Source organism: Thunnus maccoyii, chromosome 20 (genome assembly GCF_910596095.1).
Source record: "Thunnus maccoyii chromosome 20, fThuMac1.1, whole genome shotgun sequence".
Classification (NCBI taxonomy): Eukaryota; Metazoa; Chordata; class Actinopteri; order Scombriformes; family Scombridae; genus Thunnus; species Thunnus maccoyii.
Window position 1 is genome coordinate 9670650 of NC_056552.1, and position 123191 is coordinate 9793840.

The 123191-nt window shown below is 39.4% G+C and overlaps 3 protein-coding genes and 1 long non-coding RNA gene across 8 annotated transcripts in view; 3 read left to right on the forward strand and 1 right to left on the reverse strand.

Annotated features, from left to right (window-relative positions):
- LOC121887285 overlaps positions 1-2150 on the reverse strand; it is a 10916-nt gene extending 8766 nt beyond the window's left edge. Inside the window, exon 1 of the long non-coding RNA XR_006092953.1 lies at positions 2045-2150. This is a non-coding gene — a long non-coding RNA (uncharacterized LOC121887285). The remainder of the gene's footprint in view (positions 1-2044) is intronic.
- A 41173-nt stretch (positions 2151-43323) lies between these two features.
- On the forward strand, positions 43324-84701 carry LOC121887396 (melanopsin-A-like). Of its 4 annotated transcripts, XM_042398135.1 has the most exons (12): positions 46299-46553; positions 58783-58919; positions 59099-59232; positions 66977-67180; positions 70025-70196; positions 71529-71690; positions 72957-73064; positions 76138-76309; positions 76472-76576; positions 76658-76663; positions 79622-79693; positions 82004-84701. In XM_042398135.1, exons 1-12 carry the CDS (start codon positions 46431-46433, stop codon positions 82202-82204), a joined length of 1596 nt encoding a protein of 531 aa, XP_042254069.1. In that variant the 5' UTR covers positions 46299-46430; the 3' UTR covers positions 82205-84701. The 4 variants fall into 4 exon arrangements, with proteins under 4 accessions (XP_042254067.1, XP_042254069.1, XP_042254065.1 ...); XM_042398133.1 differs by lacking the exon at positions 46299-46553 and adding an exon at positions 43324-43538 and having other exon boundaries at positions 76472-76663; XM_042398131.1 differs by having other exon boundaries at positions 76472-76663.
- Positions 84702-92331: 7630 nt separating this feature from the next.
- On the forward strand, positions 92332-106818 carry ldb3b (LIM domain binding 3b). 2 transcript variants are annotated; one of them, XM_042396309.1, is made up of 10 exons: positions 92332-92411; positions 92651-92990; positions 97558-97709; positions 97943-98018; positions 101134-101156; positions 103102-103299; positions 104332-104355; positions 105587-105756; positions 105916-105952; positions 106139-106818. In XM_042396309.1, exons 2-10 carry the CDS (start codon positions 92895-92897, stop codon positions 106233-106235), a joined length of 873 nt encoding a protein of 290 aa, XP_042252243.1. In that variant the 5' UTR covers positions 92332-92411; positions 92651-92894; the 3' UTR covers positions 106236-106818. The 2 variants fall into 2 exon arrangements, with proteins under 2 accessions (XP_042252243.1, XP_042252244.1); XM_042396310.1 differs by lacking the exon at positions 104332-104355.
- A 1959-nt stretch (positions 106819-108777) lies between these two features.
- Positions 108778-117260, forward strand: sncgb (synuclein, gamma b (breast cancer-specific protein 1)). Its single transcript, XM_042398091.1, has 4 exons — positions 108778-109713; positions 113892-113933; positions 114673-114800; positions 117108-117260. The coding sequence occupies exons 1-4, from the start codon at positions 109593-109595 to the stop codon at positions 117258-117260; spliced, it is 444 nt and encodes a 147-aa protein (XP_042254025.1). The 5' UTR covers positions 108778-109592.
- The last annotated feature ends 5931 nt before the right edge of the window (positions 117261-123191 follow it).

Below are 123191 nucleotides of genomic sequence, written 5' to 3' on the forward strand. Positions count from 1 at the left end.
TCTCTTCCTTTTATACACACAGAGATACACGCAGAGAAAGAATCCAACTTGCTGTTTGTCAGTTTTGACATGCCCTCATTCATCTCATCTGCCAGCTGTATAAAATCACCTCCCCCGCTCTGCCATTTTAATCTGTTGTATGCCATTTTAATTTAATCTGTTTGCCTTTCATGTGAGGAGTACACAGGGCAGCCAGATGCTTTTTTGTGGTAACTCCATCAAATGAAGACACACCAGCCATCACGTCGTGATGAAGTGATGTCCTCTGTTTCATTCATTACCATCCTCTAAGTCAGTACCTCTTACCACTTACTTTTTTTCTCCACAAAAGACACAAACACACCCCCCAATAATGCTGTGCAATCTTCTACTCGCCCACACATCCCTGTCAGTGTAGAAAATCACTTGATGAGCAGGTAATTATCTTCTGCATCAATACTGCAATTTTCTTACAGTCAGTAACATGCAAACTGTACACTCTTTAACAAATCCAAACCTTCCATTTCCTGTCTTACTGCAGATACTCTCTGCTCTACCCGTCCTGTCATGTTTATTAGGTTTATCCCCGGAGAGTTCAAAGTGTTGCATTCTTCTTGTTAGGCTCTGTTCTGGGATTACAACATTACACCACTCCCCTCGCATGTGAATTAATGTTTGCAGTGGAGCAAATCAATCATCCACCAAAGCATCAGCTCTAATTTGGTCTGCAGCAAATGTGCAAATGCAACTGTGCAAAGGTAGAGCCTTATTCTGTCTTAAGTGACATTTCTAAGATTTATTGAAGAATGTTCCTAACATCCTGCAGCAAAAGACAAAGCACATTTGAGTTCCACAGACCTCTGAACAGTCTGATCAATGTTTGAGGTTAAAAAGTGCCAATTTAACAAAGTGGATGTCACTGTTGTGCCCTTAAACAGGGAACATAATGAAGGGAAAGGGATGAAGAAACCAGCACACAGCTCTCCCCATCTACCATCTGTATTGAGTACTTATATACAATGCAACCAAATCACACATTTTCCATAATGAATACACTCTGTCTCAGGGCCACAGTTTCCTCAACTAAGTCATTCTATGTTTTTCTAAATAATGTAAATCATATTTTTAACCAGTGTACAACATGGACTGTAACCTACATGACATATATTTTACCCTTTTAACGCATCTATTTAAGCTGACACATGACAGCTGCCTTCTTACAGTGATAAAATAAACATTTTTGAACACCTAACAGAATGTCCCTTAGTGAGTAGTTTTAATGCAAACATTGGCAGAACAACAGTCGGGCGCTATAGTGAAACGATAGCAGTAGCTAGCTTACACAGTGACTGAAACTCTTTAAAGTTGCAATACATGACATTCAACAACTAGATGTTGCACTATGGCACAAACATCTCAGACCAAAACAAATGTGTGTCATTTACTCAATAAAGTTGGAAAAAACAAAGAAAGCCGACAACGAAACTCAGATCAAACTGTCAAACTCAGCAGAGATGATCAAATATGGATCAAGATTCTGTTACTGTGTTGCCTTTTTCTTGCCTCAAATGCTTTCAGAAACATATTTTAGTGAACTATTTAGCTGTAATTTGAGAAAGTTTGTGACACGGCCGCCATCTTGGAAATGGACGCGAAGGACACGGAGGGACTCACACTGCACTAACATGCACGCTCACAAGCACTGATGTACGCACAAGGTCGGCGCGGCTACCAAAACAAAGAACAGAGAAGCTCGGGTAACAACACACATAGAGGGAGTGTGACTTCATTCACTGTTAAGGACGCCATTACTCTGTGATATCTCTACATAGCAAATAGTTTTCTGACAACTAATATGGCTAAATATCGTTTATTGCAACTTGAATAACATAAAAATACAAAATACATCTTTTGCTCTCACAGTGAACAACCTGATGTTGAGACTCTTTACTTAAATGAAAAGTGTGAGACTGGAAACAGCACAAAAACAAATATATGTTATGTACATGTAAGCAAACAAACAACATACATATAGAAAAGATTTTAAAAAATCATAAAAACTTACAAGTAGTGCCTCTTAAGATCCATGGAGAGCAGCATGGCAAAGGATTGAACATCACCTTCCTTCAACACCTGGCATTGCAATATGGCTGCAACAGGAAGTTACATCAGTCTGTTGTCACTATACCAAATGGCCAGCAGGAGGTGCTAAATTAACAAAAAACTGCCAGGACCAAGACGAGACATAGGCAGCGGTCAAAAAGTACCTCCTATCGTCTTTTCCTAACCACTTTTCCATGACCTTGATGGAAAACATCACAAAGTCAACATGGTGAAAAATATTACTTCATTACAAAGGTCGGAATTGAGTTTAAAAAAGGAATGTAGGCTACCAGTCACAAAACTGAAACGAAATTGTCCATTGAGAATGCTTGCTCATGCTCACCTCCTGAATCCCAATTATTGAATGAAATTAAATGATAAATGTGTGCAAGATAGGCATAACATGTTAGGCCTACAAACCTACTACTGTACACATCATCATTCTTAAGTTTCAAACATGTTGAAATAGAAACATCATCTGACTAAAAACGTCTCATATCCCTTTTTCTTGAAAGACAGACTTCTGTGTTATGGTCAATATGCAGATTATGATCTGTTATTAGCCTGTGTATATAATAGCTTAAGAACCACCACACAACTTAGTAAACACCTTGAAATATGGTTGATAAAGGCTGTGGAAGCTTTAAATATTGCTGCTGCAACGAATTGTGGGCCAGAATTTCCTTTCATAAAGGATGGTTAAGTGTACCCTATGCTGAAGGAGATTAGAAAGGAAGCACTGAAGCACCTTTCTTTAGCATTTAGAGAATTCAACCAGTTCTTATCATGGCTGCCACTTAGATACTTCCAAGTCATTTCACTCAGTTAGGAACCTTCCTAAGCAAAAAAGACTATTCAACCGTAGCCATAATAACAATTATCAACAATATATGTCAAGTTTATAGTGTTTTGTGTATGGTAATTACCTTAAACAGTGGAAATAGTGAGAGGAGAGGGATGAAGAGACCAGCACACAGCTCTCCCCTTCACTCATCTGTATTGAGTGAGGGAGAGGAGCACAGTTCCCCCTACTGAAGCCCTGATTACCAATAGATCAACATACAGTACAAGTAAACCAAAAAGACAAGAACCTGCATTACCTATTTGTACTCTGGCTGCATATTCTTCACACTGATAACCTTAGCAACATAACAACGAAATTATGTATTATGAAAATGAAATACAAGGAATACAACTGCATAACTGTGAAAATGAAATGCTATTTTCTGAAAAGTTTAATTGTTTTAAATTCTTATCTGCCACATCACCACTACCACAGCATTCAACTGTTGTCAAATGAAAAATCTCTATCCTATTAACTGCTCAAGAACATTAAAAAAACACCCAAAATCCAATTTTCTCAGCCCCAAAAAAGAGTGTGTAATCATTCAATTTCTAATGTAGAAAAACATCAAAGTGTGAGACATGCTGGGTAGATGTGGAAATACTGTTGAATGCATCATTGTTTTGACAGTGTTTTTCCATTGTCCACACCAGGAAAAATTAGTGTTGGTCACTTGCTTAAACATTTAAAACAATGTATGTTTTTTTCCTGACAAGTGATGTTTTGCAGTTAACCATATCATAACTGTAAAATTGATTGTTTCTTGACATGAGCTACCTGTACATATTCAATAGCAAAGGTTGACGTAGCATCATGTTATTAATCTGTAAAACATGGTGAATTGGCATAAGTGTCCTGTTGCATCCCGTGTTGTCTTTCTTAATTATGGAGATTGTTTCCTCAAATTGACCAAATAGATTTATATTTAGTTATATTAACAGTGGATCATATGACTACTTGTATGTGAAAGTGGTTCCTCAAACCCACAGAGAATGATCACTGTACTCTGCAGCTCAGCTATACAAAGCATTATAGTGTCTTTCAGCTCATTGTTTTCTTTTTAAGGCCTGCAACTTTACTGTTTTGGTTTACTCTCACTGCTCTCATAGTGCTATTTATGGCTGTAGCAGGCAGCTGTTTACAGCAAAATAGCCCTAAAAACCCATTGTACACTACCTGCCTGCTACCAAATGCAAGACAGCCAAAGTTAATGACTAACTAGCGGAGCAATTAGCAGCTAAAGAGACAGATATTGCTCCCAGGAGCTGGTGGAAACAAAAAACAGAGCCAAAAGGGAGTGAATATTGGACTTATATTCATGAAGTGGCCAGAAACATGACTCTCTATATAAGCTATTGTTCACAGGTTATTTCTGCTGCGCTCAAGTGGCCAATAACATGTATTATTATATCTATCTACTAAAGGAAGGAATCTCTGTCTGTGTGTCTGTGTGGCTGTATGTCCGCGTGTATGTCCTTCATGTATCTCTCGAACCGTTCATCTGATCGACTCCACACTTGGCGGGTGCATTGCTGGTGTACAAAGGGAGTGCAGTGTCGGATTGGGTGCAATTTGTACGAGCAATGCATTTAATATTAATAAACCTTTAATAAACCTGCGATCAATGAGCCACTCAACTCTGTGCAGGGGCAGGGCGGAGGTTCAGGGCTCTGTCGAATGACTCCTGCATGTCAGGGAGAGACCAGAGATGAGGTGTGACACGAGTCAATGAAAAGTGCTCTAAGTGCTATTTTAATCAAGAATGGACACTCTTACCCTGAGTCTAGATAGAGAGCATAGTGTTAGCAGCACATTTAGCAGATCAGTTCAAAACCAGTTTGTTTCATATGCTCTGAGACTATGGTGATTGTGAAGTGCCACTACAGACAAAGCACGAATCTTTGGACCAAACATACCCTCTCAAGTTGAAGAGACTAGGGATGCACACAGAGCCCAGTATTTGTATTTGTATCTGTATTTGTTGAGGCAGATAAATTACTTGTATTTGTATTTGTATTTGAATAAAATGGAAATAGGCTGTTTTTGTTTTTATTACACTTATAATTTTAGGATATTAAAGTGTTGAAATAAGCATTCTTCAATAAACTATTTTGTCAAGGACAGTTCCCACACTAGGTCTCAAATCCTGGACTCTGGGACAACTGCACTGACCACTCAACCAAAGCTCAGCTCTATCGGACCCACATATGTGCAGCTATTTATACATCTTTGACACAGAGATGGAGACAGCAATGTAACTGAGTCCTGACCTGCGTACTGTTGACATGTCCATTTTTTTCTTCACGAAAACAAATAATTTTTAAAATATTTCTATGAAATAAATGTAAAAACCTGCTATTTGTACTTTTCCAAATACCGTATTTGGATTCGGTTCCACCTCTAGAAGAGACACTGTGCCATTGTCCAAAGAGCCGCTGTCTGGGATTACTCTGAGCAGCATGCATGGAAATAAATTACAATATAATAGATTTGTGTATATTTCTTGCTGTCCCCTGCTGCTGTTGCGCTGTGCTGCTCTGTCTTGTCTGTCTGTGCGCTTAGTGTCCTCTGCAACATTATCAGTTATGAATTTGTTTTTCACTGTGTGAGAAAATGGACGTGTTGTGAGAGTGTGTGAAAAGTGTCAATTGCATGAGTCTTACAATCACTGTGTGAGAGTTGGCAGCTCTGGCAACATTGTCATTCATTTCGAGTTGTCTTTCTGTCCAGCTGATTAATGTAAGTCCAATATTCACTCTCCTTTAGCTTGGAGGGAAATATCTGGCTTTTTAGCTGCTAAATATTTGTATGTTCACTAGCTAGTTGCAAACTGTGTCTGCTTTTGCAGGTACAGTGGGTTTTTAGAGCTTTTTCTCTGAATACGGCAACAAATCAGATAATGTCCATATGGGTTGACTTGGGGTGCACTGAAAAATTAATCCCTTTGTGGTTTAGGCATGAAAACATCTTGACAGTGCCTTTGGTATGGCAGATGGGGACGGTGCTCCCCATTTTCATAAAAGGGAACATAAGGGGTTGTTCCAACTCTGCGGAGCCTACCTTACACTTATACCAGGGAGGAAGGAGACTTAAGCCAATCGTTAGTGTCAGAACAGCTTTGTAGATTCTGTCCTGGTCATGGGACAGTGGAAATAGCTTTTATTTAGGCTTCTCACTGATGGATCAAGATAAAAAGGCAGCTTGCCTCAAGCTGAAGTGAAGTTTTTTCATGTGATGAGGTTTATGGCTTTTATTCACATGTGAGGGTAAGAGGGATTAAAGAGATAGTTTGGATTTTTTAAAGTGGGGTTGTATGAGGTAGTTATCCATAGTCAGCGTATTACCTGCAGTAGATTTGGGTCAGCACGCACCGTTTGGAGATGCAGACAGGCATATTGGCACGTAAGCTAAGCAATGTATTACTGTGGACAGGGCCAGCAGCAAAACGTATTTTAGCCACCTAAAAAAATTAATATCAATTTAAGTGTACACTATATTTACAATATTTTCACCGCTTTATCTTGCCATCAGACAGCCTTCCTTTCCTTTGACACTACATTTTCTCAATCATAGAACTTCCCTATTCCTACACATGCTGCACACTATTTTGACACTTACGCCGCAGCAGCACTTTCTGACACAAACAGCTGATCTACAGTGTAATACAGTATGTGGCAAGCATAGGAATACGGAAGTTCTGCGTTTGAGAAAATATAGTGCCAAAGGGCTGTCTGATGTCAAGGTATGATGGTGAAAATATCCTAAATATGATGTTCACTTAAAGTGATATCTTTGACTATGACTTTTTTAGGTGAATCTTTTATTTTAGGTGCTAAAATACATTTTGCTGGCCCCGTCTGCAGCAGTACATTGCTTAGCTTCCGTGCTGGTACTCCTGTCTGCTTCTCTAAACTGGGAGCGTGCCGACCCAAATCTATTGCAGGTAATACACTGACTATGGATAACTACTTCACACAACCCCACTTCAAAAATCCGAACTGTCCTTTTAATAAATGCAAGCACTGAATCAGACAACAGTGCTAAAGAGGCCCTTGAAAGAACAGGATAATTACTACCTTTACCTACCTTTTGTTTTCTCAATATAACAAGTTAAATAAATAATAAAATACCTGTTATCATGAGAAAACAACTTTGTAATGAAAACATATTGAGATAATTAACTTGTGACAACAAGATTAATGAGAAAAAAGTTTGTTTTTCCTTGTGTTCTTAGAGAGCTTGTTTCCAGGTCATTGGCCCTGTGAAACCCTTTAGGACATTTGTAGTACTATATTTGGGTTCCAGTAATAAACTTGACGTGACCTGTGGTCACAAGCTTTGGGTAGTGACCAGATGATGGAGAAGGATGGACTGATTATGATCTGACTGCGCACAAAGGGGACTTTCTTCTTTGTCTTTGTAGGTCTTTCCCCTACCTGCACACATGCTCTGTCTTGTGGGAATCATAAGTGTCTCTTCATAAGTGTTGCAGAAAACACTTACAGAACAGGTTGCTTAAAGGCGTTTTCAAACATATAGTTTGTTTGCTCTGGTTAAAATCAGTGGATGAATTAGTAAACTTGTTGCGTTTTCCCCTTGGTTCGGTTTCTTTTCACACAGAAAAAATTCAAGTGAAACAAAATGCATCACTAAAAGTTAGTTGTGTCCGGGGTGGAAACAAAAATATATGGAAAAGGTGTCCTGCAGAAGGTCCTCTGGCCAAATGCATTGTACTTAGTTGCACTAGTCTAGTTTGGATCTTGATTCACTCCCCGGCTAGCTGCTAGCAACTGTTGATTTTGCTCTTTAGCAAAGCGCAACTGGCCATGGGAGCCATTTAGCCCAAACTTGCAGAGTACGCCTAGTAGTTGAGTCCGATTGAGGTCGGATCACATTCCCACCGCAAACAAACTGCTCCAGAATTTGTTTGGGACTGGACCTAGACCACATCCTCAAAGGATCTCAGTGCGGTTATTTTGGCCCATGTCCGACTACGATTGCTGTGTTCAGATCTGCGCAAACGAATCGGACCAAGGAGGAAAACTAACCAGTGTTGGATTCAACTGGACTAAACAACACAGGTTTGAAAACACCCTAATATTGCATTTAGAACATTAGTAATTATGGTGATATATTGACCACAGATTATGCAGTAATATAGATGTATGCACACCATATTATGTTATGTAATGTAAGCGATATACAGTATGTCTTTTACCTTGCTTTACCTGTATTCGATGGCCAAAGTGTCCATTTTTTTGTCATATTTTAGAGTCACATGATGGCACAGTAACATTTCAAGCCTTATCTATACAGTTTTGCAGACTGGGTGCAGCAAAATCAAGCCATCATTAGCACTACTCCTAGAGGCAACTAGACTGTGAGTACATTGTTAACAATAACAGCAACAGCAAGATCAACAGCCCGGCTGTGAACATTGGAGCAAATGTTGTATTTTCACTCCCAACTTCCTCTCACTGGAAACATCAGCACCTTTTAAAATGTAACTATTTGCCTTTACCAGTCAATAATGTGATAAAAGGGGAACACTGGAACTTTTTTCTTGTTCATTTTGAGTACCGGGGTCAGTTGTGTGTAAGATGTGACATTTGATTTATCAGATGCTTTAGACTGAACACAGACGGAACAGATGTGAGATGTGTAGATACCATTATCATCTGTGTCCTCCTCTTTTTTCTTCTTTTTAACTTATCCTCCTCCCACCTCCTCTTTCTTTCCCTGATGTTCTTTTATGCATGTGAGAGTGTAAGAAACAGAGTAATGTTCAAGGACACATTTATAAGGTAAATTCAAAACATATATCATAGTGAGTGGTGCAGTATCAAACTGATGTCACTGTGTGTCATCTGACACTACATCATTGGTGTGTGTGTGTGTGTGTTCATATCGATGTCTATGTGAATACAGAGATGTAGAGGGTTTACTCCTGGATTAACGTTCACTCTGATAAAACAGAGAAATCCAATTTTGCCATTCTATTGGTAATCCCTGGTCTTCCTAATCCCCCCTGCTGGTCCTGCTGACAAGCTCAGGGGCCTCAGTAGGATTCAAGTACACATTCCCAACTCTTCATCACTCTTCATCTGGTGCTCTTCTCCACATTTCATCTGTCTCTGATCCTTCTGTCTTCTTCACTTCTTTCCCTTTACCCCTCTCCCTCCCTGTCTGTGATGTTTATAACCTGCTGTCTTTCCTCAGATAGACAGATGGTATTTATTGTCTTGTGTTGTTCTTTCATATTCATTAGATTATGTGATAATTCCTCTTAAAAGTACACTACCTTTGACTACAAAGTGCCCACCATTCAGAGTCGTTTGATCTTTTCAACTCGATCAGACCAAACTACAAAATGTACACTGAAAGTTTGAGTTAAACGTCTACCAGTTCACTTGGATTTTTCTCTACATGAAAAGAAACTGAACCTAGGGTAAAACGCACCAAGTTTACCAACTCTTCTGATTCAGCCAGAGGAAACAAACTATAGGTTTGAAAACGCCCAAAGGGTCTAGGTACAGTTGTTTTAGTCCACACCCAAGTATGATTGCTGTGTTCAGATCTGACCAAGCAAAATGCAGCAAAGGGGAAAACAAACTGGAGTCCAATTCAATTGGACTAAACAAGGTAGATTTGAAAATGTCTTCACACTGTCTTGGTGCAGTTTAGTCCACACCACTGTTAAACTGACAGCTTTCACACCAGCCTAAATGAACTAAACTAAACGGGAAAACGCATCACAGTTCATTTAAAATGGACAAAACAGTTTAGGTGTGAAAGCAGTCTAGCTGTAACATTAGGCTGATCTTATGCACTCGATGCTTGACCTTTGAATGCTGCTCTACACTCTGATTTGGGAGTGGAGGTCTGCATCTCCATTCCCAAATTCACATCAAGCCTCAGTAAGCTACTTGATGAACCACATGCAGAGCTTTTGTTGACAGATTTTGCTTTCTCTTCTTCACTTTTTCATATTCTAAAATGTATTTTGCCACACAGCTGCAATTTTAGCATGAAAAGTAATTTCATGCTACAGCTGAAAAGTTGATCCAGTGAAATTACTATAATATTAATACTGCAAGGTTCGTATTTAGCTAACGTTAGTGAGGATTGGACACAGCGAATTGACACACGCATGCAAATCCCAGTATTTTTCATGGAAAAAGGAAGTTGACTTTGGCGAGAATTCCAGGATTTCTCTTATTCAAGTATTCGACCTTGCTCATCACATTGGCCTCCACCAGCTCAACATGCACCCAGACTTTGCAGATTCACAAGATGCCTTTTGGTCTTCACCTGTGACCTGTTTGCCACAATTACCACTGTGAGTATACTGGCTTTAAAAAAATGCTCTCTGGGTTCCTGGGATGAAAAATCATTCAACAGTATAGAAACTGAGTGGTTGCTTAATTTTTATGCTGATGAGAGTCAGCAATCTGCCTCAAAAACAAATTTAGTCCAATCTGCAGAGCTTATCAGCATTTTCAATGTGTTTGATGTCTTTTTTTTTGGGTGGGGGGGGGGGGGGGGGGGGGGGTAATCATCTCATGGCTTTTGAAATGTTTTGATTATTGCCTGCATTGCACTTACTTATCAAAAAGCTGCCTTAAAATTTTATATAAGATACAGTGCTTAAGCTTCGCTAATTAATAATGATTATTATGAAGTTGTTTGTCAGAATAACAACACATCATTGTAATCTTTTGCTGACGGTTCCCAAAAATGTCTTGTTTCTGCTGTAAAAAAAGATCACATAGTGTCTGCAATGAGGATTCTGATGAAGAATCAAATAAAACCCAAATGTTTTGTCCAGGTAGCAGTGACTGTACATCATTACAAGTTTATCCCCTCTGTCTGTATAGAGTCATTTCATTGGATGCAATCACACTGTTGTCAGAAAAAAAATTCTGGGACTGCTGGTTACCACAGAGGGGATGGTGTGTGCAGTATGGCAGGCATTAAGTAATAGAAGGTCACTTGTATAACCCAGGCTCTCTGAGTAATGAGACTATTTCTCCAGCTCCCCATACATGGAGTTTGAAGGGTGAAGAGGTCTTGACACAATAGAGAGCAACTGATACTCAAGAGTAATACTGTACCATCCATCACTCCTGCTAATTTCTCCCTTAAGGTGCTCCACTGCAGTGATTTAATGGTGCATCCGCCTTTAGCTTTCACAGCACCTGGAGTTTCACACATAGATTAATTATCCCAGTTTTACCAATTACTAGTAATCACCAGTTAATTTTCATATTTATTCATAGTAGATCATATTTATTTTGTTGTCTGTGGTGCAACTCAGCATTAAAGGGAAACTTTTCTGATTCTCAACCAGCATTGTATCATTACAGTGTGGGTCGTATATGCAAATGAACAATGTTTAACTTCCCTCCGTGTTGCCTGCGCCCAGAGCTCCCTGCTCATTTGCTGGCAAAAGTCCAGACTTTGGAGATCTGCCTTAGACTACAAACTACGTTCCCTCATTGTCTGTAGTGGCGCATTCAAGGATGATCAAATGTGGATCTTCCCAAACACTCCTGTCTACTATGTTACGCTAGTGATAGGGAAAAGAAGACACTGAAATTTCATACTTTAAAATATTAATATATATATATGCTCTGCTGGCCCTGAACACACTGTTAGTCTGATTGTTAGTCTGATTTCTCTGCTCATAAGGCACCAATTTCAAAAAATAATTACACATTTCTACTACATAGGTGACCTAGTTTTAAGAAATCATCATGTTCACAGAGGTGATTTTTCCCTTTAAAGTACATCATAAAAACAGTACAATTAATAAAAATGTAGTTATATGATCTGCTTAACATTTTTATGAAAGCATGTACTGGTGTTTTGCTCATCCCTCAAACATCTTTACATAAAATAGTAGTAAACTGAAGCCAAAGTATTAAAGGTTCTTTATGTTTTTGGAGTGCCTCCTCTCACAGTTCACAAGCTGTTGTCACTTTAGCAGGGCAGTCATCACTTGTTTTACAAGGACATGACAATGTTTCACAGTCTCAGTTCTTTATGCCATAAAACAGAATGAATTGAATCAATTTGTAAATTGCTTAGAGCTTCAGAATTTTTAACTGTAACCCACAAGTAATTAACAGTAGTGCTAGCTTATTGTCATTTGCTATTAGTAGTAGCTTAACTATTATTTTTGTCAAAACAAATACAAATTTGCAGCACTGAAATACGTCCTACAAAACAGGGGATAGACATAAGGAGATTTTTTACAAACAGTCAAGAGTGAAATAGCAGCTTAAAATGAAAACATGTTTTTTGAGCTTTTGTTTCTTAACTTTAAATGATCATCAGTGCTGGCTACGCAAACCAGCTAACATTACCCCTGTGTTTAAAGCCTTTTCCCATTTTATCGTAAGTGCAATACAGTGTTAATAAGTGTCCTTAGCTGTAGAGAGTTACTGATAGGGGGTCGTTTGATCATAACATAGAAGCCAAAGCAGATAATTGCATTGTGAAACATACACAAACTGTGACTGATTATTAGTCACCTTACCTCCCCTCAAGTTCAATAATGTAATTATTTATCAACCACTGTGACTGCTCCTTTATTTATTTCACCCCCTCCCTTAACTATAATCTGTTCTGTGCAATATATCTTCAAGTGCAATAATCTGTTCTATGTAATATTTCACAAAACTGCTGCACTACTAGCTCCTCTTGCTCCCAGTACCGACATTTTACTTTTTAAAAAAATTCTGTGTATAAACAGTATTTCATTCATATTTTATATTTTTTGTATCTTATACTGTATAGTGTCTATATTTTTATAGTTATTTATTCTTAATCAGGCATCTATAGGCCTGCTCCGAATGACATTTCATTGTACTTGTATAGTGACAATTAAGTTATCTTAAACTGCAAAAAAAAGCATGATGCAGTATTGATGTGCAGTTTAATTTGTCCAGTTGTCCTCAAAAAAACAAACAGCTGTCTATTGCCCTCCCCATATACTTCATATACTTCCCATATACTGATTTCTGATAATCCTAATTACTGTAATTGTGTAACCACTTCCTCTGTGTATTTCCTGCATGATATGATGACATGTTGTACAGTCTCTGCTTCCTGACACTGCTCACAATGGCCTGTGGGATGTTTTTCTATAATGAAAAGTGTGCTGTTGAGAATACTTTGTCCAATTCTGCTCATTTATTGTGATTTGCTCTTCCCTGCCCATACTACTGTTGTATTTCACTGTCAGTATATCAACCTCAGGACGTCTGATTAAATTAATAATAATACCATCCACAATATTCAGTGATATTAATATGCCTCTGTCTTCTGAAATGATTGCTCGGATCTCAATTATGAGGCAGTAAGTCATAATTTTGAGATCTTTTCTCGTAATTATGAGAGCATTTCTCATAATTTGGAATAGTAAGTCATAATTATGAGAAAAGGCTCCAAGAGTAACCTATCAGTGCAATATTTTACAAACACTATTTCAATATTTTGTTAATATAGTCTGTGCAGATAGAGAAGCCTTCAACAACTGCAGATCGTTAGTGCTTGAATGACCTCCCTCTACGATGTATTTATAGTGTGTAATTAAATGATTTTCTTAATAGAGTGTAAAACATCCTGATGAAGGCCCTGTGCCAAAACATGTTGACTGAATACAGCTGAGTAAGTCAGTGAATGTTAAGTTCACATTACAGAGCTTGTTAACAGAAACTTTAAGTGTTTCTTTTTCATGTTCATCGTCTTCCTCTTGTTCCCAGCTGGTGCCAGAGGCTGTCTTGTATCCAGTCATTGCACAGCTTGTGGAAGGATTTGTATGATGTTTTTTCCGCCACAATGCTACTTTTTCTTGCGATTTCAGTAGCTCATCATTATCAGGCTCTGAGGTGGCTGGAGAGGGGGGGTAAAGAATGTTAAAGCAATACAAAACAAGAGCAAAACAGAACATACTTGCATGTACAGAAGGTAGTCAATTTATTCACCTTCGAATGAAAGATTGTAGACATTTCTCCAGAATGCCTGTTCCATGGAGGCCTCTTGTCTGCTCCACTCCCTCTCTAGCAGTCCTATCCATGTGTTCAGCAGGTCAGATCCTACATCATCTCCACATCTGACTTCCAGACCAAAGCTGGTCTTATACTGGTCATCTTCATGTCCGTGCTTCATTTGTTCTTCCTCTTCTTCTGAATCCTCAGACTTCTGCTGGTCTTCACACACTGGTCAGGTGTAATAATCAAGTTAAATTAAGGATTTAAGATACTACTGGAATATACTGTAATAGTATATGACTTTTTTTAATAACTCTATGAAATATAATTTGCATAGGCTGCATAGTTATTAGACTTGATGCACTAGAGGGCAATATCAGGTAAACCACTGAAGAAAACAGTCTACTTGAACTTGATGAATCATGAGAGTGAAAGTAACAGTGGATCATTCAAGATTAAACTACATTTTAACTTGACACATGTACAATACCTGAAGGCTCTGGCAACAGCACACCTAAATGTATACAGCTATGATTAATGATATTAGTTACAGTAACATTAGTTTGACAACTCAAAAGCTGTGTCCCAGTTCCTGATAAACATTATAGTATGTACTGTATTCTGTACTGACTGTCATTTGATACTTTTTGCATGTACTTTATGAGAAATTAATGTATTTGTACCATTTTGGTAAATGAAATGATGCAGTGCATGTGCCAACGGACCATTCAAACATAAACTTTCGAACACTACTGCCCATTAAACTTCACAAAGAGATACAAAATATGCTTTTCTAAAGATTTTAAACTTTTTTTAGATGGCCAAGATCTTCATGGAGCTCCTACCAACATCCAAAATTTATTTAAAGTTTTTGCAGCTGTGCGTATAGCCTCTATTTCCTTTCTGCATTGCATTGTAGTTGTCCAACAACAGCACATTTAAAAATCAAGAGGAGGAGGTACCTTACCATTCCAATTGGCCCACACTAGTTTCCGTTATTTAGGTGTCAACATCGCTCACTCCCTCCCCTCTCTCCATAAAAATAATTTTACAAAGCTGGTTATGGAATTTAAATCTGATCTGAAGTGCTGGGACTATCTCTCTCTCACTCTCTCTCTGATGGGCAAAATCAATTCTATTAAAATGAACATTCTGCCCAGACTCTTGTTTTGTTTCCAGCGTCTTCCAATATTCCCACCAAAATCATTTACACAAATGTTAGACAAAACAATTTCAAAGTTTATTTGGGCTGGCAAGAACCCAAGAGCACATAGAGTCGTACTGCAGAGAAGCAAATGGGACGGGGGCCTTGCATTGCCTAATCTTTTATTTTATTATTGGGCAGCCAATACTCAAAAATGCCTGGTGTAACTCTTCCAACCTTGACTGGTGTATAATGGAGGACAGTTCTTCCTGTCCATCATCTCTGGAGGCTCTTGTCTGTGCCCCTCTGACTTCTCATTCCAAATACATTAGAAGCCCAGTTATACTCTCTTCTTTGAAAATTTGGAGGTGATTCAAGTGACATTTCAAACTTTCTGCCCCCACCCCACACAGCCCCATTTGTAACATGCAGTTGTTTCTTCCCTCTAATTTAGATATAGCTTTCACTTTATGCAGAGTGAGAGGCTTGGCTCATTTCACAGATTTATATTTAGAGGGTTCATTTGCCACTTTTAATGATCTCTCTGTTGAGTATAATCTATCCCAATCTCATTTGTTCAGGTATTTTCAAGCTCGTAATTATGCTCGCGCATATTTTATATCCCTACCTCGGCTTCCAGCGGGTTCTCTTGTCATTAAGGTGCTTTCTCTCCCTAAGGCATGTGGTATGATCTCAATTTTATATGACCTTATATCATCCTTAGGTGTGGCCTCTCATGCAGGGGTTAGTGGTAATTGGGAAAAGGAGCTTTAGCTCAATGTGACAGACAAATGGTGGGCGGAAGCACTAGTCAGGGTCAACGCTACATCTTCATGTGCCTGTCTAAGTTTAATTCAGTTTAAGGTCCTGCATAGGGTTCATTTTACAAAAGCTAGACTTAGTAGGTTGTTTCCAGGTACAAGTGATGACTGTGATAGATGTGGCTCATCAATGGCCGATCATACTCTTATGTTTTCTTGTTGTCCAAAATTAGCTGAGTTGTGGTCTTATTTCTTAAATACATTAGGTGAAACCCTCAGTGTTACACTACAATAGCCATGTTTAGTGATGTTGTTGCTTTTGCTTCACTCATAGCCCGTAGACGTATTCTTTTACAGCGGAAAAGTCCAAATCCACCGTCTACTACATCCTGGCTAAACGATTTAATGTCTTTTCTGTTTAATGTCTGCTTATTTCATAACAGGAAGTATAGTCGGCTACCTGTTTTAATCTGGTGTCGGGTTTGACATTCCTGCACTGGCCGGATGAATACATACTTCATATGCTCTATGGGCAGAGCAAGTGCACCAGAGACTTCCAAGTGGCTAACTTCTGCTAACTTGAATGAGGATAAAATAATTTAATCGTGCAGATCTTCTAGACTTTCCAAATGTTACCAGATTGGATCAAATTCTGATAGTGAAACGTGTCATTGCACAGGGGTTATGTGACACTCCAGACAATTTATCCACTGTTTTACAGCTGCAACAGTAGCGATGGATGTCAACGGTATTTTTGTAATTACTCTGCCAGAAGGGGGAGACAAAAGTCCTGCACTCCAGCTTTAAGGATTTTTAACAATGTAACTGGAAACATGTCAGACACAATTTAATATTGTGAGCGGAGGTGTGATATTGATGATTTGAGATTCTTTATTGTTTTTACTGCACTGTTTGTTGTCTTTATTGGTGAGTTTATTGGTGAGTCATTTCTTGTCCTATTGGGACTATATAGATTGTTTTATTCTATTCAAAACAAATTATGATGTCTTAAAAATACATTTCTCTTAATGTCTCTGGATACTTAGAAGTTGGTTGTAATTCCATACTGTTGTTTCCTTTAAGAACATGGCGTATTTCCCAGTTCCTGCGGTCCCACTCAATAAGAAGCTGTTGGTTGTGTGCTCATCGCTGTTGTTTTCAGTTGGTTTGTCACTTCTGTCTTCTGGTTGTGCATCATCTGTTTCAGGGTTGGCACTGTGGTAAAAGTGCCGTTTCCTGCTATCATCTTATCCATCTTCTGTTACCTGACCACCAGCTGTGCTTGCATTGTTAAAGACATGATACCTGTTTCCACATTTCTCAATGAGCCAACGGAGAGTCTTTACTTCACTCTCAATGTGCTGCTCAATAGTTTTGTCTCCCAAAGTGTCCCCAAATGTAAACACCACAATAACATGTCTCCACACTTCTGCCCAAGTAGACTCAAGTTGCCCTCTGTGACTCTTCTCTGCTCCTTGGTGAAGGCTGCATCAATCGGCACTACCAGCAAAATGACATTTGGTGATGGAGAGCATAGAGACACCCTTTTTAAAATCTCGGACTTCACAGACGAAGGGGTAAATGTCACTGGGAAGTATTTCCACCATCCAGGAGTGTCCATGATGACGACCTGTCTTCCAGCCACCTCGCCACTTTGAATGAAAGCTTTCACTGTTCTGTCGCCAGGGTGAAACACCTCAGTGCTGAAAATACTGTTCCCAGTGGCGCTTTCTCCAGAAAACACCCATCCAAGCATGAAGATTCTCAGGTTGGGTGCAGCTTCTGTGTAATAAGCAAGGCAAATTTATTTGTATAGGACATTTCAACAACAATACAATTCAAAGTGCTTTACATAGAGCATGAAGGCATCAAGACACAATATAAATGCAACACAAGGCAATGTAAAAAGACATTTAAATACAATTTAAAAGTGTTGAATTTGGAAATAAAAAGAAGCTAAAATAGAATAAGAGATAAAACAGGAGAATAAAAGTTACAGTTTAAGATATTAACCCTCAAATTAGGTTTAATAAAAGGAAGTGGCAAACAGAAAAGACTTCAGCTGTGATTTAAAAGCCTTGTAGCAGACCTGCAGTTTTCTGGGAGATGGTTCCAGATATGTGGAGATTAAAAATTGAACGCTGCTTCTCCATGTTTAGTTTTTACTCTGGGAACAGAGAGCAGACCTGTCCCAGATGACCTGAGAGGTCTGGATGGTTCATAATGTGGTAGTGGATCAGAAATGTATTTTGGCCCTAAACCATTTAGTGCTTTATAAACCAACAGTAGTGTTTTAAAAACAATTCTTTGGCAGACAGGAAGTCAGTGTAAAGATCTGAGAACTGGAGTGATATGATCCACATTCTTGATCTTAGTGAGGACTCGAGCAGCTGCTGCTGTCTGATTGATTTTTTACGGGAGACCTGTGAAGACACCGTAGTCGAGTCTACTGAAGATAAATGCATGGACACGTTTTTCAAAATCCTGCTGAGACATAAGTCCTTTAATACTTGATATATTCTTCAGGTGATAGAAGGCTAACTTTGTAATTGTCTTAATGTGGCTTTTGAAATTCAGGTCTGAGTCCATGACTACACCAAGATTTCTGGCTTGGTTTGTGTTTTTAACATTATTGATTGAAACTGAGTGCTGACTTTTAATCGTTCCTCCTTGGCTCCAAAAACAATTACTTCAGTTTTATCTTTGTTTAATTGAAGAAAATTCTGGCACCTCCAATCGTTAATTTGTTCACCGCACTTACCTAATGCTTGTATTAGACCATAGTCCCCTGGTGACATAGTTATGTAAATTTGTGTGTCATCTGCATAACTGTGGTAACATATTTTGTTGTTTTCCATAATCTGAGCCAGTGGGAGCTTGTAGAAATTTGATAATTTTAAAAGAAAAAATCCAGTTTATTACAACGTAGATATTATTTTGTTGTTCTTACCATTATTTCAATTTGTAACCAAATAATCTAAAGTTAAACGTCTACGCTTTCATAGCTATTAACAACATATCGTGGTCTGCAGTAACAGTAGTAGTGGAGCTAGCTCCATTTGCTATTGAGGAGCGTTGAAGAACACCAGCAAGGACCTGGAGGCAGACATCAGCTGGTGGTGAAAACCAGACCAAAATAGGTTAAGGCATCAACTGTGAGCATCTGGTGTCAAAGAACATGCGAGACAATGATTATGATCTCCAAGCCATAAATGACCACCTGTTATCACATGATGACGCCTGAGCCAGTGCCATTTTCTGTGTGAAGAGTGTGGGATGAGGTCGAAAGCTTGTAAGTGCTCTTTTGCTCTTAGATTATTTTGTTACATATATGGCTCCAAAAGATCATCTCCATTCTCAAATCATTTCTGTTGGCTATGATGACAGTACTCACCAAAGCGAAAAAAAAAACTTCAACAAAATCAGACAGGGCAAGAAACACACATGGTCTGACGATCAGAGGTACTGTGAGCAAGCCAACAGCAGCCAGATTATCTAAACCATATTAATTGGTGGTAAAATTGAAGTAGTAATTGAAATAAATTGAATAAGCCTTGATTGCACAGGAAAACTGTGTGTGCGCCAAACTCAGTATACACAGTATAGGTCAAGTTTGAGCCTCGATGTGGACCATCTTGGAAGTAATTATACTGTTCACCTTTGTTTGGTTTTCCAAATAAAACTGGCCAACTTCCAAGTTTATTTTAAACCTGTCTGATCGTCTGACTGCTTGTATTTGTCGGCCCTTTGGACCTTATTTGCGATGTCTGTGAGTATCAGCACTTAACTTGGTGAATATAATGTGATTATCAATATGAATGATGGTCAAAGTTACAAAAATAAGAACTTTCCTTCAAAGAGAAATATATATAATTGAACAAATTCATCCAACCTGCCAGGAGATCTCTGAGCTTGCACCTTCTTACACACCTCCTCCACACTTTGCATCAGCATGCTCTCAATTTCGTAATGGCTGTTTGCTGCCACCATGATGTCAATCCTCTCAAACAGCTTTTTCACCCTCACATCGTTGCCGTCATCACATATAACGTGATATCTCTTACCACAGGCCTTTAGAAGCGACTGGAGTGGAGACCACAATAGTGTGATCCTAGACCTTCTCACCAAAAAAGTGTTGCAAGTGCTCCTGTGTTACCCTTTTGTACACATCTATGAATAGTAGTTCAGCATTAATCACAAGGATAAAACAGTGAGGTCCAGGTGGACACAGAGACACGCTGAGTATTGCTTCTGTCTTGAAAAGTTCTGGTGTGTCGCAGAGGCGATATCCTCGCGGCCACCCAAGGGCTTTGACCAATGTGACTCTTAGTCTGTTTACATCTCCTTCTCCCCTCTCACAGCTGGATGTTTCATCTCCGGGATCAAACGCCTTTCTTCTCAGGATGATGTTTCCAACAAGATATTTCTGTGAGCTTTTTGATCCCACAAGCACTGCGTTCAGCTCTGACAGAAGTGAAACCGAGATAGTATCATGAAAAAATCCACATGAAGACAGAGAGACTTAATGAATCATCTTTCATTCACAGTTTGAGAGTTACTTTATGGTCTTACCTTTTGCAGATGTAGCTTTTTTGTTTTTTGAGGAGTGTTTTTAACAGTTAAAAAATATGGCTTCTAATGTGTTTTATTTCCTTTATGTCTTGTTGATGTCTGTGTGAGCAATGAATGTAGATCACACAGTTTTTGTAGCAGCAACTCCCTTCTGCAGCAACAAGACCAACAGCATATTTTCATTTAGATGAGATCAGATAAATGCCAACACCTGTTCTAAGAAACATTTCATTCAGATTTCCTGGTTGATTTCCAGTCTGTACACTTGTGAGCTGCTACCATTGAGCATGTGTGCTTTTAGTTTGCTTCCTCCTTTTGTACTTTTTTCTTTCAAGTTTTAATACTGTGACTTTTTTACATTCATTGTGATTTGTGGGTTTAAAACTGCATCAGCAACATGTGGCTCATTTCTCACATCTTTTCATAAATTCTCACAGCCTCTAAATGAAAAACATCTAACAGATTTATCATAAGAACAATCGCTGGGAAAATGCCAAAACACTTAACCCTTATACGCCAGCATCAATTCTTCTTTTTCTTAACAGAGTGGGAAATTAAAACAAACAACAATCTACAGTGTTCAAATTTGGAATAGAGACATATAGACAAGTGACAAGCTCGAGGAAATATCTGAATAAATGAGCAGAGAAACATAATGAATGCAAATGCTTCCCACACAGGCAACGAAAGTTCACTGAATGGTTTGAATAGTATGTTAATCATATGTTATGGCCTTCGCAGTCACCAGATCTCAACCAATGGGAGACTTTGCACCGACTTGTTAGCACTCTCCACCACCATCATCAAAACCACCAAATGAGGGAACATCTTTTGGAATAATGGTGTTCATCCTTCCAGAAAAGTTCCAGAAACTTGTTACGGAGGCTCAACAACGCCTCACTAAGACACTTTTTATTGGTTTTTCCTTTCATTCACCCATCTGTAAAACAAATTAAATATTTCATTAACAGTGGTGACAAGGAGACTGGTAGCCACAGGAAAGCATGACAGAGCACAGGAGGAATGCAAACTCTGTAAATTAGGGCACATAGAAGGAGAGCATTTTTCACTCTCCTGCTGGAAATATCAATTTTGGGATATATAGTTTCCAAATTTGGCTGAAAAAATACAAAAATTCTATTAAGCAGGAAGAATGGGTCTGTAACTCAAATGTACACATACATCTTCACGCACATACTGATATATATTTCCATATTTTACATTTGACCTATTCCTGCTATTGATTGTTATGTATCATTAGGTCAATCAGTGTTTGGTGTTGGTCTTGTATGTCATTGTCACATTTATGTTGCATGATATACTTCTGTAGCAACAATGGTTTATTTATAACGGTTTTGGACCATCAGCCGTCCTGGCCGTCTCCTTCCCTTGGCTGGTAGTGTGTCACCTCTTGTCTCTCTCCCCTGCATGATCATTGTCCTTGTATTTGTCACTCTCCCTTTGTGTGCATGGTTTCCTTGTCTCTCTTCCTTCCTTCTGTGTGTGTGAATGATGTGACGTGTGTTGTCCCCTGTGTTTGTCCTCCTTCCAGGTCTCCATGATCAGAGGAGGTTGTGTGGCTCAGGTCCTATCTGTTTGGCAGCACCTGCAAGTTGCTCAATGCCCGACCGATCATATTCTTCAAATGTGTTATCAATCTGTCAATAATTTAATCATTCTGTTTTGCTATCTTGGTCTATTCTGTACACATCACATCAATTGTATGTCTGTCCGTCCTGGAAGAGGGATGCCTCCTTTTTTGCTCTTCCTGAGGTTTTCCCCATTAAAGGGTTTTTTTGGGGGGGAGTTTTTCCTTATCTGAATTGAGGGTCTAAGGATAGAGGATTTTGTATGCTGTACAGATTGATGTTGGACTCTATAAATAAAAACTAACTTGACTTGACTTGTAACAGTTTTGGATAGCACAGACAAATCATGTCGTCCTGCTGATTACTGTCAATAGGGGCATCAGATCAGAAAATGTGCACAGACAAACACCAATATTTTGTAGTTTAATTTGGAGGACTTGATGGGAAGAAGAGAACCATTTTGGCTGAAAAAAATAGCAAAATTCTATTAAGTAGCAAGAATAACTCTGTAAACCCAATGTACAGAATAATATGCATGAGTGGGTGAATTCATATTGTGGTATGCCTATTCATGCACATACTGAATGTTACATTTTCCATTTGACCTATTACTGCTTCTGATTGCTTTTTTTGCCATTAGGTTAGTCAGTGTTTGTTGTTTATATACTATATATTCTTGTATTTCATCATCATATTGTTTGTGCAAGAGAGAGATGTGGGCAGCCACGAAATCAGATAATTCTGTCTGTGTCAGCTGTTCTGTCCTAGAAACTCTGACCTTAGTGCTGGTATGTTGTTGGACTGGTTGTTCTGGAGCGATTCCAGGTCCTAGAGCAGCTTACTAGTGTCAGGCTCTACCTGCTGCCCCTGCAAGCTCCATTACATAACCAAATTAATAGGAACACACACACAGATGCTGGATAATGTGTTGTATACATGAGTTTCAACAATTCACTGAGGCTGATTTCATTATGTTTTATGGGGTTGTCATGACAACCAACCATAGTTTGGTTTCTCTGCTGTGCTTCTGTTAAAAATGTATCGACTGTATCGGCAACAGTGTGCGAGCATAGACTGGAAATCTGTTTTTTTTTTGTTTTTTTTTTAAATAACCGGTACATCTAATACCAGTGTGCCAGAAGGGGGACATAGAGAGCTTGTCAACACGACCAGTAAGCCCCTAATAGTTCCATCTGTCCTAATAATTGTTCATGTTAATCCAGCTCCTTGGAGTCAAACAGTACCTTGCTTATTTTGGCCACTTGCAATCCACAATAGCTGCTTTATGAAAATCCATTGTAATTCTGGTTTGGAAAATAGCACAATTACACATAAATTGTACAATATTTTGATGTGATCGCTCTTCTTGTAATTTAAACAACAAACTTCAAATGAGGTTAAATGTTGGCATATTAACATGTTTTGTGTATATTATGTTTTATGAGTAAATTAGGAAAAAGGTGCCAAGACCTAGAACAAATATTGATTTTCTTGTCATTCATATTCCTCACAATGTAAACATTTTTCTCTTTTCTGTTTTAAAAAAATATTGTACATGTTAAAAATATGTATTATATGTCCTTCGTGTGCTACATTGTGTTTTCTCTGTTCATAGCAAATTGATAGGGGTGTTATTTTGCATCATTTGATCTCCTCAGTGTTTTCTCTATATATATATCCTTTTTTTTCTCTTTTGCCTGAACATGAGAAGGCAGGTTAAAACATTGCATTAATAAAAATATGGGTACTTTCAAACTTCAGTATGTGAACAGGTTGTGCTTTTCCTTTGTTGATGCTTTTTGTCCTGTACCCTGGAAGTGCACACTGTCCACCCTTTCTGCTTAAAATATCTGAATAAGACTCAATTCATTCTATTTGGCTGCTTATGATAAAATCAACCTGAGGGGCAAAAAGCACAGAATACAGTTTTAAACAGCTGAATAAAAGAGTTTGAGGCTTTAAATGTCTCACAGTTGGTTTCTTTGTCGTTTCAAACCACATGCTGCTCCCTCTTTGGTTGCTGGCAGGGCTTTAAAACCATTAAATTTGTATAACTATAAATCAATTCAATTACCATTTAATCAAAAATTTACTTTGAGTTAATCAAATGTGTTCGGTTCAGTACATTTCGTTGACATTACCTGGCCTCTTTGTTTGACAGCCGTGTGTGTCAGTTTTAAAACACGTACAATCAGGTGCCTTTAGATCTCGGTTCAGGGAAGAACAGCTCAAGGTTAATGAACTAAAGTCCAGTCTTGAATATAGGTAATGCAATTACAATATAACAATAAGTGGCTGATCAGTAGCAGTTGAACACAGAATTACTTCAAAATTAGTATTAACGGGGTATTATAATATGTTGGCTAATGAGACCAGCACCTCACCTGACATCTTGAAAGGTGTTTTGCTGCCCTGTGTGTAAGAGACTAAAAGGTCCAGATCTGAGAACAGATTGCATTTAAAACTAACAAGAAGCCCCCCTTGGGAAATTCCTTTGCACTTCCTGGAACCTAAAGGGGAAGTTACCATTGTTTTAACCCCCCGAAAAAGAGGCTACTCTGTCTGTTAGGCTATCGGGGAAGCATGAAGCATGTGGATGTGTGCTTTTATGTTAGCATCATATTTGGACACTAATGTGTAATTGTAAATGTGCCAGCTTTATTTATTCCTATTTTGTCTCCCCATCCCTCTAACAAGTATATTTGTGTAGCAGTAACTGACATGACACCTACAGTGTCTGCTGGACTGAATGCCCTTAAGTGTCTTCACCTGCATGTCTCCAAAAATTGTCACTGCTCCTTACAGGATTTTGTATCTCACAGTACATTTTGTCACATTATGTACAGTTAGTATGTGTGAGTGCTTCACTGCAGGGGTTTGAGTGATGTCATGTACTTATTGTAGGTTGTCAGCTCTTAAGGTCAGTAGGTAAAGAATGAAAGAACAAACTGCACACATCAGCTTCAAAATGGACAAGAAGTCTTTAAAGTCCAGGCAATTCAAACTCAAAAAAAAAAAAAAAAAAAATCCTGTCATATGACAGAAAGCGTCTGAACAGCTACTAAATGGACCTTGAGGTCAGATTCTTTTCTCAACTATGTGATTATACAACCTTTCAAAATATTGTGATGGAATGGGTTTTTGTTTGTTGAAAAATTAGGCAACCTGGTGAAAATTGGTACAGTTTATATGTTGCTTTCAGTCCCTACAGGTCAGGTCAGGTAAAGGGAGACTAGTGAAATGCATATCTGTCTGTTGGTGCCAAAGTCATAAACTTTCCAATTCTACACATAGTGGCTTGAAGCAACATTGGCAGTGGCAAATCACTTTGGTCCAGACTGAAATATCAACCTCAACAACAACAACTATTGAACTGATTCACATGGAATTTGCTACACATATTTGTGGTCTCCATTAAGCGCTACCAGCAGGTTAAATTCTTCACTTCTCCCCTGAAATATCTTCAATATGGATTGGCACAAAATTCAAGGTTCTCAGATGATGAATCCTTATGATTTATGTGATCCCCAGACTTTTCTTCTTGCACTTTTTTATGTATTGGACAGATTGCCATGACATTTGGTACAGACATTCATGTCTTCCTCAGGATGAATTGTAATAATTTCCGTGATCCCCTGACTTTTCATTTAGTGCCATCATCAGCTCAAAATCTCAATTTGCCCAATAGCCTTCTTTGATTTATGACTAAACACCTGCAAAACTAATGACATTCCCATCAGCCTCAGCTACTTTGTATTTAGTGCCAACAGGCCTTTGTCATTGAAGACGTTGACATGTCATAGTAGGAAAAGCGCATGTAAATAATGAAATTACTCATGACTGAATTTAGCTGCTTCGGTTTCTGGGTCCTGATATTGTGCATGCTGGCTCACTGTTACACTTTTGGCATTAGCTTTATTCAATAATATCAGCTTGTTTGCAAACAAATAATAATTAAAACTGTGCTGGAAAACGTGCTAGCTACCAAAACCATCTTTTGGTTTAGATTAACTAATTAACAAACAAAATATGCTCTTAACATGCTATAGTGTACTGTTACACAATAAACTAATTTTAGAAACTTTTTTTTTTCATTGGACTATTTTTGTTGCGTAACTGACCTGCCCTATATTTTTCAATGTACCTCTGTCTTTTTCTAGCCTGGTTTATCCATGTATTAATGCATTATTTGAAGTAAGTTATGACTGTACTGACCCCAAAGGTGATTTCTGGGAAATTTGCGATACCAGTACCACATTCTGACCTACTGCCCCAAACTCAGACAGATTTTCTAAATGTCAGTTATCTTAGGTCTCTTGATTGAAACAATCCGAGAGCTGTCTCCAGTTTACTGATCCACTCCCCCATTGCTAGTGTGAAATAGAGCACTCTGTCCTCTTCAATGTAGGACTGAACATGTTGCTCAAGGGAACAGTCTAGTAGTTCCTATGAGAACAGGAAAAATGGGCTTATTGTAGTTATTTCTAAGAAAAGAAACAAATAAAACTGGAGATATGAGTCACGTCTTGGACCTTCATCCACTCATGCATTGCTTTTCATGCCCCTTTGAATGCACACACTGAAAAAGCCAGGACAGACTTGGAAGAGGCTTATTTTCACCTTTCTGCCATATCAATGTGTTTGAGGATGGGTACAGTGATGTGACTTCTAGTGACTCCTCTTGTTGTTGAGGACCCACAGTCGGTTGGCAGCATCCTAAATCAACAGTCTGGTTTACCTTGCTGTTAAAATATGTAGAGAGCTTGAGAATGGTGAGACTCTACACTTTTCCAAACCCCAACATACTCCAGCACTGAAACACCAGTTCCATCGACATTTCTAAAAGCAGACTGGCTACTATACATCATGAGCCAGATTTCAACTTAGACCATGTCCAAACTAAGCTGGTTAAATTTGTAAATTTGCATAGTTTTCTCCATTTGGCATTTTTCTCCCCCAAAAACAGAGCAAAATGGCCTCCAGAGTGTGTAAATCTGAAAAACGCAGGCTTGGCATCATAGTGTGTACAGAAAAAAAAACGAGCTTTGAAGAAATACTTCTTTTGAAGAAGGAGAAACACAATGACAATAACAATAATGGCGGGGGGCTTCATGCAAGTGTTGTTCTCTTTGTTATATCTCTTTTATTTATCTACTTTAATAGCTTGTTCAGAGTTAAACATTGCTATCTGACTACCACCTTTCTCTCACTGAAATTGTTGTAATCTGCTCACAATAAACAAAATGTCAGGAAGCTGCCGCAGAGATGGAAATAGTGTACCGTTTCTTCGTTTTGTTCACCCTACAGGTTTGGGGGTTTTGTCTCAGGCAAACGTGATGTCACAGTGTACAGGCACACTGTGAGATACACTTCTACATCATTGCAGTAAGATGCGAAATTCAACTACTGGAGGTCAGCAAAACCAAGATTGTCAATGGGTGTAAAGTTGTTTTTTAAACAGATTGGAGCCATTATCAATGTTTTCAGTCACTACTTTGCTTTTCCTGCAATGAAAAAAGGTCTTTAGCTTAAACTAGTTAATTTAAAGAACTCCTCCAGATATGTTTTAAGATGTATATAAAATACTTTACCTTGAATAATAATTTGTGTCTAATATAGTAAAAGTAAAAAAAAGGAAGGAAAAAGGAAAATTATCTTGTTAAAATCCTTAAAAGTACATCTACTCCTTCTCCCTAATAAAAAATCCAGAATCTATGAATATATAAATATTTTTCATTTGAAAACTCCATTTTCAGTGCACTGGAGGCTTCAAGTTTCCACATCACACTTGTGTAAGTTGCATACTGGACCACGATCAGCTCAAGCTAGTTGTGATGTCACAACTCACGCTCATACATACACGCCTTAAACTCAGATTTAAGGTCTGTCCCCCTTTGGAAGATGAATGTGAAAGCAATCTTGTAGTGTGAAACTCTGCAGATGCATCATTCTGCGCAGTGAAGCTCAAACATTCAACAACTGAAGTAACAACAAGCAAAACACATTTTTGATTGGAGGGGGACTTTAACTTTCAATGCCCTACAGAAGAGTGAGTGGGAAAGTCTAAATTGGTCTGAATTGGTCTGTACTCATTGAACCAGGATTACAACTAATAACCTTCATTCTTTATTGTCACTATTAAATGAACTGACTCAGCAATCAGCTGAAACATTGCTACAGGCTGATGTTTATGTGTCAATTCAGTGTTATTCCTGCATTGGTTTAAATGTTTGTACTGTATGTTTATGTAAAGTTTATTGTGTTACAATTTTCTGTCACTGAATGTTGCTTAATAGACTCATTGAGTTGTTTAGGTAGACACTTTGTTTATTGACATGTGCAATGACAATCAAACATGCCTGCAATATCCTGGACACATAGACTTGCCTAACTTGAAATTGGGTCACTTGGATTTGGTCAACCTAATGATCATTATTCTCAAATCTGAGCTGCTGCATGAATGACGTAGGATCTTAGAATTAAAAATGATCTTATTTAACCTGAACAGGAAAAAGTATGAAGGAGGGAGGTAGGGCGAGGGGCTCATGCAACACAGAGTGGTACTGTTTAAGTCTTTGTATTAGTTGTTTTGTTTGTATAATGCTACTGTTGTGTAAGTTGAGACCCAGATTCTGATCCTCTTAATATCAGCCAGAACTCTTGATCACGGGACCAGATATTTTGCGGGTCTTGAAGCTGGAAGAATGCGGTGTGCTTGCAAATACACAGACACAGACACAGACACACACACACACACACACACACGCACACACACACACACACACACACACACACACACACACAAACTGTTGAAATATTGTCATTAATATTGGACTATTGATATTGGACCATGAATATATCGGACATCATTATCAAAGTTTGCACAGCCAGGACATTGCATTGACTTCCATTTATTGTGGACAGCCTAACCCTAACCTTAACCACTGACCCAAAAATCAGCCTTTTCCCAATTGGGGACACAGCACACACATGCACAAAATCAAAATATACAACACCCATGCAGGAAGGGTGTGTTTGTTTGCTGGAGAGTTCAGTGAGAAGGGAAGAGGATAGAAGTTAAACTCACATGCACTGTGACTGTGTATGTGTGTGTGTGTTTGGTGATGGAGAGACTGTTGAAAGTAAATGAATGACTTAGTAAAGTGGTATGAGAAAGGCAGACATGCATAGAGCGTGGTGACTTTGAGTGTGCAGGGGTCAAGCCTGAAAAAGGTGGTAGATATTCTTTGCACACAAAATCCTGTCACTCAGTCTTACTGTAACCAATCACTTTCTTTCTACAGGGCAAAAAACCTTAATTCCCGCCGGGTTAAATCTGATCCACTGTCTCCCAGGATTTCCTCATATCAATACTTAGCATTCCAGAGGTGGGTTAACCTGATTGAGTTTAAGACAGTTGAAGAGGCGGTTATTCTGTATTATGGAGCATTAGTCTGCATTAGGGAGCATTACCAACACTTTGTTGAAAATGGAAGACTACGGTAAAGGGTGTTATATAAACGGTAAAATGGGTTTTGGGGCCAGAGGTTAGCTTGCCTTTATGAGGAAAAACCAAAGACAGACCCAAAGGCAAGGACTGATGGAGTGTGGAGAACGAAAGGAGGTTAGAGAAGCAAGGATGTTATGTCATAAAAGAGAGGCATTATAAGACCTCGCACTTCCTTCCAGAATGAACAAAAACTGGAAGACGGTCACGCTCAAATTCCTCATCATCGTTCTTCTGCTCTTGACAATCGGCTATTATTCCCAATCTATCATTCAGCCTCTCTACCGTTCACTCTGTCCACAGGGTAGAGCGCTCTCGGCTAAATGTCATCTTGTATCCATGAAAAGGAAAAAATTCTCCTGGTCTCTCTTTCCCTCTGTAGTAACTCAGCTAACCCTTTGTACTGTCTCCAGGAATCATGAGACAAACAAATTAGCACAGTTATGCATAGATCAGTGTATCTCTTATCGCTATTAGAGCTGTGTGTGTGATTCTGTCCTGTGACAGCACTAAATAAACACAAACATAAAACTGTGTGATGCACAAACATGTTTTCTTCTTTTTGTTCAATTCAACAGAGAGAAACTGAGTTTTTAATTTTGTTTGTTGTTGTTTCAAGCAACAAAATAGCTTTATGCTTCTTAATTTAAAGGGGACATATGCTTTTTGTGATCTTCTGTTATTTTTATACTGTTATGATGTCGGACGTCTATGTTTAACATGGTCAAAGGTCCAAATCTTGAGGTGAACAAAAAGCAAAAAGGCTCCCTGCAAGTCTGAACACTTGGTTGCAATGTTACCTCTACTTACTCCTCATGATAACATCAGATTGTTTATGCATGCCCACAAACGGTTGTCTGCCTGTAGTCTTTGTTGTTTGTTTCATGGGTTGTTCATGTTGCACACTCGCATTTTTGGGTTGGACTAGGGCTCAAACATGTACGGACGTATATGGGAAGTCTATATTTCGAGTAAAGAACAAGAAAAAAGTGAAATTCTACTACTACTGTTTATTTACACAGCCTCCAGAGCCGGCGGAAGCTAACAGAGTGGGCTCATCAGGATGGGGCCCTAAAACGACAGGAGCTAAAACGGCCTGTTTTAGACAGAGGCTGAATTGAGGGGCTGCATAACGGGCCAGTATAAGATAAATATGGTTTTTTTTTAAACTGTAAATCATGCAAAGATATTCCAGTAGCCCAGAAAATAAATATAGACCTGGATATGTGCTTAATATGTCCCCTTTAAGTCCATCCATTTAGAGGAAAATTGCGGTATTTTTCAACCCAAATCATATTCTCATAATTGCGGACGTCCTGATTTTCAGGCATGCAATTTCACTCTTTTGGTTCACTCACAACGCTCTCATGCTGTGTTTTCGGCCACGGCTTACACCTGTTTTCCCTCTTTATGCTTCAAATGCATCACCAAACAGCAGACAGAGAAAGTTAGACAGACATTTCCCTCAGAGATTAGTTAGAGACAAAAACACAGAGTTGAAAGGAGAATATTGGACTACCGTTCTCCAGGTTGCCAGAAAAACAACCCCAAATGTATGTTAATGTTGCTCCCCATCTGCTGGATGTGTAATCAGGTTTGCTAATAACTTAAAAAAGTGATACTATGTTAAGTCTTAGTCATCTTTGTGAGTCAGACTTTGTTTTCTTCCTTTTTCTGCATTCTTGTTTTCTCCCTCATCTTCTATCTATCCTTCTTTCTTAAGGATTCAAAAACTGCACACACATATTGACCAAATAAACTCCCAAACAAATACCTTTTAATCCTTCTATTATCCATCTCCATCCTTTCTCCTATCCTTTTTTAGTCTACTCCAACTTTGACCTTTCCTTTCCCCACATGCACTAAATATAAGTACTAAATAAGCCTCTTTCTGCCCAAATGAAACACACTCCAGTTATCTGAGTCATGTCTCTGCAATACAATAAATATGGATTTTACATCTTGTTACGTAAATGCAGAAGACATGATCAGGACTTGTGAGAGCTTCTGAATGAATATGGAGTTCTCTGCTGATGCCCAGGAAGACAAAAAAGAGATTGTAAATGGATAACACAAGCCACGTGTGTTCCTGTGGGATACAGATAACCCCAGTGGCAAATCCCACTTGTTTTGATCCTTCCTTTGCAGTGATGGTGTTATTAATTTTCCCCACCTAACTGTCTGTTGGCAGAGGAGAGAGCATGCGGTACTGTAGATAGTACAAAGTATTGAATGATTTTACTTGAGAGCCTGTTGACTGACAGGGATGGGAACATGGGAAAACTGAAGATAGGGGGACTAGAGGGGGAAAATGCTCCATTCATTCTTTGAAGTTAAATAAACAAACAGAACAATGGCCATTTCTATCTACACACACACACACACACACACACACACACACACACACAGATAGACCTACCCAGCCGGCATTTCAACGTTCATTCATGGGTGAATCAATGTTGAATCTTGGTTATGATTTTGCAAACCAAATCAAAGTTGAAATTGGAACTGTGTTTCAACATTTTACTTTTCAATATTGAATAAACCATAGATTGTTTCCTTTTCATTCTATACTGCACACACTAGGGATGTGCAGAGAGCCCAGTATTTGTACTTGTGTCTGTATTTGTTGAGGCAGCAAAATTATTTGTATTTGTATTTGAATAAAAGTGGAAAGAGGCTTAAAAATCCTGCTTTTGTTTTTATTACACTTTTAATTTTAGAAAATTAAAGTGTTACAATAAGTGTTCATGAATAAATTACCTTATGAAGGAGGTCCCCACACTAGGTCTCAAACTAGAGTCTCCCAGATCATAGACAGCTGCGCTGAGCTAAAACCTTTACTCATTGCCTCATTGCAGACAGACCTCTACTTATTTATACACCCATGACACAGAGACAGCACAGCATGTAATGTGTAGGGAAGAACTTCAAAGGCAATTATTGCTTTGCACTTTTCATTTATTGCCTATTTTTTACGACCTAACTTTGTGGAGAGAAGGGGAAGAACAGGTTATGTAGAGTCCCTTGGGAGCACTTTGCGTGTGTCAGCAGCTCAGCTTTATCTCTGGGGAACACTCCCAACTCCAGGAGTTATGTCCAAATTAGGAAATGTATGTCATGTAGCAGGTTGATGTGAATCCCTTCATTGAGATTGCTGATAGATGTAACAGCGGAGCAGAGGACAGAAATTGAGATAGTGATGTAACCAACCTGAGCACTGGTATTTGACATGTTTTTTTTCTTCTTGAATACAAATAATTTTAAAAATATTTGTATGAAACAAATATTTGTTAAAAAAAAAAAAAAAACAACACTATTTGTGCTTTGCCGAATAACGTATTTGTATTCAGGCACACCCCTAGTACACAATTGTGCATTCAATTATATTATAACCTAGTCTGCAACTGGATCAACATATGACAATACTGACTGAATCAGTGATTTATATATTCCATGTTTTCAATGCCTTGTTCAAGTTTTAATTATATCTATGCAACTTGCTGTGCATAACTTGCAATACTATTATCCCCATACCATATACACAAAAATAACCCAGTGGCAAAGCTTGAATGTGATCAAATGAGACTCCCTGGAAAAAGAGATTGTGGCACCTTCCTGAATTAATATGAGGGAACGCAACTGTCATGATTATCTTTCATAGAGGGAAATTCATTCTTTCACAGACATAGTCAGATTTCCAAACTGTTCTATCTGTGGTGCAGGAGTCGGATGTTCCACGTTGTATGGGAGAAAAAAGCACCGTATAAGATGCCAGAATGAAAAATGAAAAAATAAACCACTTTATATATATATATTATTCAGAGAGATAGGAACTGCTCAGGCAACAATAGAAAAACATGAAACTGTAACAAAACAAACAAAAAGAAGTTCCACTACAGGCAATTATTAAAGGCCCCATTATATGCAAAAATGGGGTGTGGGAAAACTACAACAGCTAAATCCTGACTTTTTTTTTTACCCTGTGGATGCCTGAATGATGTTAAAATAAAAATTTAAACTGTTTAACACCAACACTAAAAAGAGACAAGTCTATAAACCCTTTTAAAAAACTGTAAGTGGTGTGGGTCTTTAAGGGAGGGTCTTCTTTTCCTACAGCCACCACCACCCATCCTTTACTTCAGGTATTTTGTCATGGTCTCCATTACTTTTGTGTGTGTTGTTTTATATGTGCTGATGACAGCGTCTAAAGAGGAAAAACAAGCCACAGGTAACATCATTGTCAAAAATGCTGTACATTTTAGCCCATGTATGACAAATCCTGTGTAGTAGTGTACATTTTTGGCAACCATTTTCCAAAGCTGTACCAAAGTTGTTTAAGTAGGATCACATTCATATCACACTTCACACATTAAGAAATGCAAATTGTGCAAACTCTCTTGAAAACTACTTTGTTGTTGCTAGGTAACCACACTCCACTCAAGTATGTCACAATTTTTTCACAGTGAACTCAAGTTTTCAAAGTGGCCAACAGTTTAACACAAGATATTATTCCTCTTTTGCTGCAGTCCCACTGGCTTGGTGCATGTCAGGGGAATGCAAGCAGTCAGAGAGTGGGGATTGTACATTTTGACGGTGGTGCTTGAAGAAAAGTCATAGGTCATTAATAGTGAGAACGTTCATCTAGATGCTCACTAATTTTTGTGGTAATCCACCAAATAGATTTAGAGATATATTGCCTTGAAGTAAAGTGCTAAATGGACAACTGACGCAGCCACCCTTAGGCCCTGCCTGAGGAAACTCTTCAGGATCTGTTGTAATATTTCCTACATGGTCATGTGTATAGTTTTTGTTGAATTTATTAAGACTGTGTACAAGAAGAATTGTAGCTACATAAAAACTTACAATACTAAGTGGTTTCCTTTGCTTCACCTGAGTGTACATACACAAAGATGATCATGAAGATGAATCATTTGAAACTTACTAAGGCTGCCCTCTCATTTTCATCTGCCAGATGACTCTCCAGTTCTTGGAAGTCTATCTGTGTGTTGGCTGGCCTTATCTGAAATGCTGTCACATCAGTGGATCTGATGGATATGAAGGATATGAAGCACTTTCATCTGGAATTCTAGGATAAGGGGAAGTGAGCACAGATGTTATATGGTAATGCAAGAATGATATTTTTACTTGCCCCATAAAAACTTTTAGGTACTTAACACAACTTTAACGTACAACATAAAACTAAGTAGGGTTGGGCGGTAACACAATTAATACTCTTATAGGTACTATGTACCTTAAAGCTATAATATTTAACTATTCCGCATTACAATGTCTAAAAACGACTAGACCTTTGTTATATGTTTTGTTGAGAAAATTCCGTAATTTTAATCAAGATCAACAGTCCCTTTCATTCGGTTGCCTGTCAATGGCGTCATACCCCCTCTACCAAAGAGTATACGCACACAAGATGCACACCCCGGCGTTATTGTTGTCCGCCACAATGGTGTTTACCAAAGAGTATATGCATACAAGAAAATATGTAGGCATTGTGGTTGTCTGCCAGAAACGGTCATAAATGGACTTTTATTCAGTTTTAAGCCACATTTTACGATAAACTTTTTAGATCTTGGTTGTTTTTAACTATATATTTTAAGTGGATGAAAGATTTTAGATGTTAGCAGCAGCTCGGTTACCTGCCCCTCCCAGACATCCCCTGTCTGCCAAAAAGCATCGGAGAAACACTGATTTTTTATGTGAAACTGTTTTTTTCGATATTTTTACCAGTTTTAATCCCCGTGTACGTTTGTTTTGGAGAGGAAGAGACCTCTGCGGATCATTCGTCTCCTGCTAAAAACCTGCTAAACATCTGGATGTTAAGCAGTCAGAGAAACAAGCTGAGCAAACATTAGCAGCAGGTAGGCTAGCAGCCCCTCTTTATGTCCTGTGTTAGCCGAACAGCGTCAGAGAAACACTGTTTTTTAACGTGAAAGTGTTTTCTTCAGTGTTGGTTGGCATGCTGTGAGTGTTTTTCCATTACACAGCACAGCTAAGCAAAATAAGTTGTTCACCTGTTGGAGGTGTGCTGGTTGTCTGCAGCTCTTCATCAAACATCATCATCACTGTGGCTGTTTCTGCTTGCACTATTTCTCCCTGCATTATTTCCAATTGAGCCGCTGAGCAAAGAGCTCCAAATATATCCATATGTTGTTGTGTTGACTGGTTTTTAGTGCTGCTAATGAAGCTCTGCTTATTTGGTAAGGAACAAATTTAATTTCCTGTAAACTCTTCACAATAAAAGTCTCCCATTATTTAGTCATTTAAAAGCTCAGCTTATCATAAAGCATTGCTTTGTTTCATTGTAGTAAAAACGCTATTTCTATGCTGCACTCAGAAATCAGGATTAACGCTGGGCATGTACGCTAACTGGCCTGTGATGTAACCAATCATAGCCTCAGTATCTCCCTGTCTGTTTACTCATGCATGAGTAAGCAGTATCAGAATTGGTCTCCAGATTGAACATTAACGGCTGTATTACACCAATATTACCTCTTGCCGTTGTGTAGTTTACAGTAGCAAAGCAGAAAAAAATGGAAGAATGTGTGTTTGATCAAGTGTGTGCGCACCGGAGCAGTGGAGGGGTTTTGGGGTTTGGGGGTAGAATCAGTGACTACTTGCATATTCATAGATCCACGCATACTAAATGAGGGAAGACGCAGAGTTACATAAAAGCCATTTTAAGTTTTTCATGCATCCAAGTCTTAATAGGTCATTTGGTTGGACAGAGATGAGTTTTTAAGGGTTTAACCAATTCCTGGAGTGGGACTTAATAGTATGCTACCTACCCATTTGGTAGTCTAGGTAGGTCTTCTTCTTAGATTCCTCTGTTCAAGGATCTTTAGCAGCTTCTCCCCTGAGCAGATCAATTCAGCAGTGGTCGTCAAATCATTGTTTTCACATTCCTATCTGTTATCTGAAAGCCATTATTATACACAGGTACAATAGAATTAATAATTCAAGCACAAATTTCATAGGATTGAAGTAGTCCAGGATCACTTGTCCGCACACGAAGTCGAGAAATAGGTCATCAACAAACTGGAATCATGAATGGCAGAATACCAGATGGACTCTGATTACAGGTTTGCAATTTGCAGCATGTAAACAAAATATGATAATTACATACGTGATTGATTTTTACTTTTATCAGAGGGAATTTCATCCATGCATCTTCAGGCTCTTTGCAGGTTTTCATGGCCTTTTTCACTCATTGATCAGGCAAATACATACAATCATTCTTAACCCAACAGACAACACTATACAACAGACAAACATAAAAACAGTAACACGATGTAAAATCTACTATCAATATAAAGATTGCTCTTTTGTGGGGATGTGGGATTTTCAGTATCGCACACTGTTGTTTTGCATAGAATATGGTGTATTCCTATGACATTTTCTGACAAATGTGTTGATGATTAAAAAGACAATAGGATACTGGTAAATTATGTTATTTCAGTAATAATAGATGTAGGCTAATAGTAGAAAGTGGTATTACAAATAGTAATTAATGTTGGTATGGGTGTACACACACCTTCAGAGTATAAACACCTCCACAGTGGGGCGTCTGTGTTTGAAATTACATGCTTGTTGTTAAAGTCCAACATAAATAGCTACACATGCTTGAAAAACTGAAAAATTTGCTCCTAATTCCTTTTACTGCCATGAAGAATTGGTATTAGAACAAAGCCATTTCCATATGGAAGACAGACAACTTTCTTCTTCTGCTCAATGAGTTTTTGTTTTCCGTTTCTTCTTTCATCCCTTAGAAGTGCTATGTTGATAAGTTTAGAGTCACATGGATTGTCAGAGAAACTCTCTAAACTGTCAAGGTGGTACACATCACACACACACACACACACACACACACACACACACACACACACACACACACACATTTTATTTGTCCTCTTTTCCTTCACAAAGGCAAAGCTATCTCCAACAAGGAAACAGGAGTCCTTCTTCTTGAAGGAAACAAATGTCTGGTGTGTTGCTGGTGTAATGCGAACTTGGGCATTATCCATTTCAACTATCCTCTTAGATAAAGGAGGTCAGTAACCTGCATTTACCAAGTGTGAGCGTCCACTTTGGTGGGAAGAGTAGGACTGCCTGCTGAATTCCTCTTCTGTTCTTGAGGAAATCTTCTCTCGTGACTGGTAATTATATGCAACCCTGTGGTTCACATATTGTCCTTTAATAGTGCATTGCTCGCAACTATAGTACATATAGTTGTGAGTATAGTATGTCTCTTTATGCATTTCAAAAAAGCTCTCACTGGAGCATCACAAAAGGAAGCATTGACTTTCACACTTAAGGTTTCATCTTGGAATGCAATTCCATCTTGTTGGAGACTATTAAGCACTTCAAGAAAGTCTGACATGAAATCACTCACAGAATTGGGTTTTGCACTGCCACAATATATGGCTACAATAAAAGGCTTGAAACTGGCTGAAAACTTTTCAGACTGCAAAGAATTGGCCTATTGTGGACATTTGATGACTTGAACAATGGCAAACCATCTATGTTGAAATTCAGGACCACATCGTTTTCTCTGGAGAGCTCATCTGGATACTGTGAACATATTTTCAAAATTCCACACTCAAGACCAAAATACAGATATTGACCACCACATAATTTCTGTGCTTCTACTTGGTGAGGAGTTCCTAATAATGTTCTTGCATCTTTAGGCAACTAATGTCCATGTTTTCTTAACACAGAGAGGAGCTCGTCAACAGATGTGCATGTTGCTTTATTCTGAACAGCCCATTTAGCCAAATCACTCCTTAAATCTGATTCATCGAAGGAGGTGCCTGTTTCTGTACCATCACTTTCACTGTAGTTGTCATCCTGCCTGCAATCCTGGTTACACGCAATATTATCATTCTCAATGTCTGTAGTACCCCCTGCATTATCCAAATCTTCTCTCAGAATGCTTTTGCTGGTTGCACCCAGGCCAGCCCCAGCAGTAAAAGTAGATTAAGTAAGAATAAGAGTATGTGTATGTAATAATACATTTTCACTTTCATAACTAGACCCCCACTGCTTAGAAGGGAAGGATGAACATGGGAAAGGCGACAGTGTTCACTTCATTGTCTGTCAAGACAAGGATTCTTTTCAGCTTGGTTAATCTTCCCTGCAGGTGAGCAGATCAGAGTTTGTGAGGTGAGGTATCTGTACTAGCCAAGAAAGTATCCCAATAAACCTTCTCCTTTCCTTATCAGTCAATCTACCATCATCCTGTACATCACAGTTACCTCCCTCCATGCTGCCTTCAAAGGCTGCAAAACAAACAAGCAGGCTGTTGGTGTTCATGTAGGGTGAACCAAGCTACAGCATGCAATCAGCAGTGTTGCCAGATTAGATCGACAGTTTTCCACACAATCCTGGTCAAAATCCACCCAATTCCTTAAAAAACGCACATTAATAACCTTTCCAGAAACCCACATAAAACCACATACTAACAACATTAACTGTGTAATAGAAAACATGCCATAACAATACAAGCTTTATATCTGAATCAAATAATCAAAGATGCAATAATGCAATCCACAGATCACAGTAAAGTTAGAAAACCATCCTATACACACATTGCAAAATGCACTACTGCTGTGACATGTGAGCCACAATAAAGCACCAAAATCTCATTTAAGCACAGTAACAATTAAATGAATAAACAGCAACAGTACAATAAATTCACTCATACACAAAACAGGCTATGGAGTAGCAGCACTTACCATTCAGTTTAACTCTGAAGAATGCAATCGGTTGATAATTATTAATGATTAATTCATGTACACCCTAGTTGTTGAGTTCCACTGTCAATCTACCCCCTCCCTGCACGTTCTGCTGCTTATTCTAAAAAATACCCACCATTGACAGGCTGTCAATCTTAAATCATACTTATTTTAACTGGATGAGAAGAGGAGCTGATTCATAGTAATGTATCCTTTCACATTTTACTGGGGGCAGCTGCCAAAATGGAACAAAAAGACACCCAAGTTATTACCAGCCGCCCCAAAGCCATTTTTACCAGCACAAACTTCTGTGGCATTCATATTGTGTAGAGCTGCCCCGAAGCACCTGTACCACACTAGCAACTTAGCGGACAACCTTAAAAGTAAAATTCAAGCACTTTCAAGGTACCTGAACCAAAAATTTCCACACTCGAAGAAGACTTTGTCATAACATCTAAATTGTTACTTTAATTCAAAAAATAAAGTTTACAGAATTCTTTGGAAATTGAGCTGAGTTGCAATCAGCAGAATTATTGAAAACATGAATGTCCTCTACCATCCTTTTTTCCATCTTTTTCTGCTCTCCTATCTCATACATCCTTCCTTCTCTTTTTTCCATCCTTTTCTCATCCTTCTGTCTGGTCTGTTTTTCTGATCTGCCAGGTACTGTTGGTATTTCTGTCTTGCAGGAGATGCTGCGAGCACAAGCTCTTTGATAAAGGCAACGTTAAGCACTCTCTCAACACACTGCCACCAGCGAGTGCTCATGCATATACTCCACCATCACTTCTTTGTTGACCGAAAAAGCTCTTTCTACAGAGGCCTGGCCATGTGAAAGGATCAGGAGGTGATTTATGATCTCCCACAGGTGGCATCACTCTGCCTTGGGGGACAACTGCTCATTGTAGAATTCATCTAATCTGTTGCTGTCTGGGTTGAAGCTCCTGGAAGAGTAAGACTTGAGGCTGTGGTCGTAGAACTGGCTGAACTCCTTCAGGACTTCATCACAGGATCTCTCATGGATGCAGCCAGATTCCACAAGGATCTGAAGAACCCTGGTGAGTTTCTTCACACTTGCTTCCTTGCTCCTGATGAGCACTCTTGGGTCCAGCACTGATAGATGTCTCACAAAGGGATATCTGATTGGAGCCTTTTCAAATAGTTTTCATCAAAAACTATTTACAGCTCTGTCTGAATTTCAGACTCAGCCTTTGAGCGTTTAGGTGTTTTGGGCATTTCTTTCTGTGGTTCTTAAGGACTCTTGCTGTAATGAATCCAACATTCAGCTTTGTGACATCAACACGGTTCCCTGTATCATTATATTATACCTGTAGCAGCTTCAGTGTGGTTGTGGCAGCCTGCATGACAGCTGGCTTTATGAACTTCTCCAGTAACCCTCTCAGCAAACTGGAAAGATCCTTGCTGATAAATGGGAGCATGGGTTCATCATTCTCGTATTTTCTTAAGAAAGGAGAGATTTCCTTTGCCACCATGAGAAAAAAGTTTTGCTGAAAAGAGATCATCTCCAATAATGTTTTCAGCAGCTTTAAACGACTTGTTTAAAAAGGTGTTATGACCTGGGTCGAATGGCTGCAACAAAAGGAAGACACACCATGTTGAACTTTAACAAAAGATAATTTATTCAATCAAATTAATAAGTTAACTTAATATTTAAAGTATGGGATGTGGATGTCAGTGGTGTATATGATGCATGGGTTGTGAGGTTGTGTGTGTGTGTATTAGGGATGCGCCCAAATACATATACGTTATTTGGCAAAGCACAAATAGTGGGTTTTTTACGAATATTTATTTTGTAGAAATATTTTGAAAATTATTGTTTTTGAGAAGAAACAAAAAAACTTGTCAAATACCAGTGTGCATGTCGGTTACATCGCTATCTCAGTCTCTCCTCTGCTCCGCTGTTACGTCTATCAGCAGGTCTCAACGAGAGGAGTCACATCAACCTGCTACATGACGCACATTTCCTGATTTGGACATCACTCCTGGAGTTGGGGGTGTTCCCCAGAGATAAAGCTGAGCTACTGACACACGTGAAGTGCTCCCAGGGGACTCTCCATAAACTGTTGTTCCCCTTCTCCTTTCCACAAAGCTAGGTTGTAAAAAATAGGAAATAAATGAAAAGTGCAAAGCAAGAATCGCCTTTGAAGTTCTTCCCTACATGTTACACAGTGTGCAGTCTCTGTGTTATGGGTGTATGAATAGGTAGAGGTCTGTCTGCAATGAGGAGATACGTAGAGTTTTAGCTCAGTAGTCAGTGCAGTTGATTAAAAGCGTAATAAAAACCAAAACAAAAACAAAAACAGGAGTTTTAAGCCTCTTTCCATTTTATTCAAATACAATTTTCTTTTTTTTTCATTTTGCTGCCTCAACAAATATAGATACAAATTCAAATATGTATGTGTTGGATGGTGTGTGAAAGCAAAATCAACTAAAAAATGCAATTTCTGTAGAAATGTGTGAGATTGCTGAAAGCAAATTTAGATTGCATAACTGGAAGCTGAAGAGTATTGAAAAATCTACCAAGATTAAAATCAGCAATGGGTGAAATTGAACCTACACCCTCATGTTTGTAAGACAGACATGCTATGCACTGAGCTAACATGTCACACACTAATGTCAGGCCAGATTCTGGTATTTAGCCTGTCAATTGCATGAAATTGACAAAAAAACAGTTCAGCTCAGCTCATTAAGCAGATTGACATCACCTGGACTCCTTCATCCTCACAACCTTTGGATCTAAAAGGAGTTAAGAGGTGACATGAACTTAAACCACTGGACTACTCAGACTGGATCTGTAGAATTGGAAAAGATGTATTTAACAAGAATAGCAATACACACTTTAGGTAATAATGTTAAAGTAAGCTAGAGAAGAATTGACTTACGGTAGATGATAGAGATGGAAAGCAACTTTGTACATGACAGCAACATTATGAGTAGCACTGCAGTTAGCAGGTATCGAACACACAACCTTGTCATCTAAGGTGAAGCTGATCAGAGAACAGTGTTCTAAACCACTGAGCCAACAGAGATTCACAAAAATGATAGGAAATAATCTCCATTTTGATGAGGAAAATGTATTTGTCTCAAACTAGAGCTTGAAGCCACATCATTAGTGAAAGCAAAACTAGTTTAACATGAGGATGAATAATATGTGTAAAAAGTGTTTGAAGGAAGAGAGAATCTGTAAGTTTAAGAAACCGGAGTGAGAGGAGACACACATCCTGCAGACTGTATTGCAGTCAATGAGAACATGACAGCGACTCTCTGTCAATTAAGGTTCAGATCTCAAAAACTATAAGTCCTATGTGAAATGTATTTACATTGTGAGAGAGAGGAGGCTTGTGGCAACATACTGAGGCAAGATATGTGCGTGAGGAGTTAAAATTGTGGGAGTGACAGCAGTTTAGAAAAACATTTCTGGTCTAAAAATATCAGTGCTCTTCACTGTGCCTGATCACATGACACACTGGTGAGACCTGACAAAGTCTGCCAAACCCCTGACTTTGGGCTTAAATTGCTGAAAAACTACAACAGATATCACTTAACAATCTGATAACTTTGAAAATTTTTGTGAACATTTTAAAGTTTGAATGGCGTCTGAAGGATAAGGGACGTCCGAGCAGTTGAGTGTCAAAATGACGAAAGTTCCAACTCGGTTGGACGGTTCGTCCCATAGACTGCCATTATAAATTTTAATGTTTTAAAAAATTATATAAAATTGCTGAAACATGTTACATTTCAGAAAAAAACAAGCACACATCTGCTGAATGAGCTGCTGAGCTGCACAGATTGATGTTTGAATGGTTTTTATAGTACAAAGTATGCAGCAGTTGAAACACGGCAAAAAACGTACAGAAGATGGAATAAGAATAAAGAGTGAGAAGAACAATGTGTGATTGCTTTCAGCAATCACACAATAACTAGGGCAAACCAAAACCAAAACCAAACCAAAACAGGTATCTGCAGAAAGCTGCAAACAGCAGCAGCAACAACAAGCAGACAGAGGAGGGACAAGCTGCTAGCTGCGGCCAGGCTTTATCACATAGGAACACTGCAGAGCAGAACAGACAGGTGAATAAACAGCAAACCAAAGATGACAGGGATCATCACACATGGCTTAAACTTACATCAAACAAAAGTGCATATCCTGATTCTATCTTTACCCTCTCCATTAGTGACAAGATATGGGGTGCTATGCCAAATGTTCCAAGATATGCTGCTTTCTTCTCCTCACAAGTGAACTGCTTTGCAATGGCACTGTCAGGAAACATGGTTTGGAAAACAGCACCAATGTTCTCACACGACTTGTATTGGTAATGAGTCACTTTTGTTGCCCAACAAATTTCAGCCATCAGTGCTGGGTTTGAGGTTACAAAAGGTTTCAGTGTGTTTGCACTGTTGCCTGCTGCAGGAGTAGCTGTGGTTTCACCAGTTGATGTTGATGCTTCACTGCGTAGTGCTTCAGATGTCAGGTGAAAATAAGCCCCAAAGGTGGGACCTGACCTGAGCTTTGAGAGGTGGTCATGCTTCTTGCCTTGAACAAAAGGGGAAAAAAAGAAACAAAATGAGGATATGGCATTCAACTGACCACTCAGTTATACAGGTTAACAGAATATGCTCCATGCTCCAAGTATAACCTAACCTGACATACGTCACCACGGTCTCACGAGCGATCATAAACAAGACTAAATACTCCATTACGTATCCTGAATAAAATTTCAATGACAGATATTTAGAACTCAAACATGTTAAATCTGTCAATGAGGTTTCACTTAGGTTAGGTTATTGTCACATGGCATGAATTACGGAGTATAAAAATAAAATTAAATAAAATTTAGCAGCTGTCTAGCTAAAAATGTGGCGTACCACACACTGTACATGTACGAACATGACAAATTTTTACTTGGCTGTTGTTAACAAGGTTTGGATAAGTTTATTGCTTACCTCTGAATAGCTGCTGACTGCAGGCCTGGACTTTCTGGTCTTTTTTAGGGCAAGACCACTGAATGTTTGACTTTTCCACAAAATGCTTTCTGATTGATTTTTTAAAAAAGTGAACAATTCATTCATTCACTCTCCTGATGTGTCTTAAACAAGTGGCTGTGTCTGCTTACAGAGAAATTAATGTGTGTGTGTGTGTGTTTGTGTGTGTGTGTGTGTGTGTGTATATGAACATCGCATTGCGCTGAAAAAGTAGCATCCCGTCAGATCTCAAAGCAAGTCATTAACTCTATGTATGCTTGTGGTTAGCTAATACTATGCAGCAGTATCCGGGTAAGGGATGGCAATGATTAACCACTGAGAATATTTTTGACTGGTTACACATGTCGGTCTATATGTTAATTTGCATACACACTCCGCTAACGGCTAGACAATTACATGTTCACATGTGTAAAACAGACTTCTACATGGAGTGTTGCATTATGTGTTGTTTGCATTTGTAGCATTAATGTTGCAAGGCTAGCGACTGTCTTAAAGTCTGTTTTTAGTGAGTGTGTTAGTTAGTCAGCCCTAAAAGTTAGTTAGTTAGTTAGTTAGTTAGTCGTTAGTCCAGTTTAACCTGTAGGAGTTTCTGAAGGCCTGTGTAACGTGTTTTTCTACAATGGCAGAAATAAATCAATGACAAGTGAAAATAAATCCAGAGCATCTTCCAATGTATCTACTGCAGAAACAGAATATGTCAAGCTGCCAAGCTGTCACACATGATAAGGAGCTCAAAAAGATAAACAGACAATCTTATGAATGCTAACAGCTGGATACAATAATTTTGACTGCTTCCAAGAGCCTGGAAGGAGAGCGTGTGACTTGTAAACTTTAAAACACAATGTGTATTAATACTTAAACTGTACAGTGTTTAGCTGCTTGTGCTTATCACATAACATTAATTGTTAGCAAATTTTAGCTAGCGTGTTAGCTGTTAATGTTTATGTTAACATTAGCCTACACATGTATTTGTAGGAATGTGAGAAATCTTGCACCACTGATGCTGTCCAGCGTAATGACGGAGACACTGGGAAATGCTGAGTCTGTTTATTTGCTGTTTCACATATAGTTAAATAAGGAAATCCACAACTTTCTGCATTGAAACACACATTGTTTGTTTCCTGACCACTACGTTAACTAGCTAATTTAGCTGGCAAATGTAGCATAAGTTTTTAACTTACCAGGCATTGGCATCATGCGTCTTAATCATATCACTTTCCATATATAAATGAAATAACGTTATTCCTTTCAAATATTGACTTCACTTACCTTTAACAGCTGTGGTATATAATATAATTTTATCTCTTTGCCATGCTCTCGCCTTTTTGCTACCACTGACCCATATAAAAACATGTGAAGAGCTATTACACTGTCCACAGTGTCGTATAATCTCGTGGGATTTCGTCACCACTTGGGTCTTTCTGGCTCTGGATGGAACAGAAAAATAAAAAATGCCAGATTTCTATATTATATCTAAAACATATAGGAACATAACTTCACATATAACAATAGTCTAATATAATATACAATTATTATATATACATTGAATAATAATAATAATAATAATAATAATAATAATAATAAGTATTATTATTATTATTATTATTATTATTATTATTATTATTATTATTATTATTATTTCTATTTTTAAGATATTAAACTTTGAAGTGGTTTTATGATCAAAATATAATATAATGCTAATAACATAATAACAATGATCATATTAATAATTTAAAAGGCAGGGGTGTATTTTGTGTGTTGTTGAAGACATGATCTTGTTAAAATTACAACGTTGATTTATAAGTATTTTGTTAACCCTTTTACGACCATTTAGCATTAAACGTTGTTTCAACGTTATTTCAACGTTGGAACGACAACTGACATTGTTTCAACCACATTTCAACGATGAAGGTCGGTCACGTGCCGGTTGGATACTGACACACTCTGAGGCATCCCTGGAGCAGGGATTGGACGAAAGACAGAGAGAGAGAGAGAGAGAGCAACTCTTTCCCACCCTTCCACAGCTGCTGTACTACCAGTGGCTCTGTCAGAGCGGGATATGAGAGGGCGGCGATGATGACTGGCCACTTGGACTCCTAGACCACCTTATCTTGATTCAACACCTCTACGGTCCATTTCTCTCTCACACAACCGCTTTTCATTAACTGCCGTGGACCCAGAATGGATTCTAGGCTGCTAATTGGACCGGGGATCCCCACACCGGACGCGACCACCCGGGCACCCTGGAACATCAGCTCCATCAGTCCGCACCGGCTCATGGAGCTGTCTCCAGTCGCCACAGCTGTAAGTATCCTGCTTCCTCTTTTATTTTGTTTTTTTAAATGGTGGCTGGAAGGAATACCCCGCGGTGGGACTTTGGAGAGCTTCTGTGCGCCGCAGCGATGCGTAAACGCGCCAAGATCCGAGTACAGAGCAGCCAAACGCAAATTCGCCAAACCCAGCAAAACAGCCAAAGAAACGACCGGGTGTTTTATTTTTACTCCACCAGATCATTCATGAAATTTGAGGAATAGAGTAGAGCAAGGTGTGAGCGAGCGAGATGTTAACTCAGTGAATGAATGAATCACATCATCCTCTGCTGCGCATCTGCGCTCCGTTCATTCAGCACCGGACTTGAATGAAGGCAGGAACAAGGCGCAACTCCCGTTATCTCTGGTGTTTCTTCTGCTTGTTCCAGTGCATGAAATGGTTGTTAAAAAGCTGCTGTGGGTGTTGGTATGTGTCACGTCTGTGGTGAAAGTGCCCGTCTTTTTTTTTTGTCCTAGCATCTGTGTGGAAAAACGCCATCCATGTAGTTAATATTGCTCATAATTATTTTAATCTGCCTCCTGTCAGAACTTCTGTAACATCCCAGGGGACGTTTTGTGATATAGTTTTGTACTTTATGGCATTTATCTTTTTTAGTTCTATATTATTATGCCATAAATCCCATATAAGCCCTGTCAGAGGTGATTTTAATATTCTTTTATTTCAAAAAAAATCATGCCAACTCTGACACATTATTGCTCCTGGAAAGTTCACAAAGTCAGGTTACTAGCATGAAGAATGTTTTCATTACTAAGTCTCATGGATGAATCAGACTCCATATCTCTGTCTCCGTCTCTATCTGAGAGTGGGATTAGTTTACACATTTAGCCTTGAGGAAAATCCTTTTATACAGATGTGTAGATCAAGTGTATCCACTGGTCTACAGTAAATCCTCTGTACTGTATGTAAAAAAAAATGGCATAAAAAGAAAGTACGGTGCCTTAACTTTGCCCCAGGAGCCCAGACAGACATTATATGCTTTGAGAGAGAAACAGCTGATTGAAAGATACACTGAGAAACACATGGGTGCACTGCCACGGTAAATGTAGTTCAACAAGTGGGAATGGTTCAGTTTGGACTCTGACTTTGATGCTCAGACCTGCAGGCTTCAGTGACTGTAGTTTTTGTGGTCTTGTCTTCATGGTGGGAGTGCTGAGAAAGCTGATACTGAAGTGTTGCCTGGGGGCAGCTTCTACTGAAACAGATGGGATCTTCTACCGAGGAATAAGTGTGGTTTTCATTTAAAAAACTCTCTAGGTTTTCTCTGTGTTTCTCTCTGGAGCTCCCTTTTCCTTTAACCACTGTTTGTTTCTTCCTCCCCTCTTAATCATCTATCTAATCTACGATCTCTGCACAATTACAAAAATATGGGTTTAATGAATCGATGCTTATCTTTGTAGGTGTGCATGCATGCACACACACTAGTTCGCAGGGGTGTGTCTGTTGAAAAAAAATCATGCATGTGAGTGAGTGCTGATGTGTTTGTGTGTCTCTAAAAAGAGGTGGTGTGTGTGTGTGTGTCTGTGTGTGTCTGTGTGTGCATGCGGTTTGCCCTTTGAGTTCATGTCCTCTGATTGCTCTGCAGTTGATTAGAGTGTGTTAGCTGGCAAACAATGCCTCTGAAGTTGCTGAAAACCGTCTATCTGTCAACTTATTGACAGGCTGATAAACGACCTGCTCGTAACTTGTGACTTGGGGTCCAAGTCACCGGGTCAATCAGTTTGAGGCCATGTCCATTAGTTATGGCTAGGAGTGGAGCTTCCAGTGAGGCATAATCACAGATCCACTGTCTGCAGTAGCCCGTCATGCCTAAAAATTACATCAATTGATGTTTTGTCTTTGGTTTTGGAATTTTTAGGATAGTCTCCACTCTTTTAGGGCTCAGAGATTTGCCCTTCTCTAAGATCTCATGCCCAAGGAATGTCACTGTGGGGAATACAAACTGCAATTTAAATTGGCTAGACTTGTGATTTTGTTCTGCTAAATATTTCAGTAGTGTCACTGTGACAGTTTTGCATGGTTCATTTGGTAGGTGAACAGATCACTAGGTCATCTATATAATATGTCAAAACACTACCTGCAGGTAAACTTGGACCCTCACGTTGTTCTTTTCTGAGTGGAAAAATAAGGTTTCTGACAAGTGAGTTAGAACATGGCACAATTACTCCCGCTGATAGCAAACTATTGAACGTTGGTGTGATTCCATCAACGGCTTCAGTGGGTATTGTTGCTGACATGGTCGGTAAGTGCTTTTAGGATTCACTCAGAGGGGCGGCACCCCCTTCACTAGCCCTAGATCATATTTACCATTAGCCCACAGACTCTTTGGTACATTTTTTTTAGTTCTTGTGAATTTATTGTAGGGCTGGGAAAACACAGATTTGAATTTGAGGTTTTAAATGTACAGATCTCACCCCAGTGAATGAACTCACAAATGGGCATCTGTATGTTTTTAGCGAGGGTGAATATTGCACTCTCTCTCCCTTGTTTGTCCATCTGACGAGTACTCAAATAGAGGAGATTTGGCCAGTGACACATGTGGGTGTGACCAGCAGACATGGAAGGATTTAGTGATCGCAGTGGTCATGTTTACCGACAATGCATACATTTCATCATTCCAATATAATATATTACTACTTAACAAATCACTTTCCTGTCCTTTCTTGAACCAACTCTTTTAAAAATCTGTCTCCCCCTTTTTCACTCCCCCTTTCTGTGCAATGTAAGTCAGCTGGTTTCATAAACATGTGGGAGTCAGACATCAGTGTGTTTGCTGTTGATAATAGTTCTGAGGCAATAGACCAGTTGATATCAGGTCCCATTGTTAGATGTACAGGGGCTTGCTTTGTCCCATTTGCACAAATTGACCTATGTTTGGTTGTTTCCTGGTTACCTTTATGCCCTCTTCAGTACAATACAGAATTAACCCAAGAGCACACATTAAATCTCTTGCCAATATATTTACTAGGCATCATTTGGAAAACAGAAAAGAGTGTTTGAGTGTATCTCCATCACTTGTGGTGACTCTTAGAGGGGTAGTATATACTTCTTTCACTGCAGTGCCTGCTGCTCCTACAGTGTAAATATATCTACTGCTCTATTTAGGAGGAGTAAGAAACTCACCTTGTTTTATTATTGATACTGTTGCCTCAGAATCTACCAGAAATGTGATATCTCTGTACCTGGGAACCTTGCCATTTTGAAATGCTTGTCATTTGAATGTGTTTGTCAGTTTTCTAAGTGTGTGAGTGTGTGGTGTGTAGGGGTGCGTTTACTAGAAATGTTGGCCTCCTCTGCCTCCACCGCCCGTCATGCCTCATCATCGTAGTACTGGTCCCCCTGTAGGTGGGTCACAGTCACCTTTCTGGGAGGTTGTCTGTCTATGCCTCTGTCAATGTCCTTTTGGACAGTCTCTGTCCCAATGATCTAGGCTTCCACAATTCCAGCAGCCTTCTTTGTTTCCGCCATGAGGCCCTCTGGAGTGTGCATGTCCTCTGTCTCGCCCTCGATCTCTGTCCCGTCCCCTCTTTGGCATTTTGATGGCCTGTGACTGGGCCATTTGGAGTCTCTCACTTAATTTTCTTTGTTTCAAGTGGCTCTTGCTGCTGCTGATATCTGGATTTTTCCAGCATGGATAGCATAGTCTCGTATTGTTCAATGATTTAACGCAGGATAATCACATATTCCTGTCCCCCTTGGCTGCATATATCAGGGAGTTCGCTTGCCACGGAGGCCATTTCTTCGCATGTCCAACGGCGGTAGACATACATTATTTCTCCGCCGTCTTCTCTGGGGTTGGGAACCTCTATCATTTCTCCTCTTTCTATGCCTCTGGTGTGTTTGGAGGGGGGCTGTAGATTGTACCCGCTTTTGTTTGTTTTGACATCATTTCTTGGGCTGAGTCTGTAGAATATGAAGGAGGCTGAAGAATCCCATCGCTATTCGGTCCAGGTCATTTCAAACCCTGTCACACGGGCCCAGACGTGTGTCTGGTTGGCTTGCCTCTGGATGCGGTGACTGGTCTGGAAGCGGACCTGGTGCTGACGGACAGCTGGCATCGAGAGGAGGTCAAAGTCTTTATGGAGAGAAAACTGGGGACATTGATTAGTTTCCCCTCTTTTTCCCCTTATTTTTGTGTTTTAGGTTGTCTTTCTTGTTTTTGTTGTCTGTCTCTATATTCTGCCTCATTTTTCCACAGAAAAAATGCTTTCCAATCCACCCTTACTTTCTTTTTCCCTTTTTTATGATTACATTCTTCAAGCCCTCTTTGTAATTTCTCAATTTGACTCAAACCGAAACTGCCATTTTCAGCAAACACACAGTGTTCAATTGACAACTGTAACTGCCTGCAAGTCTCTAGTCCATGTTTATCACTCATCATTTTCACACATCTTGATAACTTTAGGAACTTCTTTACTTTGACCTTTACCCATTTTATCGTGCACAACCCAAGCGATCTGACCCTTTGATTTCAGTTTGGGTTCTTAATCACTCAATCAGACATCCAATTAACATTATTCATTAATTCCTTTGTCAACGGGTCGTCACCGCTAACGGAATGATCAAGTTTCAAGATGTTTATTGTCACTCCGGTACAATCGTGTGAAATACATCAGCTGGGAGGCCAATATATATAAAAAGACATAAAATAAAATAACAAAATATAAATGTATATATATTTAAAATATATATATATATACATATATATAAAAAGACATAGGCACGAAAAGGTTGCATATACAATCATTGGTCAGAATGTTGCTCAGAGGTTAGATTGCATTTTTTGTGTGTGTGTCTGTGTGGTGTGCATGTGTAGGGGGGATAATGTTTGTGTGTGTGTGTGTGTGTGTGTGTGTGTGTGTGTGTGTGTGTGTGTGTGTGTTATTTATTTAGTAGTCTAATGGCCTGGGGAAAGAAACTGTTCCTCAGTCTGCTGGTGCATAATTTGAGAGTCCTGTACCTCCTACCTGAGGGCATCAGGGAGAACAGGCTGTTGTGGATGCAATGGGTCCTCAATGTCTGTCTTTACCTCTCAGACATTTTTCATGGTCTTCAATACTGTAACCTCATTTAATTTTCAGATGCCGTGTCATTCAAACCGTTCTATAATTCTCACAGGCAGTCTCTTGTCATCAGAGTCATTTAGGAACCTTCCTCAGGGGAGGTAGACTTTCTGGCTTTTCACCAGCTGTGCACAGATTCAACCTGATGCCAGTCTCATTCCTTCAGGAATGAGATTGGCATCCCAGATGAGCCCCCCCAAAATGTCATGGAAATTCACCTCTTGCACTTGACTTCAATGAAGAAAGAAACAGTTTCTCAATACGGTATTGGCACACTTTCTTAAATGCTCAGAGCATGGCTCACTCACACTTGATACAGACATACAAGCTGCTGCAGAGGAGTGAGCTACTCATTTATCTCTTTCACACCAACCTCTAGGAGTTGTTGTGACTACTCTATGTGTGGTTATACCCAAATAGATAAGGCAGGATATGCTTCAGCATGAACAGATGTTCTTTGTTTCTCTTTCACACAGGAACATAATGTTCAGACACACAAACATGGTTTCCATAACTGTCACTAAGCATTCTTAACCTTTCAGAAGTTCACACAAGCATTTATACATATTCATACACACAAGCAGCTTGTTAAAATTTCACACATTCCATCATCTTGTAAGAGCAGGATTTACTTTTCACAAGTGAATACTTTAGGGCTGGGCAATAAATAAAACAACAAATCTCATGTGAAGAGCCAAAGCAACAATGGATTGATGTACTTACAAGTATTGTGTGTGTATCCAAAGCCTGATATCATATTCCTCTGAGCTGTAGACCTCTGTTGTTGTCATAAAATATTAAAAACATGTCAGTTAGCTACATCATTGGGGACTGAAAACATGATCGCTGTTATTAGTCTTTGGAGCAGTTTCTAAACAAACAAATGTGTCCAAACTCCTCAGGGCAAATGTCACCCAGTGCAACAGTGTGGCTCACTGATTTGTTTTTAATAGTTTTTGGACAGCAGAAGTCCACAGAAGATGTAGATATATCAGGTTTTGGATACACACACAATATTGATAAATAGGATCACCTCATTGTTGGTTTGGCTCTACATGTGAGATTTATAACAGTAAGACAATAAGAAAAAAAAAAGCACTGGTTATATCTTTTAACAAAAAATCATTCCAATATTGATATGTCACAATATGGCAAATGTATGCACTAAGAAAAACAAATACATACATACATTCATAGGTGTCCAGACTGTGTGGTCACTAGAAATTAATGGCCACCCTCAAGCCTATCAGAATCCAGAATTCTCAGTGGCCATTGCACAATAATGAGTCATGCCTATAGCCCAGGTTATATGCAAGTGTAGCTTCATTTACTGTTAATGCACAACCATTGAATCACATTGTTTCACAGCTATCTTTTATACCTGACACAGATTATAAAGACTTATTTCTAATGAATGAACACATTTCTTTGTGGTGTCATTATTTGGACTTTTTGAGTGAAGCCCCCTCAGCCACATTTAGTCAATTAGTCTTGGCTACATTTTCTATGCGTGCACACAAACTTGTGTGTGTGTGTGCACATATAGTATGTTGCCAATAAGCAAAAGTCTTTGCATTTACATGTCTTTGTAAGTGTTTAAACATGCATACCCAAGTGTGCCTGGCTGTTTATCCTTGCATGTACAGGCATGTGTTTCTTTTCAGATTTAATTCCTACAATGGATGTTTAAATCTCACTCTGTCTGTCACTGCTCTTCTTGTCTTCCTAATCTTCGTCCTTCTCTCTCTCAATTTCTTTGAATTTAATTCGCTGTGCATTAGACAGTCACAAGACCATTTACATCCACATTACTTGCTCTCCACTGATGAAAAAAAACCAAAACAGAAATGCTGGCACCTTGGCTTCAGCACATGCTCACAGACATACAGTACAGATGTGTTGTGCCCATCTCAGAGAGACAGACACCCACCATTTCCAAATTTAAATCCCACACCAATATATGGACTTCCATGTCGTGTTGCCTTTGCTTGCTGCTCACTGTGCATCTCCTTCCTCCCTGCTGTGTGATCTGCATTAATCTGGCCCCGAGCAGCTTGAGCTGGGAAACAGACAACATGAGAGAAAGCAAGAAGGAGGAAAGGAGTGATTTCGGGAACAGAGGAACAGTTGTGAAGGGGGGAATTATTCAGGATTGGGAATCAGCAGCGATAGCAGAGAAGAGAGAGAGATCCAGCTGGGAGAGTGGCAGCCATGTGAAAAGGAGAAACCAGATTGGGGAGGAAACAAAGCAGGCAGGGAGGGAGACCTTGAGTGTGATCCATCACATCACTGATGACGGCGTCGGACCGGATCTAAGTGTGTTTACATTCCACACACACACACACACACCACATCTGCATACCACCTTCACTGCACTTGTCCCCTCTTTCGGTAACACATCCCCATGACCTTTTCACTCATTTGCTTACATAACCACTCCATCACTTTGTACGACACTATTCAAATGTCCTCCTCTCAGCAATGAGAGCTTGTGACTCTGCAGAAAAGTACGACCGCTGAAACAGATGTTGGACACTCAAGCACATGTGTGTAAGCAGACAGACACAGACGAACACACACACACGTGCATGCTTAAGTGCGGCTGCCAGGATTAATGAAAGAAGATGCGTGTGTTCCAGTTGAAAACTAAGAAAGATTTAGCTCAGTGGAAGTATTCTTGGTGAGTGCATTTCTGTTTGTGTATGTGGGTGTGCATCTGCTTGAGGGAAATACAGTGAGAGACAAAAGAAAAAGGTTAATGCATGGGTGTGTGTGTCAAAATTTCTGAAATGAATTCTCAGATGGTGCTGTGTGCTCTGAGGTGCAGAATACTGCTGTCAAGTGAAAACCGCTGACAAAAAGTCAGCTTTTGGGGATCCACAAAAAATAACCTCGTTTTTTTAGCTTTATAAATATTTTAATGGTGCAGTGGTGGAATGTAACTAAGCACATTTATTCAAGTACTGTACTTAAGTAGCCTACAAATTTGAGGCACATGTACTTTACTTGAGTATTTCCATTTTATGCAACTTTATGCTTCTACTGTACTGCACTTCTTACTCAATTACATTTATTTGACAGCTTTAGTTATAAATTAATTTACAGATTATGATTTAATATGAATGCATCAGTAGTAATAATCCAATAATATCAGATAATTGTACTTTTACTTTTGATACTAAATACATAATAATACCCACATACTTATATTTTCAATGCAGGACTTTTACTTGTAGGCTCTGTGCGGACATCCGCGTACCTGCAATTTGTTGTGTCCACGCTGTGTTCCTGTAGACGGCAATCTACTGCACATGTGTGGAACGCGTCCTCCATGTGGACCACAGAAGGTAGTATAAACACATCAACTATCCGTCCGTGGTGTCCGCAGCTGTCCATGTGCATGTCCACTCAGGAGTATAAATGAAGCTTTATGAGGTCAAGTTGTTCACGCATTCCCACAAATGGCTGTCCGCTGTGTAGCCTTTGTTGCTAAAGTTGTTCCATATGCTGTTCATGTTGTCAACTCACACATTTCAGATTGGATTCGGGCTCAAACACATACAGCTGGATGCGAGAAGTTTCACTTTTGAGTAAGGAATGAGAAAAAGAAGCAAAATCCTACCATTACTGTTTTTTTACGTAGCCTCCTGAGGCGCCAGAAGTCTTCCGAGATGCAGCTTCCAGGAGATAACCAATCAGAAATAGAGTGGGCTAATCGGGAGGGGACCCTTAAAGAGACAGGAGCTAAAATGGCAGTTTCAGACAGAGGCTGAACTGAGGGACTACAATTAAGTGTCAGTATGAGATAAATAAGGAGTTTTTTTAACTGTAAATTAGGGGTGTGTCCGAATACAAATACATTATTCTGCAAAGCACAAATAGTGTTTTGTTTTGTTTATTTAAGAATATTTGTTTCATAAAAATATTTCAAAAATTATTTGTTTTCAGGAAGAAACAAAAAACATGTCAAATACCAGCGCACAAGTCGGTTACATCACTATCTCAATCTCTGTCCTCTGCTCCACTGTTGTCTATCAGCAGGTCTCAACAAGGGGAGTCACATCCACCTGCTACATGACGCACATTTCCTTATTTGGACATCACTCCTGGAGTTGGGAGTGTTCCCCAGAGATAAAGCTGAGCTAATGACACACACAAGTGCTCCCAAGGGACTCTCCATAACCTGTTCTTCCCCTTCTCCTTTCCACAAAGTTAGGTTGTAAAAAATAGGTAATAAATGAAAAGTGCAAAGCAATAATTGCCTTTGAAGTTCTTCCCTACATGTTACATGGTGTGCTGTCTCTGTGTTATGGGTGCATAAATAAGTAGATGTCTGTCTGCAATGAGGCGATGAGTAAAGTTTTAGCTCAGTAGTAAGTGCAGTGGTCTATGACTACCTTCTTAAGGTCATTTATTCGTGAACACTTATTGTAACACTTTAATTTTCTAAAATTAAAAAGGTAATAAAAACAAAACAGGATTTTCAAGCCTCTTTCCACTTTTATAACTCAAATATAAATACAAATTCAAATCATTTTGCTGCCTCAACAAATACAGATACAAATACAAATACTGGGCTGTCTGCACATCTCTACTGTAAATCATGTAAAGATATTCCAGTGGAGCCCCAAAATATAAATATAGACCTGGAAATGTGTATGTTATGTCCTCTGTTATGTCCTCCACCACTGAAAGTGTCCTAAAGACTAAGGTGGTAGAAAACTACATGCACTCATAACTTGGATGCAGTGTTTTTATTTTATATTCTATTGATCAGTATTTTTCAGCACATGTTCATCAACATGAACATAGTCCACAAAAATTCACAGTATGAATTTTAGTGTAAGCTGACAATAAAGTCGTATTGTATTGTATCATGTTGCAGAGAGGTCATTTATAGCCAACATAAATATGTCCACATTCTTTAAACTAGTAAATAGAAAGTAGAAGATCACAGATTAAACATCACAAAGTAGAAACACATCTGGATGAAGCAGTAAGTCTGCAAAAGGAAGTAAATGAGTTACACACAGTCATGTCAACCCTTCAACAAAGATAAAAACATGAAAATCTAAGTTAAATACTGTAGTTCTTTGTTCAAAATAGTTCATTGAGTAGGTCAGCATCACTCAGCTAGTACCACCGGTACTCCACTCAGAGTTTGATTTTCTTTCATGACATCATATAGTCCCTGTGGGTCTTTATGAGGACTTATCACTGAGGCTGATCCATACTGATTAAATCTAATTTCCTCTGACCATAAACCCTGGGCTGGTAACCATTTGTGTGTGTGTGTGTGTGTGTATGTGTGTGTATGTGAGTTTATGGTGCTGTATATCACACAATGTGGAAAATACAAGGTCTCTATGTGCAAAGTTCAACAGGAGTTAACAATCAGGAAGAGACCCAAATGGCATTTGGGCTCCTTGTTGGGTTTGCAAAGTGACTTAAAAGAGTTAGAATATAAAAACATCTAATGAATTGTAAATAGGCTCCCTTTCCTTGAAAAAGGCAGCAATTTTTAGCACCTTTTCTGAAGTCATTTCAAGATGTATGAAATAAGATTTTTATAACATCATTGTGCAAAATAAGTTATTAAGGCAAAAAACAAATAAGAATGTATTATTTGCAGGAGGTGAAAAAATACTCATACACATATATTTTTCATTCTACCACATTTATATGAATGATGTACAAACTACTTTACATGCAAAATATATCAATTTGCCGTTATGATGAATTGTTGCAGATATTTCCATCTGAAAACATACTCAGTACTTTTTCCATTGTGGTATCATTATACCTTTATTCACTGTGAATGTAAATATAACTAAAGATCTAAATATACCTTCTATGACCGCTTTATATCTCTGCTCCTTAGCCATTTTATTTGTTCTGTTGTGTAAATGTGGCCTTTCAAACCCCATCATTTACATATAGTGTAAGCTTATGTAAGTTGTGCCAGGAGCCTTATAAGGTTTTTTTTGTTGCTGTGTCCGGTTGACCAGTAGTGGCTTTACGTTTTCACACAGAGAGGAATGAGCAAAGCACCAGTCGTGGCATTTCTTGTCTTCCATACAGACACCATGAGACACACCAACCTCCATTAAAAGCAACTAGTTGCCTTATATACCCACCCGGCTGCAGGTATTTAGGCAGACAAGACCACAACCATAGGAAATAATAAATATTTACATGACACCATACAAAAATAGTATGTAATAAAATAGTAATAAAAATATTTACCTACTGCTTAATGTTTCTTTTTTTATACAGGCAGGACGGCCAGTCCCTCTGTGCTTCCTCAACCCCCTCTGCTTCTTCCACGGCAAAGAAAGTTACCAAATGTTTGACTAACTACATAAAAAAATCTGTTCTTTGTCAATCATCCCCACATAAATCCTTATGAAGTATTTAAGGTAATGGAAACCCTGGCCTCCATTACATGCTGACAGGTCGATAGAAGTTAATCTCTTCATGACCTTCAGAAAAGAAACAGTTACTGGAGCACAGACACTTTTATGTTCGCTCTCATCTTTTGAAATAGGATCAACTGTTTAAAATGGGTACTTACTTACTGTAGACTGCATGAAGCTACCTAATGGTCTTTTAAAACCTCATAATAACACGCCAAACCAATTATTATTACCCTAATTATTATACTGAAAATACCATAAAATTGCCTGTATTATTTGAATGGAATCTATTTGTGCATGGTGTTATGTGATTGATGGTAGTATCTCTTACTTTATAGGCTTTATCTCACACTGGCTGACTGACTGAAGTACAGTTTTAATATGTATGAACCAAAGAATAGCCACATGTTGAATTAGTATAGTCTAGTACAGTTTTATGGGTTTAAATGTTAATAACAGACCTGTTTATGCCAAAAAACATGTAGAGCTGAAACACAGAATTAATATATTTTTAATGTGAAAATATCTCCTTCTCTTCCCAAAGCCTGTGAATTTTTCAATACCATTCTGGCAATAAGCTATCAAATTTACCTGACAGCAGTGATCATGAGACATACGGTGAAATCGGCATTGTTTTTGGATTACATCGCTATCCCATCATGATTTGATATCAGGATTTCTTGATTCATGTTAACCCATCCCTTCTTGTTTTTTCTCTGTTGCTAGGGTTCCTTGGTTCCAAGCCACCCATTTCCCACGGTAGACGTCCCAGACCATGCTCACTACACCATTGGTGTTGTCATCTTGGCTGTGGGCATCACAGGCCTTCTGGGAAACTTCCTGGTCATGTACGCTTTCTGCAGGTACTTTTTTTTTACACTTCAGCTTCAGATTATAAGTGAGCTTCCTTCAGAGAACTTGTTCAATGCCAAGTATTTGTGTGTATCTGTGATATTAATATATGTGATGATGATGTTCAATTATTCATGGTCCAACATTAATGACAATATTTCAACAGCTGTTTGTGTGTGTGTGTGTGCAGGAGCCGGAGTTTGCGGACACCATCCAATATTTTCATCATTAATCTTGCAATCACAGATTTCCTCATGTGTCTCACCCAGACACCGATCTTCTTCATCACCAGCATGCACAAGCGATGGATCTTTGGAAAGAAAGGTAACACAAGCAAATGCACTGTGTCAGATTTTAACTTTATTACATAACATTTTCCACTTTTATTATATTTAAAATCGCAGCGCAGAGTACCTGAAACAACAACCAGAACACAGCCTTTGGAAGCAATTCACAAGTAAACAAACATACTGTACATATGTAAACTCTTTTACTTGTGCATGCGCAAACACACATCATTAACATTTACGCACACAATTCCACAGGGACCTGTATTGTTTCCATACCCTTTTGAGTGTGACCTACAGTTCGATTAAGATTCAATACATGCAGAAAAATGAACACACACACACACACACACTCACCAACCTGCTATCCTCTATCATCCTTTTGTGACACAGTGGAAAAACAAGCACTAAACGTTTACCTCTGCATTATCCGAATTCCATCAATCAAGATTCAAGATTTAGTTTATTGTCATCTCCTTGTGTACTTGCATACATATAAAAATGAAATGTTGTTCCTCCCAGACAACAGCAGTGCGACAACAAAAGAAAGGATAAAGATATACATCTAAAAATCCCCTTAAAAAAATGATAAAAGCATATAAATCCCAAGAGAAAGAAAAACAAAAAAAGAACAGTTAGCTGTACGGTGCTTTAAAGTGCAGTTAGAGAGAAAGTGCATGTTTCAGTTTGATGTTGACAACTGGTTCATGTCAACAAGTGACCAGTACTGATGGAGGGGTTAGAGGGTAGGTCGGGGGGGTTGGGCATGGTCATGGGGGTGTCACAGTCTGTTGATAATCTTGACTGCTTGCGGGTAAAAGCTGTTTAGCATTCTGCTGGATTTGGCATAGATGCTCCTGTACTTCTTCCCAGACGGCACGAGGGAGAATACATGTGAGTAGGGTGGTGGGGATCCTTGATGATGCTGAAGGCTCTGTGAACACAACGTTGATGGTAAATCTCCAACAGGAAGGGGAGAGAGGCACCAATGATCTTGCTAGCTGTCTTCACTATCCTGTTCAAATGATGTTGTTCTGATGCTTTGCAGTTACCGAACCAGGAAGTAAGGCCCTAGGCAAGAATGCATGCAGGCATAGACCTAGATTTTGGGGGAACGCAAGGGATACAGGGTATACATCCCAATCAATATTTAGAACATATGCATTCAAATATCAGTGTTTTACCAATGGGTGACACGGCTTTTGTCTTCAATTGCACAAGCAGTCCCCAATCAACTGGGCTTAAATCTGAAAGTGACTTAAGTCTCTCTCTCTCTCTCTCTCTCTCTCTCTCTCTCTCTCTCTCTCTCACACACACACACACACACACACACACACACACACACACACACACACACACAGACACACATACACACATACACATATGTTTATTTAAATCACTTTTGGGGCATTACATAGATTTGGGGACATTACATTTATTTCTTGGAGAATTACCCCAACCCTAACCATAACCACTGACCCAAAAATCAGCTTTTCCCCAATTGAGGACACAGTTTTTGTCCCCACTTGGACAAGCTGTCCCCATTTAACTGGCCTTTAGTCTGGAATGTGTCTCTGAAAGTAGGATAAGTCAGACCACACACACACACACACACACACACAGTGCTGTGATCTCAGTCAGTAGCAGCACAGAGTCTCCTCCTCTCCTCTGGCGCTTTGTGCATGCCTGCAAGTTGATAACTATCGAGGAGCCAGAAGGGAAAAGGAGGAGGAAAAGCCAAGTAAGTTGTGAGTTGTGATGGTAGCTAATGAGCCACTAAGTAATGTTTTTCGAGTTTACTTTTAGAAGGGTTCTTTGCTAGTTTACTTACTAATCATAAGGTAAAGTTACCTGCCCTTAAAAGCTTGCTAGTTAGCTATAATAGCACCAGACAAGCTAATCCAGCATTAGTTGCACAGCAGCTGTCTGAAGACAGTTAAAAGAACAGCAGCATGTGATTTGTTGACATTTGAATTTGATCAATTGGAATTTACATAGAGCTTATAAATTCATACGACAGTGTTAAATTATCGATGTTTTCAACATGAACGTGAGACATTTTGGTGCAATCTGAGATTATAAAATGTTTTTAGGCTATTAAGGTAAGTTTGTGAGTTAGGTCTACAAGTATGGAATGCATTTATTCAGTTCAGTCTGACCACAAGCAATGATGAAACAATAGTCACCTCATTGTAGTTGTTTGTTGGGTCATTCATAATTCCTTCCTTCAGGATACCACAGGAGGCAGGGAGAGTGCAGCTGAAGCGAATGAAGCAATTAACAGAATTCTCTCTCTCTCATTTGATTCGTGCATGGGTTACATTAAACTATTCAGGGATAAAATGACCATATGAATAATGGAAATTTAAATCTTGCTGAAATGTGATAGCGTTTGCCTTTACATAAATAAAGACATTTCAACCATAAATGGATGCAGAAAAGGCACAAATTAGTGCTTAAAAATTCACCAGAATGCAGGGAATGAAATGTTTGACATTCAAAATTTCCTGGGGGAGGACTCCCAGACCCCCCGCTTAATGTGCCCCCCCCCCCATGTTCAAACAAAACCTACGCCCATGCATGTCAGTGGCGTGTTTTACATGAGTGCATCTGGATGAATATGTGTACTCTGATGCATATCATACAGGAGCGTGCAACCTACTGGGAACAGAAATAGAGAGGCGGTAAGAGAGACTCAACACTCCATTGATTAAACACTGATAGTTAGAGCGCTGTGTTTTCCTTCAGGAGTTGTCCTGACCTTGATGAAGAAAGCCAATCGCTGTCAGATCTGCAGCTCAACTCTCAGTGGCAGTGACTGCTACTCAGCAAGTACTCGCTTTTTTTTTTTTTCTCTAACCACCGTCAACCCCCCAACCACCTAGGAAACCGTCTTTTGTTTTTTTTTTCTTCCTGCCTATTCTTCTCAAGAGACAGAGGAGGATATAGATAATAAGAGAGGTCAAGGATAAAGGGGGTAAATGGAAATCACAAAGAGCCTTGCTATTTATTTGTGTTTATCCATCTTATTTTAGTCAAATTCATGGAAGTCTAAACTGCCAATGCATCCTTTAATGATAGTAGCAGTGTGGCTATAAGGATGGGGATGTCAGTAGGTTAGTTGGATGGTGCAGAATGAAATACTTGGTACAAGACATTTATTCTCCCCAGAAGATTAATCCTAATGACTCTGGTAATTACTTAAGTACCACCAACCAGACACATTTTTAATTTACACATTTCGAACACTTACAGTATAGTCCCAATGAAGCATCCTTAGCTTCTGTAATGTGACATATTTCAGAGTGAATGCGAGCAGGGTATAATTTTGTGAGGCATTTGATACGATCACTCAAAAATTATAGAGGCTGCGGGAAAGGGAATCACAGCAATTTGAAGTGGGATAACAACCACTTTACAGTTGTAAAGAATTGTTCACCTTCACCAACATCTCCTACGTTGTTAGTTCAGGAACTGGGGGCCTTGGAAATTAAAGTTACTACAGGGAACTTTTAGCTGTTTATGAAACAGTCTCATGATGCCTCTATATGGCCTACATAAGCAAACAAGACCATCAGCGAGAAGACCGGCTATTTCTTTGTAGTTTTTCTAAAATTAGACTATTTTACGATTTACTGCACACAGACCAGAAGAGTCTATGTTTACATTACATGTAGCATTGTAGCGTGAGGGAGTGCAGAGACGTTGTAGGATGAGGGGAGGACAGGGGGAGGACATTTCTCTCATTTCATAACGTTAAAAGTAAAGTTAAACTTTAGCCAGCAGAGTTAGTCAGCTTCGTGACTCATTTTTAAAAATGAGAAAAAGAGAGAGAGAGCACAAGCGAGCTGAGAATCAAAGAAATAAAACGCTATTTTCTGATTGTTTCACAGCGGTTACGTTCTAAAGCACAAATAAACTCACACCTCCACATAACCCTGCAGGAAGGTGCCACATTGCTGGATTTGATGTGAGTGCAACCTTACATGTTACCCAGGTGCATAAACAAAGTTTACCTTGTTTCACCATCATCATTTTACAATTATTAATCTCACATAGCCACAAATAGATACATTACCTCATTGCTATGTATCCTGCAAACAGCTGTGTTTAAAAAAGAAGAAGCATCTTTCTTTCACTCGCTTCCAAAACAAATGCATGCTCTAGCCAAGATCTTTACAACATGAAGCGATAGTGCTCATGGGAAATGCAGTCTTCATTCCAGGAAAACACTACCACTTTTATCCACAGGGGCCAATAAAATCAACACAAACTGAAAGTTCCTTCCAATAACTTTAAATAAGCCACAACCATGCTCTCTTGGGCTTTCCTTGAAAGGAAAGGAGTTTTGAATTTAATATTCAAAATGCTACATTTTAAACATTAGCAGGAAATGCTAACTGTGAGCATGTTCAAATCATGGATGTATTGAGAGAGCTGAATATGGCTCTGCTACTCAGCCTTGCTACCAATTTTCCCCAGTGGCCACTGACAATAGTGCAAAAGCATTTCCCCCATAGACCAAGAGACATCTGTAAAACTGCTGACAGGACACTTTGAGCAGCAAACAAGGTCAATTATTACTCTGTGTTATGAATTTTTAATCCATAAAGGTTTTATATTTGTAAAACTGTGTGGAGAAACTCAATGTCAGCTCAATATAAAGTCTATGGGCTGAGAAACTTTTTTGGGCTTATGCAACAAGTTGAGTGAATAGGCACCATCTTTTAGTCCAGTATCCAATTCCTATAATACATCCATGGTTTAAATGCAAACACCATTATGATAACAGGCTAAACAACAACATAACATATTTAAGATATAATCTCTTACTGTAGCATTACTGTAGCATTACATCAGCAAACATTAGCCAAATCTGACAAAGTAGAGGTGAGCCTGAGAGTCCTACAATGGCCACTAATTTTGATTTAAGCAACAACATGGCGTTTCCTCTCCTTTCCTGTCAAGTATAATCTTAAGTTATATTTTCTTTTGTCATCAACGAGGACCATTGATTGGCGTCACCTGATTGCAGGACCTTATTAACTGACCTCTCCATTTCTGAGATGTTTTACATCCTTGTTATCTTGACTTGACCACATTGCAGTTACGACAAAATGCCGCAGGACTTAATTGTGCTTCTCCAGAGAACATATGCGGCTTCTTGGGAGCCAATCTGGATTTCATTAGTTTCACTAACTTAACAAGGGCTGTCAAACACACACAGACGGTCAGGTCGACGGACATTCAGGCGTTTTGATAAACATTTAATTGGCTGAGTGGTATTTGTTTGAGTTTCTTCACACAGGCAGCACACACTCCAGATTTTGTCTTGTGGTTGGATGTGACTTGGCGTTGTGATTACATGATATATGACAGGTCGGTGGTAATCACACACTCAGGGCCTGAAGGGACAGCAGCTGATAAAGTGATGATTGACTGTTTGTATTTTGTCTGTGTGTGTGTGTGTGAGTGAGTGTATAGGCTTGCACATATGTGTGTATATGTAAGTGTGCATAAATGTGTGTATCAGATTTCATCATACATTATGGATACATTTGGTGTAATCTATGGAGAACAGCCCCTTGAATTGTGGAACGAAAAGAGACATGTTAGCGGTCTTGTCAACAAAGCCTCTCAATGAAACCACGCAGAGTAAATCAGCATGTAACAAGTATGTTATATTAAATATTTAAACACTAATATGCTGTTTGTACATTCCACATTTTCTCTAACCCTCTTCCTGTTTTCCCCATTCATCTATCTTTTATCTTGCTGCTACTTTCCTTCGACTGACACCCTGACTCATCCTTCATCTTTGGCTCTCCCCATTCTCATCCTCACTCTCCCTTCCTTTCCCCTCCGCTTCCTTTCTATTCTTTATTCCATGTGTTTACATTCCCTCTAGTGTATCTCTACTGTTTTCTCTTCTTTCTTTAATTCAATTCAAATGTGCTTGGTTGCAATAAAATACTAAATTACCTGTTGTGACAGCAGAATATATAATTAGAAACAGATTTTTGTTGTTAGCGTTGACATTAACAGGCTTTAAAAATGTCTCACAAGTCTCAAAATAACCTTGGCTTATATCTCGGAGGTCTGAACTTGTTGTGTACACATGTTAAATATATAATAAGTTGGAATGTAATAAGAGTGCTGTGAAGAAATCACACCTGAACACAAGATAGCGTGAAAAATGAGTCACTTTGTCTTTTATTTATCCCTAGAAGAGCAAAAAATGTGAAACTTTGCTAACAGGTTCACATTATATGGACGTTACTGTATGTACCAGACTTTTATTTGATCATGTCAACATTTAAGGGGCTAATTACAACTGGGAATCAATTTTTTTCAACAGCTGCAATACATCAGACTTGACATTTCTTATATCCTAAAATCAATTATACATGTCTCACCAGCTCATCCAACATGCTAATGTAACACTTAGCATTATTTTAGCATGTTAGCATTTAAATACAACCAAGGGTGACAGGAAATTTAGACTGGATTAAAAATCAGGCAATTATAATGTCCTTAGGACTTATTGTCAGCGAACAAACGTGTCTGCAAGGAAGGTAACCCAGCTAACATTTGATGAGATTGCAACAAGACTAGACCAACTGGCCCAAAATATGGACTATATCCAACTCATCAGCATTGCCAACCCTTGAGCTATGTTGCTAGCATGGCTAAAATGTTTGTGGTGCATTCAGGAGCATTCAAAGTAAAAGCCTGTGGTTGTGAAAACATAAACTTATTTCTAGTGTTACGACCCCGAGGTTGTATGAACATTTTCTATGTATTTGTGTACATACTGTAATCCCCTCTGTGCCTGTGTTGTGGGTCTCTCTCTCTCTCTCGCTCTCTCTGGTGATCCTGCTGTGGTGCCTGTGTGTGATGGGCTGCAGGTGAGCTCGGCTGATTGTCCTATTGAATGGTTGTGACTGTGTGAGTGTTTAGGTTATCCAGGGAGTTGATTGGTTCCAGTTTAAAGGCCGGCTTCCCCCAGTTCCTGCGGGCTCTCCTCTCTCTACTTCCAACCAGCCTGCCAGCCAACATGTCTCTGTATAAAATGTTGTGCATAGATTTGCCAAATTGATGTAAATAGCCTGGGTTTTGGTAGGGGTGGGTAGCATTTTTGTTTAATCCTTTTTTTCCTCCATTTTTGTTCCTTTTTGTTTGAGTAGGTAATTTTAGGTTGCCCAGCTTTAGTTCCCTTTTGTTTATTGTTTTGCTGTTTTCCTGAAGCTAAACGATTTTAAAATAAACATTTAAAGAGCTGCAAATCCTCTGTTGCTGGTGGTTCATGGGAGCTGGGAAGGGGGGAGTCTCATCTTTCATGTTGCACCAGGGTTCCCCCTAGGCCGGGTCATAACACTAGACTTCTGTTAATGTGACTGTATCATCCACTCTTCAGGTCTATTCAGCTATCACACAACACTTTCAACTGTAATGTAGCTTCATTGGAGTCAGTCCAATTAAATCAACTGTTTGTGGCTTTTTGGCTAGCTAGGTCAGCATACAGATTTGTCAAAGAGAGAAATGCAAATATTACAGTGCATGTAACTATTAGCCATTACAGGCTACATAAAATAAACAACAACATAAATGCAACAAATGTTCTCTAGCTAGTATGATATTAGCATATGTATTGGACAAAACTGAATTAAACTACAGTATTTTACATGACTATTGTACAAGAGCTGCTGGATTACTGGGCAAACATATTTATCCTTCCTCTCTACTGCTTCTTCAGCCTATCATTACCTCTCCTCCTCCAGGTTGTGAGTTGTATGCCTTCTGTGGAGCCCTGTTTGGTATCTGCAGTATGATGACACTGATGGTGATTGCGGTGGACCGGTACGTGGTGATAACTAGGCCTCTGGCTTCCCTGGGTGCGATGTCTCGCAGGAAAGCCCTTAGCATCGTGGCTGCTGCCTGGGTCTACTCTATGGGCTGGAGCCTGCCGCCCTTCTTTGGCTGGAGTGAGTACAACTACACTGAGAGACCTGGAAGTTGAGTCATTATTGATCAGCGAGATTCCTCTGAGGGATTTAGTTTCTTGAGCTCTGCCTTAGTACTTCTCTCTCTCTGTTTTCATTTGTGTCAGTATGTCACATTCCTGCTAGTATGGCAAACAGATCTGACTATGCCTTTTGTCAACATGCCAATTACATTTAATATAAATCCATTACAAGATGACAGACTAGAGTTTTTACCTGTAGCTGACATTACAACAACCCAACAATATTTGTTGAGGCTGTGGAGTCTTGCTCTATTTTTCCTTTGTTGTATGTGCTCCCAAATAGAACTGTGTATTCAGCATGTTTTAGGTTAGGTTTCTACTTCTTCAACTGTCACACAGAACTAAACCTGCACGCTAAGCTGTTGAACCAAATAACAGGAAACAGTTTGTTCTCAAAGTTCAGACATTTTGTCCGTCCAGATGGGACTTTAAATCATAGGACAACCAATGAGCACGACACAACACAGCAGGCATTGAGACTGTAATTGATACTAGGGTAGGAGGAGAAAAATCACACACATATGCGCTTAATTGTTTGTTTGCAAGTTTCTGGAGATTGCAACAATGAAGGGAAAATACAGCTGAGTGTCAACTACCTAAAATGAATCAGTGTTATGTCTGTGTAGAAAGAGAACAGGAAGGCCATGTGGATCTCCACAGGTAACTGGTGTCTTTGATGAAGCCGAATTCCCAATAAACAAAAGTCCTATTCTGAAGATGTGAATAAAACCAATTTAAAACTGACCCTGAGATTCCAAACATGTCATACATACAGTAAATGGGCTCTACAATCTCAGTAGACCTCAGTGCATATAGTACAATACTGCATAAGGATACCTGAGATATTTGTGAAAGTACATATACAAGTAATGCAACACTATTGTATGTGAGTTCCCTGCATATGATCTGTAAGGTTTATTTTCAAAATGTGTGGATTATCATGATTTCCTTGTGATAAATATTTAGCCACTGGATAGGCTGTGTTTATGTAATATATTACATTCTTTATGCACAGCCAGTTATACCATGAGATCTTTTTTCATCAGAGTATCCCTTTGAGTTATATTTCTAATGTTGATACTGAAGTTAAGATGGTAAAGGCAACATGTCCATTTATTCAGTCACACACTACATATGTAGTTGGACACATATACAGTTCTGGTAACTTTTATGGCAGTTGTAACACTCTGTTTCAGGGATTGTTTTTCACTAAAACATCTCTTGGGGTTTGGAGCCCCCACTGCCACAACAACTTAACACAACATGTAATAAAAATGACGTATGGCTTCCTTCCGTGTCTGGAGAACAGGAGAAAAAGTGTTTTTGTAGGACTGCTGTTGTTTGATTTTTAGAAAATATTATGTGTGCATGTGTGGTTAATTGTGTTAGACATGTAAGTGGAGACTCATTACTAGGGTATCTTTATGTGCGTGTGTGTAGATTTTCTTTGTGGATTTTATGTTAAATGAAGGATGCTGTCCCATATAGAAAGAACCTGTGGTGTGCATACAAAACACTAGAAGAGTCTCCACAGTAGAAACAATCGGAGAGCGCTGCTTCCTCTGATGAATTTTGCAGTTGGGCCACTTGGTCTCACAGTTGGTACAAGTGAATACTGCATAAATCTGTTTGAATCAGAAAAATAAAACAACTGTTGGTGTTCATTAGCAATGCAATGACATGGCTCTAGTAATGTTGGTTGGTCCAACACTTCAAAGTTCAAAGTGAAATATCTTGACAACTATTGGATATGTTTTGAATTGCTGATTTTTCAAATTATTTTGCAGACAAAAATGCCAAAGATTGATTACATTACTTTTAAAGTTAACTGAATATTTTTGTACTGTATTTTGGACAAAATAAGGCAGTTGTCTAATGTTTGATAGACCAAACAGTTAATTGATCAATCAAGAGATTAGAATCAGAAACACGTATATTACCAAGTAGGTTTTCACATAAAGGGAATTTGCCTTAGTGATGTGGTGCATAACAATCAAAAAATAGAATGAAAGAGAAAATACAGTTACCACAAAAGACAGGTGGTCATAAATAATGTAAATACAATTTTAGAATAAAAAAATAATTAAAAACATTATCAATTAAAATGATAAAAGTTATGTCTAATTGTGTTTCATTTTAACATTTTGATAAGAAACTTTCAAGAAACAATTAAGCATTTGTTAAATACAATACACATATTTGCTTTCTTGATGAAGGTTAAATGAAAGGACCGTGCTAATGATGATTGATGATGATTGATGTTGTACAGGGTCAGGCCAGCTTTGTTAACGTGTCTCCAGTCTTAATGCTAAGCTAAGCTAACAGCTTTCCTAGCTTTAACTTCATATTTAGCATACAAATATAAGAGTGGTATCAAACTTCTCAGCTAGTTCTCAGCAAGAACTCAAATATATAACAGAAGTATTTTTTTAAGAATATCTATTCCTTTAAATAGTAATTTTAGCCATATTGAGATGCAAATCAGGGAAGTAGAAAATTAACACAAGCCATAAGTAAACAGTAGTGTGTAGAAGTTGCAATACACCAACATGATAAAGCCTGAAAAACTAGACTGTAATATCTGCTGCAGTATGAAATTCAACTCTGCCTACTGGTTATTGTAAGGACTGCACTTGGAGGGCAGTTACAAGGATATGTGTTCATATTACAGACACAAGTAGTTCAAGGCTTTCAGATTGTGAAGAAGCAGTAAGATATACAATACAGAAACTGACAGATAAATAGGAATTGTCAGACTTAATGGTGTTGAAGCAACCACTAAAGTGTGCGTGTTCTTTCACAGGCGCCTATGTCCCAGAGGGTCTGATGACGTCTTGTTCCTGGGACTACATGACATTCACGCCTTCTGTCCGCTCTTACACAATGCTGCTCTTTACCTTTGTCTTCTTCATTCCTCTCTCCATCATCATCTTCTGCTACTGCTGCATCTTCAGAGCCATCCGACACACAACACGGTGAGTACGTCCACACATATTGTTTATGTTTAGTCATGCTCCTACTGTCCGCTTCCATTAAGTCTCCTGTGACCCAACAACACACTAAACAACACACACTCCCACGTGCATCGATAAAGACATGGGTGTTCGAGACTGTGCGGTGTGTGTGTTGATACTGATGTCTTGTTGATTAACGACGTGTCTGGGTATTGCTATCGATTTCCACTGATGTCTCGCTCAACCTGAACACTAATGCTGCCTGTGCGGATGACGCTGACAATGTAGGTGATTAGGACATTATGTGCAAGAACACACAATCACCATGAATGTCTAAGTCAGTTAATGTAGCCATCAAAATAAATTAACTGGAAAGAAAAATAGAAGCCTTCCTGAGAAAATGATCTTGAAATGGCCAAATGTAGTTAAAATGACCAATTAATATTGAAACAAAAGCAAACTAGAAAATGCATTTCTGGTGGAAAATGCATATGAATGCTGACACTTTTTAAGATCTTGTAGCGCCACCTACAGGTGAAATTTTATCAAATGCTACAGACTTGTTCAGCATCCCCATCTGTACAACTTTGCTGAATTTGGTTACTATGGAATATTATATTTAAGAGATACGGCAGTTAATAAGTAGTATGGCGGTGTTTCATTTATGGCCACAAGGTGGGGCTATTGGTGCCATGTTTCAATATATATGTATATGTGTAGAAATATCATGTTATGATATTACAGTAGTGCCTCCTGTGGGTAGAATTGTATCAAATGTTACACACTTGTGCAGTGTGGCTGTATGTTCAACACTCCCAAAGTTGGTTGCAACCGAATTTAGCATTGAAGAGTTATCAATGTAAGTGCATCAGGCCACACCGTTCAAAATTTTGGTAGCCAATTACAGAGAAATGGTAAGTGATGCCCAAAAACGAACACAAAAGTTTTATTCGGGATCAACTAAATGTTGTCTGTACCAAATTTGGTGAAGATTAGATGAAATATGTGCCAAAAGAAGCAAAAAATGTGTTTACCAAAAATCCAAAATGGCAGAAATTTTTTCTAGATGCGAATAGGCTTGGCTTATATCTGTCGAATCAGCATTGTCCAAGGAACACACTCTGCAAATATTGTTTTGCTACACCTCATGGGTCATGAGTTATTATCCAAAATTTAAAAAAACATAATAACTGACCACATAGTGGTGCTATAGGTACCATATTTTGATATGTTAAGCATTTCCACATGGAATGCATAAATAGTAAGCGATCAAAAAATGTACGGAAGAATAAAAAAGCTTTGAAGAACAATAAATAAGGTTTCATAACTATGGTGAGTGTCTGTGTTTGACAGAGCGATAACAAAGATCAACTGTCAAGGGACCAGAGACTCTGCTAAGAGGTTCCATAAGTTGAGAAGTGAATGGAAGATGGCCAAGATTGCGCTCATCGTCATCCTGCTATTTGTAATCTCCTGGGCCCCTTACTCCTGTGCAGCCCTCACTGCATTTGCTGGGTAAGTCTATATGTGTGTGTGTGAGTGTGTGTATTTTGTCAATGAGTGCTGGAGAGACATTTGGTGATGTCCAAAACATCTCCATAGGAAATAAAAAACTGGTGAAGAACTTATATTTAGGGAGACACAGGTCATAATAATAAAACATTGCTGATAGTTAAATACGTTATTAAAGCCACCCTTGTGAAAGGTCATCCATCCATCACTCAGTTCTAACGAGTTGCAGCAAGTGTAACTATGGCTACTAATGGATGGCTAAAGGTTTGAACATCTAATTGCTCTGTGTCCAATCTAAACGCAAGTAAGAATCTCTAGCGGGCTTCTTCAAGTGGATCATTATAGTAACATAAACTGGCCCCTGTGCTGCCTGGAGGATGAGAAATTAATCCTAAAACTGGCAGCAATTTTGTGAGATTTGTACTTAAAGGGTCAGTTGACCCAAATCACAAAAACACATACTTACCCCAAATAGTATCTTTGCATGTAAATAGGATTTGGTTTTATTTGCAGCTCTGTTTTTAGTTATATGCCCTGCAAATAGAATTTGGTTGGTGTTGCTCACAGCATTGAAAACCTATGTTTCAAAACACTGAACGGCAATGAATCAGTGTCCCTGTAACACAGACCATAATCCACAGAACTTGTAGTTTTAGACTATTGCTTTAGTAGTTCCAAGGCAAACTGTTCCCAGCCAGGTCTGTAGATTAACGTTTTCTAACATTTTTCAAACCTGTTAGCACCACAATCATAATTCCATTCATGTCCAAGATATCCATTAAATCTCTAAATTTGGGCAAGTAAAACCAAAGCCATCTTATGGCATTGTACAATATCATTCCTTCTTTAATGTGATTTATTTGTATTGCTTCCACAGAATGCTGGGGGCAGGACATTTGACGATCTTAACTGTAAACCAACTGGGCTATTAGTTAAAGAAAAAAGTTTGATTTCATTGGACAGGAAGAAAGGCTTTTCATTCAACTTTCAGTTACACCTACCACTGCAGTGTAAAGTCACCTCTGAGGATATCCTGTTCTCTAGAAAGTTCAAATGCACATTTAATGGGATCTTTAAACATGAATCCAACATTGCGTGTGGGTGTGACTGTATGTCCCGCTCTCGTGTCTCTGCACCAGTTCTGTACTTAAGAACACACCCACTGCTGCCCTTGTCGCACGAAGGTGCCTCATTTCCTTCTCTCATTTTTCTTCTTCCCCACAACATCTGTCCATGCCCTCCTCCTTTCTTCTCTCTTCTCTCCCTCAGGTACGCTGACATGCTGACTCCCTATATGAACTCTGTTCCTGCTGTGATCGCTAAAGCGTCTGCTATCCACAACCCCATCATATATGCCATTACACATCCGAAATACAGGTACGATACACACTCAATTGCTGAGTTTCATTAATAGCAGTTTGAACTAATGGTGTGGAAATAACATTATTCTGAGTTTACCATTTACCCAGGTTATTATATATAACCCGGCTGTGTTTGTCACTTTCACAGCACACAACAGCATTGTCAAAGCAGACATTGTGCAGTAAAAGGTGCACAGTGTCAATATAACAATTTGTGTGAAAATCAAAATTAACCACCGCACACTGTAAACTGTATGTTCCTGCGACCGACCAGCACCTGACTGAAACTACTGGCTGTGCATGGGGAGTTCTGTCTCAATTTGTGTATTCATATAATTCATTCGATTTTCACAGCGCTATAACACCATACAAAATACACCATACACCATACACTACACTATAGAACTACTTTATAATTGTATACTACATTTAGTGATATAAAATAAATCATTACCAAAAGGTTTATTTAAAAAAAATGAAGAATATATATGCTAAGATAAGATATACAGTCAAATATATGAATGAATGAATGAAATTTTAATATTATGTCATGCATACAATTGTATGCCCAGTCCACATGGGCTTACAAGACAACATAAACTGAAATAAGCCAGGACCGGAGTACAGCGTATACATTGTCAAACAACAGAGGAAGAAAATAAAGTAACAACTGAAGCATCTTTCACATTCAGAGCTTCAGACCATCATTGAGTTGTGCAGAACTGTTAAATGACTGACAGAAGCTTACAGTGTATTACTGTAAAATCAAAATAAATACTAATTAAACAATCTAGCTTGCCTTGTTTTCCAGGCTTTTGAGATAAAGTTTGAACACATCAAAATTAAAAAGACTTTCTAGTTTTTGCTCATCTGAACACCAGAATAATTCAGAGTTCTGTCAAGCAATTTCACGGCACAGTAACTCTCTTTAAGTCATCATAATTTGTACAGCACAAAAGAAAACGGGACTCACTTTCCTCTTCACCCAAACCACACAGCTCACACAGTCTGTTTTCCTCCGGAGTATTTTTGAATCGACCGACCTCAACGGCCGGAGGAAGAATACCAGCTCTCAACTGTGCAACCACTGATCTTTGGCTTCTAGATAAACAAGATGTAACATATAAATCAGGGCCAAAATTCTGTTTGATATGCATATATGTCCTTAATTTTGGGTTTTAGAGAACGTTTTCAAACCATTTTTCTTCAAATTAATGTGAAAGCTTATTTTTAATAGTGTTAAGACTATAGCACAGATTATTCCTGTTAATTTACAGCATATCCACCTCCTCAAAAATTGAGTAAATTTCCATTGCCCGTGGAGAACCGTCTGATTTGCTTCACATAAATACTTTATTTATTCTGTCCTCTGCTATTTTGATTAGACAGTTCCACAGTCAGATCATTTCACATTTTCGTTGCACAGACCCTGGTACACAGCTCATATCAGAGCAAATCTGTGAAGCCCCAGAAGACATCGTATAGCTCTATTCTGTAGGGTGTCTATAGTTTTAGATTCTTTTAAGCCCCACACCCCTGCAGCATAGTTCAGCATGGGGGAGACACATGCATTGTTCAAGTTGGGTACATGTAGAATAGCCAAGATCATTTCATACTTTAAATTTGTTAATAAATGATCCCAAATCTCTTACATATTCTAAAGCAACTGAACCAAACCTATTTTTTATTGTTTTTTTTAATTAATTTATTTGTGTATCTTTTCATAATTGGGAATAGTGAGAATCAATCAATCAAAAAAGATTTTAAAATTAAAAACTAGACGGCAGATTTTGAAGTTTGCTGTGTTGTTCCGGTGGTTTTGCCCTGACATATTTTGATGCTTCTGTGGCAATGTCCATTTTTTTTGCCCAAGTAAATATTGAATTTTGTTTTCCTCTGAGAGTGTGTCGAATATTTGGTATTTGAGGTTTATTTTATGGTTAAAAAAAACGACTCCACTGTCTTTACACAGGCTGCAGTGAAGCTGGCAGTGTTGCTCTGTCTCCTCTTGTTGGCAGAAGTCACAGTGTTTCCTCTGGGTCGCCAGGTTTTCTGTCCAGGTTTTTGTCACTCTGGATTTCATTAATATCTTTCTCAGTTTTTGGTGGCTAATGATGCCCAGATAATCTGCCAGTGCTAAATATCATTGTTTACTTTGGGTCTTTAGCCAAGTATTGCCCTAAATGTCTGTCTATTGTCCACCACTTTATTACAGACTGAAATATTTCAAAAGGCAGTTGAATGAATGAATCCTAATGACTTGATAGACTTGATTTTTCCCCTAGCGCCATCATGAGGTTCCTGTATGTGGCTTTGAGTGAAATGTCTCTACAACAATTGGATGCATTGCTGTAATATTTTGTACACACATTGATGTGTCCACCAGGATGAATTGTTATCACTTCCTCTGCCATCATCTGGTCAAGAGTTCAACTTATGCAGTGTTGCAAGTATTTAATCATAAACCAAAGCGGTTTATGACTGAATAGCTGCAAACCTAATGTTATTCCCATCAGCCTCAACTGTACTTTGTGATTAGTGCTAATCAGCAAATGTTAGCATTCTAACATGGTTAACTAAAATGTTGACCGCGGTGAACATTATACCCGCGTTAAAAGTCTCACTGTGAGCATGTTAGCATTTAGCTCAAAGCACCGCTGTGTGTATGTACAGCGTCACAAAGCTGCTAGTATGGCTGTTGACTCTTAGTGTTGTTTTAGTGGATGTCCAGTAGTGAATGTGCTTTCCATATTCTTTGGTTGTTCTAATATTTTGGTTGTTCCAGATTGTGTGAGGGCTGTTTTGAGACCATGTGCTGTTATAGGAGCTGACTTCTCTCCTTCTGGCAACACAGAGATGTGTAGGGGAGTTGGGCTCACTGGTTTCAATAAACTGCATTATGTAATATTATTGCTCATTTTTCCTAATCAAAAGCTTGTGTTTCTGTGGACACTGATCATGTACTCAAAAATGCCAGTGTGCAGGTTGTCAGTTGTGGTTTTGTCCAATTTCTTATAGTCTTAATTTGTCAATAAGAAAACTGGTTCAGTTATGGATTAACAGTAAATGTTTCCCTCTCTTTCTCTCAGGTCAGCACTCAGCAGGTATATACCCTACCTCGGGGTGTTGCTGTGCGTTACTGGTAGAGACCGTTTCAGCAGCAGCAGCTTCCAGTCCACCCGCCGATCAACCCTCACTAGCCAATCAGAGAGCAACCGCCCCAGCAAGCCCCGCCACTCCTCCCAGTCTGAGAGCGAATCAGTGAGTGTACCTCATATATAATATGGTATGTCTCTGTCTTACACTTCCTCTGACAAATGCTTTGAATTTCGAGTTGCTGATTTTAGTCTTGTGTGTCTGTGATTTTGTCTGTGTGTGTGTGTGTGTGTGTGTGTGTGTGTGTGTGTGTGTGTGTTTTCTCAGGCCCACCTCTCAGACACAGAGGACGACAGCTCGTCTCGGACGCCTGTCAGTCGTCAGTTGTCCACTGATGTCAAACAGGTGCGCCATGCCAGCCAGAGGTCAAAGGTGAGGGGTCACAACATGGGAGAATTTCACAGAACTTCTGCCGTCCACCCCACTGACCCAGCCATATGTCACCTCTCACAGATCAATGTGAGTATGGAGAACTGGCTTATGTCAAAAGCAAAAGCATACATTCATAAATATACACTATATATATTAAATGGAAGATTTATGCAGCCAGAACGTCATACCTTTCCAACTTTATTACTTTGAGTGTCAGACAAGTAGCCTCAAACTGAGACAGTGTTAGTTATGCTGTGCTCTGTTTAACTTTTCACAAGTTAGTTTTATGTTTTTGATGGGAGATTTTGCTCCTGTTTTGTCATTACGTCAAGGCCGATCTGAATGCTCTCCTCCTAAATTTGAGAAGTGAGGTCATGTTGTTTTGGAGTCCTGTTCAAGTCAATACACGTCATGTTACTGCTCGGTATTTCATGGCATGTAACTCAATGAGGTTATGTCGGTTGGAGCCCTCTTAAAATCTGGGCTCTTCACGGTTATGAAAAGAGTATCTTAGCATGTAATCTAATAAGGTCACATTGATTTGGTCCTGTGTAAATATCACTGATTGTTTTATATGGTTAAACTCTGAGATCCCAATGTTTCAGTATGACTCGGCATGTTGCTTTTGAGTCCAGTTAACACTCTGAACGTTTTGTTTGATTTGTTTTTTATTAATTAAAAGGTATACTATGCAGGATTTGTTGGTTGGTGTTTGTAAACACACAGCATTCAAAGTTGGCCCCACCACCCCGGGTCGACACCAGAGAGAGAGAGAGAGAGAGAAAGAGAGGGAGAGAGGGAGCAGCGGTGGTTGAGCAAGCTAGAGAGTGAATGAAGAGAGCAAGCGGCGCTAGCAAGAACAAAGCAGTGAATCAGATATATAAAATGTTATTTTCTGTTTGTTTCATGGCAGTTACATTCTAAAGCACAAATAAAGACACCCAACCACCTCTGCAAAAGGTTGCCAGATTTTGTGTGAATGCAGAGCTTCATCCTGTCCGCCGTGTCCGCTCTGCTCTGCTTGTGTATAGCTCAGCCCCGCCCTCGGTCAAACAGACACACAGACCTGCAGCTCTTTATACATCCATGACACAGAGACAGAGAGCAGAGCGGAGTAGAGGAGAATAACAGAGACGGTGATGTAACTTGGTCGCTACGCTTCAAGTCCCGACCTCACACCGTGCGTGCTGTTATTGGCTAAGGGCTACATATCCACTGCCCAAAGGTTGACGCCAAGAAACGTTCCGAACACAGCAAAATAATAAGAAAATACAGGCAGAGGGCAGAGTCTCTGTAGATAAATACACCGCGACACACTTCTAGTTAGTCATAAGTAATGACTGAGAGGGATTACTTTTGTATTGAGTCTATACATTGATTTTTAGGAAAATCCTGCATAGTATACCTTTAAGTCACAGAAATGTAGGTTTCACACATGTATGAGTTTTATATGTTTCTAAAGTAGAGATTTGTAAATCACTACCTTAAGTTAAAATATGCCATCAGGAAATAGGCAAAATAAATAAAAATGAGACAATCCAAGTGAAAATTGGTGCAATCTAAGTGTTGCTTAGATTGCACCCATTCATTCCCAAGTCCCAATCGGTTGGATCCGTGGGAGGATATCAACATGACAGCCATAATATCTTTATTGATACTACAACTAGGAGTCACTAAAGTCAGAATTTTAAAATCCTGCACATCCTGCTCGTAGGGGCTTTAATGGAAAATTCAGATTCTTACAACCTGGGCCTTCGGACTTCTGTCTTATAGGGATCTAGGGACATGATGTCGTTGGTCGCTACAATTTTACAATGCACAGTTTAACGCAAATATTCTGAATCGCTTAATTGGATGCAAAACTAAAGGTGAACCCATGAAGAATATCACAAGTGTTCATAACGTTGTACAGTTTGTGTAATAACATGAATTATCGCCTTTGTTTTCACTTCCAAAACTATGGTTGAGATGTTAAAATATGGACTTTGAATCACATCGAAAACGTGATTGATCACTTGTGTGGTTGCCCTGTGCACCTCATCATCATATATTGTGGATAGTCAATAGGAATGACCTACTGTAGGTTATGGAGAGTTTCCTTTATTTATACAGTGATTTAGGAAAAAGGAATAAGGATGGAAAACACATAAATTGATATTTACCTGACTTTTTTTAAACATATCTATATATAACGGTGGTTCTTGAATGAATTTGTGTCATGTTTCTAAGCATCACACTGTCAGGCTGATGGGGACATCCAGTATATGGAGCTTTTAAGTCGCTGTGAACTAAGATGTAATCATCTTAGTTTACAGAAAAAAACACAAGCAACCCACATATATGCACATATGCAGACACGCACGAACAGGCGTGCTGCCGTGCAGGTCAGGTTCACTGAGGACTCCATTACAGAGTGTCCAAAGACTAATCCAGTAATCTGGGAATTTCAGACTTAATCCACACCATTTCAACATACTGCACTTGTCTGCAGACGAAGACAGCTGATTCTTTAGGAGTCTCTGTCCTCCATCTGCTTCTGTCTCTGCACAGAGCAGAAGATATAAATTACTATTTTTATCCATAATTGCTTTTAAATTGCGTGCTGTATCACTGGGAACAAATCATTTTAATTCAGTGTTGTAAAATGACAAAGTAGAAATACTTTTTTGTGGAAATACAGTATGTACTTTGCTCAAACATTCCTCTTTCTGATTTGTTTCACCTGGATTTTGCAATATTAAAACGTTTGTTCATGTAGTCTTTATTTTAACTGACATTTGCTTCTTATCTTTTTATTTATTTTATTATAATGTTGTCAATTTTTACTTTAATTTTTGTACCTTACGTATAACAAAATACTTTAAGACCTTGGTATAATTTAGATAAGTTTTTACGCTACTGTGGGTTTCAAGAAACTTGAAACACACAGCACCTTTATCTAAAATGTCCATTCTGTATTCAGTTAAAGTGTGTGCCCAAATAGTACAAAAACCCTTTTGATTATAACTAACACTTAATGGCTGTGTTTATGTGCGTACTGTTCAGACTCTGACAGAGCCTGAAGACATCTCCATGTCGGACATCAATCTCCAGCCAACCAGTCATCTGCCTGCTACTGTAAGAGTCCACCAATCATCCACCTCTTGCTCTGTGCAGCAGATGTGGCATTTGTTTTTGATTTTTTGGGGGGTTTTTTTATATCAAGAAAATCAACAAATCCCATGACAAACCTAAAATAAAAAGCATTGTCTGTGTAGAAAAGCCTGATACTTTATAGCTGATGCGTCCCTACCACAGAGCTCCATTATCTTACGCATGTTTATACTGGCACACAGTCAATAATACCATGCTGAGGTCATGGTCAACTGATCAAACAAAAAATATCCCTGATGTACTTTGTACATTGTACAACACAAAACAACTGTTATTTCCAGAGATTGCTAAACATCATCATGTTATTAGTTTATGAAGATGTTTCAGAATCAACTACACTAACCATGTTCTTTGTAATGAAGGAATACTGTGCAACAGTATGGCTTTTAAAGTATTTAGTTAATAGTCTTTGGACAACAGTAGCTACATCAGGGTTTGGCTACACCGACAATAATTGTCAGTAGGATAAATTCCTTGTTTGTTTTGCTCTTTTCAAGGGATTTGTTGAAAATAATCAGAAGATTCAATTTCATCAGCCTTATCCTTTAACTTACTACTTCCCCTCTCTTTTAAGGTGTTTCAGTCATTTGTGTTTTACAGCTATTTAAAGGGGCATGTCACCCATTCTACAGTATTGCTCAATGATTCTACCACATATAAATTTCTCCCTGAAAACAGCCCTGAATGCTAACGGTGCAGCTAAACAATCTGTTTTAAAAGTATTTGGAAAGTAATGTGAAATGGTTGGCATATCCCTTTTTTCTCCCGCCCATTCCATTTGATCAAATCAACCGTGCTTTCATGTCAAAAGTTCTCAAAGACAGATTGGCTTTGCCAGACAAACAATATTAACTGATTGACTCTTCCACAAAGATGAAAAGATATTGAACCAAGAATCAAATTGAAATATGAATTTCTTGTGAAAAGAATAACTTACTTTCACAGAGAAATCTCAAAGATTTTACTTAAAAAATAAAAGTTTGTTATTACTTGTGATACATATAATTTAATTTTTTCTTATCAGTTTAATGTTTAATGCTTCTTTTGAGCAAAGAAATGTAGATTAAATCCAGAATTGAGACATTTCTATACAATTTATTACTTTAATGTGTATGTATAAAAGTTATTCTTAAAGGATAATTCCAGATTACTACAACATGGATCTAATTTTTGTAGTTTTGGTCATCATTTTTAGCTGATATTATATCATTATACTTACCAAAGTAATTTCTGAGATCTTAGAGACACTGACATTGTTACAACAAAGTCCAAGAAAAATGAGCAATCAGGTGTTCAGACAGGTTAACCCAGATCAGCTAAACCACTTCATTTATAGGTAAAACTGAAAGTGAAGGCCACGAAAAATATCAGTAATAATCCCTCATTGCACAGGAAAACTGATGGACAATTTGAGTAATAATTTTACCATTTGCCTTCATTTTCTCTTCCAAACCTGTCTGATCGTCTGACTGAGTTTCTTGCCATGTGGGACTTCTCTTTAGAAATGTCTCCACATTCCCAGATCTCAGCTACTCTCCCGTAAAAGGAATATTTACGCATTTTGGGAAATACACTTGTTTGTTTTCTTGCCGAGAGTTACATGAGAAGATCGATGCCACTTTCATGTCTGTATGCTAAATATGATGCTACAGCCACCATCTGGTTAACTAAGACTGGAACATAACAAAATCTGCCCATCGGCATCTCCAAAGCTCACTAATTAACATGTTATTTGGACAGAGGCAGGGTAGCTGTTTTCCCCTGTTTCCAGTCTCTATGCTAAGCTAAGCTAACCGGCTGCTATAAGCATATTTCCCAAAATGTAAAACTATTCCTTTAACATGGTGAGATCAATTACAATAGAAAATGTGGCCAAAACTACAGAAAATAGACCAGAGTAATCCTTGAAATAAAAAAAACAAATCTACAAAAATATGCCCAGCTAGAGTACTTTACTCTTCTGAGGGAGAGTTATTGATCTTAGAGGGTCAACTGAGTGATATAGTCCCACTCCATCAAGGGCGCCATTGGAAAGCCATTCATCAGTCCAAACAATCAATGCCTTTGATCAGCTGTGACTGTTTCAGGTCTTGTGCTGGTAGGTTAAGTGGAGGAGAGCTGTATTGATCAAACAGTTGATAAAACTCCATTCCCTCCCTTAACCTCCAACCCCGCTCCCCTCTCTGCATTTTCACACAAGCATCCAACCGCCGACATGTCGAGTCTCAGCTACAATACCTGAACATCTCTCTCTCTCTCCCTCTGCCTACGCAGCTGGATAATGTGATGGAGGAGTCAGGGCCAAGGACTATGTGTAAGTCGACGTCATCCATTATTGTCACCTCCATATCCAGCCCATGTATATTGCATAGCCCCCCAGGTTTCCATGGCAACCTCAAACTGACCAGAACTTACAGCCCGGTTGCTAAGGAGCCCCTTGACATAGCCAGGCTGGAGACGACAGCATTACCATGAACAGCTGGACAAAAGTGCAACGACTGTGTGTAACTGTGTGTGTATGGTGTGTGTGTGTGCACGTGTATGTGTGTGTGTGTGTGTGTCCGTGTGTTCCAATATTTCCCCCCATGGGACTTTTCTGTACCAGCATGCTGTTAACTAGTTATGGTAAATTAAAACCACAGCATGCTCTTATTGTTTTTTTTTGCATAGTGTGTGTGAGTATGTGATTGTGAATGCCCAGTAAATTTAAATTCATATTTGCACACATACATTTGTTCTACTCTTTCTGACATATCATGGTGGTTGGAGATGATTTACCTCGGAGCCAGAGGCAACAAATTAGCCTTAAAAACACAATGTGAAAAGCGTTATTTCTAAGGTTGAGTATCGGGAACTGTAGATTTGCATCAATTCCTGGCTCAGATTTTTGTCATATAATTTTAGTAGAAGAAATCAAAATATGTGTTTATATACATATACAGTATATACATAAGTCTTTTTATCTTGCCATCTATGAGTTGAATGTTTGCTGTTAAAAACGTGTTATTTCCACCTTCTCATTACGTGGTTCGGGGGTTTTATCACTGCAACTGATGACATAAAAAATGCTGAAATTATTTTCTATATTATTTAATGTTTTAATGCTATGTGCAGTGATGCATCCATAACCAGTGATGTCAACATTGATAAATATTAACATTAGATCAAATTACACCTGATTGAGTATGAGAAGTAGTGGCGCTACTGATCCCACTGAGAATCAGCATCCTACTTTGCAACTATATGCAGATTAAAGCCACTTTTAGTTCAACGCGTTGGTTTGCAAAATACCATGATTCTTATTATAAAACTGTGAGCAGTTCCCAGCACAGGAGTTGGCTGAAGCTACTGTACACAAACTGAAATGAAAGCTGAGGTAAACAAGTAATTGGCGTCAAACATTTAGCAAGTCGGTGAGAGACACATTTTTCTAACTAGCTTGGATGAAGCAGAGCTAAAATGACAATGAATACTGAATGAACATTGAAAGAAATCAATTAGACAAATGCCCATGCTGCTTTTATCCTACTAGACGTGTAGATAAGCCCACCCATGTACATGTTTCACCACGTTTTGTATGTATTATTTTAATATCTCAGAAGTTGGCATAGAAATCTGCTGTAAATTCAGATTCACAGAGACGTCCTCTATATTCCTGGAAAAATGTGTACATTGATAAAAATTAATTCCCTAATCAGAAGTCAGCCAGAGAATTCACAACTGCTGCTTCACGCTAAAATGATGGAGCTTCTCACTCACCCGTGAAATCCAATTAACTCGGTCAACCACCGTAAATAAATTGAAATTGCACCTAATACTGTATGTTAGCCAGGAGAAATTGATCAGTAAATGCTCATCTTTGTACCCTCAAGAGGCCGTAACACACCGAACGCCACTTTAATACGTGTTTAACTTGTAAACTGGGTAATCAGACACACATACACACACATGCGGCAGGACAGGAGAGGATATAGTCAGTTTGTTCTCCCTCTGGCTCTTTGACAATGATTTTTCCAGTCCTGATTACATGAAGTACCACAGATCAGGCAGATTGGGGCACAAAGTGTCACAATACCAATACTGTGTGTGTGTGTGTGTGTGTGTGTGTGTGTGTGTCTGTGTGTGTGTGTGTGTGTCCGCACTGAAAACTGGACTCAGTACTGTACTTTGCATTCCTCTTGATGCCATACCACAAATGTGTCACAAAACCAATACTGTGTGTGTGTGTGTGTGTGTGTGTGTGTGTGTGTGTGTCTGTGTGTGTGTGTGTGTGTCCGCACTGAAAACTGGACTCAGTACTGTACTTTGCATTCCTCTTGATGCCATACCACAAATGTGTCACAAAACCAATACTGTGTGTGTGTGTGTGTGTGTGTGTGTGTGTGTGTGTCTGTGTGTGTGTGTGTGTGTCCGCACTGAAAACTGGACTCAGTACTGTACTTTGCATTCCTCTTGATGTCATACCTTGCTGTAATATCTGCCATTAGATATACAGGTGACAGTAAGCTCAGTGATGTTACTGTTTGTATAAGCGTGTGGTTTCTGGATTGTAATCATAAACCTCATCATAGACAGACGCACAAAACCGCTTCACCAACTATGTTTCTCCCTCCTTGTCATTGAACATCATATATTCTAAAGCTTTTTTTTCTCCACTTCTGTACATCGCTGCTCCCTTCGAGATTCCCAAGATTGCTGCATTATTGACTATGATTGTAATAACTTCTGAAATAAATCTGACACATGCTGTCACTTTTATGTTTGTTAAATGATAAACAGTTAAATTAAAGATTAAAATCTTAGTTAACAACGGCTGACACATTCCCTCTTTTGCTCGTTTATCCTGCAGTGTCCATCAATGAATGTACAATGTAAATATGTTTAAAATGTTATGGCAAAAATTTTAGCATCATGACAAAACAAATATAAATATTATATATACAGTATATGAAAATTTTAATTCTGCTTTAATGAAGTGATGGTTTTATGAAGTGATGGTTTCATGTTGATTTTGTTCTTTGTACAAAATGTTTTGTGTTGTTTTTATTTATTTTTCTAAATAAAAATGTTGCTAAATTCTGCACATTCTGGTGTCTCCATCTTTTTGCCCTGATTATGCTTTAATTAGCCGCTGCAATTCATGATACTTTTCCGTTAGTGATTGAGTATTTTTTCTCAATTAATTGATTAATAGGTTGGTCTAAATGTCAGAAAATAGTGGAAAAGTAGCCACCACAATTTCACAGAGCCCACGTTGATGTCTTCAAATTGTTTATTTTGACCATCCAACAGTCCAAAACCCAAAGGCTTTCAGTTTCTTATCATTGAAGACAAGATATGAAAACCAGCTAATATCATTTTTTTCAAAGCCGGAAGCAGTGATTCCTGGCATTTTTGCTTGAAAATTTAACAATTAATTGAATAAGTTTCTGTCAATCAACTAAGCGGCATTCAGCATTTCAGCTCTACATTAAAGGATAAGTTCACAATTTTTCAAGTCTGTCCTAAAACAATAGTCAGGTGCCCATATGGATGTTTGCCCCCTGTTTTTCTTGTCGTAATCATTCCTCCTGTTCATACTGACCATTAGAAGATCCCTTCATAATGCACTTACAATGTAATTGATGTGGGGCAAAATCCACAGCCCTCCTTCCATTAAATAATGTATTTAAAAGTTTACCTGAAGCTAATATGAGGCTTTAGTTCCAAATTGGTCAAATCATGTCAATAGCTTTCAAAGCTACTGTCTTTTTAGTGTCAAGTTCCCTCTTTTTGTTAACATCCTTCCACTGCAGCTCGACAGGGAAACACTGTCCGTCAAGACACAAAAAGACTGTGAAACTAATTCATTACAGTGTTCTTGGTGGTCTGCACTTCTCTTAAAAAAACAGTCAAGGGGTTTATATCTTTATTAAAACTAAACATCATTTTGTTCTGGTCAGACATATAAATTCATATGCATACATACAGTCATGTGCAGCAGTGCATGATTGTGGGATTGTGGTCAGTGCAACCCGTTATCCACCATCCATTACTCACTGATAGTTTAGAAAATCATTAGGTCATTTTCCTGAATGGAAGAGATCCATCCAGCACAGCAGACAACAGCTGAAACATCCTGATGTAACAGAGTGGCATCAGTTTAGGTCACATGTCACCATGTCAGAGAGCATATATGATGGACAGTTATCCTGCATGCTGTTTGACCTGAATAAACGTCCACACAGAACTATGGCGCCCTGTAGAGGTAAGAGTTGGTATTATACTTGAATGAGTATGTGGTGTAAGTAGGTGGGAGAATCAGATAGAGATGAATCTGTCATTCCTATCCATTACAGGAACATCTTGTCCGCCTTTTCTCTCACTCACTTGACAGGAAACGTAATTTAGTATTGCTCAAGCATGTTGTGAAAGGCTCACAATAAGAATAATGAAAGACAAGAAATGGTATGCACATTACGGCATAGTATACAGTAATGAAACAAAAACAAACTGTCAAACATGACTGAAAAAAATAACAGAATATAGAGAATATATGCGATAAAATGAGTAATAAACTGAATGTAATAGGAATTGTTAGAACAGCAGAGAGAAAGAGATAACATCAAAATTGGAGTAAATTTTTCTTTCATGAGTTGCTCTACTGGTTTTCCTTCAAGCTCTGACTTGTTGCTGCCTCAATGACAATGTCAATTTTCCCCCTCAGAGTAATAAATGAGTTTATTTTGGTGTGAGAGTATTATCTTTCTCTACCTTCTCATCCGTGTGAGAAACCTGTATGAGGTCAACGTGTGTGTGTGTGTGTGTGTACATGTGCTTTTGTGTGAAGGGAAGGAGAGACAAAAGAGCATCAGTGACATCCCTGGTGTGTAATCATGTTGTTATCCATCACACCATGGCTAGAAAGTAATTTCTACCGAGTGTGTGTTTCATCGTGTGTGTCTTTCTGAGGGGAGAAAAATCCCTCCACTCCAATCCACTTATCACAAAAACAAGTACATTCTCTAGAGGCATTGAGGACATATTGCACAACCCTTGTGGATAATAGCATGTTATCTTTTGGTGTTAAATAGCTTCAGTGCCATATAAATAAATTAATGTTTATTGAAACTTGCAGTCATTTTTTTCCATTGTTTTTAGTCTATGCACAAATGATTGCATACACTATGCTAACATGCAATTTAGTTTATGGTTTTGTGTCTTGATATGAGTTTTATCTCATGATAAATGTGCTAAAAGTAAAGGTCACTGATTTTAGGACACAGGCTTGCATTACTTACAGTATGTGAACATCCAGGATACAAACATTGATATTGTTCCTGAGTACAAATACTCAGAGACTGTCACTAATAACAAGCTTTATTTGAGCTTTTTTGAGTCAAATACTGAGGCTGTTTGTGAAAAAGTCTTTGAATATATATTTTTTAAGAATCCTCTTATGACTTTGTTTTATCAGTGATTTATCGATTCTCTCCTCACTTACTTTATTTTCGGTTTGGTCTTGGTTTGGTTGCCTTCGTCTTGTAAATAAAACACAGGCTGTCAAAGCTTCTCAAGGTGGCCAGTATGGTTGGTGTGCAGCACGCCCAGCTTCAGGACATTTACAGTAAAAAGAAGTATCAACAGTATCAGGAAAGCTCAACTAATTCTTAACTGTCCTGATCACAGATTTTGACCTCCTTCCTTTACACTACAAGACGCTCAAAACAACAACTCTCTTTTATTTCTGTAGCCACTGGAATGCTACATCTGTAAGGGAATAATACTATATAATAATAATATAATAATACTATATAATAGGGAATATAATTGACATTTTGGGAACGTATTTGATTTATCTGCTGAGCATTAAATGATAGGGCTTTTCATAAAGCTTTCTCTTAAAGCCTGTAAGCAGGGATATTCTGTCCTTGCAGGTTTGTCAAACCGCATAGCTAGAAAGATAGCTAACAGAAGACTCGGTAGACTGCACTGAATACAAAACACCTTACACAGTCACAATGAAATATGTGCAACAATATTCAACCATTTTCTTTGTCACAGGTTTCCAAATACAGCCTAAGTGACTTAAACACACCTTTTAACAGTGGTTTTTGAAGCATATTACTAAACTACAGCATATTACTAAACTATAAATTACTATATTACTAAACTACAAATCTACTCCAAGGATCAAACTAAAAAACTCTGTGGGTCAGCACTGAGCCTGCATGTCCACTGTTTGGCTGTGCTGTGTAGACTAAAATAAAAACAGCAGGATACAGCAATTTGGGGAGAATATTACAGGTGCAGTACCTCAACCTGCCTGTATGTGTCACTAATTTACAACAAACACTGACTGTGGTCAGAACAAGGGAGAAACAGCTAGCTTAGCTTTGTTCAAAGTTTAAAAAAAAAACTCTGCCTATCGTTTTATTGATTTTATTTGTTGAATCCATACACAAACAGAAATGAACTAGAAATACCACTTCACACTTGTATGCCTCCGCAAACCACTTAAGTTGCAGTTTATATCCATGTCTGTCCAGGCTCATATAATATTTGTAGTGAAGAAATTTAATAAAAGGTATTAAGTGTCAATTCTGGCGAAATGGAGGTTATCACTATATTGACATGTATGATTCCAGTGAATAATTTCCAATAAGAAACTTTGTCATAATTAGCATATTAATTCTTGAGTTATAGCCAAAAATGTGTTTCATGAGGTCATGGTGACCTTGACCTTTGACCTTTGACCTTTGACCACCAAAGTCTAATCATTTCATCCCTGAATCCAAGTGGACGTTTGTGCCAAAGTTGAAGAAATTTCCAGAAGGCATTCCTGAGATTGTTATGGTTCTGGTTCCAGTCTGGCTCTATGTCCCTCCACCAGTCCACCAGATGCCCTCAGGCTTTTCTGCCAAAGACTGGACTGAGTGGGAAGAAGGACAGATAAGAGGTTCAGCTCAGAGCAGCTGTTGCCTTTTGTGGGGTTTTTTTTTGTTTGTTTTTGCCAGCCCACTCTTCCCTCCACACTTGCCCTGCATTCTGTCTCATTAGCCCTGCCTTGCTCCCTGTGTCTTCCTAGCCAATTAGCTCCCAACCTGCCCCTTGTGTCTTGCCACCTGTTCCTTGTTGTTTGATTAGTTCAGTTTGTATGTATCCTGGTTTTCAGTTCAGTTTTTGTTGGATCCTTTGTTCTATTCAGTTTGCTCAGGTTGTTCTGCTCTGCATTTTGCTTTTTACCTGCATGAGCCTAAATAAATACGCTGTGCTTGTAGTCACCTGCATTTGGGTGAACCAGCCAGTTCAAGCAGTCATGGACCCAGCAGAGTACACCACTCCTGGAGAAGGTCTTTGTACAGCAGCAGTATTTCAAGGAGAGACCATGGGTGAGTAATTTTGTTCCCCACCTGGATGTCGACCACAATAAACTCAACCGTTTCCTGTAGACCAACTCAGTTGACTTTCCTGTAGTCTCCAAGCCTGCACTCCAGTCTGTTCACAACCAGCCTGTCAGCCGGTTTCGTGAGTCTGCAGCCTGCTGGTCCTAAGCCAACACCAGCTCAAAACCCTTTCCTGGGAACCCGTCAAGCACTGGGGGAACCTTGATTTGACGAGCCTCCAAGCCTGTCAGCCGCTAGCAGCCATGCCATCCTGATTCTTCCAAGCCTGTCACTCCAGCCTTCTCTGCACTTAGGCCTGCACCTGGGACTGCTAGCCTCCAGTCTACCTCTGCCTCTGAGTTGGCTAGCCTCCTGCCTCATCATACCCCTCCAAGTCCAGCCCCAGTCTCCACAGACACCATTAACTGGACGAAGCAACCAAGTATGGACCCAGCAGAGCACCTTTCCCTTTTCGAAAAGATAAAGGAGTTTGGTCAAACTGTGGTGCTCTTTATCACAACTCCCCCTCCTCAGCACAAGCCTCAGCTGTGGGTGGAGGTCTGGATCCAGAGCAAGTGGTCTGCAGACAGGCCATGGGTGACGTGTCTTTATCCCCGGTGTGACACTTTTCTGGAGGCCTTAGAGCATTACCTACAGTCCAGCCCAGCTCTTTCATCTGAAGTCCCCACTTTGCTAGTGTCTGCAGAGTCTCCACTCCCCAGCGTCACAGAGTCTCCATTGCCTAGTGCCACAAAGACTCAGCCCCTGCCTCTGCTGACCTGCAGCAATTTCCAGTCCCTGCTGAACTGCAGCAACCTCCGGTCCCTGCTGACCTTCAGCAACCTCCTGTTCTTGCTGGGCTGCAGCAATTCCCTGTTTCTGAGCTGCAACAGCCGCCTGTTTCCCTGGCTCCTCCAGCTTACCTGACAAACTCCCAGTTGGCCTTCATCACTGACCTCCTCCTCCTAGACCTTCAGCAGTTGGTTATCTCCACCGACTTCCTCCCACAGCTTCAGCAGTCGACAGTCCCCACCAACCCACAGCCAGACCTCCCAGATCATCAGTCAGCCATCTCTGCCAACACCAAGTCAGACCTCCAGCTGCCCGCCTCCTACTATGCACCCCAGCGGTCTGCCTCTTCTGCACCCTGTCCCGACCAGCAGTCGAATCTTCTGGTGACAGCTGCCCTTCTCTAGGCCTCCGGCTTCATTGCCGACCTCTAGATCGGCCCAGTTTGTCGCCGACCTCTAGATCGGCCCAGTTTGTCACCGACCTCCAGATCAGCCCAGTCTTCATAACCGACCTCCAGGGCAGCCACGCATGTCTGGTCATCCACCTGGTCACCCTCTGGAGTGATACAGGCCTTCAGTCCTGCATCCTGGTCGCCCTCCAGATCTGTTACGTCCTTCAGCTCAGCCCCCAGGCCACCCACCTGCGGCCTCATGCTCTGCTCTTGTTCTGTCACCAGGACACTTGCCCTTGTGCATGGTTATATTGTGAACTTTGGCTTATGGATGAAGTTCTGTTTTTGATGTGTCCTCAGCACAGAGGAGCTATTGCCTTTTGTGTTTTTTCTTGTATTTCCCAGCCTGCTCTTCCCTCCACTCCTGCCCTGCATTCAGTCTCCTTAGCCCTGCCTTGCTGCCTATGCCTTCCCCAACCAATTAGCTCCCAGCCTGTCCGTGTGTCTTGCCACCTGTTCCTTGTTATTTGATTAGTTAAGTTTGTATTGATTTCCTGGTTTTCAGTTCAGTTTTTGTTGGATCTTTTGTTCTGTTCAGATTGCTCAATTTGTTCTGCTCTGCATTTTGCTTTTTACCTGCCAGCTTTGTTTTACCTGCACAAGCCCAAATAAATACGTCAATCTTCAGCCTTGCTGTGCCTGTAGTCGCCTGCATTTGGGTCGACCTGCTCCATTACACCTAATAGAGATATAACGTTCATGAGAATGGGATGGACAACCTGAAAACACAATGCTTCTGGCCACAGCTGTAGCCATGGGCATAAAAATGTTAATTAGTAAAATGTACAGTTGCTTCAAAGATTTTCTTAAGAAAACAAAATAAAACTGAATGCCTTAATGTTTTACTTTAATATTTCATTAATTTACCCATTAGATAAGGTTTTTAAGGGGATAATTAATGAATTAATAAATGGATTAAAATAAAGTTATTGGCACAGATAAAGGGTTTTAAAGGGGTCAAAAACCTAACCTAACCCTAAAGTGGACCAAAACCTATTTTTTTAAAAAAACTTAATTTATGCCTTAATTTTCTAATTAAAGGGAAAGTTCATGGGAGGTTTTCATGGGTTTTGATCCATTTAAAAAGTTTTTTTTCAGGGGTAAATTAAGGAGTAAATAATGGTACCTTAAGGGATTCTTGTTTCATAGTGTAGCTAGCTGTTCCCTCCACTCCCAGTCAGACTGAGAGTGCTATCGTCTTATCCACTGTAACTCTGGGCAAGAAAACTATGGTAATAAGTGTGTTTCCCCAAAACCACATCTACTGGAATATGTTTGGAGTAAAGGTATTCGATATTGAATCTCCAACTGAGTGCGTCATCAATATAGACCTTTAGCCCTTGGTATTGATGAGTGCTGTCTCGAGTGATAGATTTGCAATCGATGTTAATTAACTGGGATCAAACACCACACTATCTTGTGTCCTTTTCACATTTAAATTAAGGGGTTTAGTATCACATTTAGTACACAAACTTGTCAGTTTTAAGGTGAGTTTGTGACTCATACTGTAACTGATTCACAAAAATATCAGGACGTGATTTTAAAAAACGCAACAAGTCTGTCACTACCAATTAAACAATGTCTGAATCTGCTGTTTGTGTTTGTTTAACCTTAACAGCTGTGGTTGGCTGCTAATTGAATTGCTCCATATTGTACACATGTGCACAAACACTCACATATAATACTGGCAGCTCAATCAGCCTGGTTGAGTGTTTCTAGGGAATCAGGACTGGGTAATTTGTTGTTTCCTTCACGAGCACAATGAAAGACTGCGAGACAGAAAAGCAAATGACATCACTGACCAGAGGCTGATTACAGATAATAGGGTGCTAGCAGTATGCACTGATAGCATTAAGAGAGAGATAGAGGGGGGGAGAGAGAGAGAGAGAATGTGTTGCAGTAAGAGGGGTCTATATTGGCGATGTGAATCGGCAGTGAAGCATTCTGGGGCTTCGTGTTACAGGCCTTATAAGGGCCAGGGCCCCTGTGTCTCTACTCGTCTCTGCTATTCTTAGGCTGCCTGTCCATCACCCTCAGCAACCCTGCAGGCAAGCAACTCTTCTCAATCTTAATAGTAAGTTTAGTGTTGATTTTAGAGACTTTTCACATTCTCAAATTTAAGGTTTATTGAGAGGATTTGGGAGGGGGTTGAATTCACGGTGAGAGCTTGAGGATGTTTTTTGGTGGCTCTTGTCAGGAGAGACAGTGTGCAGAGACTCTACACATATCTGTGTGTATTTGTGTTCATGAATGCATACCTATGTGTGTGTGTGTGTGTGTGTGTGTGTGTGTGTGTGTGTGTGTGTGTCACAGAGGTTCCACAGCATCTGACCCACCCACCAGCACCACCACCAGCACCACCACCCCTGGGTGTTTGTCCTGAGAACTGGGAGCAGACGGGGAGAGACGGTAGTGAAGCCAGGGCCATTGAGGTACCGGCTGGGACAAAAGGATAGCAGAGGAGGACGGAGAACAAGGGCACGCCGAGCAAGAGGCGAAACCACACAGCCAGCCAGCAGGAGTTGTTAACAGGAGGAGTGTTGACGTTTAACCGAAGATGAGTACGTACACAGTGACACTGAATGGCCCTGCTCCATGGGGCTTCAGACTACAGGGAGGAAAGGACTTCAACATGCCACTCACCATCTCCAGGGTAAGGACAAAGTCGCCCTCACAAGCTGAGATTTGTTGTGACAAAGCAACTTACAAATAAAGAGAAAGTAACAAGCAGTGTGACAAGGTATCTCACAGACAATGACAAACTGATAATCCACTGTGACAGAACAATGCACTGGCACATTATGAGGAAATGCACTGCAACCGAAGGTCTTCAACACAGTCTAATATCCAGTGAGACTAAATGATACACAGACCAACTGACTTTGGCAAACTGATACACTCAAAGATAAACCAACATACACAATATGCAATAATGTAAACACATGCCATGCTTAACCTTCTAACTCCAAAAAGCTTCGCTTTTATCACATTTTCCTGCTTGAATATAAGAATATGTATCATTTCGGTGACTCATTGTGTCTTGGTAAAAACCAAACGAGTTTGAAAAGTGTACTTTTTCAGATTTCTAATGTTCCCACTGCAGCTACATTTAAATGACTATAAATGCAGCAGGTTTATTATAGGACCTCCTACACTATAAAATATAGTCCTCAAAATAACTAAATGTAACCTGGAGAAGTGAAACCTTTCATTTTTAAAGCCTAATTAAGCCCAGCTTTAACCCTTTCACCTGAAAATCACCTTTTCACCTGGTTTGACAACTTGTTGCATGTTCAGACTTCATTATGGTGTCTGTGCGTGTGCATATGTGTCTGATATGTGTGTGTGCAGGTGGGATTTTGTGTGTGTGTGCGCAGTGGCTGAGCAGCAGTTATGTAATATCGTTGTACGTGATGATGACAGGGAGGCTCAGATGTAATCTCCGGGGAGATTTCTAGAATAGAGCAGCAGTGGAAAGACTGGAATAGTTCGACTGGAGCATTTGTTACCTTTAACTGCTGTTAGTTTACTTGAAAATTAATAAATGCTTTGATTCCTTTACGTGCAAACTCAAATGTCTCATCAGCACCCAGATCTTAGCATGAGAGGTCATTGATTAATCATGATTGAAGTGGAACTGCTCAGCACAGCACTTCAAATAATCAATTTAGGGAAAGCAATACTGAGATACTGAGATTGACTAATTTTAACTACCAAATACCTTAAAATTTGATCAAAGCCTTTAAAAAATGACATTTGCTGACAAAGATATAATCATCTACTACTATACAACACAGAAAAGTTCAACATTGGAAAATGACAGCAAGCAAACGAGATGAAAACATAATTACTTTATTTTCTTATATGTATAATAAACTTCATTCTGTGGAGGTAACTCTAAAAGCTTTCAGGTGGCAAATTATAACTTCTTAATTTCTGCAGCAGAGAGGCTGGGGGTTGCTCTCTCTCTCTCTCTGGCAGGACTGCTGGTGTATTTACAGCATTTCCTTTAAATAGCAATAGAGGAGAGGTGGATGAAGTGGGGTGGGTACGGGACAGAAAAGAAGAGAGGAGAGCGAGGAAGCCTACGGCAGCTTGTGTTACCTTTAGTAAGCTTTATTCCTCACGTAGGGTCAGTTTCAGTTTCAACCTGTGGAGCTGCTCCTGAGAGGACAGCGTCATTGTAGAGGAATGGATGTGTCGGATGGTTGATAGATGCAGGAGATGAGAGAGAGGGAGGGAAGGAAAGTGTAGAGGTGATGCTTATCTGACACTTTCAGCTCCTGATTGATGCTCAGCTGGTGATCAGGCTGGGTTTCATTGATTCACAGCTCCAGACTTCTGTTAGTTTATTGTTCTCTGATCCTAGTCTTACAGGCAACCAGGGGAGCTTTGATCCACGTCTGGTATGACATTGTGTCACTGAATTTGTGTTCACCCTGTGGTTGTGATGGGCTCTGACAGGTTAACATAAAACACTGGTGCTTGACGTGACAAGTCAGGGTGCGATTACAGTTTGACATAACACCCCCACGGTTTGGATTTCGACATACTTTTACCAAGAACTAAGAAAGGAAAGAGGAATGAAGACATTGGATTCCTCACATCTTGTTAGCCAAGCTGAATATGTGACACATGTCATTTTGTGTGATCATTAGTGAGGTTCAAACTTAGAAAAACTGCTGAAATAATTATCTTAATATGTGTCATCAATGTCACTTCACTCTATTTACATGCTCTCATGAGGCTGAGATATTTTTAAATGAATGAAAACAGCACTCTGGTCTTTGATTGGCTTCTGTCATAAGCTGGTGCACATGGGAGAAGTATGCCTTAGGGGGAAAATATCCACAATATTTTTATAGACTGATCTAATAGATTTAAAACATGCAAGAAACATTTTTAAAAGAAAACTCTCTGGCTACTCTTTTATTAATATCCAATTTTCGAGGAATCTGTCTTCATCTCCAGTGAATGGTATCTTTGTCATCTCTTATATATGAAGTCTTTGATGTGTATGAAAACATGTATGATGGATTGGATGTGTCTGCATGTGTGTTTGATTGCACTGAAGCAGCCATGCAGAAATAATTTTTCTCCGCCTGATAACACCTTGTTCTTCCATCCGCGGCTGAGTACTGAGCCCAGTTCTTCAGTGTGGACACACACACGCACACACATTGTTACACACCCGCATACAGACATAATTACTGGAATTCAACTATTCAAGGATGAGAGAGACATGCAAAAAGCAGACAAAAAAGGAAACAGGAGGAACAAGGACACAAATGACAATCTAAAGGCTGATTTCGACAGTCGACACTTTTGTTAAGTGTCACTCAACCGAAATTAAAGAGTCATGTGACTTCGGCGAAAGGTTTCAGTCGTGTCCATCATAACCAGATGCTATCCTCCAACTGGCTTGTTTAGTTACATTACATCATCCCAACTGGGACTAATTAAACAAGGATGTTGCAAATTATCTAAAGTTGCAGACCAAAATATCAATAAGGAAGTTCAGCGAAAACTACAATCTCCATGGTGACAATAGCAACACTACCCAATCACATTGCGCGACAAAATACGATGTTGTCCATGACATAACAAAATTCTCCAGGTGCGCGACATGAGAGGAACATCTCCAGTGAGACTTTTGTCTTTCGAAAATACGTCATTTTTATCAAGTGACATTTATCAAAAGTATTGGACACCTAGAAAATTTTGTTATGTCGCGGACACGTCGTATTTTCTCACGCAATGTGATTGAGTGGTGTTGCTATTGTCGCCATGCAGATTGTCGTTTTCGCTGAACTTCCTTATTGATATTTTGATCTGTAACTTTAGATAACTTGTAACGTCCTTGTTTAATTAGTTTAGCTAGCTCGCCGAAGCATAAATTGAAAACGTTGCGCGTCTCTTTAATTTCTGTCGAGAGCGACCGACCATAAATCAGCCTTAAGAAGAAGCAGAAGGAAATATTATGTAAAAATGATATAAAAAAAAAGTGACATAATGCATGTAAGCTACGTTATGGTTGTAGGAATGTAGCGAGGACTGCTAACCTTTATGTAAATAGAGAGGCTAGAATCAAGGAAGTCTTGTGTGAATGTCAGTAGCAGGTGTGTGGGAGGGGTATGTGTGTGTGTGTGTGTTTGGGGGATGGAGGGGGGCTCAGGAGGGTCAATCACAGTGAAGCCGCAGGCATCACTAGCATTGCTTATTTTTAACTCTTTAACGGGTTGACTGTAAGCCTAGACCCAGTGCTGTATGGCCCAGGTCTCTCTGAGCTCACTTAAACCTTGTCACTGTGTAGTTTAACCACTAAAGTCTGGCTTTGTAGCAGAGCCAGGAGAGTGAGTATTCAGCTGAAGGTCAAAGAATGCCTGACAATTTGAAAGGTTTAAAAATAAAGACCTACAGGGTAACCTTTCACTATATCTCCACAATAAAAACTTCTTTTTTAGCTTTCTTTGATTTAACCACTCAGCCACCATACAGACTGTATACTGTATTATAGTTTGAGCCACATTCACTTCACCTTTAGCCAATCTTAATCTCTACTGCTGCATTCATTTCATATTCACTTGCTCAGTGCATTCCAGTAGCAAACGCAGAGATGCAAAACATTATTCTTAACATCAGAAATAAGATTATTCTGTCCTGAACACTGTATGGCTTCATTTACCAGACGTCCTGCTGCTTTTTTACTCATTTATTTGGGTGTCAGACAGCCTTATTTGCTGCTGTGAAGACTGATTAGAGTCTTAGGTAAAATGCAGTTCCACTCTGTCGATCAGCCTAACACAGAAATTTTGATCCAGCCCTTCATCTGCAGAACGGATGGATTAGTTTATTTTGCCTCATCAGCTTTTCTCTACCTTTAAGGCTCGATACAGCAGGCTTATTTACTGAGCTTCTACTCATACAGCATACATAACTGTGTGGAGTGAAGCGCATAGGAAGTCACATGTTGGCTGAGCTGTAGCGCTGCTTTGTGCCTTTGAGGTTTAAGGCAAAAACAGTCGGATGAACAAAGTTTTTAATTTCAGTTTACATTTTTTTTATTTATTCACAGCCAGTCTAGGGCAATAAACCCCAGTCCCCAGTCTATTCCCCCAGTCTGTAATATTTGTTTGTGTGACTGCACATGTTTTTCAGTTGCTTCTGCGTTTCCTGAGGAATTCGTGTCAGTGTGACCTGCTCTCTTAACCTCTCCATAGATAACTCCAGGCAGCAAGGCTGCAGGCGGCAGCCTGGCCCAGGGAGACATTATCTCAGCCATTGATGGGGTCAGCACCGATGGGATGACGCACCTGGAGGCCCAGAACAAGATCAAGTGTGCCACCTCTCAGCTGGCACTCACCATGCATAAGTAAACAACCAGCACACTTACACGTCACACCTGTCCCAGCAAACTTAAGTAGATGATGAAGAAGGTACTGGAGCTGGATAATATTACCATCAGAAAGAACAGAACATGAGAGCAAATAAGTTTGGACATTTAGGGGAGGAAATCAAAATGGGTACTCATGGTGCTTCGAATGATATTCAGAAATTAAATGTACTTTTACATTTAAAAGGTATATTTTGTTGTTTAATCTTTAGATCTAGACGCCCTGCACCAGTTCCCACAGCAACTCCCAGAATGGACTCACCCATGCCAGTCATCCCCCACCAGAAGGTAAAAAAACACCCACACAGCATCAATAAGTTCACAAATCAACACACACAAAAATGAAATCTATCCTTGCAAACATAAGCTGTATGTCTGCATACTTGTACATGCTTGTATATGTGTCTGTCATGAGTATTTTGTCTTGTTGTCCCCTTCTTTAATGGAGCCATAGAGCCACAGACAGTGTTCTGCTGCCCTCTAGTGTAAAATATTCACAGTGCAGCTGCAGCAAGCTCTATACAGAGGTCAGAGGTCAGCAAACCACAAACACCAGCCAACTGACGAGAAAATGGAGACAAAACAAGCTGACAACTTTAGTCTCATTTCACTTTAAGCTTTCTTTTCTGTCTATCTTGACCTTCACCCATGTTTAAGGAGTTAAAAGAGGAGGTTCACATGGGGGAGACAGGGGATAAAATACCCTCCAAAAGGAATCTCTTCCAAGTCCCTAAAAAAGATCCAGAGATACCGCCGGCCTCTCCAACCCAACTTTCGACCCCGGTCAAACGTCCTGCATCCTTGACACCAGCTGCCGGCTCTCCAGGAGGCCAGTTGGGGCAGTACAATTCCCCAATTGGCCTTTACTCTCAGGACACGCTCAGAGAGATGATGCTGATGCAGGGCAAGTTAAGAGAGGGGTCGGCAGCTGCACAGGGACTTTCAGTGATGGGGTAGGTTACCGTAGTGATTAATACCCTCCAGTTATGTAATACTGAGTGAAGAAGGTTTAACTACCCACAAACAACAACCCAAGTTCATCTTTAATAAGTCACAACATTCCCCCGAACTTTCTGTTTTTCACCCTGGGGGCATGAAGCGTTTGAAATGCACATCACACCTACCTCGTTTAACCTCACATTAACAGCACCGTGATGACAAAAAAAAATACTCAGAACTTTCCATAGCTATCCCAGCATTGATCATTCCTCTCACGCATGGTGCTATTTCTGGAGCATACACACAAACATACCTGGCTGACCTCCAGGTAACAGAATAGCAGGAGATCAGACTACAGGGGTCATTTGGGGATCTTTATTACAGGCAGACCTGAGACACTTGACTAAAGGTCGAGTGGCCTCAGCGCCCCATTCGGATGTGTCAGACGTCCAAAACATGATTCAGAATAAAGTGAGATTCACGTGCATTGTGGGAGAAGGAAGATATCAATGAGCTTTTGGTTTACTCAGTCCTCGTGAACGGTAAAGACTCATTTACTGTTAAATAAAAATGAGACCAGGGAGATGATGTTGCAAAAAGGAAATAATTTTAAAGAACTCTCTTTGCTGTTTCAGCTCCCTGATTTCCTTCTTTGAGGCTTCTTATCTTCTGGCAAGAGTAATAAAAGAATAAGCAGATCTTATTCCGGTTTTGCCTGGAAAACCAGAGACTTGCTTGTAAAGCATTTTTTGGTGGTTGTTACAGGAGGGTGACGATTTGTTACCATAGCAGAGTCGGGCTGAGGCAAGGGCAAACTGACAATTTGACATTTAATACCATGATAAGACCAATAGTTCCTACTGAAGACATAAATATTTAAAATCAGGTCACAAATTTCTACTTAATTTTTAAAAAAAGGCTGAGTAATGTCCTGAAACTGCTGGGCACCGTAGTTTTTAGCAAATATTACTCAAATACAAATAAAATGGTGCATTTGTTGGGGACTAGTTTCAGCCACGGATTTGATGTGCTAGTCGGTATTTATAGATTATGTAGGATTGATTCAAAATTGATTGTAATGAAGGAACATGTGCAAAACAATACTGGTTTTGGTCTTTTCTATGTTTTCCAGTTTGCACATTTTATACTTCCCATTAGAATGACATTGTAAGAAACGTGTGTTATTTAAGTTTCACCAGGTAGCATTTTTCTGTATAGAACTGCACATCTGGAGCTCTCAAAAAGGGGCTTGCGTCAGCCTTGTCTTATTGCATCCTTGTCTCACAATATCTTTATTCTGACTGAACTATATGTTGCAATATAGCGGGAGTTCAGAGAGTTGTTGTGGCCAGCATTGAGGGAACTCTCCTCAGTGGGATAACATGAGAAAAAACAGTACGCGGCTTCACACACGAGTGAGTTGAAGAGTCTGTTGCGTTAGCGCCACAAACCCTCTTTGGCGGACCAACCACTGCTGGGTGATGGAAAACTAGCTGTGCGCTGCTTGTGATTTTTCCCGGGAACGTCGCCACCGACACCCAGTTCCTGATACTGCAAATGCAAGGGCTTTCAGCAGTGGGCCATAGGCTCAATCACCATTGCGTTACCTCATTTGGTGCGAGATAGTGACTTAACAGACATTTATTGAAATGAAAATCTTCGAGACTTTTACTCTAATTATGGACGTAATGTGCTTGGCCTCTGACATATCACTTCCAGGCATCAGTCTTCACTAATGTGTTCCCCCGCTGGAGCTGAGCTGGTTTACAGTAACTGCCAGTGGTAAGTCAGGTGTCAGGAAACGTGCTGCAGGCAGACTGCAGGACGATGACGCCTGTATCATGCCAGCGGCCCCACCTCATCGAGTACATGGAGACTCTGATTCCACCGGATCGCACACACACACACACACACACAGGAGAGAGCAGCTGTTGCACATGGTCATGGAATGTTCTGCTCCTGTTACACACCATCCTCCTGAATCCCCTCGATGCCTCCTTGCCAAACCTGAGATAGGATGCCCCGTCTGTAGGGAGACGTCCCACGTGTGCCGAGCACGCTCCTCTTCACCTACTGTACCCTGAACACATCCATGTACCGTGTATGTATGTGTGTGTGTCACGGCTGCAATTCTGACATAAGTGGATCAGGTGGTATGTGTTGTGTTTTTGTGGGTGTATGTATTTGTGGCTGTTCTGTGCTAAATGCGTCGCTCCTGTGTCATGTGATAGAGACACTTCTGCTCTTGTCAGTCACCCCTGATGATGCAGGGGAAGCTGGGAAATATCCCAGTGATGACAAACGGCTGCTATTCTGACCTGTAGATGGGATTACTGCATGGCACTGTAGTTGGATAGTTTCCTACAAACACACAGTGCCATTGTTATAACCAAAATACCCCCGGTGATTCATTACATTCTCTCTTTCTCTTTCTGTCTGTCCGTCCCTCTCTGGTGTGTTTCAGGTTATCGCAAACACAGCTGCAAAGTCAGTACCAGAACATTTCTTAGGATTTCATGTGCATGAAGTGTACCTCAGTAGAGACTATTTAGTGATGGTGTGGAGTGAAGGTGTGGCCAACATGGATTCATGTGCGTGTAGCTAAAGCTAAAGCTTTATGCCTCATTGTGACTGTAACAGTATATTGAGTGTAATGATCATTTGTCTCTTCAGGTACCTGCAACAATAACTCACAGGCTGAGAATTTAAGATGTGTTATTAACATCTGGTCCCCAGAAGTGGAAAGTAAAAAACTACACCCACTCAACTCAAGCACTCTAGTTAACTACAGTTTCATGGTTTTGCTCCTTTACTTGAGTAAATTTTGTGAGATTTTCTACTTTTCCTCCACAACATTTCATCGCTTTATATTAATTTGACAGCTATAGTACAAGTTAATTTACAGAAAGAGATTAAATATCCTGCAAAACCTATTTTAGGAAGAGTTCATAATATAATGTAATGCTAAACTACACAATATTTAGTAGATGGAGTAAACACAAACACAGTATGAAAGGACCAAAATGAGTACTTTTGACACTTGAGTATATTTTAGAGCTGATACTTATTTACTTTTACTTAACTAAACTTTTTAATGCAGAACTTATACCTCTAATGGAGAATTTTCTGATATTTACCTATGTTTTCCACCTCTGCTGGTCCTCTTAAATCGCCCATATTCATCATGTGAAAATGATGAATGGACTGTTTATAAGTGCATGAACAAGTCGTATGTGTGTGCTATACATTCATGTTTGGCAGTCGTGTATCAGTAAAAGAAATATCTGTGGTGGTGCGTGTGTGTTTTACTGTGTCATGCAGATAATATTCTGGCAGTTTTGCCTGGCAATTGTTTTAAACATTAGCATGTTTGGTTTTCTTTGGACTGGTATGTCAACTTAACTGTTGGTAAAAGCTTGTATTTTGTTCAGCTGCAAGTCATGATGAAGCCTCTGTCCCAGTTCCACACTACATAGTAATGCTATAAAGTATACACTGTTTCCAGAGTTAGAACACAAGCAGCGTATGTCATTTACACTTTTACATGAAAATGATAAGTAAATCAAACAGAAACACTGGAATGACTCTCCTAATTAAACTTAAAGCCACTGTGCGTGAATTGTAATGTTATTTTATCATTGTTTCACTTATTCTGATTCCATAAAGTTTTATTTGTAGAAATATGAGACAATAATGGGGGAAATTACTGCAGTTTATGTGTTGGTTTCAGTTTCAGCACATCCATTAGGGGGCTCCAATGTCAAAAATTGTCCACTTTTACACACAGCAGCTTTAATGAGGCGAGAGAAAAATGCTTTTGCCTCGCCAATGTTCCCAGTTCATCATTACATTTCCCTCCCCTGTGTGTAACTCATTGATTCTCTTTGAGCATTGCATTGTGGGACAACTGTGTCCATAAACAGCTCAAAAATCAAGCAAATTGATTTGGTTTTGTAATTATTGCTTATTAATATAAATTGTCACTACAATCATTAGCCAACATTATTGAAGTTTCTTTTTTTAATCTTCTTTTTTCAATTTTGTTTGCTTTTATTATTATTCTCATTGCTGTCTGGGGAATTAATCTGCATCCTTAAGAAAAAAAAAAACTGAATTAGTTAGTACGTAGTGGTATGTAGTATGGAAGTGGGACACAGATATAGTAAAGTGTGATGTGTAAATGCGCTGCGTAGAACATGAGGTCTTTCTAAAAGCTTATATTCAGTGGTATAACAGCTCCACCTATCTGTCAGGTGCATTATTACATGTTGACCTGGATTCCTCCCTTCACTTTGGTGCTCTCTGTGTTATTTCTCTCCTTCGCTCCTCCTCTTTTCCCTCTTTAACCTCTCACCTTCAAACCCCTCACCCCTGCACCTGAAACCCCTCTTCGACCCACTGACCTCTGACCCCTTCCCTACGTCACTGACAGTGTGGAGTACACTCCCAGCTTCAACCCCATAGCTCTGAAAGACTCGGCCCTGTCCACCCACAAGCCCATTGAGGTTAGGGGTCCAGGGGGAAAGGCCACCATCGTTCACGCCCAGTACAACACACCCATTAGCATGTACTCACAGGACGCCATCATGGACGCCATCGCAGGGCAGTCGCAGGCCAAGGGACATGACAGGTGAGGTTACACAACTAAACTAATCCCTTCCCCACACTTTGTGCTTTCTCCAACCACATACTGTTCACACACCAATCAAACCTTTCCCAAAGCCCACAGGGTCGGTTCACCCAAATCATAAAAACATCCATACTTTCTCACTTACCGCTAGTAGCATCGATGTCGATTGTTTTGGTTTTATTTGTCCAAAATTTAACAGCATGTCCAGGTATATGAATAATCCACAGAAAATGCTGTCAACAATTTTCATTTGAACTACTTGTGCCAAAGAAATAGTTCCTATAAGAATGTTGACTCCTCCATAGAGCTTCAAAGTAGTAAAGTTTTTTTTTCAGGTGTCCAGGTTTTTGGAAGTAAAAGTCCTGTTGGAGCAAGATGGCCATGAAACTCTCCTGATTGATTCATAAGAGATCCACTACTGCATTAGAAAATAATAATAAAAAGTGAAAGGATACAAGTTTTTGTACATAAAAACTTAAGAAGAGAAGTTAACCCACGATTCCTAAGGAACATTTCAACAAGAAACATTGAATCACCAAGCTCAACTAATGGCAAAATGAAGCCAACGATTATTTATATAGTTTTTATAGCCCTTCACCACACAAAAAACTGATGACTAATTATATAAATCCTGTATCCTGTAGACTTTTGTGTATCTTTGTCGAATAAAAAATGAGTAAAACAGTGGCGGCAGAAATCTCAAAGAAGAGGAATCTCAAAACCAGGGCATAAAACACAATCAGCATGGCTATATACCACCAGCAGTAAGTGAGAAAATATGTATTTTTGGTCATTTGAATGAACAAACCCTTTAAAAATACTTTGCCTAAAAAGCCCAAGCACATAAAGAGGCTTTTGAACGTACCTGCTACAAATCGGATGCCCGGGCTTTTCCTTGTTGTCCGTGTCCGTGCCATGTACTCCTCTGTGCCTTTCACCCACTTTCCTTTGCTCATTCCATCCACAACCAACCACACCTGTGCTGTCCTCCACCCATCCCTCCCCATCCTTCCCTCCTGGTTGTGACCTCAGTGAGGAGGCGGGCTCCCCCCTGGCGTAAGTACAGCAGCTTTCCTATTCTATCCCGCCTCTCCTCATACAGTCTCCTATCATGTGTCTCCTTTGTCTCATGATTTCATAACAGCTTGTGCGTCGCTCCATATGTCTCATAAACTAACACTCATCTGTGTTTCTGACGTGTTTATATGTCAAACCAAAGTATTTGATGGACAAACTCACTAACCACAAGCCCTTGATGGACTTGGTTATGTGTCTGGAAGTACTTACATGTATAGGTACTTTGGTGAAAGTATGAGAGTGTGAGTTGTGTTACTGGGTTTTTGGGGGTCTTCGTCCTCTCCTGAAAAAGCAGCCGTCGCAAGCTCGGGAACCTGATGGGATTTCATGGCATGGGAATGTTCTGAGTATCCGATCACAGGTTTTCAAACGACTACCCGTTCAGTATTGACTCACTTTTCTAACACTTATTAAAGAATGCTAAATGAAAACGATCAAGTCATGTTGCTGTGTAAACTCACTCCGATATGTTCTGTACACAGAAGAACCTTCAAACTATGGGTCAGCGTAAAGACAATGAACAATGAACACACATACTGTATGTAAAGGAACAATAATGTAACAATTGGCCATAATGTAAAAACTGCCCATTACTGCCCTTTTTTCTCTGTAAATTAATAGTTAGTCCTGTGTTCTCCTTTGTTCCATTTTATATTTTAAATTCTTTGATTTCATGATTGTGCCCCCTAGTTTTACATTATTTTGACTAAATACCTTTTCACCATCTGGTTATGTAAGGTGGATACCTTACTTTGATATAGCAAATCAAATCTTGCATAAAGCAGGAACGTAGTGTTTGATCATAGCAGACGTCACACTGAGTCTGATAGCGTCCGGCTACACAACACAAGAGCCACAGACTCAACCCAAATTAGCTTTCCTGCTAAAATCTTTCTTTCTTATCTTTCTTATCTAACCTACAAACATGAACACCGGTCTTGTCCTGCACCTTAGCTTGCTGAACGAGCCACCAAACAAAAAAGTGCACCGGGGTAAAGTGCACCGGCACTGTTAGTAAGCAGGCTAGATAGCTAATTAGCAGCTCAGCTGTCAATATAACTGGAAATGTTGACAGGCTGTTTTAAGTGCTGCTATAGATGATAGTAAATCATGGGCATTAATTACATAATTATCAGTTTTTACATTTTGGGCCTTTACATACAGTACAGACTACAAACTCAGAGCTCTAACAGTCTTCTCTGACCTGCAGCGGAGCTCTGCCTATCAAGGACCCTGTGGTAGACTGTGCGTCTCCAGTGTACCAGGCAGTGATCAGGCCAGGCGAGTCCTCCCAGGAAATGTCTGAATGGGCTCGCCGTGCTGCCAACCTGCAGTCCAAGAGCTTCAGGATCCTGGCCCACATCACTGGCACCGAATACCGTCAGTACCTTGGTTCATTTATTTTGTCCTTCATTCCTTCCTGTGGCCTTTCACTGTTAATCTTCCTGATTCTCATCTCTACTAATCCTCACTTCTTGTTCAGACTCTGTTATCATCTCATTAGTGACCAAAATCTCTTGTCCATTTGTCTCTATGCAGTGCAAGACCCAGATGAGGAAGCCCTGCAGAGGTCGAGGTAAGAGTGGACTTTTAAGGAGGAGTTATCAGTCTCCTCACTTTTACAGAAAGCAGCATTTCAGCTCAGTGTGCATTTTGTTATTGAATACATACAGAAAACTATATCGATCTTATTATCTAACTCTTGGCAATAAAAATCTACATATTACTTGATGTAAGAATCTTTTCCCTTCCTCACCATCAGAGAGAAGTTTGAGTCGGAGGTGAAAGGGCCCCGCTTTGCCAAGCTGAAGAACTGGCACCAAGGACTGTCTTCACAGATCCTCAACATCCAGGAATAAAGAGGAGCAGGAGAGAGAAAAAGAGAGAGAGAGACAGAGAGGAGGAGGACATATAAAAGAGGACATGGACAAAAGCACAGGAGATAAACAGGAAGAGGGGATAAATTATGGAGAAAAAAGAGAAGAGAAGGAGGAGGAGTAAACTCCTCAAGAATGTGAGGTAGTGTTGTAGCCTAGATAAGTAGAATGTGAGACTAATTGTTAGTGTGAGAATGCTATGTGTTCATAAGCCCGATATTACCTGTCAAAACGTATCTGTCCGCTGCTAAGACCTGATCTCGCATTTGGGTTTTTTCTTTATTTGTTTCCTGTTTGTTTGGGTTCTGTCTCTCTCAAATGAAAGGGAAATTGTACAAAACATAATAAGTATTCAAGTTTAATGCAGAGTAATGTTTCTTTTATGCCCCAGTACATAAACGGCATTCACAAATGTAGGAATTTTAACACTATGAGCATGCTTGTGAGAAGGCACACAAGGACAAATACACACATAGAGATTTATCTACATGCACAAATACAGTATGTATAAAATGCACTCAAAAATGTACTGATATCAATGTGAATAAATGTTTTCTTAAAACTATATGGCTGAGTGAACTGTTGCAAAATCAAAAATGAAATGTATGGAAAGTGTGTCACTGTCTTTTTAGGGAATCAAAACTGGAGGCATGGTGTTGTGTCATGGTTGACAGGGATATTCTTCAATCAATGAGTCACATTTCCTGTCATTTCTAGTGCCGTCGGAAAGGCGTAGGGGGTGTTTTGACTTTGCAGAGAAGAACATCATTCAGATGGAGCATCTAATAGCTTTTGACAGATTAATATAACTGATTATTAGCTGGTGGCAACATGAACAACGACACAACTATGGTGGAAGGGTTAAAAGTCTCAAATACCCTGCACGAGGAGCTGAATATTAGTCATGTTTCTTTTTGTTGATCAAATATATGACATAAATAAAAGACAGTTGATGATGAAGTGGAAGATTTCTCCTATTGGACCTTCTACCTCCAAGTGAGAGTTGTTGCTAATCATAAATAACTGATTAATATTTCCAGTGTCTTATATTAAAATACATTTTTGTGTGTAAAATTAAGAATAAAACACAACATTAGCGGATTGTCACTGAATAAAGTTGGTATGGTGAACAATGTAGCAAGCAGTTGTCTGTTTAAACACCCAGCAAACATAGCATTAGGACTGGGTTATGCTAGAAAGTAACTAGTTTGTACATCTTGAAATTCTTGAACACAGCCCCCCCCCCCCCCCCCCCCCCCCCCCCCCCCTTCAACCACTTCAACCTATCTTCTGATGAGGTATACTGGCACCTTAAGCATTCATTTGGAGTTGTCAATCAAACTAAATCCACTTTTCACTCTGCTTTGAGCTCTATTTTGAGAAAAAGGAGAAAAGCTAGATGCTTCATTGTGTTTGACATAGTCATTAACATTTGTCTGCTGTTTTGTGCTTAAAGGGGATGTATCATACACATTCTCAGGTCTATATTTAAATTCTAGGGCTCTACTGGAATATCTTTGCATGATTTACAGTTTAAGAAAACCTCCTTATTTAACTTAAACTGGTCCTTTATGCAGCCCCTCAGTTCAGCCTCTGTCTGAAACAGGCCATTTTGGCTCCTGTCTCTTTAAGGCCTCCCTCCTAATGAGCCCACTTTGTTCTGATTGGTTAGAGCCAAGAAGCTTCTGTTGGCTCCAGAGGCTAGAGGTGAGGGGAACTGCAGAGTCAGGTGATAAGTATTTGTGGTTTCATCAGTATGAGTGATCCCTTTCACATTGCACCTCATCATTGGACCCACTTTAATTTAGAAATATTGATTAGTGCAGCTTTAAATCAAATTAGGATTTAAGATTTGACTAGAAGTTGACCGTTTACTTTACATACTTGATACTTGACTTGAGACTTGAAAGAAAATACATATAAGCACTGAAAGGACTTGTTCTCAGGTATTTTAACACTAATACAGGTGTTCAAATGCGGTGTCAGTTTAATGGTCACCATTTAGAAACCTGACAGACTTTCATCTTTATTTTCCTTCACAAGCCCAGAAAAACTGAAAAAAGTCCATGTGAGTGATGATTTTACAGCTTACAAGTTGTCCATTTAATGCTTGAATAGTCCTTTTACATAGAGACAGCCTTCATTTCAACCACCATGCTGACATCATGCTGCGTCATGATGTCATATTTGTTGTGGCCACAGGGGGCAGTGTGATCCTGGAATGTCAAAGACCCATAAAACGAGACAAGCTCCTCTCTGCAACAATAAACCAGCCTTTCATATATCAGTGTGTCCAAAATATATCCTCTCTCACCTTTGCTCAGGTGCATGGACCAAGGGCAAAAAAATATAATGATGCACCAGCTGTTGTATATATGTCCCCATTTTGTGGAGTTAACACAATAGGAAAGAAAAATGGAGCTGTTGCCATATCAAAATCATCCACCGAATTGCTGTGCTGCTGAGTCGGCATGTCTGGGAGGAATGGGATGAAGGAAGAGGAGGAGGAGGAGGAGGAGGAGGTGGTGGGGGGTGGGGGGTGGTGGTGGGGGGGTGCAGTTGTGACTCATTCAGGTTGAGATGACAAAGCAGTTTCTCTCCTCACACAGTAATGAAAATGGCTGCAGGGGCTGTCGTTGTCTCTCCCAAATAATTCAGTTGAATGAGGCATGATATTACAATGAATAAATAAAAATGTGATATTAAGTAGCCTACAGTGAGAAATACTCAGAATCAGAAAAGGGAATTATATCTTTGCAAGCTGTGTGGTGTGATTACAGACGACGTGACAAAAATCTCTCAAGGCATATGATGTAAAAAAAAAAACTGCTTCCTTTCCACCATAGTGTTGAAGCCCTGCTGGTTATGTAACAGCGCTCACAAGCTCAGCTTCCAAAAAGGTGTGTCCAGAGCAGCGTGCCAATCACAATATGCAAACGGAGCAGAGGCTGCACCGAGCATGAGTGAGAGCCATCAGGAGAAAGATGGATGATGGGATGGAGTGGTGTTTGAGGGGCGGGGCTGCAGCACGACTTAAAAATGCTGCAGCATCCGGCTGTCTCTCCTCCTCCTCCTCCTCTCTCCATCTCGTGCATACCGGCTGCTTCCTCCCCCCTCTTTCTCTCAGTCTGCCTGCTGTAGCCCTGCTGTGCGGTCCTCTCAGCTCTCTGTTGTAGCACCGAAGGGAGGAGGAGCCACCAGCACACTCACACAGCCGCACACTTGGGCATCTCACATCATCTCCTTTGCACGCTCACTGTAAGCACCAGCCAGCCAGCCAGCCAGCCAGCCAGCCAGGCCCGTTTGGAGCAGGGGAGCCCAGCCGTCTCGTCGCCCAAGATGGATGTACTGATGAAGGGGTTCTCTATGGCCAAGGAGGGAGTGGTGGCCGCCGCAGAAAAGACCAAAGCTGGAATGGAGGAGGCAGCAGCCAAGACCAAGGAAGGGGTGATGTATGTAGGTATGTAACCTCCTGTCTGTGGAGCTGCACTGACTTACGGGGAAAAAAGGAAGAAAGTTGGTTAGTTTAGGTGAGATGCATTCTTTTTCTTTTTTTTTTTTTTTTTGGTGTGTGTGTGTGTGTGAGTGTGTGGTTACATCATGTCTTTTTTCCAGGGCTGTGAGGTGGGGTCCCATGGGTGTCCATGTCTGGGACACTTGTGAGAAGTGAGGAACAGAGGGAGGAGGAGGAGGAGGAAGAGGAGGAAGAAAGGAAGGAGGGGATGGAGTGAGCGTTGGCAGGATACTGCTGCAGGACTGGTGCAGGGCAGAGGGTGGGGGTCTATCAGAGTGAGAGATAGACAGACTGGGGGGTGATAGATGGAGAGGGAGATAAAAAAAGAAGTTGTAATTGGCTGTAACTGGTGGAGGACTGGTCTGTCTCATGGTGAAAAAAAAAGATAATTAAAGAGAAAGAAAAAAGGAAAGGAGTAAAGAGGGGCACTGCAGGATGGTGCTTTTTTTCATCTTTCCTATTTTATTCACGTTCAGTTTTTTGTGGAGCAGTTTGCAAAGGGATGTCTGGTTAAAGACTCAATGCAGCAGTGTAGTAGAGGGGAAAAAAACTCATTTTACCTGCCATTTTTAAATTTACAGAACAGAGATGACCTACATTTAACAGGCTGCCATAAATATTTTGTGAGATGAATTCATAAATTAATAAATATATATAGACTGGGAATTTTAAATAAAAAATACACATGTATATCGTTTTAAGTGTAATTGGTTGGTGGTTGTTCAGATTTGTTCCTTCAGATACTTACTATACTCATGCTATATTACATTAGCTTAAACAGTGACTGCGTCACATCTCAAGGTTACCCCAAGTACCAGGCTTTTGGGCCTTCTGCAAGAGGAGGGGAGGGGGTGCAAAATTTTGGAGGGTGGGAGAGGAGTGGAAATCTTCGTCATCATCTGCGGTCCATCCATTCAGCAGCTCTGACTGACAGCTCTGAAACTGCTCCTGGCAGTTTCAAATCTTAATCATGATGATGAAAATGAAAATGAAAAGATGTAACTGTCTGCGTGCCAGACTCAATGTCACAACGTGAAGGAGGGGGGAGGGAGGTGAGGTGTACGGGGCAAGGATCACTTGAGCACTGCAGCAATTTGCTCTCCATCAACCCTCCCTCCACCCTCCACACCATCCTTGTGTAGATGCAAGAGTGTGAGTGCGTTTTTGGCGTTGCAGCAGCAGGATTTGCCTGCCAGTGCGTGCTGCTTTGATGACTAACCACCTTCATCCCCCCACAGCTCTTAAACCCCCCTCCTCCTGCCCACCCGCACCCCCCACCTTCCCCACCCCAGGGAAGGATGGAAGGATAGAGGGATGCAAGTGGAAAGACAGAGAGGAAAAAGAGGGAGGGAGAAGGGAGGGGTGTTATGTCAGAAAAAGCCTCTAGTCTCGTGGCTCCTGTATGAACAGATGGACGGTTGAAAAGAGAGAGAGAGATAGGTGACATGTAGTGATGGAGGGATGATGGAGGTGGAGAGAAGAGGGAGAGGATGGAAAATGAAACCTTGATGTTCCACAGAGTACAGCCTAGTGACAGGTTAAGGGTAGGGGGATGAGGTGGGTGGAGGACGTAAAAGTGAACTGAGAGACAGAGAGAAAGGGAAGAGGGAAAGAAAATGCAAATGCAGATCAGTAGGGGAGGAAAGGAAGATGTAGAGAGAAAACCAGAGAGGAGAGAGGAGATGTGATCACTGAAGTGAAGAGGGTCGATGGCTCAGATAAACCATTGTATCTGCCTGCAGCAGAGTGCAAACGGCAGCATGTGAATGTGGGTACACAGTATCAAGGTCTGCATGGCCGCTTTCATGCAGGCCAAACCTGTGCAGACAGACAGACAGACAGACAGACAGACAGACAGACAGACAGACAGACAGATAGATAGATAGACAGATAGACAGATAGATAGATAGACAGATAGACAGATAGACAGACAGATAGACAGATAGACAGACAGATAGACAGATAGATAGATAGCGGGACACTGAACACAAGCAGCCACAAAGAACTCCTAAAAGTCTGATATTTCTTTGAGGAACTCATCAATAATATGCAAGAAAAAGATTCTAGATGCTGATTTTCAACAATATGAAAATATGGCTTTAATCATTTTGCCAGAGAAAGATTTGTGTGAAAAGCTTAGTTGTCTCTCTTCTTTAATAATGATCAAAATCTAGCAGCTATACATTTTTTTTTGTCCTGTAATCATCTTTCCACCCCTTATTAATTATATCGAATAATTTGCTTATCTTGCCTCTCGCAGAGGTTTTCATACAAGGCCTGAACTTGTTGAACTTGCTCTCCTGCACAGGTTTCTTTTGCATAGGTAGTAAGTGTGTCTGTGTATATGCAATGTGAATGTCTCCATGTATATCTTATATGTTTTTTATTGCTACAAACGAATGAAAAATATCGCTATTGATAGAAGTTTTCGTTAAATATATGGGTGATATCCGAGCCTCCATCTCATCAGGACTGCTACAGCACAAATCCTTGTCTGGAAAAATTGACTTAAGCCACTTCTTTGTGCATCTAATACATTATTTCATAATAGGAAAAAGCCTTCACACACTCTAATCTGTGCAATATTCATTTATTGCAGCAAGCTTTTGAACAGGATTATTTATTATCAGGATTATTTCAAAAATTCCTCTTTTGTTCTTGTTCTTATGCTCAGCTGCTTCTGTCCAAAAAAATCATTTGATCATTAAAAAGGAAGTTCTATCAGAAGTTAATCACTCTTTCTTAAATACAGCGTGTTCTATGTGATGATGACAGACAGATATAGATATTCACACAGTGCATTGACACTCGGGGGAGGGGGGGGGGCTCCCTCTGTTGACTGAGAGAAAGAAGCTGTGTCATTGCAGCGTGAGTGTGTGTTGGGCTGTACTGCAGCACTGCTCAGTAGTCAGGCACGTGGCTCATGTAGCACAGGGAGCGTGCAGAGAGATGAAGGTAAGCAGGAGATGGAGAGAGGACGGATGTATGCAGGATACTGTAAAAGGCATCATCTGCGTTTGTGTGAAAGTACAAAGAGAGGACAGTCTCTGTGCTCTAATTCTATTCTATTAATCTGCACATTTATTCTCATCTTTCTCCTTCCTTTCATTTCTACCTTCTTTTAGTTTTACCTTTCGTCTTTTACAGCAGATATTTCTCTCGTTCTATCCCTGGCAGATTATATAACTACAATTTAATCTGCTTAGGATCATACTGTAATGAGCACAGGGCTGGTAGAGCAGAGAGGGATACACAGAGAGAAGCTGCTGATCATTAGATGTTTTCCGATAAAAATATCTATAAAACACAGACTCTAAGCCAGCCGAGCTTCATAGAACGCTTAAACACCAAAGACTGAGTTCTCAAGGTTAAAAGGGAAAGATAATAGAACATTTAACAACTCACACAGGCAAAAAAAGGACCAGGAAGCAGCCAGGGAAGGACATCAGTCACACTGAAAGGACATTAGTAAAAGTAGCTCTTTAAATGTATTTTTAGAAAGAGGAATGGATACTGCTGACCTAACGCTCTCAGGAAGGTTGTCTCACAGTCTAGTGGGAGCAACAACAAACACAAAATACTGAACGTTATCACTCAATTTTAACATTAGAGATGTTTCTCTGACTGGAAATTTAACATAATATAAAAATATGGGAATGTAAAAATGTGTTTATCCAAAACGTGTTAAAGCCATGACCAACATTACATTGATATTACATTGATGCAATCATTGTCAAAAAGGAAACCGTGAAACCGTTTAATTATAAGGATATAACTGTGATGTGATTACACGTTTACTACTTTGTCTTCTCATTATTACAACATGAATAAATAGATGCATAATGTCATCAGGATCATGGTTCGATTCATGGATCAATAAAATCATGGACATTTCAAGCTCGCATCCTAATTCGCCCTCACTGATACTGATTAAAAGACAAAAATAAATACTGTCAGAATAAAAAATAAATGCACAAAAAATATAACATAACCAAAGTAATAAAAATATGCATGATACGATTATCATCTGCTATAAAGTAGTAAAGCAGTAAAAACATTGACAGCTTCATTTTAACCATGTACTGTACTTGAATGTGATTGTGATATCCTTCTTTGATTCTCAGGCAGTAAGACAAAGGAGGGAGTTGTGTCATCAGTAAACACAGGTAAGAAAAGCTGTGTGTGTGTGTGTGTGTGTGTGTGTGTGTGTGTGTGTGTGTGTGTGTGTGTGTGTGCATGTGTATTCCTCAGATTATGGGGACGTAAATCTGTTTATGTAGTTGTAGGGACTCGCCTCCCTTATAGGGACAAAAAGCATGTCCCCTTAACATAAATCATTCATTTTAGGGTGAAGACTTGGTTTAACGTTAAGGTAAGTTTAGCTTATGTTAAAGTTAGGGTAAAGGTTGTAGAAGAATATTGTTGGACTGGAAGTCAACAACAAGCCCCAAAGCATCTCTATAGCTCAAAGACCTCATGATGTTCTTAAACCTGGAGAAAATTAAGTACATCTGGAAAATTTGAGTCTGTTTGGGGCTCTATGATTAATTACATAGTTAAATTAAAGACTCTACAGGACCAATGAAGCACTCACCATAGATACACACTCTGTCAATACATGACTTAACCACTATGTTAAGAAGGAGGAGGACAAACATGTAAGAAATGAGTCCTTTATGTATTTCATTGTTCAGTTAAATGAATAAAAAGATAATACAAAGGTTAGGGTAAGGGTTAAGGATAGGCATATGGTGATTATGGTTTAGGTTAGGATAAGACTCCAAGAAATGAATGTAAGTCAATGTAATGTCCTCTGAAGTGATGGAAACATGATTGTGTGTGAGTGTGTGTGTGTGTGTGTGTGTGTCAATTTCACTACTAACCCTCCTCCACTCTGCGCCCCAGTGGCCAACAGGACTGTGGATCAGGCCAACATCGTTGGAGACGCAGCAGCTGCTGGGGCTACTGAAGCATCACAGGCAGCCGTGGAGGGTGTTGAGAACGTCGCCGCGTCATCCGGGCTCATCAACCAGGTCGGTTACTGTGCAAATGCTGGGTCACATCAACAGTTTCCAGAAGGTTTGAGCTTTTTCAAACCTGCTTTAGCACCTTTGGACTATAGACAACACGTCAGAACAAGGAAAGAAACACTCCTGCAGGTGTAGGAGTGCTTATATACTGAAGCTGCACTCCAAACGCCAAAAAAAACACACAATTTTTAGGGAGGAGAAGAGTTTTGTGAGAGAGAGAGAACCAAAGATTTGAACTATATCTGATGTCATACTGCTACAAGCTCAGACAAACCTGAGGACACTCACAGGTCCAGAAGTAAGATTCAGCCTGAAACTGATACTGACTGATCTTTTGTAGACAGCTGGTTTGAGGCCAGCCACTAGATAGAGCTCTTTCTCCATATCCAACACATCAGAGCGCTGCAGTGATACTAAACATGCTATGTTGTATGAATTTACTATCCTTTTTACTCTTATTTTATTTAAATGTTTTTCATACATTTATCTATTATAGATAAATGGATTAGGGTTGCATGTATATTGTATGAATTTTGTTCCAGGGTTCAAACTATCTATTAGAGTTCTTGAAATTTTTACCTAAAGATATTTGTTTAATTTAATATGTGACTTAAAGTTTACAAAACTTAACACTGACCTGATAATCAGACTGAATTACCATTATTACCATAGTTATTACCATTCTCCTTGAATCGCTGTGTGATTCAGGGGTCTGGAACCAGGCTAGTTTTGTGTTTTTCATGCATGTCTCTCTAATAGTTTTTCTGTGTCTGTGTTGCTTCTTTTGTTGTAATATCGTGGCAATGCTTCTGTCCTGTGTATTGTTGCTGTGTTGTGTTGCTGTTGTTCTTACCTTTTCTTGTTTATGTTGTTTGTGTCTCATCTGTGTTCCCCTGATAGGAGGAGCCTGTATACGAGGTGCCTGTTGGACATGGCTGTGGGGGAGGGGGGTCATAGGTCATCCTAGGGTGGGATGGGGTGAAGTAGGAGACAGTGAGGGGATGTTCTGCATGCTATATGCACCAAGTTACCCATGTATTAAGTAGTAGAGACACCTCTAAATCCAATCTGATAAAACCTGCAATAAATCTGACTTTTTGAGCAGAATCTTTATGTTCAAAGGATATCCTCACTATTTTTTCATGTCGGTCTTAAAACAATATCAGGTGCCCAAATGAACACTGGAAGTTCTTGTTTGTCCTCCTGTTCATACTGACCATTATAATATCCCTTTTAAATGTGCGTACTATGTAAGTGATGGGGGACAAAATCAACAGTCCTCCTTCAGCTCCACTGCTGAAGCCTCATAAAAGCTTTACATGAACTTTTAAATACATTTTTTAACAAAAAGAGGCTTGTGGATTTTGTCCCCCATCACTTACATTATAAGCATATTTGAAAGGGATGTTTTAATGGTGAGTATGAACAGGAGGAATGATTACAGCAGGCAAAACTAGTTTCAGTGTTCGTACAGGTGCTTGACTATTGTTTTAAGACAGACTGAAAAAAAATTGTGAACCTACCCTTTAAAGGTGGGATTTATTGCAGGACTGCTGTATTGATTGTACAGGTGTAACTAATAACTCAGTGTATAGTATCTAATGGCCTGCAACAGACTGAGTGAGCATCAACAGGAGAACAGAGAAACAGAAGCCAATGTGATGCTTCCCAAATTCAAACGCAGTATTTTTAGTTTTGGATAGAAGCTTCTATCAAATAAGTATCTTTGTAAATATTCATTATTTCCAAAGATACTTTGTATTTATTCAAATAAAATAAGTTCTGACTATTGCCAACACTTCCTCCTGACATCTCAGATGCTTACTCATTCATGTGATTGAGGCTACAATGATACTAAACTTCTCCATTTCTAACCATGTAGCTCCCCTGTGTAGCATTAAGTGACATACAAGCTCTCAGCCACATCTCTAGCACGTCAGATAAGTCAGTGAATATATTCATGGCATGTACCAAAATAGCTTAATGCACATCTCAGGCTGAGCGAGGCCTGTGCACCTACATGAGAGCCTTTACTTCACTCTTACACGCTGTGAAGCTCTAATCAACTAACTGACCCCTTCCCCTGGAGAGTTTTATGCATGATACTTCGAGTAGAGTTTATACAGCATGGTCTTTATAGTCTTAACTGCTTTACCGAATCAGAGCTGGAGGAAAACGAAAGCTAGATAGCCATTGGTGCTTGTGGCCCTCCACCCTGCCATCACCTCATCCTGTCATCCTCTCAGAAACGTCTACTTCAACTCTTTTTTTTGTGTAATTTATTCTCACTTTTTCTCTCTCCTCATACAGGGAGAATATGGAGGAGCGGAGCAAGGTGGAGAAGGAGGAGAGGTAAGGAAACACCTTGAGGGCGGTATTGGTGCAAAGAAGATCAGTCAGATCAAATTATGTGTTACACTTTTGGCTAAGAGCAGCATGAGTAGGAATTATAGCTGCAACTGACAATTATTTTCATTATCAATTCAGGTATTCACTTTTGTGAGACCTATACTTTCCTCCACTACATTTCTGAGGGAAATATTATATTCTTTACTCTTCAGTTTATGTAATGGCTGCAGTATGTGGCTGCTTGATAAATGCACTAAATTGCTTTAGATGAAAATGATTAAACAGTAGATGCAGTAGTTTAGTAGCACCACTTAGGTCAGATACAACATTGAAATAGCATTGAATCATCAATAATTTACAAATTTAAAGTATGAATCTGTGATCCAAGATCAAACCAAATCATAGCCCCCCAAACTTTAAAACACAGGAGTGGATACTACAACACCCAAAATTTAATTGACAGGTTTTGTAATACAGGAAAGCGTAAGAGACTACAACTAAATGTAAGTTATTTAAGTTTTCATAAGCTCAGTAGTATTTGTAAACAGCAGGGAAATATATATATATATACCTATATATATATATATATGGTTATTATAAGCTGACAAAAACACAAAATGATTTTTTTCTATCAATTTCAAGTCAAAAGTTTCAGTTATATAAGTGAATAAGTGAAATGAAACCTATGAACATAAAGTACAGACTGTGCTTCTGAAAGGAGTGGTTTCACTTTTGATATTGAATGCAGGACTTTAAAGTGGTACTTACGATAAAACACTGGTCAAAACTGATGTAGCAAAGGACAAAATGTTTACCATATATATGTTTTTTTAATATTTAGCATTCCCCAAGTTTGTACAGCAGGCTTTTTGTTATAAATTTGTGTCTCTAAGTGAAGTTGAAATAATCCTGATGCAGTGGTGGATATATATACCTTATATATAGGGTAATATTGTTCTTTTTACTCCACTACATTTATTTCTTTACTTCTGAGGCTTTAGTTACTTTACTATTTGACATATATGTTCACCTTTTATATTGTGATGCATTTGTTCCCAACAAACAATCTCATTCTTATCAAATCATTTTAATCTATAATTGACTTCTCAGAACAAGTGAAATAATCCACAAGTGCTGTATCCTGCTTGTTTTCAAAGCAAATCAATTGGTTTCAGGTATTTTCTAAAATCAAGACAGACAACAGGTGATTGAACAGGGATAAATGTGACATGACTGAATATACAACAACAATATACAACATTCCAGAAACTCGGACAGACAGTGGGAAGGGCCTCAGTGTGCATTACAGTTGATTTGGTGCCAACATTGTGCAGAGGTGTGATGCGTGTCTGTTAGTAGAGGTGATAAGCATCAACAACATCATGAGTAACACTCATGACTGGTGCAGCATTTCTTCAGGGTTCAACAAGTTCAATTTAAGACGTTTGAAGACCTTTTAAATGTAATTTAAACCTTGTTTCATGACCATACTGATCACAGAAAGCCAGTAGAGAACAATATGATTTTTTCAGTACTTCCCAGCAGTGTATAACAATAATTTCTAATGATGTAATTAATTCAATTAATGCAATCTGGACCTGAATAAGCAGCAGAAAATGAATGGATGGATTAACCAATTAAAAATGGATTAATTCATTTAAGATTTTGCTCATATTGATATTTGCCCATTATGAGGCGATGACTCTTCTAGCTGCTGAAGTTAGCAGTAGTGGCAGTGCCTCCTATATGTGTTTGTCTTCAGCAGCACATTGCTGCCACCCTGATGAAAAAGTATTTGCTCAGGTTTGAGAAGGTTGGTAACAAGACACTTTTCTCATTTTGACACGATCCTTTCTGTGTTACAAGATCCTTTTTACTTTACAAGATAGATTTGTGTTATAATGACATACTTCTCTCGTTATTACTAGATACTAAATTATTCAGTTTCTTGTAATAACAACACAACACTTTATCTTGTTATATCGCAAAACTTTCTCGCTATTTCACATAATGAACATATCTCAAAACTAAATTTTCTCATTCTAACATGACAAGTTGGTAAGTTATTATAACAAGAAACTCCCATTTGTCATTAAAACAGGAACATCCAATCAGAACCTAAAGAGAGGATATTGTAAAAAAGTGAAAATGACTGTTTAAGACAATTTAATACCTTTTGAGGCCTTTTTTGAGGAAACCGATGACTTTTTAAAACCTGCAGTAAAACTTTAGTAAACTGATTTTGATGTGTAAAATCAGTGGAGTGCTCCTTTAACCTGTAATGCTGGTATTGCTACTTCTACTCAAGTAAAGGATCTAAATACTTTTTTTCATGACTAATGTATCTTTCTATCTTTATTTCCTTCCTCCTCCAGGGGTATTAGTTGTCTTAAGGACCTCCCCTCCCGTCCTCTCCAGTGGCCCCTCGCTCCCCTCGCCTCGCTGTACCAGACTCCAGATGTTCAACATATTTTTTTGTGACTTTACGGAAACCAAATCAACTAAAACAGACTCTTCCGGATGCCGCACCTCAGCCCCTATCCCCATCTCTCTGCCTCGTCACTCCCTGATGCCTCCCCTCTGTTACACCCTCTGTCACCCGTCCTCACCTCTTTTCCTCCCCTCTGATTTTTCCGCAGCCTGTAGCTTTTTCTTCCACTGCCCGTCTTTCCCTCGCCTCACCTGTGTGTTAGTGTCGTCCTGATATGAATCCTGGTGTTGTTACCGCCCCCCCACGCCTACCAACCTATAGGGAAACCTCACGCGCAAACACACACACACACAAAAAGAGACACACCTTCATTAGGCACATGCATGCAACACACACACACAGTACATACCGCGAATGCCAGCACAGATGCACACACTGGGCAAAACATTGACAAGTACAGTTAAGCCTCTGCAGTCCACTAACAGTTACTCATTGTGTGACTGAGGCATGGTACGAGAGGGTGTGTGAGCTACTGTTTGTGTGCGTGTGTGTCCATGGGAGCTTATATATGTGTGTGCATGTATAGCTGCTGGCGTACCAAAAAAATAAAAAAAGCTCCAGAGGCTTGTGCGGGGAAGACAGATATCATTCTGTTAAGTGTGCAGTAGTTAGTTAGCTACAGTAGACTGCATGCACAGATGTGTAGAATGACTTGTGATGTGTTGTAACTATAGAGTAGCAGCTGTTCTGTGTAGCTTTGTATGGCTTAGTGTGTGTTTCGCCTCGACGTTTAGAAACAGGGTTATTAACCGGGAAGCAGTACACAGTGCTCATTTTTCTCAGCTGTTAAAGTGGCAACTTGAATTGTGTTCATGTGATGCATGAAAACGAAAAAGAGCAGTTTCTCACTTTTTTTCATAGGATTAAATATTTGTGGCAAAATAAGCAAAGATCAAAGGTAAAAACAGAAGAAAGAAAATCATCAGTTATAAATTAATATATAATATAAATAAGAGTTTAAAGTGAAGAATTGTTGTTTTGATTAGGTAAGATTGACGGGGGAATCTCCCAGGAATCATAAGCAAACAACCAGATTGTGATTCTTAAATTGTTAAATTCTAGTTCATGGACATCCCTGTTCCCAACCCAGCCCAGTTTAAAGCAGTGTCAAGACCACAAACAAATGTTGCTCTAACTTTGGGAGAAAATATTGTGTTCATGTATGGAGGACCTCATCACTTATAGTATTTAAGAAGCCGATTATTGTCTTCAACTCCACAGGAGCACCACACATTATAAACTCATGCTGCACAGCTAAACTCTGTTCAAACCTTATTCTAACTTCTAGTGGAGATCCCAAACTTTCCAAATATGTCAGGGGAAATAGTTTCAACTTGTTCAGAGTTGGGAAAAGCTGTGGAGTAAGATTTTTTTTTCAATCTTAAAGCAACTTGAGACAAAATTAAAGGGGAAAACTGGGTTTTATGGGGTAAAGAAAAAAGGTTTTCGGGGATTTAAAATGTTAAAATCAGAAGCAATGTGGCATTTATTGCACAACTAAACTCAATTCAAGGAGGAATTATGAGTAGCTGATGATGATCACCTCTTGTTATCGTGTAGTTGCTTTTTAGTGAAACTGGTTTGCATGTCATCGAGAGAAACCAGCAGTCTGGACATAAGTCAGTTAGTTTATTCAGATTTCTGTGATAAAAAAACATTAATTCAGTGAGGGAATCAGTCCGCTAAGACATCAGAGTGAAGGTTTATCATAGATCAGCTTTATGTGTCGCTCTGTGTACAGCTTGAATTCTGGGATATGTACTGTAGTTGTTTTAGGGTAGTTTTTATTTCACACAAACTAGTCTGGCTATTCTCCCGCCCACCAACTGTCTCAGCCAATCAGACGATTCCCTTTTCCTGTCACTCACTGTGACGCCTCTCTCCATGGCTAATCTGCCCAGCATCAGTGTGTGTGTCTGTATGCACTGTATGTGTGTGTGAGTATATGTGTGTGTTAACATAGAACAGGTCCAGCCAGCAAAGTGTGTGTGTGTGTTTGTGTCTGGAGCAGGTTTGTGTGTTTTTACTTTGAGGCCAATGGAAACTGATGACTGCATGTTGCCTTATCAAGCAATCTGACATTCACACACACACATAGACCAACACATCACACTTGTACTAACACATACACACATACACACACACAGCACACTCTAAACAACACACAATCACAAATCCCACCTCAAACACACAAACACAAATCATGCACCATGTTTAAGTTGGCATCAAAGCAGACTTGCTGATTTTATAAACAGTACCAGTGGAATTAAAAAGGTTTTGTTGAAATCCAGCTACTGTGTCCAGAATTTTTTATGTGTGCATTTAATTTACAGTTTTTAATGATTGGTTATGTGCCTGGTTCAATGCTGAGTGTGAAACTCTTCACACAGTCAACACAACAGCAACAATTATGGACAAAACTATGCATTGCTTTCACACAAAAAGCATCCAGTAACTTCAGCCTTCAAATACTTTTCTCACTCAAACACAAACCAACAAAACTCAAACAGCCCATTTTGCAAATACTTACATAATCACTTCAAAATTCTTCAATTTATGTTCAAAAACTAACATGTATTCATATCGACAGCAATCTGCCAAATCATAACCACACTGAAATACCTCTACAGTATATTCAATTCAATTCATTTGTCAAAAATAAAGCCCATTGAAACCTTTTCCTGCTGCATTTCTAGGACTCATCCTGTAGAATACACGGTAGTACTTTCTATTGAGAGATAAACATCTTACTGTATTTTGGAAGGAAAGTTTCTTTACACAATATACACATTTCTTACACTATCAATAATTAAAATACAACATATACACAATTAAAACTAGAGATCACAATGTAAGTTGACTTCAAAGGCTGCCATAAAAAGATGCATCATGTGTTACCTGACAATGGTGTTTTTTATCTCAGTATTTTTCGGATTGACACATGAGTTGTTGTAATCAAGTGTTAGTGTCTGCTGGAAGGATTTGCTTTTGTCCCCATCACTTACATTGTAAGTGCATTATGAAGAGATCCTCTAATAGTCAGTATGAACAGGAAGAATGATTATAGCAAGAAAAAAACTATTTAAGCAAACTTCAACTTGACATCAGTCACACTAGGCTTCATGAACAAAACATCTTATATTTTAGCTGTTGTTTAGCTGTGAGCTGACTCAATAAAGGAGATGACAGGAGGACAAACTCATGAAAGCAAAGAACAAATGTTTTGTTTATCATGTTAAGATTTTAAAGACTGGATCATAGTGAAAACTAACCTGCTTACACGCAGTTGATCACAATGCCTTTACCCATTAATCACAACTGTATTCGCATACGGTCTGATCATCGCCCCTCAGCCCAGCATATAACTGTCCCTCTGCCCTCTACTCTGGGTCCTCTGTACTGTCTCAGACTCACTCTGTGTTGGTAAGCTCACTGTATTTCAAAATACAAAAAAAAACACCACTACATTAAACTTGAATGAGGACTTGAGTGATTTTCTTCAACAAATGGTGCCATGACCCGGATGGCAACAAAGGAGACTCCTTTTCCAGACA

Excerpts from the sequence above, each read along its gene's own strand:
- LOC121887396 (XM_042398131.1), top strand. The coding sequence starts at position 46,431 with ATGGATTCTAGGCTGCTAATTGGACCGGGGATCCCCACACCGGACGCG. Across the intron at positions 59,233-66,976 it reads ATGGATCTTTGGAAAGAAAG|GTTGTGAGTTGTATGCCTTC; the intron begins GTAACACAAGCA and ends CTCCTCCTCCAG. Across the intron at positions 76,310-76,471 it reads CCCAGTCTGAGAGCGAATCA|GCCCACCTCTCAGACACAGA; the intron begins GTGAGTGTACCT and ends GTGTTTTCTCAG.
- ldb3b (XM_042396309.1), top strand. The coding sequence starts at position 92,895 with ATGAGTACGTACACAGTGACACTGAATGGCCCTGCTCCATGGGGCTTC. Across the intron at positions 98,019-101,133 it reads CAGTCATCCCCCACCAGAAG|GTTATCGCAAACACAGCTGC; the intron begins GTAAAAAAACAC and ends GGTGTGTTTCAG. Across the intron at positions 103,300-104,331 it reads CAGGCCAAGGGACATGACAG|TGAGGAGGCGGGCTCCCCCC; the intron begins GTGAGGTTACAC and ends TTGTGACCTCAG.
- sncgb (XM_042398091.1), top strand. The coding sequence starts at position 109,593 with ATGGATGTACTGATGAAGGGGTTCTCTATGGCCAAGGAGGGAGTGGTG. Across the intron at positions 113,934-114,672 it reads TGTGTCATCAGTAAACACAG|TGGCCAACAGGACTGTGGAT; the intron begins GTAAGAAAAGCT and ends TCTGCGCCCCAG. Across the intron at positions 114,801-117,107 it reads CATCCGGGCTCATCAACCAG|GGAGAATATGGAGGAGCGGA; the intron begins GTCGGTTACTGT and ends CTCCTCATACAG.